The sequence below is a fragment of the Engystomops pustulosus genome, chromosome 7 (genome assembly GCF_040894005.1).
Source record: "Engystomops pustulosus chromosome 7, aEngPut4.maternal, whole genome shotgun sequence".
Classification (NCBI taxonomy): Eukaryota; Metazoa; Chordata; class Amphibia; order Anura; family Leptodactylidae; genus Engystomops; species Engystomops pustulosus.
The window spans coordinates 11,374,773-11,488,288 of record NC_092417.1 but is presented as its reverse complement, the minus strand read 5'-3'; the positions used below and the strand labels follow the sequence as shown (position 1 = coordinate 11,488,288).

Genomic DNA, 113,516 nt, shown 5'->3' with positions numbered 1-113,516 from the left:
CCTCCTCATGGTTGTTTCATATACAGCCCCCTCATGGTTATTTTATATACAGCCCCCTCACGGTTATTATATATACAGGCTCTCATGGTTATTATATGTACAGGCTCTCATGGTTATTATATATACAGCCCACTCATGGTTATTATATATACAGCCCCTCATGGTTACTATATGTACAGCCCCCTCATGGTTCTTTTATATACAGCCCCCTCATGGTTATTATATATACAGCCCCCTCATGGTTACTATATGTACAGCCCCCTCATGGTTCTTTTATATACAGCCCCTCATGGTTATTATATATACAGCCCCTCATGGTTGTTTCATATACAGCCCCCTCATGGTTATTTTATATACAGCTCCTCATGGTTCTTTTATGTACAGCCCCTCATGGTTATTATATATACAGACCCCTTATGGTGATTTTATTTACAGCCCCCTCATGGTTATTATATATACAGCCCCCTCATGGTTATTATATATACAGCCCCCTCATGGTGATTTTATATGCAGCCCCTCATGGTTATTTTATTTACAGCCCCCTCATGGTTATTATATATACAGCCCCCTCATGGTTATTTTATTTACAGCCCCCTCCTGGTTATTATATATACAACCCCTCATGGTTATTATATATACAGCCCCTCATTGTTGTTTTATATACAGCCCCTCATGGTTCTGATATATACAGCCCCTCATGGTTATTATATATACAACCCTTCATGGTTATTTTATATACAGCCCCCACGTGGTTATTATATATACAGCCCCTCATGGTTATTTTATATACAGCCCCTCATGGTCATTTTATATACAGCCCCTCAAGGTTATTATATTTACAGCCCCCTCATGGTTATTTTATATACAGCCCCTCATGGTTGTTATATATACACCCCCTCATGGTTATTATATATACAACCCCTCATGGTTGTTATATATACACCCCCTCATGGTTATTATATATACAACCCCTCATGGTTATTTTATTTACAGCCCCCTCATGGTTATTATATATACAGCCCCTCATGGTTATTTTATTTACAGCCCCCTCCTGGTTATTATATATACAGCCCCTCATGGTTATTTTATATACAGCCCCTCATGGTTCTTTTATATACAGCCCCTCATGGCTATTATATATACAGCCCCCTCATGGTTATTATATTTACAACCCCTCATGGGTATTTTATATACAGCCCCCACATGGTTATTATATATACAACCCCTCGTGGTTATTTTATATACAGTCCCTCATGGTCATTTTATATACAGCCCCTCAAGGTTATTATATATACAGCCCCCTCATTGTTATTTTTTATACAGCCCCTAATGGTTATTATTTATAAACCCCCTCATGGTTATTATATATACAACCCCTCATGGTTATTTTATATACAGCCCCTCGTGGTTATTATATATACAGCCCCCTCATGGTTATGTTATATACAGCCCCCTCATGGTTATTTTATATACAGCCCCTCATGGTTATTATATATACAGCCCCCTCATGGTTATTTTATATACAGCCCCTCGTGGTTATTATATATACAGTCCCTAATGCTTATTTTATATACAGCCTCTCATGGTTCTTTTATATACAGCCCCTCATGGTTATTATATATACAGCCCCCTCATGGTGAATTCATATACAGCCCCTCATGGCTGTTTTACCATATATACTCGAGTATAAGCCGACCCGAGTATAAGCCGAGGCCCCCAATTTTACCACCAAAACTGGGAAAAACTATTGGCTCGAGTATAAGTCGAGGGTGAGAAATGCATTGGTCACAGCCCCCCCCCCCAGTATATAGCCAGCAAGCCCCCAGTAGTATATAGTCAGCCAGCTCCCAGTAGTATATAGCCAGCCAGCCCCAATGTAGTATACAGCCAGCCCCTAGTAGCATACAGCCAGCCAGCTACCAGTAGTATACAGCCAGCCAGCCCCCAGTAGTATACAGCCAACCTTCCTCCAGTAGTATACAGCCAGCCCCCAGCAGTATACAACCTGCAAGCCTCCATGTAGTATACAGCCTGCCCGCAGCTAGTAGTATACAGCCAGCCCCTAGTAGTATACAGCCAGCCAGCCCCCAATAGTACACAGCCACCCCCTAGTAGTATACAGCCAGCCAGCCCCATTTAGTATACAGCCAGCCACCAGTGGTATACAGCCACCCCTAGTAGTATACAGCTAGCCAGCCCCATGTAGTATACAGCCAGCCCCAGTGATATACAGCGAGCCAGCCCCTAGTAGTATACAGCCAGCCAGCCCCCATGTGGTATACAGCGAGCCCCTAGTAGTATACAGCCAGCCTGACCCCCAGTAGTATACAGCCATCCCCCAGCAGTATACAGCCAGCCCCCAGCAGTATACAGCTTGTCAGCCCCCATGTAGTATACAGCCAACCCCCTGCAGTATACAGCTAGCAACTATTAGTATACAGCCAGCCTGCCCCCAGTGGTATACAGCCACCCAGCCCCCAGTAGTATACAGCTAGCCAGCCCCGAGTAGTATACAGCCTGCCTGCCCCCAGTAGTATACAGCCAGCCAGCCCCCAGTAGTATACAGCCAGCCCCTAGTAGTATACAGCCAGCCCCCAGTAGTATACAGCCAACCCCTAGTAGTATACAGCCAGCCCCCCCAGCACTTAAAAAGAAATAAACCTGAGGCTCCTCTTCTTTCTTCTGTCTTCTGCATGGACGCGCCCATGTTTTCTTCCAGCAGGCGCATACTGTGACACGCCCGCTGCTGACGTCATAGTATGTGCCGGCCAGGAATATAACATGGCCGCGTCCATGCAGAAGACAGAAGAAAGAAGAGGAGCTGCGGAGAAGAAAGAAGACGGGACGCGCCGACATCGGGGACATCGGGGAGCCACGTGGAGCATCGGGCCGCCGAAGGGTGAGTATATATATATTTTTTTTTAAGTGCTCGTAAGAGACTCGTGTATAAGCCGAGGGGACATTTTTCAGCACATTTTTTAACCCCCTCACCCATACAAATTCCTTATGTAAAGCCTTATGCGGGTCCCCTAACAGCCCTGGCACTTGCCCAGGTATACCCAGTGCTGGCGCCTGCCCTGTTCCCTATCCCTGCTTTATAGGCTTGATATCCCTTGTGCCCGCTGACGTCAATGCGGGTGCCCTTCACCATGTTATCTATTATGTTATCTGATCCCTGATGAGTAAGGAAACCTGTCTTATACCACTGTTAGCTGCAAGGTAGTACTAGCAGGGGATAGTGCTGTTATATAAAGGCTCGGCCATCGGCGTATACAGTCCACTCCTCTACTGTCAGGTGTATAGTGCAGTATGGTCTCCGGTCATTTGTTGTTTTTCTTTTTTTTTTTGTTGTTTTTAGTTTTTTTTCTCCGGTCATTTGTTGATTGACTACTATCCCCATTTTTGTTTCTAAGAACATATATCTAGTGTCTGAGGGCTACACGTGGGGTATGACCTAGTTTTTATCAATAATAAGTTATATTTTATATTTGTAGCACCTAGGAATATACTCAATACACTTCTCGCTGTACTTATTGGTGCGATCTAATGTTCCAAAAACATAATAGTTGGACGGTTGATTTGCAGAGAAGTTTTCTTGAAATTATAACTTGAGCTAATGTATTATTTCACCTAAAGTCCAATTTCTGTAAGTTCTGTGCTACAGATGATTGTGAAATAATCCTGAGTGTTACCAGGGACATAAGGAGTTAAGGTAAAAGTGAAACCAGTGACTCTCCCTCCTCCTCCTTCCTGTTCTTCCTCCTCCTTCCTTGTTGTCAGAGGCGGCTCCTCATCTCACTGACTACATAACCTCAGGTACGGATTTTGTGAAATATATAAATAGTAGAGGAGGGAGGACACTTATGGTTGGGCTTTGGATCTCATGGCACACGTATCCCATCACCCTGTACACAGGGCCACGGCTGTAATACACTGCACATTCCACGTGTGTGGATACTGTATACAATATGGCTTCCTGCCTTTCCAGGTTATACTGAAAGTATCACTGAGGGGGGGGTCCAAAATGTCACTTTTTTCAGAAGAGAACTAACGTATAGCTATACAAAAGCACTAAATTTGAGGCTTCATGGATTATCTGTCGGGGGCACTGGCTGTGGACCCATTCCTAATTTTTCGTGACCTTTGAACCTCGTATATGTAGGTGTAATAAAAGTGCGATGATGAACTGAATTATTAGAGTTCTGCTTTATCTTTCTTCCGGGTGTTTATATTTTCTTTCTTATATACTTATTCTTAGAGGGGTTTAATACAAAACATATAATCGTCTGATGGGGGGGGGGGTAGGTGAAGAAAAGAAAAGATAGCTTATATTTACCTTCGATGGTGCTCCCGTTGTCCTGCGCCAGTGCCTTCACTCTATTTGTTTACATGGGCAGGGCTCGCCAACCCGACCACAGCTGCATGCCGGACACAGCATTAGATTCAATGCTGTAGCCACCGTCTGGTCGGTGTCGGGTTGGTGAGCCCTGCCCATGCAAACAAATAGAGTCAAGCCACTGGCGCAGGACAACGGGAGCACCAGCGCAGGTAAATATAAGCTATTTTTTTCTTTTCTTACCCTCCCTTCCTCCCGACCTGTTATATTTTTTATACTAAACCCGGACAATCCCTTTAATGGATTTTATACTTTGGGATATTGATTGCTGTTGTTATGTAAAGGATAATGCCGCAGTAAAAAAAGTTTGATTTTGGCGCACTAAACCATTTGCGTCATCAGTAGTTCAAACAGTGAGGAGCCAATCCAATGATTCAAACTTTAAATCAAATGTTTATTGCTAAAAATAATAGAACTGTCAATCTGTGGAATAGCCGAGCTCAGGCGCTGGTCACAGCAGGGACAGCAGAGAGCTCAGGCGCTGGTCACAGCAGGGACAGCAGAGAGCTCAGGCACTGGTCACAGCAAGGACAGCAGAGATCTCAGGCGCTGGTCACAGCAAGGAGAGCAGAGAGCTCAGGCGCTGGTCACAGCAGGGACAGCAGAGAGCTCAAGCGCTGGTCACAGCAGGGACAGCAGAGAGCTCAGGCGCTGGTCACAGCAGGGACAGCAGAGAGCTCAGGCGCTGGTCACAGCAGGGACATCAGAGAGCTCAGGCGCTGGTCACAGCAGGGACATCAGAGAGCTCAGGCGCTGGTCACAGCAGGGACAGCAGAGAGCTCAGGCGCTGGTCACAGCAGGGACAGCAGAGAGCTCAGGCGCTGGTCACAGCAGGGACAGCAGAGAGCTCAGGCGCTGGTCACAGCAGGGACAGCAGAGAGCTCAGGCGCTGGTCACAGCAGGGACAGCAGAGAGCTCAGGCGCTGGTCACAGCAGGGACAGCAGAGAGCTCAGGTGCTGGTCACAGCAGGGACAGCAGAGAGCTTCACGAAGGGTCTAGATGTCTTTTTGCATTGATGGTTTTGTTATATAGAATTGTTTTCTATAATTCTCTTCCTCATCCAATCCCTTCCCTTCCTTGGTTGAACTTGAGGTAAACAGATCCATCCATGGTGTATCTACCAGCCCCCCAGACTGTAGGTGCCCCTGTTGTAGAAGTAAAGGAAAACTGATACACCATTACAGCTTTTATATGACCTGCCCCTCTGATCATATGTAGTACCGGTATTAGAAGGTTACGCTCCCTCATCTGGAAGATCTGTCGGTATAGTACTTATACACATAAACCATGATCCTGGTGCCTGAGATGGTGAATGGTCAACCTCAATGACGAGGGTTATAAATGTAGACTTCTCTTGGGTCTTATACTTCATATTTGCCTAATTTAGGCTTCTAGCTAGAGCTCAGCTCATATTCAAATGAATAGACACCGAGCTACAGTAACACAGCTCGGCCACTATTCAGGAAACGGAGCTGTTATTTAATCTCTGGTCTTTCTGATGACCGATCCTTTGGAACATTTCTCTACACAAAATCGAAATACAACATTTCAAGATAAATTAGATCATAAAAACCGCATACAGGCATCTTAAATCTGTACGTGACTGAACATTGTGTGTTGCCGGTAGTCCTAGCCATGGACCCACTTATCTTATACTGTGGGACTGGCCCACCAGAGAACCAGAGGATCCACCGGTGGGCCCACACTCTAACCCAATACCAGACCCTAGAGGTCTGGCAGAAGACATCCAAATTTGAAGGTTACTATGGTTTATTTTTTAGGGTTGATGAACAGTGGCCCCCCTAAATAATGTAATCAGGTGGGCCCAAGGAACTCCAGTCCGACACTGTCTACATGTATTAGATATTCCAATAACTATTAATCATTTTATATTTCATTGCTTTAGAAGAAACGACAATGGGACAGTTTGCTACAAAACGTGGACCAGAAGGTTAGTAACTTAACTCTACTTTACTTTAAAGCAAATTGTGCACGGGCCGCCCTTCCTATGATGATATGATTGTAGTAGTGGTCTCATTGTATGAAGACGAGACCCCCTTATAGGCTCCTGACCCTAAATGTGACTGCAGCACCCTCAAGTATTAAACTGCGGATGCCTCATGCTTCTGCTCTGGTTGAGCTACTGTGTATAATACAGATTTTGGACACCTCTGCCTACACTTGAAGGGGTTTTTGAGGAAATCTGGAAACCCCACAGAGGTCATGGCTGGAAAAAAATATATGTAATTTCTGCTCTAGCTCCCAGATCTAGTGTTGGTCCTGCCACCTTTCTGGCTTGGTCAGAATTGTCATCGATTAAGAGACCTGCCCCAGCCAAGCTATGTCTCTGTAGGCCCTAATGATGTAGAGCAAGTGATTTCACCGGGAGCCACTGATAGTCAGGACTGCTGAAATTTACAGCCACTGCTAAAACAGAAACTTTGGGCATGCACTCCGACCACTGTAGGATCACCTATCCTATACTACATCGATGGGTGGTCCAACCCTCAGAACCCCTAGCAATTGGCTAACTTTGGCAGGCTCTGTCACAGCAATAGCAGCGGAAGCTGGAAGTCTAGCTCCAATATCTGTGTAGAGGCCAACCCTGGAATGGCAGCTCAGCTCCCATGTAAGTGATGATGCTGGGATTATCTGATTAGAGGGAAGTCCTGAGAATTGAACCCAAGCTGATCTCATATCGATACCGGGTCCTATGGGTTGGTCAACAATATTAAAATCCTGGAGAATCTCCTTAACATTTGCTTTGAGATGTTTATTGTGTCCTACATTGATGCATAGGAAAAAAGTAGAAACCTATTCAACTGAATTATAGGCCCTGTACTTTCTTATTAAGTCCTCCACCTTAAAGGACATCTACCACCAGGATGAAGGATTGTAAACCAACCACTGATACTGTTGTGCCCCGCCTCTGGCAGGATCTGCTCTTCTTTAAGATGTTATGCAAATGAGTTTGAGGGTCTCCAGGCACCATCAACACCTATGGAGCTTGGAGCCCCTTTAGGCTCATTTGCAAGTTTTTGAAAAACTTTTTTTTTAAAAACCAGGGCATAAGAATCTAAAAGAAGATAAAATCCTGCCAGAGGAGACACACACCGGTATGTCAGTGTGCTTGGTTTACTCCTTGATGCGGGTGGCAGATGTCCTTTAAGTCTAGAGCCTATGGCCATAGCTATGGTGTCCTCCAATGAACTTGATACGAAAACAATTTAACAATGAGAACTAAAAGTCTTATTTTTATGATTTTTCCCACCATCAGCAAAGAAGGAGCTTCACATCTGGATGTCTAGATGTGACGATTGTGAGCTGAGAACCATCTATGAATATTTCACAAATGATTTCATCTATATTGTACAGTCCTTGGAAACTAAGGTGCTCCTCCAAGAACTGGACTCGTTCAATACCTGTGACGTAAAGGTAGGGGCAAAACTCAGCCGCTTACTATGGGGGTTATACTTATCACAGGCTCTATAAGGCTACATTCACAATGTCCTATCTTTTAATGGGGTAGGGACCAGTACGGTACCGCTCCCGTAGGGCATCATGCCGGCTATGGGGGACATATATAAGTCAGTGGGGCAGATTTACTTACCCGGCCCATTCGCGATCCAGCGGCGCGTTCTGTGCGGTGGATTCGGGTCTTCCGGCGATTCACTAAGGTAGTTCCTCCGCCGTCCACCAGGTGTCGCTGCTGCGCTGAAGTTCCCCAAGGTCCGCCGGAATGCACAAGCCGATACCTGGTAAAGGTAAGCGCGAGTCCCACGACACATTTTTTTTTTAAAATGCCACAATCCGATTGCGTGCGCCAAAATCCCGGGGCAATACAGGGAAAATCGTTGCAAATCGGAAATATTCGGGTAACACGTCAGGAAAACGCGAATCAGGCCCTTAGTAAATGACCCCCAGTATCTCCACTTTTGGGTTGGTCTGTGCCACTTCAGTCGGTAAGGCCCAATGCTCCTCCATTCTAGGATAACTTTTTGAAGGCTTCTACTCCTCATGTGGCTCTTATGCAGTTCACATTAATAGAAATATTTTTGTGGTTAGGTTCAGATATATCAGACTAGCGTTGATCTGGCAGCATGAGCAGGGTTCTTACATACAGTATGATGGAGAGCAACTGAAGAAATTTTAGAAACTAAATTTTCAATTCCCTCTAGGATCCATCATGAAATATGTAACTATTTAGCTTTCATAGGCTAAAGAGCATAAGTTTGGTAATTAATAAAGTATTTTAAAATAAAAAAAAAGAAAACTCTTTCAGACAGCACATAGGTTTGAATCCAGACTTTGAGTGTCCTATCCTTGTCCTCTAGAAGTACGAAGAGATGAGAAATGATCTCGGACCATTTGTCTTTGCCGAAAAGATGGTGGAAGATATTTTGGCTCAAGGTCGAGAAGCAATTATTGCATTTTGGAAGTGCCTTTATGAGCTGGTTTACGATTATGCATGCTCTAATCTGAGCTCGCTACTCAATTACATAAAAAGTTTAGGTAAGTTTAGGTAAGTCTGCAGTATTATCCATGGATGCTAAGAAGGAATTAAATTAGAAAAGTTTTACTTTTACTTTCTGCTTTTGCCAAAAACCTCTGAAAAGAGGCAAAATCTGTATACAGGCTGACATTCTGTGTGAAGTCTTAAAAAGCATCTACTGTCTGGAAACTACTTTTTTCAATAGATCCAGAGGTAGGTAGCCAATGTGTGCATCATCCTTGGACATATTTTATCATTTCTTAACAAACTGCCTCTATGAACTCTGGTGGCTAAGGCTACTCCACGCCGCCCCCTGCACATGCGGAGTTCACAGAGGCTACTCCACGTGGCCCCCAGCGCGTCCATGCTGACTGTGAACACAGCGGCATGGACCTGGCTTCAGACAGGGACCTGGAGCATGCACAGAAGCTCCCTATGGCCCACAACCCTAGCTGAGACCACTGTGCTTGTGCGGTCTGTGCAGGGGGTGGCATTGCAGAGGCTACTCGGGGCATGAAGTAGCCTTAGCCCCCGGAGTTCATAGCGGCCACTCCACGTGCCAAGTAGCCTCTGAAGTTAATTTACGTAAAGACTCAATTAAGTTTATTACTCTATCAGCAACTTGCTAAGAAATGATAAAATATGTCCAGGGATGATGCCCCCTTGGGCTATCTACCTCTGGAACTACTAAGTAGTTTTAGAAGTGAATGCAACTTTGTGACAACAAAAGGCACATCATTAGCCCCTCAATTATCACCCACTTTGTTATATAGTTACAGTAGCAAGAATAGTCAACAACTATATCGTCCCTAGGCCATCCCTAAGTACTCCCAATTGACAGCGTTAAGTTAGACATCCACAGAAGAGGAAGAGCAAACAAGACCCCCCTGAACATTCCGATACAGACGTCTGATGTTAAGTGCAAATAGGAGGTATAAGGATGTTTTTTGCCAAAATGGGGGGTGAACCAGTCCTCAAAGAATTCTGCAGGCCGCTGTCCTTCCACTTTTTCTGGCACTCGAATGATGTGTAAGTTGCTTCTACAGAGACGGTTCTCCAAATAATCCAATTTAGACCGGAGACTTTACGTACCACTCTGCCCACACCTTTATGCATTGGCCTCGCTCTTCTTCACAGACTCATTCATTGAATTTTCTCAAATCATGTCTAATGAGGCCCACCTTCTCTGTTACTTTCCCACTCCCTTCTAATCAGTGCACTTTATGTCAATACTTCAAAAAATGTCCTGCAGAGTTGGTCCGGCAGGTGTTATGGTGGCCATAGCATCATCCTCACCACATGTACAGGCTGGAGTTCTACTATTTTCACTCCATTCTGGTGCTCATCAGCGGCTACTGATGGAGGATGAGAGGGAATGTCCCGATGATGATGTCACTGTCCTGGCGTAGTATTCAAGGCGCACTACTACGGCTTTCATCTGATCTGTGGCTGTGGCACCATATTGTTTTTCTGCAGTGGCAGGCGGCTCTCCTACTCCCCTATTTTATCCTTCTGTCGGGTCAGCAGTTGCTTGAAGTTGCCTGTAGATATCAGGGAGACCCAGCAGGTAATTATAGCAGGTTTGCTGCCCTAGAAGTTAGGACCAGGATAAGTTACAGGAAACTTTTAGCAGGAGATTGGGAAGATGTGTCAACTAGCGGATACCGTAATAATATTGGTGGTTTAGGTGGTAGCCCAGGGCCTAAGCCTTCTAGGGGGTCCATGGCAATCCAAACAACACAGCAAATTTTCTATTCAGAAGCACCTTCACCAATGAAATCCTCATGCACCTGTTCCTGCTCCCAATACACATGTTCTCCAAAGGTCCTGAAACTGCGTATTGAGGCAGAAGGTCTGCATCCTCCATACCTAAAGAAGCTGATTCTAGCGTCAGATGTAGGAAGTCACTCCAGATTTATAGTATTCATACAACCCAGGGCCCATGGCAGGCTTTATCCGCCCCTAACTTCAGCCCATGACCCCTGAAAGTTCTTGAACTCAATATTTCAAATATTGGATGTGTTGGATAATGCAGTTAGTTCTATTGAAGAGAAGGATTGTGTATATTATGTAAATCTGTATATCTTTGTTCTTTCTGTGTTTAGGTGACACTTTAATGCACCAAATCCAACTGGACAAACACGGGCATCCATTGTCTTCAGAATTAAAAGGTAACATGGTAAAAAGTTTGATAAAATTTGCGGCTTGGCATAAGACGGTAAAATGTGGAGCCACAAAGTCACCACTGATGGAGCATTGGGAATTGCATTTGTTGGTAACAAATTAATCTCTGTTACCTCAATTTTTGTTGTCATCGCATTTAACTTATGAACACATTGGGGAAGATCCTTCTTGTAGTATGATTGTGTGATGCCTCCTGTTTGTTGACATTCCAGCTATTGCCACTCGTTGCAAACTGGGTGGGAGAATATCCATGAAATGAGAGAGATTGGGAGATCACTACATGTGTGTGCTCTGATGCCATAAGTAGAGATAAGCAGAACCAACGTTGGCTTTCAAGGTTCAGGATCTTCTGCCCGACGCGGGCATATTGATGGATTGGTGGCCGAACAACCAGTCTGGCTGATTTGCGCCACCCAGCAGCTAGCCATGGCTAGGGGGTAAACCTAGCCTAGATTGTGACTAAACCTATAGAGAAGGTCTAACGTTGTAAATTGTTTCCTATTGGCAGATACCCAGAAACTTCACAAGAAGTATCTCCTGGAATATTCTCAGAATGTTGCAGACAAGAAGTTGTCCACAGCTACATGCGAAGCAGATCATCACGATCATCACATGGATATGATGGTCGTTAGTAAATTGCATCGACGATCTCAGCATGGTGTTGTCGAGAGCGGAGTGAAACATTACAGCTATTTGCGAAAACATATAACTTTTATAAATTTAGAATGTATTTCCCTTAAAATGCTCTTCCGAGGTTCCTACTTATTTGATGGTGTCCCACATTCAGTGTTGATTACAGGAGCACCCGGAGTGGGAAAGACCACCCTACTGAAGACATTTGTTTGCGAATGGGTAAATGGGAAAATCTATCAGAGATTTTCTTTTGTCTTTTTTTTCCGATTCCAAGAACTGAACACAATGGGTAAAGTCAGCTTGGAGACCATGATCCTTCAGCTATACCCATATCTAGAGGACCGGCTTCCAAGTATCTTAAAATATCCAGAGAAAATTCTATTCATATTTGATGGACTAGAAGAAAGTATCCACCAAATAGATTTTATTTCACCCAAGTTCTGCACTAATGTAAGTCAAGTTGAAAACATGGGCACCATTGTGGTCAGTTTAGTGGGACAGTCTCTCATGAAGGGATGTTTTGTGCTAATGACCATGGAGACAAGTCGGGTCAAGCGGAGACATACAACTGCTTTCACGCAGGTAGCAGAAATTATGGGTTTTAGCCCAAAGAACAAAAAACTGTATTTCCATAGATATTTTAAGAAGAAGGCATTTTCGGACCAAGTTTTTAGTTACGTAAAAGACATTGGGGCCCTTTATAATTTCTGCTTCATCCCCAACTTCTGCTGGATGGTTTGTGAAGTATTTTCAATGCGTTTTACACAGGAAACAATAAATCCCCAAGATTTTTCATTGTTGCCTAAAACCTTGACCCAACTGTTGGCAGGATTTGTTAGCAAAATATTATCAAATCGGAAACAAGACAAAAGCCACAATCGGAAACTGTTGGCATCCATTGGTTGGATGGCTGGTTATGGTATTTCCAATGAAATTTTTGCTTTTGATGAACAAGTTTTGGCAACATTTGGAATTGATTCTACCTCTGAACTTTTACATCAATTTATGTTAGAAACTAATCCTCCTCCGAATGTCACCTTTCGCTTCTTACACCCCTTTATGCCAGAATTTTTAGCTGCTTTGGTCCATTATATCAATTATTCTCCTGAGAAACTGTATAACTCATTGGAGAAGGCCAATACATACAAATATTGCTGTGATGAAGTATTTATCTCTTTCCTCTGCGGCCTCTCTAACAAATCCACAAGGTCTGTCCTTAGACCATATTTGGGAAAATTGTCCTCGAAATCCATCACGCGTGTGGTCAAGTATGTATCTGCTTGGCTCATCCAACAATCTAATGCTGAGGTTCACAAACTGGAAGAATTTCGGAACAACCAGAGAAGATGCCTCACCATGTTTTACTATCTTTATGAAGCTCGGGATAAACATTTAGTCAGAGAAGCTCTGGGATCATGCAGAAGATTGAACCTTTCCTCGGTCAGTCTTACGCCTCTGGATTGCACGGCGTTGGCTTTTATCCTTGAATCATGCAAAGATGTTGAGGAACTTGATCTAGGTAGCTGTAAGTTTCATGAAGAATATTTAAGGAAATTTGCACCACTTCTGCATGATTTGAAAGACTTAAGGTAAAATGTTTACACATCTTATAGTTGATAACTTCTAGGATAAGTCCTCTCTTTGGGAACCTGGTTATGGCCTACATAAGGTCTTCTGTTTTCTTGAAACTTCTGTCATTATTAATCAATGATCCATAATTACATGACGTCTGGACCACAGCGTGACAAGCTGGGGTGTACGTTATTTGGCAAACCGGTTTTCAGAATAGGGTCCACTATGTCTATAGAAAATAGTGGAGAACGTTTCCTACAAAGTTTTAGTGAAGAAACTGTAGTCGTTGGCTGCGTAAGAAATAAGGGTGTGCCTTGGGTGTGCCTTGAATAGACTAATACCCAATATTGGAAAAAGTAAAGTACTAACAAACGATTTTAAGAGATCGAAGAGTGCGGAGAGTACCCCAGTCTGTGTAAATGATATTGAAGTTGAGCACTTTCCGAATATTGGTACCTGGGTGTATATACTGATAGGAAACTGGAATGTCACCCAACAGATCAAGAAATTTCAGAGTAGATCTCTTCAGTAGAAAAAGAAAAACTTGTTCACTCACCACAAACTGTGAGTATCTTTTTATTCAAGCCATACAGGGAGCAAAATTATGCCAGACACCAGTGAACAATGGACTGTTTCACGCTTCCTGGCACCCCACCACAGCAACACCAACCCGCTTTATGGTGGGCTCTGGTAAAAACCGGTGTCACTTAGACTCTGGTCCCAGGTGTTGGCTTGTGTCATCGTCCGCGGTGGTCCAGGGGTTTCATGGACCCTGAGAGTAATCTTTTTTTATTGTGTATTAAATTTGAGCAGAGTGTCAGACCTGTATTTCCTGTTGAGAACAATTAATTGATTATTTATAATGAAAAAAAGGCTTAAAAATTATGCACATGAGCCTGAGGGGCTCCAGGTGTCATTCACATCTTTGGAGCCCAATTATAAATTGGGCTCCAAATTTTTAAAGCCTTTTCTTATAAAAAACAGGGGAGGGGCAGGGGAGGGGCAGATCCTGTCAGAGGTGGCACACACCAGCATGAAAATGTACTTGGTTCACAATCCTTTATACTGTGGGTAGATGTCCTTTAAATGCTCCCTACTATAGCATTGTCTAAGTTGGGGGATTCCATAACATTAGATCAAGGCTCTATGTGGGCCATCATCTCTCTTTAAACCAAAAATATTTTGGATAAATGTAGAGTTTTGGTCTTTTCTTATGTTCATTTTATCCTATAGCTTAGATGTCGTAGTCAGATTTTCTATGCACTTAACTCTTAATGAAAGGAACAAGACTTTCCAAAAAACCCTAAGATCCCACCAGAATGTGTGTTTTTTGAACGTGTCTTGGTTTTCATTTTTTTAATCCTCTGCAGACTTTCTAGTGTTATGATGACAAACGATGGGGTCCAATTCATTTGTCCTGCATTAATAAATCCTGAGAGCAAGATCCAGACTCTGTGGTAAGTTTGGACACCAAGCTTCTCCAGGGAAGCTGCTCAGAGCTCATAGAAAGATGGATGGAGCTAAATACACAGCTTGTTGAGTATTTGATACTTTTAATCCATATTTTCCATGTTCTGGCCCAATTTGATGAGTATTTTTTCTACAGGTTGGGTTTTAATAAATTGACCGACCTCTCGTGTATTTATTTGGCATCAGCAATAAGGAATAACACATCCCTGAGGATGCTTGACCTCTCCTGGAACGATCTGTCTGGCCCTCACTTCAGTGACTTGATGGATGTTTTGTCCAGTCCGACCTGCAGGATAGAAGAATTATGGTATGTTCCCACATCGACCTTTGGAGTAGATTTTGCCACCTCAAAAGCAATTTTTAGTTGGTCTTGATGAGGTTTTAAAAACTTGAGGAACGGATGTTATGTGTTTTTGAACAGATGTTATAAGTAGTGAGCAATAATAGTGGGGGATTACTAAAACGGGCATTTTTAGCATCAGCCTTTATTGTCCTATCCACTAGTGTACCACATACCGGAGTGCCAAAGTGCAAAACGGTGCCCCCTTGTCCCCCACCCCTGATTTTCAGACGGTTTGACTGTGTTTGGACAAAGTCAAATCTGGTATAAAATTCAGGCAAAATTTTCTGGTGGAGTTTTTAGTAAATCGGAGGACAGGAACTTGAATGCCCCAATCCCTGCTCCAGTCCATTTGGCTCTAAACACCTAGAAATCTGCTGAAACATTGATTTTTACAAGTCTTGTCCAGTAGCGAACTGGTCGGGGAATATTGATGAAGCTATCAATAGGGAAACTGTTGCATCCTATCTGGTGCAGAAAAAACAGGTTGAAACCTTAAAGTCAACAAGACAAAGGAATCTTTATTGATTTTTCATGTTCCAAACACTGTGTTATATATTTTATTATGAAAATTAAAAAATATATATTTCCTTAATTTTCCAGTAACTCTTAAAAAAAAATTACATTTTCGCTTAGGAAACCAAAAAAAAAGTGACCTTAACATTGGTTCCATCACCGTTGTTGCTGTTAAATAATAATCGTGGCAGGGCAGGAGTGTTGATAGTGACACGATTTACTGAAGCCAATCAGTAGCCTCAGCAAACACCTGTGACATCACTTGTCTTATGCAATCAGGGTCTACAGCAGGTCCAATGACAGCCAACACTTCTGGCCCAGTCAAAATGATCAGGGAACAGATGCAACCACACTGGAACCAGGACGATAAATGTAATCCAGGACGTTTACCTCCCCTCCGTGCCTTAGCTGTCCACGTTCCTGCTCTGGCAGCCAGGCGCGCGTCCCCGCCTCCTTGGGCATGCGTGCGCCGAAACTCGAGGATTTAAAGGGTGTCTAAACTGAACTATGAGATACAAATGACTATAAGTTTCCAAACACTCTATGGTCAGTCTTAAACTTTGCTATATTTATTAAAATGGCTGATGCGGAGGGATTAATCTGGCGTAGTCTAATTTGCCTTCGTGTAAATGCCCTTTAGTTACAGCGCACCCCCATTGTTGAGTCGCAAATCTGTCTAGAACCCCCAAAAAAGTATGATTCGAGACATATTGGATTCATGAATTGCGAAAGATTTCTATTGTAAACAGATTAATATATATCTGTCCCTTAGTCTGCAACAAATCTTCTACAAGCCAGTACATTGCCTACCACTTCCTGTCAGGATTAATAACTTCCTGTCATATGCAATGACTATACTACTTCCTGTCATATGCAATGACTATACTACTTCCTGTCACATGCAATGACTTTACCACTTCCTGTCACATGCAATGACTATACCACTTCCTGTCATGGGTTTACCACTGTCATACGTGATGAGCTTACCCTATATATTTATTAATACTCCATTGGTACTTACCTAACCATGAGACTGTAAGAAGAGTTTATTCCTACCCTGTAAAGTAGGACAATAGAATTTTGTACGTGGATTGTTTTGGTGGCATGTCCAAGGACTGGACAATCTGTTTGGTGACTCATACGTGGACTTGGGGTTGTGGGCCCCTGTGTTTTCCATATATGCATCCATCCAATATCTATCATGGCATAGAAAGAAGGAGCATAGACCTGACACATCTGTAAAATTCCGAGCAGTGGCCGCATGTTCATCATGACCAGAACTTCTGCAAAATGTCTTCAACAGGCTGAACCATATTTGAGATCCTTGAAAAACAATATTTTTTTCTCAAATATCCTTTTCTTTTGTAAACTAGGTTAGATCATGCCGGCTTGATTGAAACTTCTGCCATACAGTTGGCATCTGGGATAAGGAATAACAGGTCTTTGAGGAAGCTCAATCTCTCCAGAAACTTTCTGAATGGTCCTCACTTTCAGGGCTTGATGAAAGCTCTGTCCAGTCCAACCTGCAGGATAGAGGAATTAGAGTGAGTATGAGACATATGACCTCTGTTCTAGATGGGGAAGTAATGTTCCAGTGATAGAGTCCATCACCTTATGATCATTACCCAGTAGGGTTTTACTTGGTGCCATGGGATGGTCAATCCATGTGCTGAAGGGTCAATCCCTAGTGGTTGGAATGTGGTGGCATTTCCTAGACAGAAGAACATTGGAATGTCAAGTGTAATCCACCTCAGTGTCTTCTTCTCATGAACATTGCTCCTTTATGTCAACCTGCAGGTTGTGTGAGATCGATCTTACCGATGAGTATGCTCCATTACTGAAAACCCTGAGTAAGAACATCAGCCTCACTCATCTGGACCTGAGCAACAATAAGATGTCTGATGCAAGTGGCAGACACCTGAAAGAACTCATTCTGAAGTCCAGGCTGAAAGAGATCAGGTATATGGGAGAAGACCTCTGTACTTTATACATGACTTACACATGTCACCTTCCTCACCTTCCTCATGTTCAGCTCTAGGTTTTAGAAGATGACTAGCTTTTCAGATGGACATATATTATGATAATTTGTCTCAAAGGGAGATGATAGGTATGTCTACACCGAGGTGAGGTCATCGGTATCAGATCAACTGTATAGATGCTGCGTCCGGGAATTGTGAGTCTACACAATGGGTCAGATTTACTTACCCGGCCCATTCACGATCCAGCGGCACGTTCTCTGTGGTGGATTCGGGTCCGGACGGGATTCACTAAGGTAGTTCCTCCGACGTCCACCAGGTGGTGCTGCTGCGCTGAAGTCCGCCGAAATGCACTCAAGTTCACCGGCCTATTCCTAGTGAAGGTAAGTGCAAGTTTCGTGACACTTTTTTTTTTTTTAAATTCGGCGGTTTTTCCGAATCCGTCGGGTTTTCGTTCGGCCACGCCCCCCGATTTCCGTCCCGTGCATGCCAGCGCCGATGCACCACAATCCGATCGTGTGCGCCAAAATCCCGGGGCAATTCAGGGGTAATCGGAAATATTCGGGTAACACGTCGGGAAAAAGCGACCCCCAATGACTCTACTCAGATGACTAAGATCTCAGATGTTTTACCTCAATTCTGGTGCAAGGGGATGGAGCTATATTATTCTGGATCTACCCTATGAATAGTTCTCGGAACAGCAGATTGGTGTTGGGTTCAGGTGTTGCAGCTTCCATAATTTGGATAAAATATCCCCCCTGTAGGTTATGTTCATGAACCCTTTTCTAGAAGGATGTGGCCAGGTTCTTGCCATCTTGGTTGGAGGAAAATCAACACATTTTACTTGTCCCAGTAACAGCACAAAGTATATTCACCTAGTTAGAAATATTTAGTCGAAAAAACGCTTGGGCTAGAGTGTAGTGTGGCCAGCGGTGGTCGTAGCCCCTCTGAATGGTGGCGTTGTGTAGGTAACACTGGGTTGGTCGAGGTAACATCAACATGTGGTTGTCCCACTGTCTAGTAGTAGCTTAAAGTAGCTACTATTGGGAGCCCCAGTCTTTAGCTCCTCTATCACCAATGGATACATTATAAAGACCATGCGATTATACAATCAATAGACAACATTTACTATTCACACTATTGTTACCTTTCATATTTCCAGTATCTATCTTAATCGTATGATGTCCCGCGAAATGCGACAAAATCTAAGAAATTTACGCGTTGAGCGGCCAGGACTGGCTGTGTACATGGACGGGTAGATTCCCGATGTGCGGAGGATGGATCACCCCACACTGGATGGAGAGCAGAACGGATGAAGTTTATTTTAAGTTATTTGTTTGCTTTAATTTATATTTAATAATTCTGTTCAATAATCTATTTTTTTATTTTTCCCATTTTCTTTTACACGTTGGTTGAGCCAATCAGCTGCCAGAATCTTCTGCATCTTCTTTTGTATCTTTAATGAATTTTAATTTCAATAAACTGAATTTTTATAAATATAAATGTCTCTACAGACGGATCAGCGGTTACTGCTTTATGTACCACAGCCACGTGTTGTGTCTGTCCCCGGCCACTGATGGAGGGTCATGAGACCCATCACATTCCTCAATGATCTCTGTTGACTTATGACTTTGACCTTGTACTAGAGGCCCCTGGAAGACATAAGACTCTTAGCTGCTATGTAACAGTACGGGGATAATACACACAGCGATGTCACAGTACACGGATAATACACACAGTGATGTCACAGTACAGAGATAATACACACAGTGATGTCACAGTACAGGGATAATACACACAGTGATGTCACAGTACAGGGATAATACACACAGTGGTGTCACAGTACAGGGATAATACACACAGTGATGTCACAGTGCAGGGATAATACACACAGTGATGTCACAGTACAGGGATAATACACACAGTGATGTCACAGTACAGAGATAATACACACAGCGATGTCACAGTACAGAGATAATACACACAGTGATGTCACAGTACAGGGTTAATACACACAGTGATGTCACAATACAGGGATAATACGCACAGTGATGTCACAGTACAGGGATAATACACACAGTGATGTCACAGTACAGGGATAATACACACAGTGATGTCACAGTACAGGGAGAATACACACAGTGATGTCAAAGTACAGAGATAATACACAGTGATGTCACAGTACAGGGATAATACACACAGTGATGTCACAGTGCAGGGATAATACACACAGTGATGTCACAGTACAGGGATAATACACACAGTGATGTCACAGTACAGAGATAATACACACAGCGATGTCACAGTACAGAGATAATACACACAGTGATGTCACAGTACAGGGTTAATACACACAGTGATGTCACAATACAGGGATAATACGCACAGTGATGTCACAGTACAGGGATAATACACACAGCGATGTCACAGTACAGGGATAATACACACAGTGATGTCACAGTACAGGGATAATACACACAGTGATGTCACAGTGCAGGGATAATACACACAGTGATGTCACAGTACAGGGATAATACACACAGTGATGTCACAGTACAGAGATAATACACACAGCGATGTCACAGTACAGAGATAATACACACAGTGATGTCACAGTACAGGGTTAATACACACAGTGATGTCACAATACAGGGATAATACGCACAGTGATGTCACAGTACAGGGATAATACACACAGCGATGTCACAGTACAGGGATAATACACACAGTGATGTCACAGTACAGGGATAATACACACAGTGATGTCACAGTGCAGGGATAATACACACAGCGATGTCACAGTACAGGGGTAATACACACAGGGATGTCACAGAACAGAGATAATACACACAGTGATGTCACAGTACAGGGATAATACACACAGCGATGTCACAGTACAGGGATAATACACACAGTGATGTCACAGTACAGGGATATATATGTTTTGTAAGTAATGAACCGTTCTTAGAAGTTCTCTGTGTTTGTGGACAATGGGCCACAGTCTGCGCCAAAATTCTGGCTGCACATGTATTTATGGGGATTGAGCTAGTATTTTGTCGTAGCTGCCACGGCACAATCCTGTGCACGTAAAGGGGCGTTCCGGTGCACATTCGCACCTTTGTCAGAAGTCGGACATAAATATGGTGCACGGCCATTAAACTGAGCGCACCACAAAAAATGTAAGCAGTGTAAGCATCTGTCTCACTGGGGCTCATTTACTAAGGGCTCCGCGGACACACTTTCGTTGGGTTTTCCGAATTTTTCGATTTTGTGCTGAATTCCGACGGGATTTTGGCACACACGATCGGATTTTGGTGCAATCTCGCCGGCTTTCATGCAACAGAAATCGGGGGCGTGGCCTTCAGACAACACGACGGACTCGGAAAAAACGCGGAATTTAAAAAACTAAATGTGTCGCAAGATCAAGCACTTACATGCACCGGGAAGAAGCAGGTGAACTCCGGCGGACCTCTGCGCAGCAGCGACACCTGCTGGATATCGGGTGCACGACCTTAGTGATTCCCGGCAGAACATGAAACCTCGTCGGACAACGCACCGTGGGATCACGACAGGACCGGGTAAGTAAATGAGCCCCACTATGTGCAGTTTGCCTCACTTAAGTAAAATAAGTAAATCTGGCCCAACGTGCAGAACTAACGCTCCTCAATCCTCTCCCCCAGAATGGAATGTCTAGAAAATGAAATAAATACAAAGTTTATCCACGTCTTAGAGCGAGCTCAGATCACGTGAGACTGATCACGTTACCCATTTACCTGGGAGGGAAAGTCCAAATGTATCTGAATATCCAGTAACCTTTCTAATGCCTCAACTTCGCCTGGTAACAAGAGTTTGCCTATTAGGTGGTATCTACAAAGCTTCTTCTATCCGCTTGTACCTCGGACCTCGTTGGACCCTAGATGGTTCTACGACTCACATTTGGTGGATTTTCTCTATTATTTCTCCGAGCTGATCCGGGGTGGTGATAACTGTGAGAATAGCCGCTCATCTACTGCTTTCCTTGATCCCCCTGGTGCTACCCACATCCATGCCCTGACTGTGGAAAACCACAACTGTCCCAACCATCGCTAACAGGATCCAGCAGATGTGGAGGCTTCTGAGGATGGAGGAGTTGATAACAGAATCCCTGCAGAAGCCGGAGCCTTATTTAGCCTCAATTCGATCCCAGATTTCCATGCAGACCCCTTTCTCTTATTTCTGTATTGTAAGCCTTCTATTGTTTTCCTGCGTGTTCGAATACTTAAAATGTTTTAGTAAAAACGCATTCCATCTACAGTTTTTGTTTCCCTCTGTTAAAAAAATAGAACTTAATAAAAAGAATTTTAAAAAAATTACCTTAATGGGCATTTACGGAAGACAGAGAAGACAAGACAACAGCCCCAAGATCCAGCCCCCAAGCACCCTGCCTGCTTGCCTCTGCGTAACCTAAGTGATACTCGACAATCATGAAGATGGTCCCTCCATAGGCCAAAGTAAAATGCGAAACAAGACAAAGTTACACAAAACAAGAAAATAGTTTACAATCCGGGTCACAGAAGAGATTGTGGCATAGAGCAGAATCAGATTTACAAAGGGGTAGTCAGAAAATATAAGCCAAGATCAGGAATTAGTGATTCGGAAAGAAGAGCAAAAATACAAAGCAGGAAAAGTAGACTTTAACCGGCGGGGGTTAAACCGAGCCAGGATATTTACCATGAGCAGGAAGTCTGCCCCGGGTGGTAGGGACAGGCGCAATCAGTCACATGGTGTTCATTATGTGATGAATTTACTCAGCTGTAGTAACTAGGCCATTGTTCACACAGCTGCAAGAAAGTGAACAACAGGGAAATTCAGTGTCCCCTCAGCCTAGTAGTGTGAATTGAGCTAGACGGTGACACGGTTGTGAATTTTTTTTATGCGCCATTTGACGTCTGCCTTATACATTGTTCTTTCCGTCAGAGTGTAAAGTTCTAGGCTGAACTTTAAGGAGCCATATCCTTAACCTCCTGTAGTATAATACTATAAAATATAACGAGGTCAAACATAGTAAAGTTTTTCATAAGTAAATATGTAACATATGATTGACATCATGTGACATTCTGTAGGCAGACAAAGGTGGGAAGTTGTAGTATTGTACATCCAATGAGTTGTATCTGTGGGACCTCCTGTATTCGGTAACCACACTTCCTTTAATATTATACTAGTGTTGTACTAGTGATTCTAGCAAAACATGGATTATTTTTCTCGGGCCCCGACCATTTCTAAGCAATCACTGCCATCTGTTTCAAGAACCAAAATTCCATTTAGCCAAACCAAAAACACTTAGTTAACACCTTCCCATTCCACGTCCAATATATCGGACGCTGCAGACAGTGACTGATGTAGTAGTTTACGCCGTGTGTGGCGTTGGTAGTAGCGCATGCCGGCTATGGAGGATATAGTAGTGCACACCGTGTGCGGAGGATGTAGTAGTGCACACCGTGTGCCGAGGATGTAGTAGTGCACACCGTGTGCGGAGGATGTAGTAGTGCACACCGTGTACGGAGGATGTAGTAGTGCACACCGTGTGTGGAGGATGTAGTAGTGCACACCATGTGTGGAGGATGTAGTAGTGCACGCCGTGTGCGGAGGAGGTAATAGTGCACGCCGTGTGCGGAGGAGGTAATAGTGCACACCGTGTGCAGAGGATGTAGTAGTGCACACCATGTGTGGAGGATGTAGTAGTACTCGTCGTGTGCGGAGCAGGTAATAGTGCACGCCATGTGCGGAGGAGGTAGTAGTGCACACCGTGTGCGGAGGATGTAGTAGTGCACACCATGTGTGGAGGATGTAGTAGTGCACGCCGTGTGCGGAGGAGGTAATAGTGCACGCCGTGTGCGGAGGAGGTAATAGTGCACACCGTGTGCGGAGGATGTAGTAGTGCACGGCATGTGTGGAGGAGGTAATAGTGCACACCGTGTGTGGAGAATGTAGTAGTGCACGCCATGTGTGAAGGATGTAGTAGTGAACGCCGTGTGTGGAGGTGGTAGTAGTGCATGGTGTGTGTGGAGGTGGTAGTAGTGCGCGCCGTGTGCGGAGGAGTTAATAGTGCACGCCGTGTGTGGAGGATGTAGTAGTACACACCGTGTGCAGAGGATGTAGTAGTGCACGCCGTGTGTGGAGGATATAGTAGTGCTCGTCGTGTGCGGAGGAGGTAATAGTGCACGCCATGTGTGGAAGATGTAGTAGTGCACGCTGTTTGCAGAGGATGTAGTAGTGCTTGTCTCGTGCGGAGGAGGTAATAGTGCACGCCGTGTGTGGAGGATGTAGTAGTGCATGCCGCGTGTGGAGGACGTAGTAGTGCACGCCGTGCGTGGAGGTTGTAGTAGTGCACGCCATGTTCGGAGGTGGTAGTAAAGCACGCCATACACGGAGGATATAGTAGTGCACATCGTGTGTGGAGGATGTAGTAGTGCATGCCGTGTGGAGGAGGATGTAGTAAAGTACCCCATATGCGGAAGATATAGTAGTGCACGCCGTGTGTGGAGGATGTAGTAGTGCACATCATGTGTGGAGGATGTAGTAGTGCACGCCGTGTGTGGAGGATGTAGTAGTGCACGCTGTTTGCAGAGGATGTAGTAGTGCTCGTCTCGTGCGGAGGAGGTAATAGTGCATGCCGTGTGTGGAGGATGTAGTAGTGCACGCCATGTTCGGAGGTGGTAGTAGTGCACGTCATGTTCGGAGGTGGTAGTAAAGCACGCCATACACAGAGGATATAGTAGTGCACATCGTGTGTGGAGGATGTAGTAGTGCACGCCGTGTGTGGAGGATGTAGTAGTGCACGCCGTGTGTGGAGGATGTAGTAGTGCACGCCGTGTGTGGAGGATGTAGTAGTGCACGCCGTGTGTGGAGGATGTAGTAGTGCATGCCATGTTCGGAGGTGGTAGTAAAGCACGCCATATGCGGAAGATATAGTAGTGCACATCGTGTGTGGAGGATGTAGTAGTGCACGCCGTGTGTGGAGGATGTAGTAGTGCATGCCATGTTCGGAGGAGGTAATAGTGCACGCCGTGTGTGGAGGATGTAGTAGTGCATGCCGCGTGTGGAGGACGTAGTAGTGCAACCTCCACACACGGCGTGCACTATTACCTCCTCCGCACGAGACAAGCACTACTACATCCTCTGCAAACAGCGTGCACTACTACATCCTCCACACACGATGTGCACTACTATATCTTCCGCATATGGCGTGCTTTACTACCACCTCCGAACATGGCATGCACTACTACATCTTACACACACGATGTGCACTACTATATCTTCCGCATATGGCGTGCTTTACTACCACCTCCGAACATGGCATGCACTACTACATCCTCCACACACGGCGTGCACTACTACATCCTCCACACACGATGTGCACTACTATATCTTCCGCACTACTACGTAGTAGTGCACGCTGTTTGCAGAGGATGTAGTAGTGCTCGTCTCGTGCGGAGGAGGTAATAGTGCATGCCGTGTGTGGAGGATGTAGTAGTGCACGCCATGTTCGGAGGTGGTAGTAGTGCACGTCATGTTCGGAGGTGGTAGTAAAGCACGCCATACACAGAGGATATAGTAGTGCACATCGTGTGTGGAGGATGTAGTAAAGTACCCCATATGCGGAAGATATAGTAGTGCACATCATGTGTGGAGGATGTAGTAGTGCACGCCGTGTGTGGAGGATGTAGTAGTGCACGCCGTGTGTGGAGAATGTAGTAGTGCACGCCGTGTGTGGAGGATGTAGTAGTGCACGCCGTGTGTGGAGGATGTAGTAGTGCATGCCATGTTCGGAGGTGGTAGTAAAGCACGCCATATGTGGAAGATATAGTAGTGCACATCGTGTGTGTAAGATGTAGTAGTGCACGCCATGTTCGGAGGTGGTAGTAAAGCACGCCATATGCGGAAGATATAGTAGTGCACATCGTGTGTGTAAGATGTAGTAGTGCACGCCATGTTCGGAGGTGGTAGTAAAGCACGCCATATGCGGAAGATATAGTAGTGCACATCGTGTGTGGAGGATGTAGTAGTGCACGCCGTGTGTGGGGGATGTAGTAGTGCATGCCATGTTCGGAGGTGGTAGTAAAGCACGCCATATGCGGAAGATATAGAAGTGCACATCGTGTGTGGAGGATGTAGTAGTGCACGCGGTGTGTGGGGGATGTAGTAGTGCACGCCGTGTGGAGGAGGTGGTCGTAAAGCACGCCATATCCGACCCATCGATCGGAGGTAAGATGGCGGCGCCCATGCGCCGCCACGTTTAAAGTGCCGCCGGCGACTTTGCCGGCGGCAAAGAAAAGGTTAACACCCGCGATCGGTGCAAGGTCTTCGTTTGACACGAGGCTACATGGCTTCTGCCTATTCATTACAATGAGCCTGTGGCTCATTGTAATGTTTAGTGTGCAGAAATGCCATATACTGCGATACAGAAGTATCGATCAGACCATCTAGGGTTAATGTACCCTAGAGGGTCTAAGAAATAGTGGGAAAAAAAAGAAAAAAAAGTTTAAAAAATGTAAAAAAATAATAAAATATTAAAAGTTAAAATCACCCCCCTTTCCCTAGAACTGATATAAAATATAATAAATAGTAAAAATCACAAAATGCCCGATCTATCAAAATATAAAAACGGTTATTGACAGCGGTGACCTCCGGAACGGCAAATGGCGCCCAAATGTCCAAAACGCGACTTTTACACCTTTTTAGATGACATAAAAAATGTAATAAAAAATGATCCAAATGTCGCACAGACCTCAAAATGGTAGCAATGAGAACGTCGGCTCATTTCGCAAAAAATGACACATCACACATCTCCATGCGCCAAAGTATGAAAAAGTTCTTAGCGTCAGAAGATGGCAAAATGTTTTTTTCTTTTTTGTACACATTCGTTTAATTTTTGAAAATGTATTAAAACGCAATAAAACCTATATAATTTGGTATCACCGCGATCGCACCGAACCAAAGAATAAAGTAGGCGTGTTATTTGGAGCGCAGAGTGAAAGTCGTAAAAACTGAGCCCACAAGAACATGACGCACATGCAGTTTTTTTCAATTTTTCCACATTTGGAATTTTTTTGCGGCTTCCCACTACATGGCATGGAATAACATGGGAAAGTAAAATTTGTTACGCACAAAATAAGCTCTCACACAGCTCTATACACAGAAAAATGAAAAAGTTATGGATTTTTGAAGATGGAGAGCGAGAAATTAGCGAAATACCCTGCGTCCTTAAGGGGTTAATTCATTTAGTAAGGCAGTTAAAAATCAAGAATTCATTACCAAATACAGGAAATAAAAGCCTTCATAGTACACAACCCATAAGGGACACACAACAAGTGGGGACCCCCTTAGCACAATCTCCTGGTATTAGGTAAATGTTACTATGGTGCATGCACAATGCAATGAAATGTTTACTAACGACTTGGAAGTAAGTGATTAACACTTACATCACATATAAAGATGGCACCACGATTAAACCAGTGGGTCCGACACAGAGCATGGTACCCGACGCGCGTTTCGGAAAGAACTCCTTCATCAGTGAATTGGCTATTTAGACATCAAGACAAAAAACAGAAATCCATTGCAGCTCATGTACCCACACAGTCGTACCCTACCATTGATGTAAGCGAAATCCAAACCTAGACTCATCAATCAGATGGTTGAAAACCAGCAGATGGTTTTCAGGTTGACCATCCTTTTGTCCAGGACCACTCACACTAGAGAGGGGCATTTTTCGTGCTGAATCGGCGCCGGAATGCGCGCGACGGAAATCGGGGGCCGTGGCCGAACGAAAACACAACGTATTTGGAAAAAACGCCGCATTTAAAAAAGGAAATTGTGTCGCGGAACTTGCACTCACCTTCATCCAGGATAGGATCGTGAACTTCAGTGCATTTCAGGGAACTTCAGCGCAGCAGCGCCACCTGGTGGACGTCGGAGGAACTGCCTTGATGAATCCCGGCTGGATCCGAATCCACCGCAGAGAACGCGCTGCTGGATCGCGAACGGACCGGGTAAGTAAATCTGCCCCAATAAGTTATATGGAATTTGGGTGTGGATCATACTTAGATTCCATGTGAAATTCACACTTCTGCTTCGATATCAAAAACATCACATCAAAACCCTTGAACATGCCCTGAACATACCATTTGGCCGTTTCTGGTTTTCTAACTCACCTTCAAGTCACATTGAAAATGATTGGACCTGAGCAGCTGTTAGATGTCATCATGTTTCTAAAAAGGTTTCTGTAGAAAAACCTGTTCTTCTCATGGACACATATCGGTTCAATGACCCTACTGCTGCACATTGCCCACACCCAGAATTGTAACTAACCAGACACACACAACACGTATTCATAAGAGGAGACTTTCCAACAATTTCAGATGGACGACCAGGAGAGACTTCTGACACAGTGAAGGTAAGGAGCAGTAAACATCTCGGTAAAGTTTAGATCTTAGAAACCATTGGTGGGATTTCTTCTACGACACATGTGGTGTTCAGAGGTCTGTATACAGTGTAGAGGAAGGACAGATCACAGTCCTGTATATCTTCTCTCACACTCCTATTCTTCCTATACTCAAACTCTAGGAAGTCTCTATTATACGATATGGCTTGAAATGACGTTCCCTTTAAAAATACAATAGACTGAAACAAATAGTCACCAGATGAAACATAACGTTGAGATTAGATGTCTCTGTTCTCATTATACTGAGAGGTTACACTTACTCTACATATTTTTTTAAGCCACGTTCAATAATGACTGATATTATATGTTTGGAGTAGAGTAACAGAAATATATTGGGATCAAGCCCATGGGTTGGGCCACCTTGGAAAGTGCAGTGTGATGGGCAGGACTATCGGTGAGGTTATATTGGGAGATGTAGTGCGTTGTGTACGTCTCATTAATACAGTGATGTCCATGGGTTGGGCCACTTTGGAAAGTGTAGTGTGATGTGCAGGACTATCGGTGAGGTTATTTTGGGAGATGTAGTACGTTGTGTATGTCTTATTAATACAGTGATGTCCATGGGTTGGGCCACCTTGGAAGGTGTAGTGTGATGTGCAGGACTATCGGTGAGGTTATATTGGGAGATGTAGTGCGTTGTGTACGTCTTATTAATACAGTGATGTCCATGGGTTGGGCCACCTTGGAAGGTGCAGTGTGATGTACAGGACTATCGGTGAGGTTATATTGGGAGATGTAGTGTGTTGTGTACGTCTCATTAATACAGTGATGTCCATGGGTTGGGCCACCTTGGAAAGAGCAGTGTGATGTACAGGACTATCGGTGAGGTTATATTGGGAGATGTAGTGCGTTGTGTACGTCTCATTAATACAGTGATGTCCATGGGTTGGGCCACCTTGGAAAGTGTAGTGTGATGTGCAGGACTATCGGTGAGGTTATATTGGGAGATGTAGTGCGTTGTGTACGTCTTATTAATACAGTGATGTCCATGGGTTGGGCCACCTTGGGAAGAGCAGTGTGATGTACAGGACTATCGGTGAGGTTATTTTGGGAGATGTAGTGCGTTGTGTACGTCTTATTAATACAGTGATGTCCATGGGTTGGGCCACCTTGGAAAGAGCAGTGTGATGTACAGGACTATCGGTGAGGTTATATTGGGAGATGTAGTGCGTTGTGTACGTCTCATTAATACAGTGATGTCCATGGGTTGGGCCACCTTGGAAAGTGTAGTGTGATGTGCAGGACTATCGGTGAGGTTATATTGGGAGATGTAGTGCGTTGTGTACGTCTCATTAATACAGTGATGTCCATGGGTTGGGCCACCTTGGAAGGTGTAGTGTGATGGGCAGGACTATCGGTGAGGTTATATTGGGAGATGTAGTGCGTTGTGTACGTCTCATTAATACAGTGATGTCCATGGGTTGGGCCACCTTGGAAGGTGTAGTGTGATGTGCAGGACTATCAGTGAGGTTATATTGGGAGATGTAGTGCGTTGTGTACGTCTCATTAATACAGTGATGTCCATGGGTTGGGCCACCTTGGAAAGTGTAGTGTGATGTGCAGGACTATCGGTGAGGTTATATTGGGAGATGTAGTGCGTTGTGTACGTCTTATTAATACAGTGATGTCCATGGGTTGGGCCACTTTGGAAAGTGTAGTGTGATGTGCAGGACTATCGGTGAGGTTATTTTGGGAGATGTAGTGCGTTGTGTACGTCTTATTAATACAGTGATGTCCATGGGTTGGGCCACCTTGGAAAGAGCAGTGTGATGTACAGGACTATCGGTGAGGTTATATTGGGAGATGTAGTGTGTTGTGTACGTCTTATTAATACAGTGATGTCCATGGATTGGGCCACCTTGGAAAGAGCAGTGTGATGTACAGGACTATCGGTGAGGTTATATTGGGAGATGTAGTGCGTTGTGTACGTCTCATTAATACAGTGATGTCCATGGGTTGGGCCACCTTGGAAAGTGTAGTGTGATGGGCAGGACTATCGGTGAGGTTATATTGGGAGATATAGTGCGTTGTGTACGTCTCATTAATACAGTGATGTCCATGGGTTGGGCCACCTTGGAAGGTGTAGTGTGATGTGCAGGACTATCGGTGAGGTTATATTGGGAGATGTAGTGCGTTGTGTACGTCTTATTAATACAGTGATGTCCATGGGTTGGGCCACCTTGGAAGGTGTAGTGTGACGTACAAGACCATCAGTGAGGTTATATTGGGAGATGTTGTGTACGTCTCATTAATACAGTGATGTCCATGGGTTGGACCACCTTAGAAAGAGCAGTGTGATGGGCAGGACTATCGGTGAGGTTATATTGGGAGATGTAGTGCGTTGTGTACGTCTCATTAATACAGTGATGTCCATGGGTTGGGCCACCTTGGAAGGTGTAGTGTGATGTGCAGGACTATCGGTGAGGTTATATTGGGAGATGTAGTGCGTTGTGTACGTCTCATTAATACAGTGATGTCCATGGGTTGGGCCACCTTGGAAGGTGTAGTGTGATGTGCAGGACTATCGGTGAGGTTATATTGGGAGATGTAGTGCGTTGTGTACGTCTTATTAATACAGTGATGTCCATGGGTTGGGCCACCTTGGAAGGTGTAGTGTGACGTGCAGGACTATCGGTGAGGTTATATTGGGAGATGTAGTGCGTTGTGTACGTCTTATTAATACAGTGATGTCCATGGGTTGGGCCACCTTGGAAGGTGTAGTGTGACGTGCAGGACTATCAGTGAGGTTATATTGGGAGATGTTGTGTACATCTCATTAATACAGTGATGTCCATGGGTTGGACCACCTTAGAAAGAGCAGTGTGATGTACAGGACTATCGGTGAGGTTATATTGGGAGATGTAGTGCGTTGTGTACGTCTCATTAATACAGTGATGTCCATGGGTTGGACAACCTTGGAAAGTGCAGTGTGATGGGCAGGACTATCGGTGAGGTTATATTGGGAGATGTAGTGCGCTGTGTACGTCTCATTAATACAGTGATGTCCATGGGTTGGGCCACCTTGGAAGGTGTAGTGTGATGTGCAGGACTATCAGTGAGGTTATATTGGGAGATGTAGTGCGTTGTGTACGTCTCATTAATACAGTGATGTCCATGGGTTGGGCCACCTTGGAAAGTGTAGTGTGATGTGCAGGACTATCGGTGAGATTATATTGGGAGATGTAGTGCGTTGTGTACGTCTCATTAATACAGTGATGTCCATGGGTTGGGCCACCTTGGAAGGTGTAGTGTGATGGGCAGGACTATCGGTGAGGTTATATTGCGAGATGTTGGGTACTTCTCATTAATACAGTGATGTCTGGTTTAGTGGTCAAACTTGTCTCGGAAATGATATTTGATTGATACATACCGTATATTATTCTATCATTGCCTCCCACAGATATTCTTTCCTAACCTTCTCTACTCACAACGAACATGGACAGATCACATGGAGAATCTGGAAGGGAAGGTGAGCATTCCTGGATGACCACATTGCTAAAACCTATCCAGTACTTGTTACATCATTGCCCCAAAATGGACTTATGGAATTATGTTAAGGACGTATTGCCCTTTATTTGATGACTAAGGACTACATTTTTTGTGTAATAGTTTATTGCATCTAAAATTCTTGTCCATCGTCTTGTCTGCCAACTCAAAGGACATCTACCACCAGATTATCGATGGTAGACTGTTCTATTATAGATGCTTGTTACCTCTAGGGGATGATGGAACTGGTGCCAGCCAAATGCAGGGCGCCCGTAGTAGTGAGAAAATAACATTGTACAAATATGTAAATTAGGAGGAGGAGCCTGAGGATCTGAGGCTCACATCACCTGAGCACCTCACCGCTACTCCGCTCCATAATTATACAAGCCCCCGGCTCATTATTATTGACCCCTCCTGGCGGTTGCTATCTTGGTAACCTACCATCTGCGCAAGGGAAAATTTCTTGCACATGCCAGGATATCAGACGGCCCAAGTGTTAAATAATAGCGAGCTGGGGGGCATGCATAATAATGGAGCGGAGGAACCATAAGGAACTCTGTCGATCATTGAGATAATTGATAAAGAAGGGGTTTAAAGGGTTTGTCCAGGAATGACTATTGATGGTCATCAATGGTTGATTGGTTGGGGGTCGGCACTCAGTACCTGCATTAATCAGCTGTTTGGTGCTACACTGAATCAGAAGTATTTGGCTCCATGTTCCTGTTGTGGTCAGGAGCTGTAACTACAGCTGAAGTACTCTTTTACTTTCAATGGGACTCACAGCTGCAGTGACGGCACCAGCCACTACTGGGACAAGGGGCAAATTGCTTCTGGTTCACTCTCCCTATGTTGACACAACGCCAACTTCTACTCAGTCTTGGGTCTGAGTATTGGCCAACCATAATCAACTTTTGAATGTGTGTCAATACTAAAAGCTGGGAAACCCCTTCATCCAATCAGTGGCCAGTCCACCGGCAATATGGTTGCTAGTGTTGAACCGGGAAATGGATCACACCGACTTATATGTCGCCTTCCAAATACGATGATGTAAATGACACATTCTATTTTTTTGTGATACAGCTGACTTCCAGAAGTTCTCCCAACAGCTGTCCATATATGAAATAGATGAACTGAAGATGATCTGTGAATATTTTCAGGATGATCTCATCCATATTATGGAGTCTGTGAGCACCCACGGCGTCCTGTCCGAGCTGAAGTCACGCACCCAACTCAGCTTAGAGGTACCGTAAACAAGGAAGATGGGAGTAGGGCTTCTTAATTCTCTTCACCAACGGATACAATACAGGGAAATAAATATGCAAGGCAAATGTTCAACTTCTTTGAAATTCTGATATCAGATAAATATACTCAATACAAAAAGAATTGGTTTACAAAAATATGAGTATGAATGAATAACATAAGAAAATCTTAGCCATACATAATAGATCCAATCCAAACATAAAAAATAGATCCACATTGTGTAAATACGAGTAATAGATGATAAAGACCTGATCATCCAATAGACAATCCATAGAGAATATAAAACAAGGCAATAGAAATGTGATGGGGCTGATCTAGAAATTAGGCTTTGTTAAGTGGAAGTGAATGTTGAGTCCAGGAGTGCTCCACCGAACCCCAACATATTGTTGGATTGGCTGCCGATCAGCCAATCCATCAGATTAATGCCCTTGGCAATCATGGATATGATTGTCTGGATGACGTACCCCATAGTACCCCCCTACTCTGTAATATCAGAACTATAGTATAAATGTATTGATAGGTCATATATTAATGTTACAGTTGAATCCCAACTCTCATAAATAGAAAAAAGCTAATTTTTTCATCGTCTTCCGCAGCATCTCGAGAGGTTTAGAATAACAGTCGTAGAACATAGATACACTATGTCCAACAAACCCAGTCCTTGAGTTGACCAGACTTACTAAACCAAGCACTAATGTTCTGTAGTGGATTTTGACCTGTATTTCAGGCCGAACCATAGAAAAAGTTTTTTGGACCAAAATCTTCACAGTCTCCCGCAGCATCTGGAGAGGTTTAGAATAAGAGTCGTAGACCATAGCCACCCTACGTCCAACAAATCCAGTTCTTGAGTTGACCAGACTTACTAAACCAAGCACTGCTGAACTGATGTTCTGTAGTGGGTTTTGACTTGTTTATCAGGCCGAACCATAGAAGAAGTTTTTTGGACCAAAATCCTCCCTGTGCATCAGTCGTTAGATGTTTGTTTTCCAAAACCATGAAACTCCGAAAGAATTCATGGAACTCTACAGGAAGTGTAAGCATAAAACCAATAATATTTTAGAATCAACTAATTATTTTTTTGAAAAGTAAATTTGAAAAAACACAAACAAAGCATAAATTTCACACCACCAACATGTATCGAAATACTAACACATCATCGTAACTCCTTTGTCTTCCTTTTAGGGGTATGTTGAAATGAAGACCCAACTTGGTTCTTCTCAATACTCTAACAACTTGTTCCAATATATTTACGCTGGAGACAAAATCGCTATAACTGGGATGTTCGAGGCCCTTCATGTACTTAAGAGGCGACATCCACATCCTAACCTGATCTCATTACTGGATGAAATCATGAGCACAGGTACCGTACCCCATCCTGTAATGGGGAATGATGTTCTCCAGCTGAATAGTCATTTCTCTCAGCCGAAAGTCGATATCCTTTGTTCTAAGTCTTCAAATTTGATGATTTTGCAGACATTTTTGAACCAATGGTAGTAATATAGTACATATCCAGTACATCGAGCATGAAATTTTTTATTTTTCTTCACTGTAGGTCGAACTATAATCGAGCGAATCCAATTGGAAAAAAATGGCCACCCGTTACGTCAAGAGTTACAAAGTAAGATGTTGTATCGTTATGTCTACATTCCGAATTACATCTATAAAGATTTAACTAAAATGGGGATAGAACATTGTCAAATAGTGGGCTAAAGGCTAAGAAAGGGAAAAAAACAAGGCGCTCATCGCTCTCGGCAGCAATATCCTCGGCTATCTGATCCTAAGGCTACACAGTATTGTGCGAAAGTGTAAGGCCTGAGAGGAGAACGTTCTGCCCAGTAAGAATAGTTCCAGAAGTGTAAATGTGAATGTAACTCTTCTCAAACATTCTTCTTACGTAGTAAAACTTGCCGCTCACCTTTGTTAGACTTTCATATGGAAAAATTCCTAAAATTGTAGCATTATCGAACCAGTTTTTCTAGTTGTCAGCATTTTAAGGTTCAATGGGTTTTCCCCATAACAAGCTGCAGATATCACTATAGCCACAGGTCCTAGTGCAGGGGAATCGGTCCATGAGGTGGAGATAACTTTTAATTTCATATAATGGAATTATTTCGGAACTGGTACCTCGCTCTCTGGTGATAACATGGGAGAAAATTATAGGTTTTGGGTAGAATTGGGGTAATATAGACCAGTGATTTTCAACCTGTGTGCCGCGGCACACTAGTGTGCCGCGACACATGGTTGAGTGTGCCGCGGGGAGCCCCTCTGTAGCGCTGCCGCCGCGCCTTGACCCCCATACTTACCAACAAGGCCCGCGTCGGCGATCCGCCCATCTTCCGTAGCTCCTGCACCGCGCGGCCCATGTCACGTGACTGATGCGACCTGACGTAAGGTCGCGTAAGTCACGTGACATGGGCCGCGCGGTGCAGGAGCTACAGAAGATGGGCGGATCGCCATTAGGAGAGAAGTTACGCGGAAGAAGACATCAAGGGTAAGTATATAGGGTTATTATTTGTATAGGGAAGGCAGCTAGGGTTTTTTTTTTATTAGTAAAGGGAAGCTGGGGCTTTTTTTTAGTTAAGGGGGGCCTCTAGGGCCTTTTAATTAGTAAAGGGGGGCTTCTAGGGCCTTTTAATTAGTAAAGGGAGGCCTTAAGGGCCTTTTAATTAGTAAAGGGAGGCCGCTAGGGGCTCTTAATTAGTAAAGGGAGGCCGCTAGGGGCTCTTAATTAGTAAAGGGAGGCCGCTAGGGGCTCTTAATTAGTAAAGGGAGGCCGCTAGGGGCTCTTAATTAGTAAAGGGAGGCCGCTAGGGGCTCTTAATTAGTAAAGGGAGGCCGCTAGGGGCTCTTAATTAGTAAAGGGAGGCCGCTAGGGGCTCTTAATTAGTAAAGGGAGGCCGCTAGGGGCTCTTAATTAGTAAAGGGAGGCCGCTAGGGGCTCTTAATTAGTAAAGGGAGGCCGCTAGGGGCTCTTAATTAGTAAAGGGAGGCCGCTAGGGGCTCTTAATTGGTAAAGGGAGGCCGCTAGGGGCTCTTAATTGGTAAAGGGAGGCCGCTAGGGGCTCTTAATTGGTAAAGGGAGGCCGCTAGGGGCTCTTAATTGGTAAAGGGAGGCCGCTAGGGGCTTTTAATTGGTAAAGGGAGGCCGCTAGGGGCTTTTAATTGGTAAAGGGAGGCCGCTAGGGGCTTTTAATTGGTAAAGGGAGGCCGCTAGGGGCTTTTAATTGGTAAAGGGAGGCCGCTAGGGTCTTTTAATTAGTAAAGGGAGGCCGCTAGGGGCTTTTAATTGGTAAAGGGAGGCCGCTAGGGTCTTTTAATTAGTAAAGGGAGGCCGCTAGGGGCTCTTAATTAGTAAAGGGAGGCCGCTAGGGGCTCTTAATTAGTAAAGGGAGGCCGGTAGGGGCTCTTAATTAGTAAAGGGAGGCCGCTAGGGGCTTTTAATTAGTAAAGGGAGGCCGCTAGGGGCTTTTAATTAGTAAAGGGAGGCCGCTAGGTTCTTTTGATTAGTAAAGGGAGGCCGCTAGGGGCTTTTGATTAGTAAAGGGAGGCCGCTAGGGGCTTTTGATTAGTAAAGGGAGGCCGCTAGGGGCTTTTGATTAGTAAAGGGAGGCCGCTAGGGGCTTTTGATTAGTAAAGGGAGGCCGCTAGGGGCTTTTAATTGGTAAAGGGAGGCCGCTAGGGTCTTTTAATTAGTAAAGGGAGGCCGCTAGGGGCTCTTAATTAGTAAAGGGAGGCCGCTAGGGGCTCTTAATTAGTAAAGGGAGGCCGCTAGGGGCTCTTAATTGGTAAAGGGAGGCCGCTAGGGGCTCTTAATTGGTAAAGGGAGGCCGCTAGGGGCTCTTAATTGGTAAAGGGAGGCCGCTAGGGGCTTTTAATTGGTAAAGGGAGGCCGCTAGGGGCTTTTAATTGGTAAAGGGAGGCCGCTAGGGGCTTTTAATTGGTAAAGGGAGGCCGCTAGGGGCTTTTAATTGGTAAAGGGAGGCCGCTAGGGTCTTTTAATTAGTAAAGGGAGGCCGCTAGGGGCTTTTAATTGGTAAAGGGAGGCCGCTAGGGTCTTTTAATTAGTAAAGGGAGGCCGCTAGGGGCTCTTAATTAGTAAAGGGAGGCCGCTAGGGGCTCTTAATTAGTAAAGGGAGGCCGGTAGGGGCTCTTAATTAGTAAAGGGAGGCCGCTAGGGGCTTTTAATTAGTAAAGGGAGGCCGCTAGGGGCTTTTAATTAGTAAAGGGAGGCCGCTAGGTTCTTTTGATTAGTAAAGGGAGGCCGCTAGGGGCTTTTGATTAGTAAAGGGAGGCCGCTAGGGGCTTTTGATTAGTAAAGGGAGGCCGCTAGGGGCTTTTGATTAGTAAAGGGAGGCCGCTAGGGGCTTTTGATTAGTAAAGGGAGGCCGCTAGGGGCTTTTAATTGGTAAAGGGAGGCCGCTAGGGTCTTTTAATTAGTAAAGGGAGGCCGCTAGGGGCTCTTAATTAGTAAAGGGAGGCCGCTAGGGGCTCTTAATTAGTAAAGGGAGGCCGCTAGGGGCTCTTAATTAGTAAAGGGAGGCCGCTAGGGGCTTTTAATTAGTAAAGGGAGGCCGCTAGGGGCTTTTAATTAGTAAAGGGAGGCCGCTAGGTTCTTTTAATTAGTAAAGGGAGGCCGCTAGGGGCTTTTGATTAGTAAAGGGAGGCCGCTAGGGGCTTTTGATTAGTAAAGGGAGGCCGCTAGGGGCTTTTGATTAGTAAAGGGAGGCCGCTAGGGGCTTTTGATTAGTAAAGGGAGGCCGCTAGGGGCTTTTGATTAGTAAAGGGAGGCCGCTAGGGGCTTTTGATTAGTAAAGGGAGGCCGCTAGGGGCTTTTAATTGGTAAAGGGAGGCCGCTAGGGTCTTTTAATTAGTAAAGGGAGGCCGCTAGGGGCTCTTAATTAGTAAAGGGAGGCCGCTAGGGGCTCTTAATTAGTAAAGGGAGGCCGCTAGGGGCTCTTAATTAGTAAAGGGAGGCCGCTAGGGGCTTTTAATTAGTAAAGGGAGGCCGCTAGGGGCTTTTAATTAGTAAAGGGAGGCCGCTAGGTTCTTTTAATTAGTAAAGGGAGGCCGCTAGGGGCTTTTGATTAGTAAAGGGAGGCCGCTAGGGGCTTTTGATTAGTAAAGGGAGGCCACTAGGGGCTTTTGATTAGTAAAGGGAGGCCGCTAGGGGCTTTTGATTAGTAAAGGGAGGCCGCTAGGGGCTTTGATTAGTAAAGGGAGGCCGCTAGGGGCTTTTGATTAGTAAAGGGAGGCCGCTAGGGGCTTTTGATTAGTAAAGGGAGGCCGCTAGGGGCTTTTGATTAGTAAAGGGAGGCCGCTAGGGGCTTTTGATTAGTAAAGGGAGGCCGCTAGGGGCTTTTGATTAGTAAAGGGAGGCCGCTAGGGGCTTTTTATTAGTAAAGGGAGGCCGCTAGGGGCTTTTTATTAGTAAAGGGAGGCCGCTAGGGGCTTTTTATTAGTAAAGGGGGCCTTTTATGACTGTTTTAGTGTCATTTTGTGCTATTTTGGTTGGTGGTGTGCCTCAGGATTTTCTAAGTATAAAAAGTGTGCCGCGGCTTAAAAAAGGTTGAAAATCACTGATATAGACAACTATCTGGTGAGGAACAAAGATCTGGAGAAAGTCTGCTGCTACTTCAATGCTATATATTGGGCTTTTCCCCCTGTCCTACTTGTTTATCTATATTGGGTAGGTGGTTGCAACCTACAAGAATAAAGGGGAATGGTATATCAAGAACATCATTCAACCGGAGGGACTGAAAGTTCATAGTATCATAGTTTATGCGGTTGAAAAAAGACACATGTCCATCAAGTTCAACCAAGGAAGGGAAGGGATTGGATGAAGGGATTTATGGGAAACAATTCCATATAACATAACCATCAATGACCCTAGACCCTTCTTGAAGCTCTCTGCTGTCCCTGCTGTGACCAGCGCCTGAGCTCTCTGCTGTCCCTGCTGTGACCAGCGCCTGAGCTCTCTGCTGTCCCTGCTGTGACCAGCGCCTGAGCTCTCTGCTGTCCCTGCTGTGACCAGCGCCTGAGCTCTCTGCTGTCCCTGCTGTGACCAGCGCCTGAGCTCTCTGCTGTCCCTGCTGTGACCAGCGCCTGAGCTCTCTGCTGTCCCTGCTGTGACCAGCGCCTGAGCTCTCTGCTGTCCCTGCTGTGACCAGCGCCTGAGCTCTCTGCTGTCCCTGCTGTGACCAGCGCCTGAGCTCTCTGCTGTCCCTGCTGTGACCAGCGCCTGAGCTCTCTGCTGTCCCTGCTGTGACCAGCGCCTGAGCTCTCTGCTGTCCCTGCTGTGACCAGCGCCTGAGCTCTCTGCTGTCCCTGCTGTGACCAGCGCCCGAGCTCTCTGCTGTCCCTGCTGTGCTCTGCTCCTGAGCTCTCTGCTGCCCCTGCTGTGACCAGCGCCTGAGCACTCTGCTGTCCCTGCTGTGACCAGCGCCTGAGCTCTCTGCTGTCCCTGCTGTGACCAGCGCCTGAGCTCTCTGCTGTCCCTGCTGTGACCAGCGCCTGAGCTCTCTGCTGTCCCTGCTGTGACCAGCGCCCGAGCTCTCTGCTGTCCCTGCTGTGACCAGCGCCTGAGCTCTCTGCTGTCCCTGCTGTGACCAGAGCCTGAGCTCTCTGCTGTCCCTGCTGTGACCAGAGCCTGAGCTCAGCTATTCCACACATTGACAGTTCTCATAGTAAAAAAGCCCTGTCGCCTCTGGTGATTAAACCTTGTTTTCTCCAGATGGAGACAGTGCCCCTTCGTCCATTTGTTCTTTGACAAATGGAGGCTTTATTTTGGGATTCTATCCTCCTGACTTTATCAAATAAAAATTCATACCCTTGTGTCCAATACTTGGTATCCTCAGGGGGTGTAGGTGGCAGACTTAAAGCCACTTAAAGTATACATCAGGGGAATTTGGGGACATAATTATGATGCAAATGCTCCAAAGATCCAGTATTCTAGGAATTCCTAGCAATGAATGTGATAAAAGTGGGATTGACACATGTGAGAAGGATTGGGAGGCAATTTGTGAGAGGGAGGGGAAAGTTACCTATTTCTATTCCATTTGTGCTGTTTATGTATCTATGATCTGGCTGTAATATTTTTAATTGTATTATATTGCAAAAATTGACGTAGCGCTCCAGTTGGTACTGATGCTGGAGCTTCTGCGCATGTGCAGAGCCCTGATGTAGTGCTCAACAGTGGGAGCATTAGCAAGAGCGTGTTAGGGAAATATCCCTTAGCTCTGCTGTGATGTGTTTCCAAATCATTGTATAGTACGAGCTGCCCGGTGAACCACTCAGACCTTCACATGTTGTTTGAGAGGATTCCAATTTATTTAGGTAGCAGACAGTTTTTATAAGTTCTTGGGACAAAGGAACCTACTGACCATACCCACATTCCAATAGCCTTCAACAGGATGTATCAGTGTAAAATGATCAGTGTACGCGGGGGATGGTACTAAGCATAGGGGTCTTTGTAAAGATACATATTGTGAGAACACAACAGAAAATGGATTCTATTCCCTCACATGCGTGCCGCAGGTAGGGAGGGAAAGCAGAGGCTTCTGGGGACTCCAAGCCCCAGTAGCCTCTCTGAGAAAATTATCTAGATAATGTTTAGCTTGGTATAGAAGGTGTTATAGGGTTACGCAAAGATAGATTAGGGTTTAGTAGGTTAATAGGAAATAGGTAGGTTTCCGATGGTAGGTTTCTTTTGAGTTGTATCCAAACAACATTGTTCTCTGCTGCTCACTCTGCTCCAAGTGAATGCTGTAATATTCAATCAAAATCCTGCAACAGCTTTTACTCGGAACAGAGGGGCTGCAACAGCTTTTACTCAGAGCAGAGGAGCAGGAGAGGCAGGGTCCCATAGCAAAATTTTGAATGTGACCCCCCCACTTTCCCCTTAGAAAATATATTATTTAGGGTGCCAGGTTGGATGCTGGGGCCCCCTGACACTGCGGGCCCCATAGCAGCTGCTATAACTGCTGCCGCTGAAGTTACGCCCCTGCAGGTAGCTCAAGCCATAGCAGTGTGCCTCTAATATAATTCCATTTTCACTGTCCTACTACTATATACAACACACACAGAGGTATAATTACACAGCTCTGGGGATAATACGTAACACTGGCTGCAGTACTGCATAGAAAACTCTGCTAATAGATAGCCTTTAAATCTTTTGGCCTTCCGATCACATCACTTGTGACATCACCCCATTAAATCATGCTAAATGCTTTTGAACATTTAAGTAATAATATGTAGAGATTGTTCAGGGGCTGAGCTCTTCATACAGGGCAAGTATCAGCTGTATTATACACCTGCTGGATGGACCCTGGTGGTGCGTGGGTGTGATGTCATCAGGGGGCACCGATCTGTTGTCATGACAGGCGCAATCCTCCCCTACACTGCTCTGTCTGTTATTATAGCCAGATCAGTAATGGTCTGCTGGAGGCACCTGTTAATGACCAGCGATATATTGTACGAAGGATCAGACCCCCTAGGGCAATGATGATGAAACGTTCCATACAAAATGTTCCTTTAGTTTTAGTAAAAAGGTTTTTGTCAAAAACCGGAAAATCTTTTTTGTTACTTAATCTACAGAGACTCAGGAGGCCCACAAGAAACATCTGATGAAAAAAACGCAGAATCTAGTAGAGCACAACCCACCGAGATGCAACCTGGAACAAAAGAGCTTCAACATTTCTGAGCGTTTCGTGAACTTGGTTGTAGTTTCTTACGATTCCTTCAGACAACGTTCTCAGGACGAGCTCATACATACAGGGATGAAACATGAAGATTACATCCACAAGGCACAGAGGGGGTTGGAGTTCATTGCTCCGAGTAGACTCTTTGGGTGGTGTCGGCGCTTACAATGTGTGCCACATATAGTAATGGTGAGCGGAATCCCAGGAGTGGGTAAAAGCACTCTACTACAAAAATTTGTCTATGATTGGGTGAATAGTAAACTTTGCAAGAGGTTTGCTTTCATATTCTACTTTAAATTCCGCGATCTCAACCATCTGGTCGATGTGAAAGTGAGTTTGGAACAGATGATTCTACACGAATATCCATATCTCGACAGTCATATCGACATCATCTTAAAAGATCCCAAAAAACTTCTCTTCATTTTTGATGGCTTAGATGAAAGTGTTCATAAAATTGATTTAAAGTCCCGTCGATTCTGTACAAATCCAAAATATCTAGAAAATCTTGATACGATTGTTGTCAGTTTAGTAAGACAAGTTCTCCTCGAAGGTTGTTCTGTGCTCATTACCAGCCGCCCGGCCAAACTGTCATCAATTGACACCAATGCCTTCCATAGAATAGTGGAGATCATGGGATTTTTCAATGAAGAGCGGCAGATGTATTTCAAGCAATTTTTCGGTAACGATGAGGACAAGACTCAAAAAGTTCTGAATTACTTGACGCAGAACGACACATTATACACGTTCTGTTACATCCCATCCTTCTGCTGGATCGTCTGTACGGTATTATCCAAGTGCTTTCAACCCCAGTCCAAAAATTATGACCAGAATTTATTACCAAAGACCATAACGCAACTCTTTGTGACCTTCGTTGCCAACATCTTGTCCAACCACAGCCAATATAAAGACGGTGCCGATGAGTTTTTTCGTTCGATTGGCAAGATGGCAGAATATGGCGTCATGAACCACATCCTTATATTTCAAGAAATGGATTTACGGACCTTCAATGTAGACATTAACGCACATCTGTTGTCAAGCTTTGTGGTGGAGTCGGAAGACCATCCAAATTCGAGTTTTTCTTTTTTACATCTTACCATTCAGGAATTTTTTGCCGCATTGGTCCACTACCTCGACTTTTCCAAAGAAAAACTAGATAAAGCACTTGAGGATGCCATATCATGTAAAGACTGTCGTGGAGAGATTTTCTTGCGTTTCCTCTGTGGTCTCTCAGATGGTTCGACAAGCTCCATGTTGAGTTCCTTCATAGGAGACCTGTCCATCCAAACATCTATAAGTGTCATCACCTGGCTCCGGAGCTTTATTAGTGATATATTCTCAGATGAGAAATACAAAGGCAACAAGAGGAGATTTATGTATGTTTTGTTCTATCTTTTTGAGACCCGCAATAAGGCTCTTATATCAGAATCTCTTGGATCCAATAGGAGTTTTGACTTTTCAGGTTTCCACTTGATACCCCTGAATTGCGCAGCACTGGCATATATTCTTGAGGCATGCAGAGAGACAGAAAACCTGGATCTAAAGTCAAGTAACATCAAAATTGATGGATTGGAGAGGCTCGCCCCCGTTCTTCATACTGTAAAGGATCTGAGGTAAATCCTTCAGATATCTGATCCCACTTGACCTGCTATCAAAATGATACCTGGTATAGGTAATCTAATTATCAGATAATTACTGCTCTTCTGGATCTTAAAGGAGTTTTCCCACGAACACAAGTTAGGCCCTATCCAAGGGATAAGGCCTAACTTGCTGATCAGTGGGGGTCTCAGTAATGAGAACCCCACAGATCACGTAAACGAGGGGTCTGATGGGGTCCCACGTACTTCCGTCGGGCCCCTTGTTGCTTCGTCAGAGTAATGGAGAAGACGGCCACACATGACCATTCTTCTCCATTAAGCTCTCTGTAGCAGAACAGTCATGCATGGCCGTCTTCTCCATTACTCTGACGGAGAGAAAAGGGGTCCGACGGAGGTACGTGGGACCCCATCGGACCCCTTGTTTTCGTGATCAGCAAATTAGACCCTATCCATTGGATAGGGCCTAACTTATGTTGGTGGGAAAACCCCTTTAAGACATCAATCTACATTTTCCAAGCCTCTCCACATCAAGCCATTCATCAACAACTATTTCGGCTTTTTCTTGAGCCCTGATCTGTGGTTTCCTAAAGTTCCATTTATAGGCTTGAGGATGCTTTTCTATCCTCAAAGTGTATCATTTACTGGACAGTTCCTTGGGTGGTCTGGAGGCTCAGGAGCCATTTGTGGCCCATAGGGTGCCTGATTCATGTATGAAGAGTCCAGTACTGGTAACAATAGATTATAGTTAGGGTTCTGGTACAGCTTTTGCTTTGGGACCAGGCAGTTTCAAGATACTCAGTCCATAAACAATTAAAACGGCTGAATGTGGATAGTGGTCTAACATACATAAAATCCCTTAATCTTCGATATTAGTAATACATGTCCCCCAGAAGCCCTGGCTAGTAGCGACGTTTTGGAGGATGTCCCCCCATCCTCAGACATGTGCACTGGACACTGGAGGATGTACTTATACAAAATACAATTAGTAGACAATACTTTTGTGAAACAAGGTTTAAGGACTTGCTGTAGGATATAGAGTTACTATTAGAGTTATTTTTAGCTATTTTGTAATGTATTTCTAAGAAAGTATTGTCTACTAATAGTATTTTGTATAAGTACATACTCTAGTGTCCAGTGCGCATGAGGAAGGAGGGACATCCTCCGAGACGTCACTACTAGCCAGGGCTTGTGGCGCCTCGGGGAGTTACAAAGACTCAATGTGGACTGAGTTTCAAGATACTATCATTACTTCTGGGATAGGAGATCAGTTCACATCTAACTTCTGTCCTCAGATGTAGGCCTCATGCTTTGGCCACGAGCTAGCCGCACAAACAGTAGCTAACTCAAGGCCCCATTGACTTCTATAGGACACGTTAGTATTATGGCGCATGCAATGTCAGGCCCCGTGCATCACCGTGATGTGAACGTGCCAGCTGTCCGGACAGCAAAAGATTGGAAGGTCTCACTCCTGCCCCTCTTTGTGGCCGCAAGCAATAGCACACGGCGCGATGGTCATGGTCTACAAAATGCATAAGTTGGTGTATATGAGACTTCAGATTGAAGCTTGCTGGAGCCACCAGAACTAACTAACAATTTTACTTGTATCGTAACTTCTATAAAATTTTCCCCACGATCAATCAACAAGATCCAATAGGTGAATCCACTTCTTCTAAACCTTGGAGCACCTAGAACCCTAGAACCAGTCCAACTGTTTCTCATTGTAAACTTAATCTCAGTGAGATGATCCATTTCTGCTTCTGTCTTTCAGCTTGTACATGAACAGTCTTGAGAATGGAGCCATCCGATACATATCATCTGCGTTATCTCACACCGAGTGCAGGATACAAAGCCTAAAGTGCGGAGCCTTAAAATCTCTAGTTCTGTAAAAAAAATTGTCTTGATTTTTCATCTAAATATCAATCCTCAACGTTCTTCTAGAAATCACAACCCTAATATCACTCTCCTCATACTGGTTATGATATACCATAGTATTAGCCTTATACTTTGCTGTACTTTTGAGTTGAATGTATTTTTTGTTGTTTTTTTGATTTTTTATTTTCATTCTCTGTCCTGTGAAGGTCAGAAGGACCTTTGGCGGTGGTATTTTTTGTCTTGTATTTTTTACCTTTTCATTGTAGGCAGAATTCTTCATATCTCTGTGAATGCATTTGTTCTCCGACCCCCGTAACCTTTAGGTATTGTTTACAGTTTGGGCTTCAGTGGTTTGGCGGACGGCTCCTGGTCTGACCTGGCATCAGCTATAAGATGTAACCAATCCCTCAGAAGTCTGAACCTGACATCTAACAAACTGGAGGGCCCCTATTTTGGTGACTTGGTCTCAGCTTTGTCCAGTTCATCCTGCAAGATCGAAGAGTTAAAGTAAGTGGTAACAAAACAATGGGAAGATCAACTTCATGGGTTAAATAATAACTTGTCAAGATCTAATATTATCGTGCGAATCAATGAGGAAGCTGAAAATACTGTACCAATTGGTTTTTACCGTATCTCTCATAAAGTTATAGGGGCCCATATCCACTGGTGCCATTATAGGAGTCCACAACTGCCTAATATTATGCCTCTCGGTCCGTTTCGGTTCTGCTACTTTACTACTTTTTTTAATTTTCTTACATCTGTCTGGGCCCCAGGACAGTTTTATAGGGAAAGAATCTAAACCACATAATAAAATGGAGACGTGCAATATTTCTACGATATCTTTTAAGCAGTAGAACCTCATAGTTGGTTGTACTGTAGATGTTTAGTCTTCGGTTTCTAAGTGCGATATGGATTTATATTCCAGGATTGTAGTTTCCCCGAGTGCACTTGTGGTGTGTCCTAACACTGCTGTGCTCTGTGCTCTCTGCAAGCTAAAGAATGAGAACTACAGTCAACACTCGTGTAAGAGGAGAGAGACAGTAGAGCAGCTCAATAAGGGGAGATAAGATCACAGTGGGAGGACACAACCATTGGGCGCTTGAGAAGAACCTTCTTTTAGAGAAGGATTCTTCATAAAGTGGCTTCATATCAGGAGATGGTGGTCAGAGGATTTGTCACCTACAATGATGATTTATTATTTAGTTTTGGTCTCCTTGTTATTCTTACTTCATAGCAATTATAATTGTGTTTGATTCCTCCAGCTTGAGTGACACAGGACTGACAGATGTATCCAGCGTCCACCTAACATCTCTGATCACCAGAACCCGATCCTTGAGGAACCTCGATCTGTCCTATAATAGACTGGATGGCCCCCACTTTCCCGCATTGATCACAGCTCTGTCCCGTCCTGACTGTGGGGTGGAGGAGTTAGTGTGAGTATAAGACTTTCATGAAATACGCATTGTAGTATCTCCAGGCACCAAAAAATATTGCTAAATGGAAAGTATTGTCGTCAAATTGATGGTCTTCTGGAGAAGAGGGTCATGTCTGTTAAAGTGCTCCCCCCAGTTTGACTGTGGTCTAATCCCAGTAGCGTTATCCAACTGACCCTTCCGGTTTCACCATTGAGTTGGACTTTGCTGTGAGCAGGTCACAAGATATCTACCTTTTAGTCCCGTAACTTGTGAGAGCAGTGCATGGGGGAGAAAGATAGTAAAGGTTAGGCTCCTAGCACATGACATGGGCTCTATTGGGCCGGATTCCGGCCATAGCAAATGGCCAAGTCGAGAAGGGAAGGGTAGTGAACGCTCCTCTCCCCTCCCCTCTTCGTAAGAAGCTGAGCACCCGAATCACAAATTGGTCCACAGATAAGACATGCTCTATCTCGGCTCGCACACCCTACAGTTACAAATACAGCCATTTACCATTAAAGAGTATACTCTGGCATGGGGGTTTATACTCTGGCCTAGTCCTAACTATACCCGGGTATATTCTGGGACATGGTTATTCTGGCCTGCTAAATCAGAACCGGGAGAAGTGGAGACCATGAGAAATCTGAAGGCTCCAACACTAGGGAGAAGGAAAAGGCGATGAGAGCTCAGATCCCTGGGGACCCTCAGGCGATGGGTAGATGTCCTGTTTGTTCCTAGGTCAATGTTGTAACTTTTCAGAATTGGTTTATTTTTGGAGCTGCACCCACCTCAGTATATTCTGTAAACCGCGCACCTTCACCTTCCTCCCGGGAGCCTCCATTGTCTTCTTCTGTTGGCTAACTCCACCCTTCATACCCCCCAGGCTGAGAAGTATAGATCTGACAAGTGCCTCCTGCTCCTTGTTGGCAGCAGTAATAAGAGACAACCAATCTTTGAGAAAACTGGATCTGTCTGCAAACAACTTGTGTGGACCTCAGTTTGATGACTTGATGGCTGCTCTGTCCCGGACAAGCGGCAAGATAGAGGAATTACTGTGAGTATATAGGATAAGTGATACAGTGGCCTCTGGTCAGATTACAGTGCAACGTGCCAACCTATGGCCTAAACATGTGTGACACCGGACTAACGCCTGTGATTGGCCCAGTGCTATATCCTGTACAGTATATGGGGAAGGGCTGAACGTGAGCGACTCCTCCTCTTCTCCATCCAGTATATAAGGTTATACTGTATATGGTGCATTTACTGTTTCCACAATAGCAAATTTTGGAGGACTTTTTGTTATCCAAGGGACTTTTTAAAGGGATATTCTTAAAGGACATCTACCACCAGGATGAAGGACTGTAAACCAAAGACACTAACATACTGGTGTGTGCCCCTCTGCCAGGATTAGATCTTCTTTTAGCTTCTTATGACCATGTTTTTACAAACATTAAGGATCTCCAGCCTCCTTAGGTGTCAATAGAGCATGGAGCCCCTTAGACTCATTTACATAGTTTTTAAACCTTTATTTCTTAGAAACAAGTGCGTAAGAAGCTACTGAGAGAACAGATCCTGCAGGAGGGGGCGCGCACCAGGATGTCAGTGTCCTTGGTTTACAGTCCTTCATCCTGCTGGTAGATGGTCTCCCCCACATTAAGGTGTCCAAGCATTTAGGTTCCTAGCTTGCAAGTTCCCTGTAACGGGGCTTCTGCAGACTTACTCAACTCTTCTTGGCTATGCTAAACGAAGGATACTCTGCCTCATCGATTCTGTGACTTTGATAATTCTTGATGGCTACGGTTTTATCTGACTCTCACCCGTAACTGTCCCACCTGACCTTTGGGTTGTCCCTGGACTCCACATGGATTCCATCAGTTTGTTTATCACTATTCTCTGTCTAATTCCCTTCCTCATGTCTCGTTGTAATGGAAGCTGCCCAAACTGACCTTAGGCTGGTCAGCCAGATCTGCCTTACTCCCACCTGCCCTAACCTCCATCTGTTTGTAACTAGTCAATGACTGTCGCTCTGTTGCTTCACACAAGCATCATAAGACCTGTTTGGGCCGCTGTCCCCTACTCAGTGATGTCACGACCTTGTCATCGCTTGTGACCTTGTGAAGTCTAGATCACTTTGTGGGGATTAAACACTGAAAACTAACATGGTCACTTGGATAACGCCCATCCAATTTGCACCGAGGCAAACTGGTGGTCCTCAACCCTGTAACAACAACCTAATCATCTATTACTGATGATTATCAACTCACATCCGTCCAGGCACAATGGGGCACATTTACTAAGGGTCCGAATTGCGTTTTTCCGCCGGGTTTTCTGAATTTCACAGTTTTGTGCCGAATTGCCCCTGTTTTTGGCGCACGCAATCGGATTGTGTTGCATCGGCACTGGCTTGCATGCGACAAAAAACGGGGGGCGTGGCTGTCGGAAAACCTGACGGATTTGGAAAAATTGCGCTATTTAAAAAACACACACTTACATGCACCAGGAATAGGATGGTGAACTCCGGCGGACCTCGGCGGACCTCAGAGCAGCACCGACACCTGGTGGATATCGGGCGCACGACCTTAGTGAATCACCGGAAGACCCGAATCCTCGTCGGAGAATGCGCCGCTGGATCGCGACAGGACCGGGTAAGAAAATCTGCCCCAATGTGATTTCTGCCCAGTGCTCTGGCGGGATTATCTACGACTTAAGGAAGCCAAATGCCTCGTCATCCATGAACAAGATTCCCAATTCTCTCCAGGGATGTGAACTGTGACTTATTCACGATGGAAAAGTCACCATATCAGTCTGTATTAGTTATACTTACATTATTATTATTAGGTTTTTATGGCCTCTACACCAAGTACTACTTTTCCATGAAGATGTGATTAAAACTTTTACGTCTATATAGTCACCCTGGAACAAACTAAAATTGTCACATTAAGGAGCACCTGTCACAGTCGCGGGGCTTGGTTTTGAGGCAGAGATGGAACATTAAAAACAAAGATGAAGATAGAATTTGGGAATTAATTAAATGGATAATTACGCAGCTCTTAGGGATCATTGTGTGGAGGAAGATGCTGGCATTACAGCTACTTGGCCTACATATTCCCAAATTTTTGAGATTCCTCTACCACCAGGATCAGGGGTTGTAAACCAAACACACTGACATACTAGTGTCTGCCCCCTCTGGCAGGTGCTGCTCTTCTTTTAGCTTTTTATACCCTGTTTTTTCTTTTACCAAAAAAAAGGCTTTTAAATTATGCAAATGTGTCTGAGGGGCTCATAGATGTTAATGAAGCCTGGAGCCCCTCAGGCTCATTTGCATAATTTTTAAAGCCTTTTTTAAATTTAAAAACGGTGGCATAAGAAGTTTAAAGAAGAGCGGATCCTGCCAGAGGGGGCACACACCAGTCTGTCAGTGTGCTTGGTTTACAGTCCTTCATCCTGGTCGTAGATGTCCTTTAATATATGTTCTACATGTAGTAAAAGTAGTCACTGACTTAACACCAGACTTACAGACGACTCTGTCACCACTGGGACCTCTCTGGTTACTGTACTTTAGCCCCAGGCTACACAGATATAAGAACTATCAGATGTCTCTGCAATGAAGCTTTATTAATAATCCTTGTTCTTATGACAGCCAAAAATTTAGAAAACCCAATTGTCACAGTGACCGATAATTTTGTAATATAAATTAAATTTAGGAAGGAACCTACAGACCCCCTCCTGTATGTAACCCGGGGGCCGCCTGTGTTGTTATATCTGCAGGTTGGATAACACGGGAATGACGGACGCGTCCTGCATCCATCTGGCGTCTGCGATACAGAACAATCCTTATCTGCGGAGACTGGACCTGTCTGATAACAGAATGGCCGGCCCTCACTTCTGCCACATGATGGCGGCTCTTTCTAGTCCGGATAGAAGACTTGGAGTGAGTACAGGGGGGAGAACATTGCTCAATCTAACGTTCTGACCGTTGTCCATCCTTATAATGTTGGCTGTTATGTAATAAAAAGCAGGATAAAATTATGGGGGTCATTTACTAAGGGCCCTATTCGCGTTTTCCCGACGTGTTACCCGAATATTTCCGATTTGCGCCGATTGTACCTGAATTGCCCCGGGATTTTGGCGCACGCGATCGGATTGTGGCGCATCGGCGCTGGCATGCACGCAAAAGAAATCGGGGGGCGTGGCTGAACGAAAACCCGACGGATTCGGAAAAACCGCCGCATTTAAGACAAAAAATGTGTCGCGAAAATTACACTTACCTTCACCAGGTATAGGCCAGTGAATTTCAGGGCATTCCAGCGCACCTCCGGGGAACTTCAGCGCAGCAGCGCCACCTGGTGGACGTCGGAGGAACTACCTTAGTTAATCCCGGCCGGACCCGAATCCAGCGCAGAGAACGCGCCGCTGGATCGCGAACGGACCGGGTAAGTAAATCTGCCCCTATGTGTACAGCGATGAGCAGACCCGAAACACATTGGGGCTCATTTTCTATGGACCTTGCACCAGTTTTCTGTCGGACTTTGCACGTTGTTTTAGGTGCCAACTCCTTGCGCATGTATTTAAAAAGTGTCTGCACCAAAAATGTGTCGCACGTGACCCTTTTGTGGCGCAACTGGACTATTCTTCATGAGACGACAGAATTGTTTTGCAAGCCCCATGTTAAAGGCGCACCAAAAAAAGTGGTGCCTTCTGTTGGAGAGGTGCAGGGGGCACCAGATTCTTGAAGAATGGGGCACCAGAACTCCTGAAACTATGATCCTTAAAATAGCTCTGCCTGGTGGAATTGACCTTTGGGGTGCACATTGACCTTTGGGGTGCGCAATCGGGGGTTGGTCCCCAGGCCAAGCTTTCAGGTAGTTTACCTCATGTTTTTTGTAATGTGCATGTGTGGAAAGATTTAGAGGGATATTCCAGTAATCAGCATAATTCATATACAAATGGGTCCTTAAAATATAAGCTAATATGTAATTAGTTCTTATTTAAAATTTTGCTCCCCTTAGCAGAAAAATGCTGCTGACATAGACTGTAATGAAGAATTATAATGCTACTGGCCCTTTAATCAGTCCGTTTATTTCCAGAAGATGGCCGCTGGTCACCTGGGCAGGTCATGTGATCACCACTACGTTTGGCTGTAATCGGTTGGTTGCAGTGCATCCAGTATGGCCGGTGTTGTGGTGATGGCACTTACGCATCATTACTATGGTAACAGAGCAGTTCAGTCTGTTATATCATCACTGGGAGCAGAGCATAAGAGGGAGGAGGAGTTACTGAGAACTGAGGGATCTTGGGACTTGTAGTTTCCAGTGGTGGCCATCTTGGTGATAACTTTAGAGAGGCCATAAAATTTAGTGAATCATAAAATCAAACTATTTAAGCTCCATTTTGTGACTAATGACATAGCATCATGGGTTTTTGTATCAGATGTTCATATTCCCTGAATACCCCTTTAAGTAATAAATAGTTCTGCTCGGCTTTCTTGATATGTAAAGTGAAGCCTCTTGTCTTTTACATTTTTTTAAATGGCTGCTGATGGAGGGTCATGTGATCACCAGATGGAGGGTCATGTGATCACCAGATGGAGGGTCATGTGATCTCTAAGGGAGATTTATCAGAAGTGTCTGAGGTAAAACTGTTGTAGTTGCCCATGGAAACCAATCAGAGCTCAGCTTTCATTTCATAAACAGCTGTGGAAAAATGAAAGCTGAGTTCTGATTGGTTACCATGGGCAACTACAACAGTTCTGCTCTCAGACACTTCTGACAAATCTCCCCTTCTGTGTCTATGAGAAATCTCCCTGCCAGGACCTTGATCTTATATTCATAAATATGACATCAATGTCCTGGCAGGGCGATTGTTAATGAACAGTTAGAGATCACATGACCCTCCATCTTGTGATCACATGACCCTCCATCTGCGGCCATTTTATGGGCAGGAATGTCCAGGTGATGAGGTAGAGGACAGGAGGCTTCACTTTACACATCAAGAAAGCGGCACAAAACTATTACTAGATGTATATTAGTAACTTACCTAATATCCTGCCCCACACACTTACACATTACAAAAACATAAGGTAAGTGGACAACCCCTTTAATATAATGTTTGAGCTTTTCATTGTGTCTCTGGCTGTGTGAATAACCCTGTCTCTGCTCTGACCCTCCACAGTCTGAGTGGCATCGGGGTGACTGACGGGTCCTGCCTCCAGCTGGCATCAGGGATACGAGGCAACCAGTCTCTGAGGAAGCTCGGCCTGTCCTACAACAAGCTGAGTGGTCCTCACCTCACAGATCTAATAGACGCCCTGTCCAGCCCAGGCTGCAGGGTGGAACAGCTCAGGTAAGTACAGCAGGACGACTCAGATACCCAATTCTAGGCAACTTACCTGATATCAATATATTTCCTCCCCTTACTTTTGATCTACAGGAAGTGCTAGACCACACATTAGGAAATTCCCCTAAGTTTGTATAGAAACAGACTGCAGCAAGTCCCTTAGTTACACTGTTACTTCTCCGTTACTAGAACAGATCTGTCTGCAGGTTTGTGTCTATCTCCCCTATCTCCTGTTTGTTACACAGCTGTGAATGGTAACCATTCCTGCTCCCTCCCTGGCTGTAGTATGCTATGAGCAAGCTGAAAGTGAAGTGGATAATCCTCCCTTCTCAGAGCTGTGTAACCAAACAGTTGTTAGCTCATGCAGCCTGCATAGACACACTGTACAGGCTGGAATACCCATCTCTATGGGAGGGAGGAGCTTGATTTTTTTTTTTTACTAACTAAGCAAAATTTGTTAGAAAAAATATACAAAATGATCTCAATGACACTTTAAGCCAGGGAGCCTTCAGCCATGGGGGGGGGGGATGTATTATCTTTATCTATTCATCCGACCCCAGTATCGTGCGGCCATAATACAGGTGAGACCCCTCTCATCCTGCAGGGAGGCTTTGGTGTGGGTGTTGTTACTCATGACAGTAGACCCAAGAGGAATTGTCAGCCTCTGTAACTACTACTACACCCATCCTCCTGCCATACAAAAAGCAAATTTCAAAAGTTTTCAAATGTAACTTTGAACTGACAGATGAGTCGACACTTCCTAGATGAGTTTAATGTTTATTATATCTTTTCCCACTTCAGTCTCTCTAAGAACAAGTTTTCCGAAGAAGAGATGCAGAGATGGAAAGATTTGGAACTTAGGATGCAAGATCTGAAGATTTCCTACGGATAACATTTGTTACATAGGACTTCATGTCATATCTACTACATGATCTGTACTCAGAGATATCACTGTGTTATCTGTGGTGTTACATGGGACTGCAGGACACATCTACTACATGATCTGTACTCAGAGATATCACTGTGTTATCTGTGGTGTTACATAGGACTGCAGGATACATCTACTACATGATCTGTACTCAGAGATATCACTGTGTTATCTGTGGTGTTACATAGGACTGCAGGACACATCTACTACATGATCTGTACTCAGAGATATCACTGTGTTATCTGTGGTGTTACATGGGACTGCAGGACACATCTACTACATGATCTGTACTCAGAGATATCACTGTGTTATCTGTGGTGTTACATAGGACTGCGGGTCACATCTACTACATGATCTGTACTCAGAGATATCACTGTGTTATCTGTGGTGTTACATAGGACTGCAGGACACATCTACTACATGATCTGTACTCAGAGATATCACTGTGTTATCTGTGGTGTTACATAGGACTGCAGGACACATCTACTACATGATCTGTACTCAGAGAGATATCACTGTGTTATCTGTGGTGTTACATAGGACTGCAGGATACATCCACTACATGATCTGTACTGAGAGATATCACTGTGTTATCTATGGTGTTACATAGGACTGCAGGACACATCTACTACATGATCTGTACTCAGAGGTATCACTGTGTTATCTGTGGTGTTACATAGGACTGCAGGATACATCTACTACATGATCTGTACTCAGAGAGATATCACTGTGTTATATGTGGTGTTACATAGGACTGCAGGACACATCTACTACATGATCTGTACTTAGAGAGATATCACTGTGTTATCTGTGGTGTTACATAGGACTGCAGGACACATCTACTACATGATCTGTACTCAGAGATATCACTGTGTTATATGTGGTGTTACATAGGACTGCAGGACACATCTACTACATGATCTGTACTCAGAGATATCACTGTGTTATCTGTGGTGTTACATAGGACTGCAGGACACATCTACTACATGATCTGTACTCAGAGATATCACTGTGTTATCTGTGGTGTTACATAGGACTGCAGGACACATCTACTACATGATCTGTACTTAGAGAGATATCACTGTGTTATCTGTGGTGTTACATAGGACTGCAGGACACATCTACTACATGATCTGTACTCAGAGATATCACTGTGTTATCTGTGGTGTTACATAGGACTGCAGGACACATCTACTACATGATCTGTACTCAGAGATATCACTGTGTTATCTGTGGTGTTACATAGGACTGCAGGACACATCTACTACATGATCTGTACTCAGAGAGATATCACTGTGTTATATGTGGTGTTACATAGGACTGCAGGACACATCTACTACATGATCTGTACTCAGAGATATCACTGTGTTATCTGTGGTGTTACATAGGACTGCAGGACACATCTACTACATGATCTGTACTCAGAGATATCACTGTGTTATCTGTGGTGTTACATAGGACTGCAGGACACAGCTACTACATGATCTGTACTCAGAGATATCACTGTGTTATCTGTGGTGTTACATAGGACTGCAGGTCACATCTACTACATGATCTGTACTCAGAGAGATATCACTGTGTTATCTGTGGTGTTACATAGGACTGCAGGACACATCTACTACATGATCTGTACTCAGAGATATCACTGTGTTATCTGTGGTGTTACATAGGACTGCAGGACACAGCTACTACATGATCTGTACTCAGAGATATCACTGTGTTATCTGTGGTGTTACATAGGACTGCAGGACACATCTACTACATGATCTGTACTCAGAGATATCACTGTGTTATCTGTGGTGTTACATAGGACTGCAGGACACATCTACTACATGATCTGTACTCAGAGAGATATCACTGTGTTATCTGTGGTGTTACATAGGACTGCAGGACACATCTACTACATGATCTGTACTCAGAGATATCACTGTGTTATCTGTGGTGTTACATAGGACTGCAGGACACAGCTACTACATGATCTGTACTCAGAGATATCACTGTGTTATCTGTGGTGTTACATAGGACTGCAGGACACATCTACTACATGATCTGTACTCAGAGATATCACTGTGTTATCTGTGGTGTTACATAGGACTGCAGGACACATCTACTACATGATCTGTACTCAGAGATATCACTGTGTTATCTGTGGTGTTACATAGGACTGCAGGACACATCTACTACATGATCTGTACTCAGAGATATCCCTGTGTTATCTGTGGTGTTACATAGGACTGCAGGTCACATCTACTACATGATCTGTACTCAGAGAGATATCACTGTGTTATCTGTGGTGTTACATAGGACTGCAGGACACATCTACTACATGATCTGTACTCAGAGATATCACTGTGTTATCTGTGGTGTTACATAGGACTGCAGGACACATCTACTACATGATCTGTACTCAGAGATATCACTGTGTTATCTGTGGTGTTACATAGGACTGCAGGACACATCTACTACATGATCTGTACTCAGAGATATCACTGTGTTATCTGTGGTGTTACATGGGACTGCAGGACACATCTACTACATGATCTGTACTCACAGATATCACTGTGTTATCTGTGCTGTTACATAGGACTGCAGGTCACATCTACTACATGATCTGTACTCAGAGATATCACTGTGTTATCTGTGGTGTTACATAGGACTGCAGGACACATCTACTACATGATCTGTACTCAGAGATATCACTGTGTTATCTGTGGTGTTACATGGGACTGCAGGACACATCTACTACATGATCTGTACTCAGAGATATCACTGTGTTATCTGTGGTGTTACATAGGACTGCAGGACACATCTACTACATGATCTGTACTAAGAGATATCACTGTGTTATCTGTGGTGTTACATAGGACTGCAGGTCACATCTACTACATGATCTGTACTCAGAGATATCACTGTGTTATCTGTGGTGTTACATAGGACTGCAGGACACATCTACTACATGATCTGTACTCATAGATATCACTGTGTTATCTGTGGTGTTACATAGGACTGCAGGACACATCTACTACATGATCTGTACTCAGATATCACTGTGTTATGTGTGACGTTACATAGGACTGCAGGACACATCTACTACATGATCTGTACTCAGATATCACTGTGTTATGTGTGACGTTACATAGGACTGCAGGACACATCTACTACATGATCTGTACTCAGAGATATCACTGTGTTATCTGTGCTGTTACATAGGACTGCAGGACACATCTACTACATGATCTGCACTCAGAGAGATATCACTGTGTTATCTGTGGTGTTACATGGGACTGCAGGACACATCTACTACATGATCTGTACTCAGAGATATCATTGTGTTATCTGTGGTGTTACATAGGACTGCAGGACACATCTACTACATGATCTGTACTCAGAGATATCACTGTGTTATCTGTGGTGTTACATAGGACTGCAGGACACATCTACTACATGATCTGTACTCAGAGATATCACTGTGTTATATGTGGTGTTACATAGGACTGCAGGACACATCTACTACATGATCTGTACTCAGAGATATCACTGTGTTATCTGTGGTGTTACATAGGACTGCAGGACACATCTACTACATGATCTGTACTCAGAGATATCACTGTGTTATCTGTGGTGTTACATAGGACTGCAGGTGACATCTACTACATGATCTGTACTCAGAGATATCACTGTGTTATCTGTGGTGTTACATGGGACTGCAGGACACATCTACTACATGATCTGTACTCAGAGAGATATCACTGTGTTATCTGTGGTGTTACATAGGACTGCAGGACACATCTACTACATGATCTGTACTCAGAGAGATATCACTGTGTTATCTGTGGTGTTACATAGGACTGCAGGACACATCTACTACATGATCTGTACTCAGAGATATCACTGTGTTATCTGTGGTGTTACATAGGACTGCAGGACACATCTACTACATGATCTGTACTCAGAGATATCACTGTGTTATCTGTGCTGTTACATAGGACTGCAGGACACATCTACTACATGATCTGTACTCAGAGATATCACTGTGTTATCTGTGGTGTTACATAGGACTGCAGGACACATCTACTACATGATGTGTACTCAGAGATATCCCTGTGTTATCTGTGGTGTTACATAGGACTGCAGGACACATCTACTACATGATCTGTACTCAGAGATATCACTGTGTTATCTGTGGTGTTACATAGGACTGCAGGACACATCTACTACATGATCTGTACTCAGAGATATCACTGTGTTATCTGTGGTGTTACATAGGACTGCAGGACACATCTACTACATGATCTGTACTCAGGGATATCACTGTGTTATCTGTGGTGTTACATAGGACTGCAGGACACATCTACTACATGATCTGTACTCCGAGATATCACTGTGTTATCTGTGGTGTTACATAGGACTGCAGGATACATCTACTACATGATCTGTACTCATTGTACAATCTGGTTGCCCCTAATTACGTCTATAAATCTTCTGACTATGGTCGGATTCTTCTCATGAATATCTTCTCTTGTCTGCACACTGCAGTGTCCTCTGCATCTGGCCCCTCCCCCTGCATTACAAGACCAGCTCAGACACAGGCACTTCTTGCCGGCAAGCGGCAGTTTACAGAGAATTACTCTACAACATAAAGACATATAAGGTCTTTATAGCAGAACTGATGTAATTGTGTATAATATGCATCTCATGGATCTCATCTCTGATTTGCCTCATCTCTATGCGTCAGATAAGTGTTAATGTTCAGAAGGTAAATAAAAGTGTATATAAACCTTGTACCCTGATTAACTAAGCACATTGTCAGCACACAGTACAGAGAGATCATAAAGTTTCTGCTTAGAGAGTCCCCGCTCACACTCTGGAATCTTACACTGACCATCACTGACTGATAGGAGCTAAAACAGCAATAAATCAGACTAACAGACTATCAGGATTCGGGATGGGCGAATCCATTGGACCGCCGTGGGAGATGATGGTGCTAGCCGACACCTGGGACCAGAGTCTAAGTGGCACCTGGTCTTTACCAGAGCCCGCTGTAAAGTGGGTTGGACTTGCTGCGGCGTGGTACCACCAGGTCGTTCCACAGGTGCGACTTGCCCGCAGTGGCAGCCGAGGTCGAGGTACCTTAGCAGGAGACAGTCTCAGGTCCAGGCACAGGGTCAGGATAGGCGGCAGAGATGCAACTTCACGTCCAATCCGCGGTCAGCAATGGAAGGTCCAGGAAGATGGGAACGGGAACACAGGCACACCGGACACAGGAACACAGCAACATGGAGGAAAACTGGTAACACAGCAACACGGAGGAACACTGGAAACGCAGGAACACTGGTAACACAGGAACACTGAGGAACACAGGTAACACAGGAACGCAGGAGACACAGGAACGCAGGAGACACAGGAACACAGGATAATGGCTAGGGAGCTTTCTCTAAGGCTTTGAGGCACAGAAGGGACACAGGAAGGTGCTGGAATTTAAGCAGTATGGCTGGCCGGCCAGGGCCAATTATTGGCGTGCTGACCCTTTAAATTTCTTGAAGCTGCCGTGCGCATGCCCTAGGGTGTTATTGCTGGATCCTGGGGAGGTGAGTGGAACGCCGGGGGCGGGAGCAGAGGAGAGGGGCATGGGTGCGCCTGCCACCCGGGTGATTGGTCGCAGGAGCACCCGTGACACTAAAAATTTCAAAGTAAGAGGTTAAGAATTTAAGACAATTTGAAGGATAACTGTCATTTGGGACATTTAGCACAACTGGAATCGAAGATAAACTGATGTCTTCAGTGCACATTTCAAAAAAGTCTAAAGAAAGAGGAAATAAAGAAATAAAGATAAATGAGCGCTATGGAGTTGGTGGCCATTTTGGTGGAGCTTGAGTTGGAAGTCAAGGAATCGAAAGGGAAGGATGGACTCTACAGCCCTGATGCCTGGTTTTTACACATCCTGATTTCCATACAACTTGGTATTAGGGCATAAAAACTGTGCCACAGGGCCTGGCCATAGAATAAAATAAAATAAATGAAAGGTTCCTGTGGCATGATGTCCAATAAGCCACATGATCTTTGTGGTCAATCGGTGGCCATCAGTGGACGTTGAAGACCAACATTTCTGCAGCGGTGGCCACTGTGCTCTTCGATTGTATCCACAAAGCACTTACACAAGGAGAAACTGTGCACACAATCCATGAAGGAGCCTCCACCCGTCATCTTGTCCTTGAGCCTCAATCCGGCGTCTTGTTTATTCAGTACGTTATCTTGAGACTTGGCTTGGCCATCCCCAGGTTCTTCAAAGCTTTCTCCTCCTTGTTAGACAAGCGATTTCTTTCCAAACTGCAAGAAAACCAGAATCACCAGTACTAGAGACTATGGGCCACATTTATCACTTTTGTGCGCTTAAGTGTAGTAGTTGCGCCTAAATTCTGGCGCACTGTTTTGCCAGAAATATCACAAGCTACAACCATCTGTGATAAGGTAATTTCCTGCCTCTTATTAATCACTTTACTTTAAAACAGTTTAGGTGCAATGTTAGATCCGGGCACTTACATGTGATCCTGCTACAAGCTCCTCTCTGCTTCTCCCACAGCCCAGAATGAAGATAACACTCACAGCAGCACCCAGGTGTGTGACACCCAGAACCCAGTGACCTCCTCAGCAGGGGCTTCTCCTGGAGGGGATCCCCCAGTGCTGGTCTCCTGCTGCACCCCTGTAATTCTGCACAGTATCCCCTCAGACACACTGGTGATACTGTGCAGAATTACATGGGGGACACTTGTATGTAGTATCTGCAACATTCTGCAAACTTCTCCTAACTCCTTTTGCTCTTGCTGTGAGCTCAGGATTTTGCAGAATGTTTTGTAAATAGAAGGTGATGATTTGTAAATAGTCTGCAGCTCCTGTCTGCAGAGCATCTAATGTATCTATTATCTGTTCTAGTGTCTGCAGTGTATCTAATGTATCTATTATCTGTACCAGTGTCTGGCTGAGCTGTGCTGCTAGAAATGAGCTGTTCTGCAAAGGGGCTCAGTGCTTTCTTCTCGGTTAATGCCACCTTCGGGCTGGAGTGTTTTTGCGCCCGTTTTTGCGCCTAAATGAAAATGTTGAATGAATAACATTAGGCGCAGCAAAACATCTGGATTGGTAAGATAGATGAGGGAAAGCTGGTTATTTTTGCTGCGCGGCTAGTTTGGCGTTTAGTCGCAAAAATGGCGCAAAAACGGTGTTCCTGAATGAAAAGGCACAAAAACAACAGAAAAAACGAGTGATACATGTGGCCCTATGTGTTATGTGGTGTTTAAAGGAAACCTACCACTTGTAGTGGCAGGTTTCCGATGGCAATACCGGGCACCAGCTCAGGGTGAGCTGGTGCCGGAGCTTATTTTAGTTAGTGTTTTAAACGTTATAGCCGGCGCAGGCAGGTACGCGCTCGGCGCTTACCGTGCACGCGGCTCTCATTCACTTCCTATGTAGCCGCGCGCATGGTAAGCGCCCAGCGCGTACCTGCCTGCGCCGGCTATAAAGTTTAAAAAGTGTTTTAAACCGCGATACCGCGGTTTAAAACACTAACTAAAATAAGCTCCGGCACCAGCTCACCCTGAGCTGGTGCCCGGTATTGCCATCGGAAACCTGCCACTACAAGTGGTAGGTTTTCTTTAAGGTTAGACAGTAAATTGATCAGTACGAGGAGGAATCGGTACAACTCTGGCCTTCATTTTCCATGTCTGGTGCAGCTGGAGGCCACACGTCAATTCTATAGACTCCACATACCTGACAGATAGACTCAAATGAATTATATATGTAAAAACATATGGAAGTGTAGATGGGAAGAGACAATATAAACCTTTTTAAAATGAGGAACCCTGGATAAAAGCAACTTTATTTGACAGTAAACTTTACCCTTACGGAAGTTTCAATTGACTAGTGCTAAGGCAAAGAGGATCATGGGGAGAAAAACACAATGCTTTGTGTAGTAAAGGCATGTGACCAAACTTGTACGTCAGAAACAAACTACTAATAATCCTCCAGGACCTTTGATGACATCATCACAGGTCTTGCCATCTATATGTAAATAATATTTTATTCTAGACAACAATCCCTGCAACGATGTCATCACTGGTCCTGGAGGATAAGTCAGTGGGGCAGATTTACTTACCCGGTCCATTCGCGATCCAGCAGCGTGTTCTCTGGGGTGGATTCGGGTCCGGCCGGGATTCACTAAGGTAGTTCCTCTGACGTCCACCAGGTGTCGCTGCTGCGCTGAAGAGCATCGGAACGCACTGGAGTTCACCGAGCCATCGTGGGTGCAGGTAAGCGCGAGTCCAGCTTTTTTTTAATGCGGCGGTTTTTCCGAATCCATCGGGTTTTCGTTCGGCCACGCCCCCCCAATTTCCGTCGCGTGTGTGCCGGCGCCGATGTGCCACAATCCGATCGCGTGCGCCAAAAACCCGGGGCAATTCAGGGAAAATCGGCGTAAATCGGAAATATTCGGGTAACACGTCGGGAAAACGCGAATCGGCTCCTTAGTAAATGAGCCCCAGTGTGTTGGGTGGACATGGGTGTGATGTCTGTGCCATCAACAGGGAGAGTTGGAGGTTGTGGCTGTGTAATTTAAGTGGTATTTTTTGGGCCAAAATCTGACTTTTTGAATGCCATTTATTACATTTTTTGGGAGACAGGAAGCACAAAAAATATTTTTTTTATACCCCTCAAAGTATGTATGGAACAAAATCCATTTTGTGTTCCTTTTTTTATTGCTACATAAAACATTGAAGCTTTATGTCCCCGAGAAAGGACTTCAGACCCAAATTTGGGTGTGGTGTTTGGGCTCCCCTTCTGCTGTTAACACCTCGAATGTTTAAAATGAAGAAGAAGAAAAAGAAAATGAGGAGGAGGAGTGCATACATTATTCAGGTTGAGCTTCTTTCACCTGGTGGAGAATGGAAATCCTGAGAAATCCAGGCTTTATTCATCTTGATAAGCGTCAGCTTGTCAGTCGACAGGCGTGTACCCTTATCGGTGATGATGCCACCAGCTGCACTGAAAACCCGCTCGGACAACACGCTAGCGGCAGGGCAGGCAAGAACCTCCAAGGCGTACAGCGCCAGTTCGTGCCACATGTCCAGCTTTGAAACCCCGTAGTTGTAGGGAGCTGTGTGATCATTTAGGACGATGGTATGGTCAGCTACGTACTCCCTCACCATCTTTCTGTAAAGATCAGCCCTACTCTGCCGAGACTGGGGACAGGTGACCGTGTCTTGCTGGGGTGACATAAAACTGGCAAAGGCCTTGTAAAGCGTACCCTTGCCAGTGCTGGACAAGCTGCCTGCTCGCCTACTCTCCCTCGCTACTTGTCCCGCAGAACTACGCACTCTGCCGCTAGCGCTGTCAGAAGGGAAATACTGTTTCAGCTTGTGCACCAGGGCCTGCTGGTATTCATGCATTCTCACACTCCTTTCCTCTGCAAGGATGAGAGTGGAAAGATTTTCTTGTACCGTGGGTCCAGGAGAGTGAATACCCAGTAATTGGTGCTGGAATAAATTCTTTGAACGCGAGGGTCATGGGATAGGCAGCCTAGCATGAAATCTGCCATATGCGCCAGAGTCCCAACGCGCAAGAATTCACTCCCCTCACTGGCCTGACTGTCCATTTCCTCTTCCTCCAACTCCTCCAACTCCTCTTTTTCTGCCCATACACGCTGAACAGTAAAGGACTGAACAATGGTCCCCTCTTCTGTCTCGCCAACATTCTCCTCCTCTTCCTCCTCATCCTCCTCCACCTCCACCTCCTCCGATATGCGCTGAGAAACAGACCTGAGGGTGCTTTGGCTATCAACAAGGGAATCTTCTTCCCCCGTCTCTTGTGACGAGCGCAAAGCTTCTGACTTCATGCTGACCAGACAGGCCAAGCAGCGGGATGGTGAGGCTGATGATGGCGGCATCACCACTGACCATCTGTGTTGACTCCTCAAAGTTACTCAGCACCTGACAGATATCAGACATCCACGTCCACTCCTCATTGTAGACTTGAGGAAGCTGACTGACCTGACTACCAGTTCTGGTGGAAGTTGACATCTGGCAGTCTACAATCGCTCTGCGCTGCTGGTAAACTCTGGATAACGTGGTTAATGTTGAATTCCACCTCGTGGGCACGTCGCACAACAGTCGGTGAGCGGGCAGTTAGAGGCGGCGCTGCGCTGCCCTGAGAGTGGCAGCATTTGTGCTGGACTTCCTGAAATGCGCACAGATGCGGCGCACCTTCGTGAGCAAATCAGACAGATTGGGGTATGTCATGAGGAACCGCTGAACTATGAGATTTAACACATGGGCCAGGCATGGCACATGTGTCAGTCTGCCGAGTTGCAGAGCCGCCACCAGGTTACGGCCGTTGTCACACACAACCATGCCTGGCTTCAGGTTCAGCAGTGCCAGCCACAGATCAGTCTGCGCCGTGATGCCCTGTAATAGCTCTTGGGCGGTGTGCCTTTTATCGCCTAGGCTCAGCAGTTTGAGCGCCGCCTGCTGTCGCTTAGCGGCGGCACTGCTGCTGTGCCTAGAGCTACCGACCGATGGCGCCATGCCCACGGATGGTAATTCGGAGGAGGAGGTTGAGGAGGGGTGGGAGCAGGAGGAGGCATAGTAGGCCTGAGAGACCTGGACCGAGGTAGGCCCCGCAATCCTCGGCGTCGGCAGTATATGACCAGCCGCAGGGTCAGACTCGGTCCCAGCCTCCACCAAGCTAACCCAATGTACCGTTAGCGATATATAGTGGCCCTGGCCGGCAGCACTCGTCCACGTGTCCGTGGTCAGGTGGACCTTGTCAGAAACAGCGTTGGTCAGGGCACGGATGATGTTGTCTGACATGTGCTGGTGCAGGGCTGGGACGGCACATCGGGAAAAGAAGTGGCGGCTGGGGACCGAATACCGAGGGGCAGCCACCGCCATGAGGTTGCGAAAGGCCTTGTTCTCTACCAGCCTATAGGGCAGCATCTCCAGGCTGAGTAATTTGGAGATATGGACATTGAGGGCTTGGGCGTGTGGGTGGGTTGCACTGTATTTCCTCTTGCGCTTCAGCGTCTGGGGTATGGAGAGCTGAACGCTGTGCATGGAGACATTGGTTGATTCTGTGGAGGATCGTGGAGGCGAAGGTGTGGTTTTCGCACGGGAGGTGTTTGGGCCGGGGTCCTGGGCAGGGGGCTGACTAGCAGAGGCAGCAGATGACACAGGGGAAGGAGCAGTGGTGTGCCCGGCCGGAGGTGAACGGTTGGTTCCATTGAGTGGGGTGTTTAGCATTCATATGCCTGCACATACTGGTGGTGGTTAAGCTGGTAGTGGTGGAACCCCTGCTGATCCTGGTGTGGCACAGGTTGCACACCACTGTCCGTCGGTCATCCGGTGTTTCTTTAAAGAACCTCCAGACTTCAAGGGAAAGCAATAAAAGTTTCTGATTTAAAAAAGAACCTCCAGACTTCAGAAAATCTAGCCCTCACCACGGGAGCTTCACTACGTGAAACATTTGGCGCTGATGCACCAGCTCTGGCCCTGCCTCTCCGTCTGGCCCCACCACTGCCTCTTCCAACCTGTTGTCGTCGAGGACTCGCCTCCGTCTCAGAACCACTGTGTTCACCCGGCCTATCAACCCAGCTTGGGTCTGTCACCTCATTATCCTCCGATCCCTCAGTCTGCTCCCCCCTCGGACTTCCTGCCCTGTCTGACAACCGTGTCTCCTCATCGTCCGACACCTCTTTACACACTTCTTCCACTAAGTCAACAATGTCATCATCACCCACAGACTGCGACCGGTGGAAAACTTGGGCATCAGAAAAGAGCTCAGCAGCAACCGGACAAGTGGTTTGTGACTCTGGGAAGGGTCCAGAAAACAGTTCCTCAGAGTATGCCGGATCAAATGCCAAATTTTGCTGGGAGGGGGCAGACTGGGGGGAAGGAGGATGAGGTGGAGGAGCTGGAGGAGTGCTGATTTCGGTGACATGGGTGGACTGCGTGGAAGACTGACTGGTGGACAAATGGCTAGAAGCATTGTCCGCAATCCACGACATCACCTGTTCGCACTGTTCTGGCCTCAACAGTGCTCTACCACGAGTCCCAGTAACTTGAGACATGAACCTAGGGAGTGTAGCTCTGCAGCGTTCCCCTGATCCCTCATCAGTAAGTGGTGTCTCACCCCGCCCAGGACCACGGCCTCTGACCCCTGTTTTTTTGTGGGTTTTTGTGTGTTTTTTTTTGTTTTGTTTTTTTAACAAACTATGCTATCCTATTGCTATGGCTAGTTTCAAACCTACACTGACAGCACACAACAGGATTTTGTGCTGTGCCTGATGACTTTTAGTTTTGAAAAAAAAAAAGAAAAAAGAAAAATTCAATCAAACCCCTAATAAATTGTCCCACTTAGGTGTTTGAGATGGATATGTGTGTCACTAAGAGCTAAACAGAACGTTCGCAAGTCTCCCTGCAAATTACTCACAATATGGTACTAGCTGCACTACTAGTGCCAGCAAGGCCAGCCACAAGCAAATCAGCAAAATATATATATAACGCTATTGTAGCCCTAAGAAAGCCGGTTGGGTTCTTGTAGACTCACTCCTGCCTAACAGTAATCTAATATAACACCCTAACGCTTTCCCTGCAGCAGCAGCAGCTCTCTCCCTAACGGCATCCAGACACAGAATGATCCGAGCAGCGCGGGCAGGGGCTAGTCTATTCCAGGGTCACCTGATCAGGCCAGCCAACCACTGCTATCGACGTGTAAGGGTACCACGTCATGCTGGGTGGAGTGCAGAGTCTCCTGGCTTGTGATTGGCTCTGTTTCTGGCCACCAAAAATCAAAACGGCGGGAGATGTCATTTTCTCGAGCTGGCAAAATACTCGTCCGAGCAACGAGCTGTTTCGAGTACGCTAATGCTCGAACGAGCATCAAGCTCGGACGAGTATGTTCGCTCATCTCTAATAAACACCCTTTTTTAAAGACAATGGGGGGAATTTATCCAAATTGGGTCCGTCGCTTACAAGTCTTGACATTCCCACCCCTCGGTTGCACAACACACCGGATATAAGAGGATTGTCCATATGGATGAATTCTATGCCGGGTCCTATCTGCGCCAGAATTCTGGGGTAGGATATAGTAGATATAGCAGTCTCAGGCACCCTATTCCCCGCCCAGTCAGACCTCGGGAACCCTATTCCCCGCCCAGTCAGACCTCGGGCACCCTATTCCCTGCCCAGTCAGGCCTCGGGCACCCCATTCCTTCCCCGTCAGACCTCGGGCATCCTATTCCATCCCCGTCAAACCTTGGGCACCCTATTTCCCACCCCGTCAGGCCTCGGGCACCCTATTCCCACCCCGTCAGGCCTCGGGCACCCTATTCCCCACTCCGTCAGACCTTCGGCACCCTATTCCCGCCCCGTCAGACCTCGGGCACCCTATTCCCTGCTCCGTCAGACCTCGGGCACCCTATTCCCCGCCCCGTCAGGCCTCGGGCACCCCATTCCTGCCCCGTCAGACCTCGGGCACCCTATTCCAGCCCCGTCAAACCTCAGGCACCCTATTCTCCACCCCATCAGGCCTCGGGCACCCTATTCCCACCCCGTCAGACCTCGGGCACCCTATTCCCCACTCCGTCAGATCTTGGGCACCCTATTCCCGCCCCGTCAGACCTCGGGCACCCTATTCCCCGCTCCGTCAGACCCCCTTGTCATGAGAGTGAAGTGGGGGAGGATTGGAGGAATCTTGGAAGTGTGCTAGGTATTGCACCTTCATGCCTTGTATTCTGGGAATCTGGTGTACAAGGCATGATAAATGCCCCCCAATATGTATATTTGGTGTCTGTATGTCCAAATGAGGCAACTAACTGACAATCGGTCTTTTACTTGTCCCCTCGTGTATATATCTCTTATACTCACTCTAATTCCTCTATCCTGCAGTCAGGACTGGACACAGCTTCTATCAGGTCACTGAGATGACGGCCGGACATGTAGTTATCAGACAGGTCAAGTCTCTTCAGATACCGGTGATTCCTTATTACAGGGGCCAACTGGATGCAGGCCGTGTGTTTCAGATGACTCAAGGCCAACCTGGAGCAACACAAAGACAAGCTGAAGGTGACGCGACCATACAACGATAGTATGCAAGCAACCATTTAAAGGTCATGTATTATTAAAGGGTTTTTTCATGGTAGTGATACCGATGACCTATCAATAGGATCAGTCATCAGCACCAGATGTACAGTTCCAGAATAAAATGGAGAACGGAGCTGGAGGACCTCTTTAAGAGACATGAATGATCATGTAAAAGTTCATCCTGTAACTAGTAACTCCTTCAGTTGGATTCCGAATGGGATCGTTGATATTCTATGCTATGTGAACAGCAAAAGAACAAGGATACAATACTGCACGTGTAGGTGGAGGATTTACAGATCAGGTTATATTTTGTGTCCGAACAAATTTAACCCCTGATTGGTTGGAATTATTCTAGTAGGTAGTATTCTATCTGCTAGTAGGTTGATTCTTGCAATGGGGGTCCTGGGTGGCAACATAATGGGGGATATATATTTAACTATTATACATTTTAGACCAGGCTTACTTTACACTGGCCTAGATTATCTGTGTCTGATGTTGGGTGATAAACCTGGCATAAGGAAAAATAAGCAATTCTCTAATTTACTGTAATTTTCAGGTGTTTAGCGCACACGAGGATCCCACGAGGTGCCACTAGCTCAGGGGAAGAAGATGGGGACGTAGTTACTTTATTTCCATTATCCATTTGAGTTCTCTAAGTAGGTCCTGCTTCTTAGTATGTGCATGGTATATATACGCCTTCAATGATATACAGGCAGTCCCCGAGTTACGTACAGGATTGGTTCTCCAGGTTTGTTCTTAAGTTGAATATGTATGTAAGTCGGAACTGTATATACAACTGTAAATTGTAACCTAAGACACATTTTTTTGGGGCTCTATGATAATTGGATTTTTAAAAATGTTGGATTGTCATAAGAACCAGGATTAATAATAAATCTTACTTGCAGACGCCTTTAGTAACTGTTATAGCTGGTAATTGTTGGCTGGGACTAAAGTACAGTAAATTACCAACACCCAGAGGTTTGTTTGTAACTAGGGGTCGTCTATAAGTCGGGTGTTCTTAAGTAGGGGACCGCCTGCATCTCATTTTTTGGATCATTACTGACCGCTAGTGGCAGCTTGTGGTATTATTCTTGTAACGCTCATATTTCCTATTGGTTTATTCCGTCTGTATTTTGAAAGTATATTTTAATTTTTGTAAACCATAAAGAGACACTTTTTATATCCTCAAACTTTGATACAAGGAGTGAAATTCTTTTGAGGTTCTTACCTAATATTTTGGGAATTATTTTGTAAATTGAGATTGTCAGAGATATCTTTGTACATGTCAGCAGAGGATAAACCACGCGGCTCATATACACCATCTATTACACTCACCGTAACTCTTCCACCCTGCAGCTCGGACTGGACAGAGCTTCCATCAAGTCACCAAAGTGAGGACCAGACAGACAGTTACTGGCCAGGACAAGTTTCTTCAGGGAGGGGTTATTTCTTACTATAGATGGGAAATGTTTGCAGATACTGTCCGGTAGATCATCCTCATAGAAACTGCAAGAAAATAAGAATATAAGATGATGCCGAATAAAATCTCTAGATTATGCCTGTGTAAGTAATACCCATAAATGTCATCACTCAGGGGTATAACTATGGGGTCTGCAGCGTCAAGGGGCCCAACCCAGAGATTATGGAGTCATATGATTACAGCATTAATGTACAACACCCGGACAGAATACTCGGACTCCATTACAATGGCAGCAACTACAGGTCCTTATCATCTATGCGATCCCATAAACTAATGGTTGCAATGCTATGACATCAAATGTCATTGCGTTGCATGCACATGGAGTGGGTCTGGATCTGACCTCTCCTTGTTTTGCCTTCACCATGTCACAGGCCACAGTAAGCCTGTGAGATGAAGGGTTTCTACGACCTGCACAGAGGACGCCAGCAGTGGAAAGGTTAGTATTCACTATTTTTTATGGCTACCATGGCATGGGGTTCTGTGATTATTTGCTACTAGGAGCACTGTGACTATTGGCATCTGGGAGCACTGTGACTTTTGTCAACTGGGGGCACTGTGACTTTTGGCAACTGGGGGCACTGTGACTATTGGCAACTGCGGGCACTGTGACTATTGGCAACTGGGGGCACTGTGACTATTGGCAACTGGGGGCACTGTGACTATTGGCAACTGGGGGCACTGTGACTATTGGCAACTGGGGGCATTGTGACTATTAGCACAAGCGGTCACTGTTACTGTTGGCTTCTGTGGGTGCCCTGATACTATTGGATATACTGGGGGCCCTGAGAATATATTGGATTCTGTGGGGCCTGTGACTATATTGACTTGTATGGGACCACAAACTTTGTGACCACGAAATAGCTGTAAAATCTGAATATCAAGGGTAGTGAGTTGCAAAATAGGGTACATAACAGGCCAATTGCACTGCAAAATAAATTGGTTTGGAAACCTAGCAGGGTAGGGAAGGTAGGGAGCTTTAATAGGCACGGATTTTGCTGAAACAGATTTCGGGTGCTATGTTGCCTCTGCAGAGCCTCGGAGACACCCCCCCCCCCCCCATTTTATCAATGAGTTATAGTGAGGATTTTCGTTTTTCGTTTACAGATGTAGCAATAATTATTTTTCCAATATATAGGATGTGTGGAATACACTATGTGACCTCTCAGATGGGGGGTGGGTCATACTGGGGGTCTATTCTGGCACCATTTTACTTGTTAATTCTAATCCTGGGATGAACTGTGTTGTTATCTCGCATGGCTTATACATTACTTATAAATTCTTCTCTGTGCTCCAGAGATCTTTTGGGCGATTTTTGGGGTCTTTCATTGGCACACTTTACAAGCTAATATTAATAATATTTTTTATTTTCCCATTCATTATTGTGAGGGCTTATTTTTTGTGGGAGAAGATACTTTTTATGTAGCAACTACATTTCTGGTGAAATGAGCAGCCCCAACTGGTTGAAGACCTTCAAGCATAACCAAATACCAGGTAAGGAACATTTTCTTATGACAGTTTTGGCCAAACATAAGATGACTTATTAATCATACATCAGTAGAGTCGTCACATCTCATAGATACAACAATGGCACCTTTCACATCTCTTGTACTTACTCTAATAACTCGAGCTGGCCGGCTGGACTGGACAGAGCTTCTATCAAATCAATGAAATGAGGACCATCTAGCTTGTTATAGGACAGAACAAGACTCTTCAAGGAGGAGTTATTCCTTATAACAGATGCCAGGTAGGTGCAGGACGCGTCCGGTAGATTATTTCTTGTCAATCTAATAATAAGAGGATAAGATGAAGGTGATTCATTATTGAGACCTAGTTATAATAAATCATCTTCTCTGTGTTTCATCAACCTGCGAGCATCAGAGGGCTAAGCATGGAAAAGCATACACTGGCCTTTCTCAGAACACACTGGGAAGTCAGACAGATCAAAAATTCCACTAGAGGGCCATAATATTAGGGGGGAGGGGAACTAGAGGGCACAATATGAGGGGGCTAAAAAGTAAGAGGATGCTCTGGGTCATAATTTCAGGGGGTCACAATGTGAGAGGGAGCTGAGGGTCAGAATATGAGGAGGCCACAATGTTAGGGGGAGCTGGGGGGCCATAATGTGAGGGGGCCACAATGTGAGGGGGTGCTGGGGCCAGAATATGAGGAGGCCACATTGTGAGGGGCTTTGGGCACAATATGAAGGGGAGAGCTCACAGGCAGCTGTAGAGTGCAAAATATGAGGGGGGAGGGGGAATTCTACTATGTGTAAGTGGAGTAAGGAGCTTAGGGCAAAAAAAATTGCCAGATTTTGTGTCCCTCTTTATAAATCACGGATTTTCGGATGCAGCCATACCCAACATGTTTAATGATTTTATTTGCTTATTTATTTTTTATATCAGTTCTAAATGCTAATAAAGATTTATGGATCGTGGAAAGCGAGTGCCCCCCCCCCCCCCCCCGTTCTTGGATTGCATTGTCACAAGCTGTCAGTTTTCAGGAATGAGGGAAAAAGGAATAAGGGAGTTGAGGGAGACTTTGGCCCAGTCGCACAGTGACTTGCTGAAAAAGAAAGAGAATTCCTGAGGGAGGGGGGATTGAGGAACCTGAGAGATACATTGGCTGAGTTTGGCTGAAAAGAAATTCCAGAAGGAGATGAAACGAGGGAGCTGAGAGAGACGTTGGCTGTATGTGACTCACTAAAGATAATTCCTGAGGGAGGGGTATGAGGGAGCTGAGAGAGACATTGGCTGTATGTGACTCACTAAAGAGAATTCCTGAGGGAGGGGTATGAGGGAGCTGAGAGAGACGTTGGCTGTATGTGACTCACTAAAGAGAATTCCTGAGGGAGGGGGTATGAGGGAGCTGAGAGAGACATTGGCTGTATGTGACTCACTAAAGAGATTTCCTGAGGGAGGGGTATGAGGGAGCTGAGAGAGACATTGGCTGTATGTGACTCACTAAAGAGAATTCCTGAGGGAGGGGTATGAGGGAGCTGAGAGAGACATTGGCTGTATGTGACTCACTAAAGAGAATTCCTGAGGGAGGGGTATGAGGGAGCTGAGAGAGACATTGGCTGTATTTGACTTACTAAAGAGAATTCCCGAGGGAGGGGGTATGAGGGAGCTGAGGTAGACTTTGGAAAAGAGAAAGAATCCCCCTCATTTTTGGCGAGTCTCCTGGCAAGGTGGTAGCTACTTTAAGAAAAATTATAATAAAGATATTAGATTTGGATTTGTATAGTAAAAACTGAATGGTGATGAAACACAAAACGAACAGCACAGGTAGTACAAATATACAAACGGACACCTATAGTCAGAGGTATCCTCAAGACATAGAAGGTAAGTAAAGAGCCAATGGAGTACAAACGGCAATCTCATATACTGGAAATGGCTAAGATACAATAGTCTTACCGGTTCAGATGTTGTATACCTTGCGTAGGTACACTAGATTGTGCCCTGTGTTACCTTCTACGTGATCGTGGCCGGGAGTCTTAGGAAACATCCAGATATGTTCCTGCATGTGGTAGGACAGGCAGTTGAGAAAGCACTTATTTCTGTCCCTAACCCCAGTATATGTTAGCTCCCGCCCTTACTAGGGCAGTACCAGGTCTTGCCCTGTACTAATCACCCAGCATCCCCCCTCCCTGACGTGTTTATTCCTTACTAGGATTCATCAGAGGGATTTCTGGCAGAAATGCTATCAAGAAATAGTAGTGGGACCCATCTCCAAGTGTAGGATAACCCTCCAGGTGTCCAGTGCGGAGACCTGGTAACTGATCCCTGGCTGGTCTAGTGGGGATAAGTTACCTATGGAGCGCCCGAGTTTAAATTAGAGCAGAAACACGCCCCCCTGTCACACTTACCAATTGGGTAAGTTTATTTATTTTAATTGTTCACTGCCATGCTGATAGATAAATTCTGATTTACAGTGAACCAGAGGAGACATTTCCTTGATTTGGTTAATCCATTATTGCTTATATTGTCTGTTTGTTTGTGCGGCATGGCTGGCTTTCTTGCAACTGGTATTGACAAACAGCATTGGTTATCTGAAGTCAATGAGGTTTTTACGGACAAAGTGTTTACCCCAAAAAAATACACCCCGACATATAACTAAGCATTTAAAGAACTAACTAAAACGTACAAAGACCAATGCACTTCTTGGTGGGAGGTGCAGAGTCTTGAAAATTACTTAAAAAACAAAATTGTTCCAAGAGGTCTAAGAATCGCCCTAACCCCAGGCAGGAGATTCAAAAGCAGTGGCCTGATCATCAAATGGGAACAGGAGGCCACTGAAAGCTCACTAAGATTTATGCATATTCTCCTGGACGAGGAAAGGGTGAATCTAGACGCATTGGAAAAGAAACTCAAGGAACAAGTTGAAGTGGTACGTAAGTTCAGTTCTGAAACAGACTTCAGTACTAAGGAACTACAGTTACAAAATACTCTAGAAAAGTTTCAGTTCCATCTAAAGGAACGTAAACACCGACAGTTTTCCAGAGACCTTCAGGATTTTCGGGAGAATCGTGCATACACGATCTTGAACATTAGACAATCAAAAAGGGAGACAGAGATGGATTACTCCTCAACTGAGGTAGAGGGATCAGACACCGAGGGTAGGTCCAAACAATCAAAAGGACGTGGAGCGAAAGGACGAGGTGGAACAAGAGGCAGAGGGAGGGGGAGTGGAACAACAACACCATCCCCATCACAGACTTTTTTAGAGAACAACTACCCCCTGAGAAACCGAAATCCAACGCAAACCCCCCCCCCCCCCCAGATCATAAACCTCTCCAAAAAAACACTATCCCCGTTGGAACAGTCAGTGTTAGAGATGGGCCTGTCGTTCGTACCCACCTCAGATTTTAATCTTTTTGAGTGGATTAAGGACCTACACCTCTTTGCAAGGCGCATACACTGACGCAAACGCCAAGACATCAGGGAAAGTAGGGAATTAGGTATCCCCCTTGACATGTTAGAGGGTGTAAGGCTACTATTCCAATTGGGTGAAACAACGACTACCGAAGGAAAGGGACCATTCACTGACTTAAGGCTAGGCAGCACCAAAAGGGGAGGTTTCATGTGTTTGTTGACCTAGTCTCTAAGGATCTTGAGAATCTTGCTAAGAGACGGATCAATAGAGACTTTAACTTGTCTGAAGGCGAGATGAGGGCACTTCAAGACCTTGAGAGTGACAAAAGTCTGATTATTAAATCCTCGGACAAAGGGGCCAATATAGTTCTACTAGATATGACCCACTACCAGAAAATTTACTTAGACATACTAGAGAATAGATCATGTTATGGTATCCTGGCAAAGACTCCTACTATACAGTTTCTGTCAGAGTTGAAACAGATCCTCACAGAGGAAAGACAAGATGAATTAATCTCTGATGCCGAATTTGATTTCATGTATCCAAAATTCCTGGTCTGTAGCACTTTTTATGCACTACCCAAGGTGCACAAGGGCCTCAACCCCCTTAAGGGTCGCCCGATAGTTTCGGGAGTGGGATCACTGGGCCAGAACATCGGCATATACGTTGATAAGGTCCTGAGACCTTTTGTGCTTTCTCTCCCGACATACGTAAGGGATACCACGGACCTCCTTAAACGCATAGGGGCTATTACCATGGGGAGTGATCACCTACTAGCAAGTATAGACATGGAGGCTCTATACTCCTCGATACCCCACGACAAGGGGATTGAGGCTGTCTCCTTTTTTCTATCAAGTCGTGGGACACAATACTACAGACATAATCAATTCATTCTAAAACCTACTCAATTTCTCCCTTAAACACAATTTCTTCCTATTCAATGACAGGATCTTCCACCAGCTCAGGGGCACGGCTATGGGGAGCCCAAGTGCACCCACCTATGCCAACTTGCTCCTGGGCTGGTGGGAGAACACAGTCCTGTTTGGTGACACCACCCTATTGTGGTATCAAGAGAATACCAGCTTACCCTTTCTCGATGTCCTCCTGCTGCGGACCGCAGAAGGGACATTGGAGACCACAATCTTCCGCAAATCTACGGCAACAAATTCCCTCCTGTGATGGGAAAGCCACCACCCACTTCCCCTTCACAGGGGGATACCAAAGGGCCAGTACCTGCGTATGAGGAAAAAATTGCAGTACCGACAGGGAGTTCAGGCATCAGGCAGACGAACTGAGGCAAAGGTTCAGTGAAAGAGGGTACCCAGACAGGGTACTCCGTACGGCATTCAAACATGCCTCACATTTTGATCAGACTGAGCTTTTTGTAAGTACTGCTAAAAACAAGGGCGATGACAAACAGATATCAAGGCTCATCGCTACCTAAGACAATGGCGCAGAGGAAGCTAGGTCCATATTGGAACACCATTGGCCGGTATTACTGTTGGATGACGATATCAGGGAGATGGTGGGCCCCAGACCCTCAGTCACCTTTAGGAGGGGGCGATCCATCGGGGACAGGGTGGTTCATAGCCACTTTGTCCCCGAGAAACCAGAAGGTACCTGGCTGGATCGCAGACCCATTGGCTGCTTTAATTGTGGGAAAAACTGTGTTGCCTGTCCATACATTCTAAATACTAAAACCTTCCGCAGTAATGTAACAGGCAAAACCTTTAAGATTCTGGACTTCATTAACTGTCGGTCAGTAGGTGTCATCTACAAAGCCACATGTGAATATGGATTAGAGTATGTAGGTAAGACCTACAGAGAATTTAGGAGACGGATTGGAGACCATCTGGGAGACATCAGACATACCAGGGATACACCATTGGCAAGACATATGCAACAGTATCATGGGGGCAATTATAGACACCTACGTTTTGTGGGTATTGATTTGATACCACATCCAACAAGAGGTGGGGATTGGAATAAAAGAATCCTGCAGGCTGAGACGAAATGGATATACAGACTGGGAACCGTGTCCCCTGGAGGATTAAATGAACAATTACAATTCACCTGCTTCTTGTAAGAAATGGAAAGGAGGTTAAACTGTTCCCATCTCTATTGTCCGCTACTGTTTTGCTACGCTAATGACTTTATCTCAGTAATGATGGCCCTTCATGGTATATATATTTTCCGGTGTACATGTTGTATACATCAAGAGCACATATAAATGCATTCTTGGCAGACCTATATCCCATACTGGGAGCCTCTGGAGGTACTCTATAAGGGTCCAAACAAGTATGGACACTATGACCAATATCCTTCTCAGGGGCCTCCTGTGTCTGTGGGGACAACATACCTGTCACCTACACTATGGTAATGACAGGCCACACCTCCATGGCTATTGATGATGGGGATGTGGTAGTCTTGTCTCCAAGAGTCTCTTATAGGCACTGTACCCTTGCCGTTTATAACTTAGCTAATTATGGCCTTGTTCACCAAGAGGACAGGGATCGACTATCCTCACTGTTGTTTTGTTTTAAGTCCGGTCGCTTTTTTTTGCTGGGCACAGAAGTCGCTCATTACCTACAGTGGATGACCGATGTCATCCGCAGCGGTAGCGTCATGTTTCTATGACGATACGTCACGTGACACCCTCCCCCAAAATATCACGTGACCCGGTCATGTGACCAGAAGTACTCTCAGTGTCATGTGACCGGAAGTACTCTCGGCGTCTAGCGTCTAACTTTTTTGTTAACTTTTATTAGACTTTTATGCAAATTTACTTATGCGGCTACTGGGGCGTGGAGTAGCCGCATCTGAGGTTACACGAGGCGGCTACTCCACGCCCCGGTAGCCAATTTACCCCTCCTACTCACCTATCTTCGGCGCGCAGCTCCGCGTAGCTGCGCGCCCTCGTCCGGCGATCCTGCCGTCTGCGCATGCGCAGAAGAGCAGGCCCGCGCCTGCGCGGTCACTGTTCCGAAACAGGCGCGGGCCTGCTCTTCTGCGCATGCGCAGACGGCAGGATCGCCGGTCGAGGGCTGAAGATGGGTGAGTAGGAGGGGAAAAGTGGCTACTGGGGCGTGGAGTAGCCGCCTCGTGTAACCTCAGATGCGGCTATTCCACGCCCCAGTAGCCGCATAAGTAAATTTGCATAAAAGTCTAATAAAAGTTAACAAAAAAGTGTGGGGACGTGAGGATTAGCCCTTAAAAGGGCTATCCTCACGTCCCATTGATCCACCTACCACCCAATCTACCTTTATAGGTAGATTTGTGGTGGTATGTTCCCTTTAAAGGGGTTTGCTCAAATTTCAATCCCCTAGTGATGTTTACACAATAAAGATAATTTTTAACCCCTTACTTTACAATGTTACTCAGTTTTATGGCTGTTTTAGCTTCTATCACTAGGTACAAGGTTTATATACACTTATTTAGCTTCTGAACATTCACTAGTATCTGACACATAGAAAAAGAGAGCAGAGAGCCCTGCAGTGTGCAAACAAGAGAAGATATTTATGAGAAGAATTTGCCCTGCCGACCGTAATCAGAAGATTTACGGTCGGATCCCTGGGCAATAGAAACTGTGTGCACCAGGACTGATAGAGACAGGTTGGAATTATATCTGTAAAATGCTGTATTTTTGTTAATAACAGTGAATTAGAGAATGTATTATTTTGTTATTCTGAGAATATTTAAGAATCTTGTGTTCGTGTGAGGAATACCCCTTTAATGAAAAGCAATTCTTGTCAATTCTTTTGCATTCAGAATATCCAGTACACTGTATGAAATATTAAATGGAGCCACTAGGAGAAAACAATCCATCAGTAAAAAGCATAAACCCAAAGCATAATGTGGCTACTATTAAAGAAAGATAAGAAATGATCAAAATATTTCATTACCTCAGACGTTTCAAGTTATGTAAAACTGGCGCAAGTTTTTCTAACGCTTCATCGTCTATGGAAGTGCGTTCAAGTTCAAGTATTTCTATATTTCTGCAGGTGTCAAGGATATACGCTAACACAGTGCAGTCTAGAGTGGACAGGTGAACTCCAAGAAACTCAAAAATTCGAAATGAGTTTAATGAATCCTGCACTAAAATTGTATTGTGGGTTTCAAAGAGATAGTACAACATATTGAGAAGATGCTGCTTGTTTTGATGACTGAACTTTAGTCTTTCTTCTTCAGGAATGAAGTTCTTCAGCCAAGTGATGACGTCTCTGGAGGCCTGAGCTGCCTGTGTGTCCAGGTATCCGGCTAGTATTGACCTGGTGGTGGCATCTGATAGACCACACAGGAAGCGCAGGAACATCTCACCTCGTCCATCAGGATAGGATTTGGCTTTCTCTAGTGATTCCTGTAACTTCTCAGGAGAATAATCTGCATAATGCACAAAGGCAGAGAAGAATTCCTGGACAGTGAGATGTAAGAAGGAATAGGACACAGGTTTCTTGGATTCCATCAGAAAACTTGATAAGAGCTTTGACTTATTGTCCACAAGGAAAGATTCCAGATCCCGATCATCAAATATAATCAGGTGATTCATGACTCCATGTTCTGCCATCCATCCGATGGACTGCAGGAGCTTCTGGGCGTCACTTTTCTCCAGGCTGTGATTGGACAGGATGTTGGCGACAAATATGGCAAAGAGCTGTGTCACGGTTCTGGGTAATAATGAGACCTGCTGGTCACTACTTGTGGTCTGGAAGCTCCTGGATAATACTGTACAGATGATCCAGCAGTAGGACGGGAGGTAACAGAACGTGTACAATGTGTCATTCTGCCTCACATAGGTAAAAGCCTTTTCTGCCAGTTCAGGGTCACGGAAGAAATTCTCAAAGTAAATCTTTCTTTCTTCTGTGAAGAATCCACTGATTTCTACCATTCGCTGGAAAACCTTACAATCCATTGATGCCAGTCTGGTCGGGCGACTGGTCATCAGAACAGAACAACCATTAAGAAGAGACTTTCTCACCAAACTGACCACAATGTGACCACAACGTTCCGGCTGTTTAGGGTCGGAGCACAAGTGACGTGATGTGAAATCCATTGTATGATTGCTTTCATCTAATCCATCAAATATAAAGAGAAGTTTCTCTGGATCCTGGAAGATGTTCCCGAGCTGCTGCCACAGATATGGGTAATGATGAAGGATCAGGGTCTCCAGACTAACCGTATCCCATTGGTTGAGTTCCCGGAATTTGAAGAAGAAGACAAAAGAGAATCTTTGATAGAGATCCCCCTTCACCCAGTCATAGACAAACTTCTGCATGAGCGTGGTCTTCCCTACCCCGGGCACTCCAACCACCATCACCATTTGTGGTACCAGTCTGGATCGGTGGCACCAGCGGAACATCTTGTTGGGGGAAATACGTTGTAATTCATTTAATCTTTTCTTTAAATATTCCTCATGTTTTGCCCCGGTCTCTATGATTTCATTCTCGGAGCGGTCCCTGAAGTGATCAGTGGAGACAATTATAAAGTTCACATAACGTGTAAAGAACGAAAAACTTTCCTCTTCCTGGTTACATCCTGGAGGTTTGTTTTCTATAAGATTGTGAGTTTTCGCATATAAATGTTCCTTGTGACAAGTCTGGATGTCTATAGAAAAAAAAGTATATAAGTAAAGTATTTAATACATATAAGAGAAAAAAACTGTCTAAACAATGGACAGTCTTGTATTGCCCTAGTTTATCAAAGTGTCTCTGGCAAAATGTAAGAAATTCTAGTCTAACGTTACACCTCCCTTTTGCTGGGTTAGTCTTACACCAGAAAATTCACCAAAATTCTATCTTAGGTTACATCAACTTTGTGCTTATTAGTGCAGTTTCAGTCAAACCTCATTTATGTTTTTGTTTATGCTTTGCATATTTACACAATAGAAAACATTTCGGAAAATTTTGCTGCCATAATTTTTCTTTTATCCATAGAATTTTGTCTTAATTTTCCATCAACAGAGTTATTTGTTTTATGAGTTGTAACTTTCACTGGTTCCATTCTGCGGAACGTGCGACTATCTGATCACATTATATTTAGTATTTAAAGAAACCCCGGAGCCATAAGCAAAGGGGGACATGACTTTGGCATGGGGGGACCTAGAACGCTGGAAGTTTTTATGTAGATGTATTCATTTAATATAGGTGGGTTCTGCTTTGAGAGGGCAGAGTGTAGGGTAGGGTGGTACTATGAGAGGGCAGAGTATGTAGGGCAGGGTGTACTGTGAGAGGGCAGAGTATGTAGGGCAGGGTGGTACTATGAGAGGGCAGAGTATGTAGGGCAGGGTGTACTGTGAGAGGGCAGAGTGTAGGGTAGGGTGGTACTATGAGAGGGCAGAGTATGTAGTGTATAGGGTGTACTGTGAGAGGGCAGAGTATGTAGGGAAGGGTGTACTGTGAGAGGGCAGAGTATGTAGGGCAGGGTGGTACTATGAGAGGGCAGAGTATGTAGGGCAGGGTGTACTGTGAGAGGGCAGAGTGTAGGGTAGGGTGGTACTATGAGAGGGCAGAGTATGTAGTGTTTAGGGTGTACTGTGAGAGGGCAGAGTATGTAGGGCAGGGTGTACTGTGAGAGGGCAGAGTGTAGGGTAGGGTGGTACTATGAGAGGGCAGAGTATGTAGTGTTTAGGGTGTACTGTGAGAGGGCAGAGTATGTAGGGCAGGGTGTACTGTGAGAGGGCAGAGTATGTAGGGCAGGGTGTACTGTGAGAGGGCAGAGTATGTAGGGCAGGGTGTACTGTGAGAGGGCAGAGTATGTAGTGTATAGGGTGTACTGTGAGAGGGCAGAGTATGTAGGGCAGGGTGTACTGTGAGAGGGCAGAGTATGTAAGGCAGGGTGTACTGTGAGAGGGCAGAGTATGTAGGGCAGGGTGTACTGTGAGAGGGCAGAGTATGTAGGGCAGGGTGTAATGTGAGAGGGCAGAGTATGTAGGGCAGGGTGTACTGTGAGAGGGCAGAGTATGTAGGGCAGGATGTACTGTGAGAGGGCAGAGTATGTAGTGTATAGGGTGTACTGTGAGAGGGCAGAGTATGTAGGGCAGGGTGTACTGTGAGAGGGCAGAGTATGTAGGGCAGGGTGTACTGTGAGAGGGCAGAGTATGTAGGGCAGGGTGTACTGTGAGAGGGCAGAGTGTAGGGTAGGGTGGTACTGTGAGAGGGCAGAGTATGTAGTGTATAGGGTGGTACTGTGAGAGGGCAGAGTATGTAGGGCAGGGTGTACTGTGAGAGGGCAGAGTATGTAGGGCAGGATGTACTGTGAGAGGGCAGAGTGTAGGGTAGGGTGGTACTATGAGAGGGCAGAGTATGTAGTGTATAGGGTGTACTGTGAGAGGGCAGAGTATGTAGGGCAGGGTGTACTGTGAGAGGGCAGAGTGTAGGGTAGGGTGGTACTATGAGAGGGCAGAGTATGTAGTGTATAGGGTGTACTGTGAGAGGGCAGAGTATGTAGGGCAGGGTGTACTGTGAGAGGGCAGAGTATGTAGGGCAGGGTGTACTGTGAGAGGGCAGAGTATGTAGGGCAGGGTGTACTGTGAGAGGGCAGAGTGTAGGGTAAGGTGGTACTGTGAGAGGGCAGAGTATGTAGTGTATAGGGTGTACTGTGAGAGGGCATAGTATGTAGTGTATAGGGCAGTGATTTTCAACCAGTGTGCCGTGGCACACTAGTGTGCCGTGACACATGGTCGGGTGTGCCGCGGGGAAGTTCCCCACACTATGGTGCCCCCTGTGTTTTGTTTCCCGGCAATGCGCAGCGATGTAAAATGAGAAATACTATAGTCATGAGGCTGGAGTACTACAAGTACCAGCTCATATGCTGAGTATATGAGCTGGAACTTGTACTCTGGCCTCATGGCCATAGTACTTCTCATCGTACCCCTTTATTTTGCAGTATATGAGCCTAATAATAATCAGCAGCATGTACTAAAAACAGGGAGAAACTGAGAACTGTTGAGGAAGAGGTTTCATACTCATTCACTGAGTGAGTAAAATAAATTTAGAATATATATTATTAACTATATGTATAATATAACTGTTTTAGTGTCATTTTGTGCTATTTTGGTTGGTGGTGTGCCCCAGGATTTTCTAAGTATAAAAAGTGTGCTGCGGCTCAAAAAAGGTTGAAAAACACTGGTATAGGGTGTACTGTGAGAGGGCATAGTATGTAGTGTATAGGGTGTACTGTGAGAGGGCATAGTATGTAGTGTATAGGGCGGTACTATGAGAGGGATGGGGCCTAGCAGTAGATATCACTTCCTGTCCTGGGTCTCTCTTCCTCTTTCTCTCACCAGAAGACCATGGAGAAACATGTCTGCTGCCTGGGGAGTATAATACTGAGATTATATCACACTGTAGTGACCACATACACCTCACACATCAGGTACTAGTGTAAAAACAGCTTCTACATCAGGTATAGAAGGATTTTTACCTCAGAAATCATAATTAACACAGCAGTTTATGCAATAATCTCCTCATGAATATAAGCCCAGTTATGTTATATATGGCAGACATGACTGTATGTCAGCTTATTACCTCATACACTGCGGATATGGCTGCTTAGTGTTACTGGGGAGAAATATTTTATAATATTATGTGAACATGCTGCAGGGGAGACCTGCTCCCAGTTACCTCACATAGTGCAGACATGGCGGAGCAGGGATCTGCTTCACACAGGGATCTCTATGGGATGTTTATTACCTCACACAGCTTTCTGCAGCTCATATGTGCTCTTACAGCAGACATGGCTGATACATCAGATATTACAGCAGACATGGCTGATACATCACATATTACAGCAGACATGGCCGATACATCACATATTACAGCAGCCATGGCTGATACATCACATATTACAGCAGCCATGGCTGATACATCACATATTACAGCAGCCATGGCTGATACATCACATATTACAGCAGCCATGGCTGATACATCAGATATTACAGCAGACATGGCTGATACATCACATATTACAGCAGCCATGGCTGATACATCACATATTACAGCAGCCATGGCTGATACATCACATATTACAGCAGCCATGGCTGATACATCACATATTACAGCAGCCATGGCTGATACATCAGATATTACAGCAGACATGGCTGATACATCACATATTACAGCAGACATGGCTGATACATCAGATATTACAGCAGCCATGGCTGATACATCAGATATTACAGCAGCATCATGAGTCCTGGTGAGCTGGAGCTGTGTGATATGGAGGAGAGGGGCTGAGGATAGATATCAGCCATTACTGTGCTCTCTATGAGGAGGTCTCATGTATCACACACTGGTGAGAGAGGAGCAGGTTGGGAAGGAGAGAGAGCGTAGATCACATGAAACATGGGGCTGACATTTCCTATAATAACCACTTATAATCTTATCATAGTCTCTGTATATCAGTGTCTGTGGCCTCCATCTTAGTCACTGACCATGAGGGATGCAGGTTATTGCCCCTCCCCTCCCTGTGTATGGGGTCTGGTGTTATGTATATGACTTCCATCTCACTGCTGCTCTGTATTACATGCAGCCTTAGTTGATATTATAAAAAAAAAAAAAAAAAGCTCTATAGTATAAGACTACAGGCGCCCATGTACATATTACATAGGGGCAGAAATTAGGGAGTACATGCAGCCTCAGTCTATATTACTGAAGAATCACTGTAATATAAGACTACATGTGCTCATGTATACATTACACAGGAGGTGGATGGGGCAGTAGTGAGGGAGTACATGCATCCTCAGTATATATTACTGGAGAAGCTCTGTAGTATAAGACTACATGTGCTCATGTATATATTACATAGGAGGTGGATGGACAGTAGTGAGGGGAGTACATGCAGCCTCAGTATATATTACTGAAGAATCACTGTAATATAAGACTACATGTGCTCATGTATACATTACATAGGAGGTGGATGGGGCAGTAATTAGGGAGTACATGCAGCCTCAGTATATATTACTGAAGAATCACTGTAATATAAGACTACATGTGCTCATGTATACATTACATAGGAGGTGGATGGGGCAGTAATTAGGGAGTACATGCAGCCTCAGTCTATATTACTGAAGAATCACTGTAATATAAGACTACATGTGCTCATGTATACATTACATAGGAGGTGGATGGGGCAGTAATTAGGGAGTACATGCATCCTCAGTCTATATTACTGGAGAAGCTCTGTAGTTAAAGACTACATGTGCTCATGTATACATTACACAGGAGGTGGATGGGGCAGTAATTAGGGAGTACATGCAGCCTCAGTCTATATTACTGGAGAATCATTGTAGTATAAGACTACATGTGCTCATGTATACATTACACAGGAGGTGGATGGGATAGTAGTGAGGGGGTACATGCAGCCTCAGTTAATATTACTGGAGACGCTCTGTAGTATAAGACTACATGTGCTCATGTATACATTACATAGGAGGTGGATGGGGCAGTAGTGAGGGAGTACATGCAGCCTCAGTATATATTACTGGAGAAGCTCTGTAGTATAAGACTACATGTGCTCATGTATACATTACATAGGAGGTGGATGGGATAGTAGTGAGGAGAGTACATGCAGCCTCAGTCTATATTACTGGAGAATCACTGTAATATAAGACTACATGCAATTTGGTAAAATCAAGTTGAGGAGTAGCCATCACGGGTAAGGCCTCCTGGAGTGGAGGAGTAGCCATCAGGGGTATGGCCTCCTGGAGTGGAAGCCATCACGGGTATGGCCCCCTGGAGTAGAGGGGTAGCCATCACAGGTATGACCCCCTGGAGTGGAGTGGTAGCCATCACGGGTATGGCCCACTGGAGCGTAGGGGTAGCCATCACGGGTATGGCCCCCTGGAGTGGAGGGGAAGCCATCACGGGTATAGCCTCCTGGAGTGGAGGGGAAGCCATCACGGTTATGGCCCCCTGGAGTGGAGAGGTTGCCATCACGGGTATGGCCCCCTGGAGTGGAGAGGTTGCCATCACGGGTATGGCCCCCTGGAGTGGAGGGGAAGCCATCACGGGTATGGCCCCCTGGAGTGGAGAGGTAGCCATCATGGGTATGGCCCCCTGGAGTGGAGTGGTAGCCATCATGGGTATGGCCCAGTGGAGCATAGGGGTAGCCATCACGGGTATGGCCCCCTGGAGTGGAAGGGTAGCTATCAAGGGCATGGCCTCCTGGAGTGGAGGGGTAGCCATCATGGTTATGGCCCTCGGTTTCTACAGATTGTCCTGTTAATATATCCCTGCGGCTTGCATGTCAAATGCTTGCAGAATAAATTGGGTCCTCTGAGCTAGGTGACTTGCGCCTGGAGGAATGGTGCCTTTCTCAGGTGTCCTTGGAAGCTGATGCAGGCACAATGAATAATGCCAGCAGGAAGAGCGGGCAGCACCAAGGAGGTGCTGGTCCTGGTCAAAATGTAATTTTCAACTTGAACTGTTGGCCTGCACAACAATTTATATTAGAAGAAGGAAGTCTGGTCATAAACTGCAGCGAGAGATCGAAAAACACACAAATGCCCCCCCCCCCCACATCTATTATCTTCTTGTCTTATGATCTATATTAATGGTATATATTGGACTTATTAGCATCCTGGTGTTGATGAATCATAACTAGTGGGCTTAGCTGTACAGAACCATTAGCTAGGCAGTGGTGCAGTAATTTTTGTATTTTAATAGGAGAGGGTATGTTAGCCCCCATGTATTTATTGGAATCATGGTTACTCTTTTATGATTCCCTGCTTCACTGTTTTTAAGTGGATTATTATTGCAGTCATTACTATATAGTCAGTTACATTTTGTAGAGTTGGGCTATGCTATTTTACTTGGACATTTCCTCGCTTATTTTGCAAAAACATCTCTGAGAACTAGAGTTTATTGGCTTTGTGGGGGTCGAGTCCATTTGAGGTGTCAAACGGCCTCTTCTGTGGCGGTGGAGGAGTTGGGTGGAAGTTGCAGGTGGACTCATTTTTAACTCATAGAGGATGTTAAACCTCATGGTGGTGAACAGGCTGAGCTTTGGAAGTGGCCAGCCTGAAGGATGTCTTAATGGTAATGTCATCCAGGGGCGGGCACGGTGGTGAAGCACAGGAGTGAGGATCTTCACAAGGGTCATTGGTGCCCTTAAAGTGTATTGGCTCTGCTAGAATGGCAAGCCAGAGCGTGCCGCCCCTTTATTGCTGCCTGGCCGGTGGGCTGTACGTCAGGCAGCTGGGGATCTCACAGTATAGGTGAATCCCATTCCTAGCAATTCACCCAACTCCTCCTTTAACTATTTTAGTCTTGTGATTTAAATAAAGCTGTGGCCTATTTGACACCATACAATGAAGTGTTTTGTGTTTATTTATACCTGACACAAAGTTCCCCCTTTTCTTTTGAGCTGTTATGACGAAGTGAGGGTCCATCCCATATCCAAAAGTCATGTCTCCTGGACCCATGCCACCACCACCAGAGAGAGGGACTACCTCCAGGGACAGGGAGGACAAAAAAGAAGACATTCCTGCAATCTGTCTAAGGAGATCCTTACTGCGGAACACCAGTTACTGAATCTCTGGCGTCTATAACATCAAGTCTTTTCTCTTCATAGTTTCATTGTTTATACGGTTGAAAAAAGACACTTGTCCATCAAGTTCAACCAAGGAAGGGAAGGGATTGGACGAGCAAGGGATCTATATAAAATAACCGTCAATGTTGTATAGGTGTAAAAAGGCATCTAGACCCTTCTTGAAGCTCTCTGCTGTCCCTGCTGTGACCAGCGCCTGAGCTCTCTGCTGTCCCTGCTGTGACCAGCACCTGAGCTCTCTGCTGTCCCTGCTGTGACCAGCGCCTGAGCTCTCTGCTGTCCCTGCTGTGACCAGCACCTGAGCTCTCTGCTGTCCCTGCTGTGACCAGCGCCTGAGCTCTCTGCTGTCCCTGCTGTGACCAGCACCTGAGCTCTCTCCTGTCCCTGCTGTGACCAGCGCCTGAGCTCTCTGCTGTCCCTGCTGTGACCAGCGCCTGAGCTCTCTGCTGTCCCTGCTGTGACCAGCGCCTGAGCTCTCTGCTGTCCCTGCTGTGACCAGCGCCTGAGCTCTCTGCTGTCCCTGCTGTGACCAGCGCCTGAGCTCTCTGCTGTCCCTGCTGTGACCAGCGCCTGAGCTCTCTGCTGTCCCTGCTGTGACCAGCGCCTGAGCTCTCTGCTGTCCCTGCTGTGACCAGCGCCTGAGCTCTCTGCTGTCCCTGCTGTGACCAGCGCCTGAGCTCTCTGCTGTCCCTGCTGTGACCAGCGCCTGAGCTCTCTGCTGTCCCTGCTGTGACCAGCGCCTGAGGCAGGCTTCCATAGATTGACAGTTCTCATAGTAAAGAAGCCCTGTAGCCTCTGGTGATTAAACCTTGTTTTCTCCAGACGGAGACAGTGCCCCCTCGTCTTTTGATTTAATCTGAAACAACTTTCCACCATATTTTTTGTATGGACCATTCATATATTTCTATAAATTAATCCTGTCTCCTCGTAGTCGTCTCTTTTCCAGGCTAAATAAATCTAGTTGTTTTAATCTTTCCTCATAACTCAGACCCTCCATAACCTTTATCATTTTTGTGGCTCTACGTTGAACCCTCTCCAGCTCCAGGGCATCCTTTTTATCCTTGAAAAGTAATATTACCAAAACTGAACTTCTTGTCTTTCCAGCATCTTCCAACCTAACCCTGATCTCTCCATTTCTGTCTGTGATGTCTTTATGAGACTCCGACCTCTCCTTTGCAAAATATATTCAATCTGTTGCTTGCTCTTGCTGGATGCCCCATTAAAATAGTAATCTGCAGATCTCCCATAGTGAGGTCCTCTCTGGAATTAAAGACAGCCGCTTAACCACAACAATATTCCTTAAACCAACAGACAGAACGGCCTACCTGAGAAATAACAGCTTCCACCCCAAACATACCAGACAGTATCATATATAGCCAGGCCAAACACTACATCCGTATCTATCATATACAGCCAGGCCATACACTACATCCGTATCTATCATATACAGCCAGGCCAAACACTACATCCGTACCTATCATATACAGCCAGGCCATACACTACATCCGTATCTATCATATACAGCCAGGCCATACACTACATCCGTATCTATCATATACAGCCAGGCCATACACTACATCCGTATCTATCATATACAGCCAGGCCAAACACTACAGCCGTATCTATCATATACAGCCAGGCCATACACTACATCCGTATCTATCATATACAGCCAGGCTATACACTACATCCGTATCTATCATATACAGCCAGGCCATACACTACATCCGTATCTATCACATACAGCCAGGCCATACACTACATCCGTATCTATCACATACAGCCAGGCCATACACTACATCCGTATCTATCATATACAGCCAGGCTATACACTACATCGTATCCATCATATACAGCCAGGCCATACACTACATCCGTACCTATCATATACAGCCTGGTCATACACTACATCGTATCCATCATATACAGCCAGGCCATACACTACATCCGTACCTATCATATACAGCCTGGTCATACACTACATCGTATCCATCATATACAGCCAGGCCATACACTACATCCGTAGCTATCATATACAGCCAGGCCATACACTACAACCGTATCTATCATATACAGCCAGGCCAAACACTACAGCCGTATCTATCATATACAGCCAGGCCATACACTACATCCGTATCTATCATATACAGCCAGGCCATACACTACATCCGTATCTATCATATACAGCCAGGCCATACACTACATCCGTATCTATCATATACAGCCAGGCCATACACTACATCCGTATCTATCATATACAGCCAGGCTATACACTACATCGTATCCATCATATACAGCCAGGCCATACACTACATCCGTATCTATCATATACAGCCAGGCCATACACTACATCCGTATCTATCATATACAGCCAGGCCATACACTACATCCGTATCTATCATATACAGCCAGGCTATACACTACATCGTATCCATCATATACAGCCAGGCCATACGCTACATCCGTATCTATCATATACAGCCAGGCCATACGCTACATCCGTATCTATCATATACAGCCAGGCCATACACTACATCCGTATCTATCATATACAGCCAGGCCATACACTACATCCGTATCCATCATATACAGCCAGGCCATACACTACATCCGTATCCATCATATACAGCCAGGCCATACACTACATCCGTAGCTATCATATACAGCCAGGCCATACGCTACATCCGTATCTATCATATACAGCCAGGCCATACACTACATCCGTATCTATCATATACAGCCAGGCCATACACTACATCCGTATCTATCATATACAGCCAGGCCATACACTACATCCGTATCTATCATATACAGCCAGGCCATACACTACATCCGTATCTATCATATACAGCCAGGCTATACACTACATCGTATCCATCATATACAGCCAGGCCATACACTACATCCGTATCTATCATATACAGCCAGGCCATACACTACATCGTATCCATCATATACAGCCAGGCCATACACTACATCCGTATCTATCATATACAGCCAGGCCATACACTACATCCATATCCATCATATACAGCCAGGCCATACACTACATCTGTATCTATCATATACAGCCAGGCCATACACTACATCCGTATCTATCATATACAGCCAGGCCATACACTACATCCGTATCTATCATATATAGCCAGGCCATACACTACATCCGTACCTATCATATACAGCCTGGTCATACACTACATCGTATCCATCATATACAGCCAGGCCAAACACTACATCCGTATCTATCATATACAGCCAGGCTATACACTACATCCGTATCTATCATATATAGCCAGGCCATACACTACATCCGTACCTATCATATACAGCCTGGTCATACACTACATCGTATCCATCATATACAGCCAGGCCATACACTACATCCGTATCTATCATATACAGCCAGGCCATACACTACATCCGTATCTATGATATACAGCCAGGCCATACACTACATCCGTATCTATCATATACAGCCAGGCCATACACTACATCCGTATCTATCATATACAGCCAGGCCATACACTACATCCGTATCTATCATATACAGCCAGGCCATACACTACATCCGTATCTATCATATACAGCCAGGCTATACACTACATCCGTATCTATCATATACAGCCAGGCCATACACTACATCCGTATCTATCATATACAGCCAGGCTATACACTACATCCGTATCTATCATATACAGCCAGGCCATACACTACATCCGTATCTATCATATACAGCCAGGCCATACACTAGAACCGTATCTGCTCAGACAAGACAGACCTGGAGAAACACCTCCTGGAGCTCAGGTCTGAATTTCTCCAGTTTTGCTACAGAACAAAAGTAACTGACAACTAAATAAGAAAAGGAGCCCCCATCAACAGAGACCATTTACTCACATATAAGGAGACCCAACAGGAGGCCAGAGTGCCCCAAGTAGTCACTTACAGCCACAACTGGAGATCCTACATTTTATTACCAAGGAACTCCAACCGATTCTACATAAAGATACGAGACTAAAAGAAATATTTCCAGTCCCTCCTCTCCTGTCCTTCCGGCAACCACCAAACCTGAAACAACTGGTTGTCCGGAGCCCTGAGACCTCCATCAGAAAATGGCCTCTCAGCCAGAAACATCCAAAGACTCCATCAGTGCACTTACCTTGCAGTTGAGGGGGAAGGTTGTGCCCCTCACTATCCAGCAGTATTTCCTCTGGCAGATTGACACCTAAGAAATGAGAGATTTGTAAGATTTCAGGGTGGGCAGAGCAGGTCAGGGCTGGATGTAGAGGTATAACTGGTACAAGGTCTGATGCTATATGTCCCTGACCCAATATACATCTCATTATATAACTCTGAAAATGTCATGTCTAAGGACTCGATCTACAGGATTGATGTCCACTCAAATTTACAGATAGAGGTTCTTCAGCTAAAACAAGAGATTTTTGTAAAAACTAAAACTGAAACAAATATTCACGACAATTAGAAATCCTATAAATAATTCCCGGGAGTCATTTCAGGTTCATCTTTCCATAATCTACACCCACACAAAACCAGTAGAGGAAAGCAAATGATCCAGGATTCTGAAGCTGAAGCTTCGCCAAATTTATTCGGCAAATACAAAAACTATTTTGTATTCAGGACCAAATCTATTTGGCCCACATCGATGTTACTCCGATTGTCTTGATTGAATTTGATATAAGTCCCCTTATTCTTCCGAAAAAAATTTCCCCCATGCACAGTCTTTGAAGTAATGTCCCCAACAAGTTTTTTCATGATACCTCTGTGGTCATGAGTGCCGCAAACCGTTACTCTTTCCTACCGTATATGTTGGATGGTGAAGTCAAGGATTTGGTAGCGTGCACCACCACATGGAATGTTCGGAGGAGGACGTTTGGGTGATTGGGTGAGCAAACTAATTGTTTCTTTTATATCTCAACAAGATTATTTCACTCAGTAATTTTTTTCTTGCCAAATGAAGATTGTGGTGATGGAACCCTAGATATTACGATGAAATGCGAGTTATACCGAGGCTTTAGAGCTAAGCGATGGAGACGGGTGGGACCCTTGTGTGGGACAAGCCTGGAAAAATCTCCCCTTCATTAGAATGAAGTGGATGAAGGCTGGGAAAGGTACACGGCTTGTGGCTGCAGCTACGACCTGACGTGGCTGTATCTGGGTGTTGGTAGTAGTCAAGCGTTAAAAGTGGTGGCAGGAGGGGATCGGCAGCAGAGAGCGGTGGCTGCGATGGTGGGTGGCGGCAGCATCTACAGCGGCTGTTGTGTCCATACTGACGGGCAGGCAGGTGGCAGCACATGCACCAGCTTTGTTATGTGACACAATGAACTTCATGTTAGTTAAAAAATTGGGGTGATATATTTTGTGGGGTTTTTTGTTTAAATTCGAAAAATTCTCCATTTTAAATATTCCAATTTTTCTGCTTTCCGTGCTTTCATGCTACCCCGATTAACTTAATTAAAATGTTTACCAAATGTCTGATGTATGACGACAGGGGTTTTTATGCATCCTCTTATTTTCTAGGACCGTATAGAAAGCTTAGAACTTTGGTTGTGATTTTTCACATTTAGATGACAATCACCAAATCTCACATTTTGAGGGACCTGCTCAGTTTTTAAGTGACTTTGAGAGACCTAAATAATATTAAAAACTCCATAGATTGCCCTGTGATAGAAACTACACCCCGCAGGATGTAAAAGAAGTTTGCTAACCCTTTAGCTGTTCCACAGGGGTTAAAACAAAATGGAGGTGGATTCTTGTCCAAGATTCAAAAAAATTATAGAGATGGCAAAAAAATAGCCCAGTACTTACCATTTCGGATGCTCCCGGTCTCCCACGTTGTGGTACGTCGGTGCCTCGGCGCGGACAACTTCCACCTGCCTGTCCCCAGTCCCAGGTCCTATACACTCAAGTCCTTTCATAGTGAATTCGGGGCTGGGCTAGAAATCGCTTGTTTTGCTTTTATATGAGCTGTTAGAGGATTTTTAAAGAAGTTCCATTGTGAGTATATTATATAGAGAATACAGCACTGGTTGCATTGTATTAAAAGATCCTGTCGGATGATGCATAGGCCTGTATTACGGGGGGATTTATCATTGGGGTTTTTGTTTATGTTTGGCGTTGTTTTGGCGCAGTTGTGGTGCAAAAGCTGTTTTGTGGGTGGCATTGTGGGTTAGTGGTTAGCATTACAGCCTTGCAGCGCTGGGGACCTGGGTTCCAGTCCTAGGGCCAACATCTGCAAAAAGTTTGTATGTTCTCTCCGTGTTTGTGTGGGTTTCCTCCGGTTTCCTCCCACGCTCCAAAACAGCGCATTCCCCGAGTTGCGTTCCCCGACTCCAATGCACAGCTGTCATGATTCACTAAGATCGGGCACCCGATTTTCTGCATCTGTCGCTTCCCCAATCAGGTCTGCCGGAGTTCACCTTCTTTTTCCCGGGGCATGTAAGTGCTTGATCATGCGACACAAATTCAAAGTTAAATCCCGCGGTTTGTCCGAATCTGTCGGATCTGTCCAACGGCCCGCCCCCCGATTTCTGACGCATGAAAGCCGGCGCCGATTCGCCAAAATGCGATAGCGCGCAATACCGTCCCCGGCTCGATCCCGGAAAGTCGGAAAACCCGACGAAAATGTGGAAATCACTGCCCGGGGGGGGGAGTCTTTACTATTGGGTAAGTTAGGAGAACCATAAGACACACACAATGTTACCTCTGTGGATGAGCTCCTCCAGTACAGCGTCCAGGGTGTAGGAGCCGTGATCCTTCTGTAAGACGTAAAGACTGACCCACAATGTTATCACAGCTTCTCTTCCTTTATGGAAAATCTCCTGGACTAATTCCCGGGCCAAGGTTTTTCTATCATGTTCTAGACTCGGGTATTTCTAGAACACAAGAAAGGTCAGACATAAGGGTCACTACACAAGTACACAGGGGTCAGCATACACAAATATGTAGGATATTCAGAGAACAAGAATCCACAAATAAAATCAGATCATTTTCTAGGATCATATAATGACTCTCTAGTGTTAGTGTCGTGTGTCTGTAGAAAGGGGGGGTCATACTTAAAGGAAATCTTTACATGCTGATGTGTCAGGACCCGCTCTTCTCTTCTCTTTTTATGCCTTTGTTTTTACAGAGAAAAAGGCTTTCAAAATTATGCAAATGAACCTGAGGAGCTCCACTGTTTATAGAAGTAAATGGAACCTGGAGCTCCTCACGCTCATTTGCATAATTTTGAAAGCATATTTTCTTAAACATCAAGGGAATAAGAGGTTAAAAGAAGCGCAGATCCCGATAAAGGGGACATTCATGTCAACATGTATGGTAGATTCCCAGCACAACCTTTACATTTAATTATATTCATCTGTCATATATATATATATATATATATATATATATATATATACATATTTATTTATTTATTGAATTGGATGTTATTTTAAAAAAAAGTTACTAGTGTGAAGATAATTTCCCATAAATGTAGTCATGTTGTCCCTTAGAAATGAGATTGTTGTCCTTGTGTAACGACCACCGCTCCTGAAGTGATTGTGCAAAGAAATAATTAGTTTTTGGATATGAAATGGCCGGGAGTAACTGCATAACCACTGCTGTTCTGTGATAATAAACACTGGGTTAAGGTGGTTGGGTATGTCTCAGTAACGCGTGTATGGAAATTGCTTCCAGAGTGTGGCAGTGGTCGTATCCAAGGACAGCAATCTCCTTTCTAAGGGCCAATATGACTAAATTTATAGCAAATTATCTTAACACAGGTACATTTTTATTAGTAACCTGTAATTGAAGAAATTAATATACATAGTAGATTTAATTAAATGGGTATGTCCAGATGAGAACACCCCTTTAATTATTTAATTGGTTTATAAAAATACAATGGATTTGCTTCTACTAAAACGTAAAACTGCTCTCATGTTTTACTCATTAAAGCCCAACCAATTTTCATCTCCTAGGAGGAATCAGGATGATGAAAAAGAGTAATCAGTTCCTTTGGTAATACGGGGGACGCTTGTATATAGCACCGGCAGATCATGACCTCTCACCTCTAGACCTGTGACATTTCGAGAACTCAGTTCACTCAAAAGCGATCGAGATCTCCAGTTCTCCACAATGTGGAGCAGATCCTCCTGGAAATATTCATACGTCTCCCTTAGGACATGATGTTCACACTCACAGAGCTGCTGGTAAAACTCCTTGACGTCTAGGAATAGAAGGAAACACAATGAAACGTTCTAGAACATATAGAAGACTGGCAGCACTTTATGTAGAATATCGCTGATTGTGATTATATTAGAATGTAATATCTGTGGCTATTTATATATTCAGGGTTACAGTGTGGTTAATTATTTATGGAGGAGCCTAATACAGATATTTTAGTAATAAACAGTATGGACATTGATATATTTAGGAGCGTGGTGTGGCTAATTATACATTCAGGGACACAGGGTAGACAATTATATATGCTGAAGTACAGTTTGGTTCATTATATACATAGAGGGCACAGTGTGGATTGTTATATTTTTAGGAGTACAGTGTGGATAAGTCTTTATTCAGTGGTATAGATTAGGCAGCACTACGCAGAAAAAAATTTGTCAGAGCATGTGGGGAGGAGGAAATAGTAACTGGGATGAAGAGAAGACAGAGCTACTCAGCTACTAAATGTTTTTTTATTTAGCTCTGTTTATACAACAGAAGAGAAAGTATCTGGTGTAGATGAACGAGGCTGCAACACCAGATAGATTACATCCCAAAGTTCTTGAAGGGGTTTTCCCACTAATCAATCCACAGGATAGGGCGGAACTTGCTGATCGGTGGGGGTGTCAGAGACTCTCACAGATCATGAGAACGGACCTCGTCGGACCCCTCGTCACTCCTGGAGATCAATGGAGCAGACGGCCGCACATGTCCGTTCTGCTCCATTCATCTCTACGGAGCTGATGGAGATCGCTGAGTACCCCCAACAATCAGCAAGTTAGGCCCTATGGATAATATTCATGAAAAGGAAAAATCCATGTAACTCCCAGGTTCGCTTAGGTGCATCCGGTGTAAAATCAATCATAGAAATTCGTCACTCCATTTTTGCAGAGTAGAAAAATTATCTTTATTTGTGATGTACAAGCAATCCAATGTAACGTTGTGGAACGTTTCCATCCGTAGTTGGATATTCCTCAGACACTGTAACATGGAGGATGTCTGAGGAAGATGCCACACTCACCACTATTACCTTTTCAGGAAGATCCTCGAGGACGCATATGAAAAGAGCATCTTTTGTAGAGACTCTACAAAACCTCTTCTGCCAGCTACCCAAAATTGCTACCTTCTATATCATCCCTAAAGTCCACAAAAACTCTGAAGATCCTCCAAGTAGGCCCATTGTCCCGGGTAAAGAGGGGATGTTGGAAGAAGTATGCCTCTTTGTTGATCATTTTCTAAAACCATGAGTGAGGGATTTACCCTCATTCATACAAGATACAACCTCAGCCCTTAATCAACTCAATGGTCTGACGGTAGAGGATAATATGATCTTGGTAACAGCTGATGTAGAATCTCTATATACGTCGATAAGACACAATGATGGTTTGAGAGCAGTGAATCTTTTCCTTTCTTCAAGCAATCTATCTAAAGACCTGGCAAATCTTCTTCTAAGTCTTTTGGAATTTATTCTAACTTTTTTATTTTCAAGGACAAGTTCTATTTGCAAACCCAGGGCACGGCTATGGGGGCAGCGTGTGTCCCCTCATACGCAAACTTTTTCTAGGAGCTTGGGAACGGGAAATCGTTCAACAAGAGAACATCCCTGGTATCAACAAAGTCCACAACTGGCTACGATATATCGACGACATACTCTTCCTGTGGGAAGGAACAACAGGACCTGCATAGTTTTATGGAAGAACTCAATAGGAATGATCTGAATATAAAACTAACCTTCAAATCAGGAAGAAAAATGGAATTTCTCGATATATATTGATTACGGTGGGAATAGGCAATAAAATTGAAACGGATGTTTTTCGTAAACCGACGGCCATTACTTCCTTACTACACGCCAGCTCCTCACATCCAGAACCAACGAAACATGGAATACCAACAGGTCGGTTTCTTAGATTAAGAAGAATTTGTTCAAATGATATCATCTTTGAAGAACAAGCCAAGGATCTCTGGCAAAGATTCCAGAAGAGGGGATATTCAAATCGTACAATTAGAAAAGCATACAGAAGGGCAAAATTCTCAAATCGTGAATCCCTTCTCTGCCCCAACAAGATCAAACCGGCCCAACAAAACCATACTAGAATAATAATCACCTATCATAACAACTGGCAAGAGATGACAAGAATTATAAAACAATTCTGGCCCATTTTGAAAACTGATCCCACATTGAAGGACAATATGTCTCCGACCCCTCTCATTACGGCCAGAAGATCCAAGAACCTTAAAGACTTACTTGTTCATAGCCATTATGTTCATGAAAAACAAAATGTCTTTGGCAATAAAGGCCCTAAATGGTGATGCTATCCCTGCAAAATGTGTAAACCATGTAAAAATATTGTCAGAGCCTAAGAATTTAACAATGTGGACAATACTCTTCCAGATAACGCAACATATAACCTGTAATACCACTGGGATCATCTACCAGGCAATCTGCCCTTGTGGCAAAATTTATGTTGGTCTGACATTGTGCCAATTCAAAATAAGAGTTGGAGAACATGTCAGAGGCATAATTAATGCGAAAAATGTGGAAAATGAAGAAGAATTGAGAACCTTGCCAAAACATTTTAAGAGATTTCACAATTGCAATCTGGAAGGCTTAAAATTCAAAGGCATCGACAAGGTAAGTCTGGGCATCGGAGGTGGGAACATTCATCAAAAGCTGGCACAACTCGAATGTAGGTGGATCTGTAGGCTAGGAAGCATGTCCCCAAAGCAGGACTCTTCTGATCTAACCTCCCTTCTGAGTTACCTTTCCGGCGTCATTTGTCTTTTCTCCACCATTCCTGTTTTTTATCTCTCTCACTTTGAGATTTTAATTCTGTGTTTATATTTTTTATTAGGTTTTAGCTATATGCATTTTGAGGTGTTTAAGGAAACTAGCTTCATGTATCTATATTCCAATACTAATTTATACTTTTTATGTTCTAAAGATACAAGACAACCAATGAGTATGGTACTTACCTGGGAGGACCTGGCGCGATGGTTGGATTGAAGGCTTGGAGATTGTGTCCAAGGTTCGGGGTTGAATTGGTGGAGTGGCGACTTCATGTGACAACCTGACCCATCTTTAATAAAGAAGAAGGAAGAGTGGACATTTAGATGGACTATATGGATGAGATGAATAATCTTGTTCTCTGGTCTTCTCCCTCCACAAACGGACTGAAATTGTCACAAATTGTTGGCTACCTATTCGTTTGGTATGCACCTACGATAGTCATCTCTATGAATTTTCTCCCCCCGCAGTTTTTTATGGTAATGTATATATTGTGATTGGATCAAGCACGTCATAAGCACTTTTAAGGCACTTTAGACACTTTTTCGCAGTTTTTACAGGCACTTTAGTTTTTCCTTACCCTCGGGTTGTCCTGTTTCTTTTAATACATATTTCCTTCATTAGAAGCAAGTAAATAGCTGTGATATAGATTTAGATAGATATAGATATACAGGCACTTTATAATCTTCACTTAATGCACTTTATTGTCCCCTTACTATAACGGCACATTCTTTATTATTGTTTTTCTTGTTAACCTATGAATAGTATAGGCAACATCTCCTAGTGCCAAAATTTTGGGTGACAGGTCCTCTTTAAGCTTCTCACATCAATAGACATTTATAACACCATTATTGCCCCAAACAAATCACTCAGTTAATCACCAATATTGCTTACCGTCTTCACAGGGAGATGGAAATTCCTGCGGACGCACGTCGCAGTTCAACCTCGGCCGGATCGCGTCACAGCCGCATAGGTACCCGCCCATCGTGATGACGCGGCGGAGGGGATGGTTTTCCCCTCGGCTCCGTCAATCGCGCAAGTGCGGGCCGGACGGCAGTGATTGCGATCTTTTGTTGCCAGGCAGAGCTTAGTTGTGTTACGTGCGTCGATCAGCTGCAGGCTAATGAGAGGGCCCGCACTCACCCAGCTCACTCATTGGCTAAATAACTATTTAAATACACGTAGCTTCCTACTCACTTCATTCCTCCTGACGAAGCCTTTGGCGAAACGCACGTCGAGGTGTCTACAGGGCGCCAGGTCTCTTCCCGGGGTTGGCGTGCCAATTTCTTCTTACTGCCTCCTGCATAGACAGGCAAAAAGACAGTTCACTACTAAAAGCCTCTACTGTTAGTAACCCCCTATTGGAAGGGAGGACTATGCAGTGGTGTTTATAAACAGCAGTAGATGTCATTATATATATGTTCCTCACTTTTCTCTCAGGATTAATTGGCAATCCTAAAAAAAACTTTGGAGTTAAATTTGGATATTGCTACATGTCTTTTTGTTTCATATATATAAATAAAGATATTTACTCAATAGCTCTCTACAGCGATCTGGTGGTGTATACCGATAGGTGCATTCTAGGGATCAACATGGTATAGAGTGATTTTTATTAATGTGTCTGGACATTTGTTTGGTTGAATCAATGTAATAGTGTGTAACGTTTCCATCCGTAGCCGGATCTTCCTCAGACATCCTCCATGTTACAGTGTCTGAGGAAGATCCAACTACGGATGGAAACGTTACACACCATTACATTGGATTGCCTGTACATCACAAATAAAGATAATTTTTCTACTCTGGAAAAACGGAGTGCCGAATTTCTATGATTGACTATCCTGTGGATAAGGCCTTACTTGATTAGTGGGAAAACCCCTTTAAAGAACTGTTATTGCTGTGCTACTGTCCAAATTCTTATATACTCCCTAAAGATTGTATTGTGTCAAGTAGAAGGTAAATGTGGCAAAACGTTTCAAAACGGGCTCTAGATCTTCACCAAGCAATTATAGAGCTGTGAGATTTACTTCCACTACAGTAAGTGACAGACAGCGAGGGGTTACTAAGGACAGAAGACTAACCTGATCTGCTTTCATGAAGAGGTCAATGTTTACTGTTGTTTTGGGGCAGCTGTGGTACAAATGCTGTTTTGTCAGGCTTCTGGGGTAGTGAACCCCCTGGACCACCGCGGACGATGACACAAGCCGACACCTGGGACCGGAATCTAAGTGGCACCAGGTCTTCACCAGAGCCCGCCGCAAAGCTGGATGGTTTTGTTGCGGCGCGGTGCCACCAGGTCATTCCACAGGCGCAACTTGTTGCAGTGGCAGCCAAGGTCGAGGTACAAGGTCGGCAGGCAATCTTGTGGTTGGGGACAGGCAGTAGGTCAATACAGGCGGCAACGGTCCAAGGTCAGGGACGGAACAAGAGGTTAAGGCTGGCAGCGAAGGAGCGGAATCGGGAAGTCAACACAAGGAAGCTTTCTCTGAGGCATATATCGCAAAGATCCGGCGGGCAATGCTGGGAGAAGCCGGTTTTTAAGGAGTCCCAGGAAGTGGCCAGCACCAATCAGCGGTGCGCTGGCCCTTTAAATCTGCAAGCGCTGGTGTGTGTGTTTCCGTAGGGAATGGGGACGTGCACGCTGGGAAGCCGGGACAGGAACAGGAGTGCGGCCTGGAAAGGACGCTGCAACAGAGAGGGGCACGGGTGACCCATGGCACAAAATTAACACAGGACAGGGAAAAGTCCCTGTGACACGGACCCGTCCTGCACCAAATGTATTATTTCCATAGACTAGTTCTCACAATACGACTGAATTCCTGATTTGCAACTTTCCATTTAGGTGCAAGTTTTGGCGCAAATTGACTCCAGTCCCCACCCTGGTCTATGTGCTGCAACTTTTGATGTTTTTTTGCAAATTTTGTTTGATTGTCACAAACATCAACAGCTACTTAGCAAACTAAGTTCCATCTGGATAAATGTAAGGTTATTAGTAAATCTTGAGAAGGATCTAGTAGATCATAGATGATATAGCAATCGGCTGCCAGCAGCGTCTTGTCATGTATTTCACCACTCAATGACTTGGCCAGAAAAGGCCGGGGTATTTTTAACGAATTTTCATATGTATCGGTCGGTATAAGGGCCAGAGCTTTTCCGGTGTTTTCCGATGTTTTAGTTCAAACTTAACAAATCTAAAGGACTTTCTCGTTTTTAGTTCTTTTTGGGGTTAAATATACAAAAAGTGTAAAAAAAAGCCTTTTTTGTAATTAGAATTTAATTAGTTTAGTCTTAGCAAGTGACAACTGATACATTCCTATAAATATATAAATGGTCCATACGAAGAAAATGGAAAAATGAGGGTTTAATGTTGTGAAGGTTTTATCTCCAGAGGGGACAATCCTTCTTTACTGTAAGAAATGTAAATGTACAGAATAACCGTGCTCAGGAGCTGGTCACAGCAGGAACTGCAGAGAGCTTCAAAAATGGTTTAGATACCTTCTTAAAGCAAAAAAACATAAATTTTTAAGTAATTGTGTTCCATATATTGCTTCCGTTCAGCCCCATCTCTTGCCCTTTTTGTTGGAACTTGATGGAGAAATGTTTTTTTTTTCAATTGTACCATCTATGCAGCTACTTTATAGCTATATATATATATATATATATTATACTATATATTTTAAAAAAATATATACACTCACCGGCCACTTTATTAGGTACACCATGCTAGTAACGGGTTGGACCCCCTTTTGCCTTCAGAACTGCCTCAATTCTTCGTGGCATAGATACAACAAGGTGCTGGAAGCTCCTCAGAGATTTTGGTCCATATTGACATGATGGCATCACACAGTTGCCGCAGATTTGTCGGCTGCACATCCATGATGCGAATCTCCCGTTCCACCACATCCCAAAGATGCTCTATTGGATTGAGATCTGGTGACTGTGGAGGCCATTTGTGTCCAGTGACCTCATTGTCATGTTCAAGAAACCAGTCTGAGATGATTCCAGCTTTATGACATGGCGCATTATCCTGCTGAAAGTAGCCATCAGATGTTACAGGGTACATTGTGGTCATAAAGGGATGGACATGGTCAGCAACAATACTCAGGTAGGCTGTGGCATTGTACCAAGGGGCCCAAAGACACCATGACACCACCACCACCAGCCTGAGCCGCTGATACAAGGCAGGATGGATCCATGACACCACCACCACCAGCCTGAGCCGCTGATACAAGGCAGGATGGATCCATGCTTTCATGTTGTTGACGCCAAATTCTGACCCTACCATCCGAATGTCGCAGCAGAAATCGAGACTCATCAGACCAGGCAACGTTTTTCCAATCTTCTACTGTCCAATTTCGATGAGCTTGTGCAAATTGTAGCCTCAGTTTCCTGTTCTTAGCTGAAAGGAGTGGCACCCGGTGTGGTCTTCTGCTGCTGTAGCCCATCTGCCTCAAAGTTGGACGTACTGTGCGTTCAGAGATGCGCTTCTGCCTACCTTGGTTGTAACGGGTGGCGATTTGAGTCATTGTTGCCTTTCTATCAGCTCGAACCAGTCTGCCCATTCTCCTCTGACCTCTGGCATCAACAAGGCATTTCTGCCCACAGAGCTGCCGCTCACTGGATGTTTTTTCTTTTTCTGACCATTCTCTGTAAACCCTAGAGATGGTTGTGCGTGAAAATCCCAGTAGATCAGCAGTTTCTGAAATACTCAGACCAGCCCTTCTGGCACCAACAACCATGCCACGTTCAAAGGCCACAAATCACCTTTCTTCCCCATACTGATGCTCGGGAGAACTGCAGGAGATTGTCTTGACCATGTCTACATGCCGAAATGCACTAAGCCGCCATGTGATTGGCTGATTAGAAATTAAGTGTTAACGAGCAGTTGGACAGGTGTACCTAATAAAGTGGCCGGTGAGTGTATATATAGCAGCACTAGAAAAAACCTTATTGCAAAGGCCTAGAACTCCGACTAAGTTCATCCAATCAATATTGAAAAAAAAATTGGCAGTACGAGATTCAATCCAAACACCTTTATTCAAGTGACCACTGCACTATAAATTTTATGTATTCATGTTTTGCTTTATATATTGATTCATATGTTGAGGAGTACAGAGTAGATGATTATTTATCTCAGTGTACAATGTAAGTGACCCACATCTCAGGTGGTGGGCTCACCCGTGCCCCTCTCCGCACTCTCTCTCACCTGTCTGCGTTCCTGCTTCAGCTCCGGGGGTCAGGCATGCACTTCCCCACCTCCTAGGGCACTCGCACGCCGGCTCCCATTAATTTAAAGGGCCAACGCACCATTGTTTGGTGCTGGCCATTCCCAGAATCCTTTACACCCCACCCCAGCTCTCCCTGCACACCCCACCTGATCTTTGTGCCTCACAGCCTTAGAGAAAGCTCTGTCTGACACCCTGTGCTTGTATTCCGAATTTCCATTGTGACCCCGATTCCATGATTGACTTTGATCCCATGCTACCTGTCCTGACCTTTCGCTACGTCCAGACTCTGATCCTGTGCTACCTGTCTCGACCTCCTGTCTGTCTCCAACCACGATCTTGCCTTACTTGTACCGCCACCACGGACAAAGTCGCGCCTGTGGAGCGACCAGGTGGTACCACGCTGCAGCAAGTCCAACCCACTTTGCGGCGTGCTGTGCTGAAAACGGGGTGTCACTTAGATTCCGCTCCCAGGCATCGGCTTACATCATCATGGTACAGAGGATCCACTACCCCTGGTGCCTGACAGTAAATAATAAATATTCAGGAGCACAGTGTGGTTTATATATATTCAGGGGTACAGTGCTGATAATTATACATCCAGTGGGCACAACAAGGCAAATTTTTGGTATTTAATAAAAAAAAACTGTTGTTCTCCATGGGGTGAACCTGAAACTACAACTTTAGGAAGTCATTGGCTAACAAAGTAGTTGTTATAGCTTCACCAAACTGCAAGAATATTGTGGCCAAAAGAAAAAAACTCTGATATTAATGGCTTATCCTGCCAAAACCCCACCAATAAGTTATCCATGACGACAATAACACCTTCACGCACCACAACGCAACAGCACGTCATAATGCAGTTATGGATGTATGGGCAGGGCTCCGCCTATGAGCATTATACAGCAGACACCTGCTGATAACTGCCACCATCAGTGCTGGCACCAACTGTGGCAGATAACCTCTTCCTTATTGTAGTTAATATCTTACAAATGATCTGACCCCTAGGGTTAAAGCTCATTAGCAGCTAATTGTAATTAACAAATGTTATTGCTCTGTCAGTAGTTTGGCCATTGACCTTAACCTAAGAATAGACATCCTAGGTCAGTGATGGCCAACCTTTTAGAGACCGAGTGCCCAAACAACAACCAAAATCCACTTATTTACCATGAAGTGCCAACATGGCATTTTAAGCAGTAACTTATTGTTACCTGTTCTTCCACAACTTTTAATTTTATAGACTGCCTGAGGCCACCAATACAGCTGAAAGAAGGAGAGCAAATTCAGACCATCATTGTAGCTTCTTTCCAGGGTCTCTCTGTAGAGGAAGAATGGTGGGTCCAACAGGATGAACTGCAAAGATCTTCTGTCAGAACCTTTTAATTTTTCCCGCAGTTCCAAACAGTCAATAAAGTGTCGCTTTAAAATGGTGATGAGAGCAGTTGCCTGGGACTGCAGGAAGATTCAGTGGATTTGGTCCTGTTTGGTGAACTCTGTCCTGGGGCGATGGCCTGAGTGCCCACAGAAATGGCTCTGAGTGCCACCTCTGGCACCCATGCCATAGGTTTGCCACCATTGTCCTAGGTCATTGTGAATAGCAGCTATATACTTGCACTCAGTGTGAACACTTCCAAACCTACATTGCAGTATGTGTCCGGTTACCATGAGCCTGTAAGGGGCAGACCCCAGGATTTGCACCATAAATATAGCAACGTGGAAGAGAAGCAAGATCCCACGTAACCCCCTCAGGGCGGTGGTCGGCTCCATTCTCTTACCAGACTAATGGTAAAAATCTTTTACATTTCTAGTTACATTTTTGTGTATATACGGATATATATCCAAATAGTGTATGAGGGGGGAAGGGGGGGGGGTGCCCCAGACTCTACCGAATCATCTCACATCCACATGGTCTCTTATGTGCCAATGGCAACAGGAAACCTACCAGACAATTCTTAGATTATTACATGTAAGAACTTCAACAGGAAACACACAGAAGTTATACTGTATCATACTACACACACAATACACAGACCCTGCTATATCCTGCTCAGTATGGTGGTAATATCCTGCTCTGTACAGCCCCTGCACATACATGTAATGACTCCTTCAGGGAACACACAGAAGTTATACTGTATCATACTACACACACACAATACACAGACCCTGCTATATCCTGCTCAGTATGGCGGTAATATCCTGCTCTGTACAGCCCCTGCACATACATGTAATGACTCCTTCAGGGAACAGACAGAAGTTATACTGTATCATACTACACACACAATACACAGACCCTGCTATATCCGGCTCAGTATGGCGGTAATATCCTGCTCTGTACAGCCCCTGCACATACATGTAATGACTCCTTCAGGGAACACACAGAAGTTATACTGTATCATACTACACACAATACACAGACCCTGCTATATCCGGCTCAGTATGGTGGTAATATCCTGCTCTGTACAGCCCCTGTACATACATGTAAGAACTTCAACAGGAAACACACAGAAGTTATACTGTATCATACTACACACACAATACACAGACCCTGCTATATCCTGCTCAGAATGGTGGTAATATCCTGCTCTGTACAGCCCCTGCACATACATGTAATGACTCCTTCAGGGAACACACAGAAGTTATACTGTATCATACTACACACACAATACACAGACCCTGCTATATCCGGCTCTGTATGGCGGTAATATCCTGCTCTGTACAGCCCCTGCACATACATGTAATGACTCCTTCAGGGAACACACATAAGTTATACTGTATCATACTACACACACAATACACAGACCCTGCTATATCCGGCTCTGTATGGCGGTAATATCCTGCTCTGTACAGCCCCTGCACATACATGTAATGACTCCTTCAGGGAACACACAGAAGTTATACTGTATCATACTACACACACAATACACAGACCCTGCTATATCCGGCTCTGTATGGCGGTAATATCCTGCTCTGTACAGCCCCTGCACATACATGTAATGACTCCTTCAGGGAACACACAGAAGTTATACTGTATCATACTACACACACACAATACACAGACCCTGCTATATCCTGCTCAGTATGGCGGTAATATCCTGCGCTGTACAGCCCCTGCACATACATGTAATGACTCCTTCAGGGAACAGACAGAAGTTATACTGTATCATACTACACACAATACACAGACCCTGCTATATCCGGCTCTGTATGGCGGTAATATCCTGCTCTGTACAGCCCCTGCACATACATGTAATGACTCCTTCAGGGAACAGACAGAAGTTATACTGTATCATACTACACACAATACACAGACCCTGCTATATCCGGCTCAGTATGGCTGTAATATCCTGCTCTGTACAGCCCCTGTACATACATGTAAGAACTTCAACAGGAAACACACAGAAGTTATACTGTATCATACTACACACACAATACACAGACCCTGCTATATCCGGCTCAGTATGGCGGTAATATCCTGCTCTGTACAGCCCCTGCACATACATGTAATGACTCCTTCAGGGAACAGGCAGAAGTTATACTGTATCATACTACGCACACACAATACACAGACCCTGCTATAGGTGCTCAGTATGGCGGTATTATCCTGCTCAGTACAGCCCCTGCATATACATGTAATGACTCCTTCAGCAGCCATATTGTAGGATTATTACTGTTAAAAAGTGGGGGAGGAGGAGTCCTTACCTTTTTTGGAAGTCCCAACACCCATGTTGAGGTTCGATAGATTAGAAATCCCGGCTAGATATAGAAAATAAAAAAACAGCATTAGAAGAAACAAAATTATCTTTAACGAGAACCTGTTAGTTGCTTTGGGGCCTCTAACCCAGCGAAGATTCTTCTGCCAGATTCCAATGACTCATTGGCCCCTGGATTCCCAATCCGACACTGCTGCATATCCCCAATCTACGACTGGAAAAACTATGTAAAACCACATCATGGCCTTACCCAGTGCAACTTTTCTAAGTGCAACTATTTAAGTGTACAGAATTATTCCAGAATGTGACATTATAGAATATGTCCCTGCATGCCATCATCATCATCATCTTCAATATCACTTTCACCTGGTCTCACCATCACTTATTTCTCTCATCCACATTTATGTCTGCTTAATTTGGCACCAGAAGTCCCAGCACCTCTTTTCTTTCTTTGCACCTTGTTATTGGTCTGTTTGCCTGTTCTCCCTGAAGACTTCCTGACTCCTTTCTGGGTCTCTCCGCCCTCTTGATTAACTCCTGGTAGTTGTAACTAATTTCTCATGGTGTATAAATTGGGGACTACAGGTCATACCTGATCGTGGTCTTACCCAGTGCAACTATTTAAGTGCACAGAATTATTCCAAAATGGAACCAGAAGGGAACAAAGGGACATTATCTGTAAGAACATGCCTAACTTTGTCTTTCAAAATGTTATCTGGAAAACAAAAAATAACCTATTTCCTCCATCACCTTCTCACTCCAAATCTTGTGTACTTGTGGTGGCACTTAGAAAATATGCACTCTCAAAATGGCGCCGCTGTAGGTGGCTGTCTGTGCATTGGCTCAGGTTTTTGAACCCCCCCTTCCCCCCTCCCTCTTGCCCCCCACTGCAGCACCCACTTGGCCTCTCACTCTATCACTCCCCACTAAGCAGATAAGCAGCAGCAGGGGCTCCATGTCTCACAACTGTTTGCAACAGAACGCCAGAGCCGGATCCTGGAAGCCAAGAACATCATCAGCATCATCGGAGCACCTGAAATGTAAGTGATCACAACCAGAGCCTTACCGTAAGTCAGAAGGGCGCTGCACCAAGGCTCCAGTGGCAGCCACAACCAGGCAGCTTGAGTGCCAGTACCTGGAAAAAGTGGAGCTGCAGACAGTGCCACTTCTGCCAAACCTTTATCAGCAGAACACCACTAGTTCAGCACAACACTGTTTGTGCCGCACCGGCACCCCTCGTGTAATATCCCCTACACATGTCTGTCTAGTCTGCGTCTCTGTGTTATTGTGAATGGTATATTTTTGTAATGCAATTGCTTCCCCATATGCCATGTAATGTGGTCATGTGACCTATATTGTGCTGTATGGCAATTTCCTGTAACTGTTTTATGCAACCAAGGAACTAGCAACATGTAAGAACGCGCCTCTCCAAGTATTTATGTATTTTTAGCTGATGCCACAAAAAACTGGGAAAACCTATTGACTCGGGTGGGAAATGTAACGGTAACAGCTTCCACCCAATATATAGCTATTCAGCCCCATGCCCCCCAGTATATAGCCAGCCAACCTTCTGCTCCCAGTATATAGCCAGCAGCCCCTGCCCTGTGTATAAAACTAGCCAACCCATGCCCCAAGTATATAGCTAGCCAGTCCCCCAGTATATAGCCTGCCACATCCTCAGTATATAGCCAGCAGCCCCTGCCCCATGCATATAGCTAGCGCCCCCAGTATATAGCCAGCAGCCCCTGCCCCGTGTATATAGCTAGCACCTCTCCCCCCCAGTATATAGCCAGCAGCCCCTGCCCTCAGTAATTAGTCAGTCCACAGTAAATAGCTGGCCAGCCCAGTTTGGAGGAAGATTTGGGTCTTGAGCAGGTTCTTTGCTGATCAGTGATGGAACAAGTAAAGACGGAGCTTATGTAGAATAATAGTGGTGCCGGCACTATCCTGATCAGTCTCCCAGCAAGACAGTCACATGGCACTAAGGAAATTCCTGTGTGGAGGGTCAAGATCTCCAGACATGAGTGCCCAAAATATACTGTATACTCTTCTCTCCGTACATTGATTGTCCTGTTTCTTATCACTTGTCTCGTCAGCCATCGCCAAGTCCTCATGTGCATAAACTTCTACTCAGATGATGTCTGTGATAATAATATTACTCCTCCACAGTTTGTTTGTTATATATATTTTCTTTTTCTTCTTTCTTTGTGTTTCATTCTGCCTGTTATAAATCATTAGGCTCCATTTGTTTAAGATCAGCCAGGAAGGTGAGCCTGGCAGGGTGGTTATAAAACCCCAGGGAGTCTATGCTTGATCAGAGAAGCATGGTCTTCCTAAGTGGTAAAATTAACACCTTTCGGCCAGAGTAGTCTAGTTAGTGGGGGATGAAAAGAAGCCACAGACTGCATGTTTTTCCCTCCAAATTCAGACAAAGGGGAATATCATAGCTGCCCATAACTGGGACATAATTCATAATTATAGGTCCCAAGTTACACAGGACAGTTATGGGGTCTAGACACACTCCTGGTCCGAAAATCAGAACATTAGCTGCAATGGAAGGCAGCCAATAGCCGAACACCCCTGATATTAGGTTAAGACACCCCGAGTTTGGTATGGGGTTAATGGGAATAACATGCCTGTTTGGTTGGAAGCCATGGCACAATTGTGCCATCTCCCAAAAGTTATGGGGTTCTGGTAAAAACCCAGACCCAAAAAGTAGCTCACTGATGGGAGGGGGATAGAAAAATCCCCCTCACAGTGACATCACAGCCAGGGGTGGGGGTAAAAAATCACCTGGGCTTAAATGAATGAAGCAGCCACATAGTAGTGTTCAGTCTGGGTGACTCTATGACAATAGAAGGCTGGATCGATGCTTATGCCCTGTCCTCGGGCCAAAGAATTTCTTCCTATTCCACTAGCAAGAACTTTTTGTCTCTTCTTCCATAACTGTTTGTAAGTATTGTATGTGTATTGTTTTTAATCCTTTTTTCATTTTATCTGACAATTGAATTCTTTGAGTGTACTGCATTTTTATGTAAATTAAAACTTTTTAATAAGCCTCTGCTTGTAGCCTTAAAGAATCTGAGTCTCTGAAGGGAATCACGTTACCAGAGGTCATTGTTAGCATAGTCCATGTAGTAAGCGATTGCATGTTCTGTGTGAGTTTATAATTGTAATATCGTGTAAGTAGTGAGTGCATGTGCTGAGTTATCATCAGGGTGCATTGTCTGTGTGGTTGAGGTGCCTACGGCCTTCTTTGCATAAGTAACTCGTGGGTGGTGGCAGTGGACTGGCTGGGGCGGAAATTCTGTGGAGTAAATTTAGCGTAAGGACGCCATTTTGTGGAAGTGGGCGGAGCTTAAGGGCTAAATTCTGGGACTCCATAGAGTCGTTATCCCAGTGTGTGAACGCCGGTGAGTCGGGTTCGTGACAATGTCTTATACCCAATGCCTGATGAAGAGACCTGAGCAGTCTCAATGCAATTGTCACCATCTTTTTTAAGGTATCATCATAAATTGAGGAAACTCAACCTTCATCTTCTTAACCACCGGCAAAGACGCTACAAAGAATTTTTGTGATTTTTAAATGTTTAAACAAAGAATAGTAAAGACGCGCACTCACCGACTAAAATCCAAGGTCCTCTGATCCAGGTCCTGCAACGACGCTGACAGCGATTCCTCTGGCTCATAAAGATCCGGCCATGAAAGGCGTCGGGGAATCTTCTTACCTGCTTATTATGTGCTTCAACAATAATAACAATAGAAAATGTTTCTGGTTGCTCAAACCTCAAAGAACACTGAAAAGTGATAAAGTGAATAGTTGAGGCACTGATACACGTCAGGGCTTGTCCACCGATAGGTTAATGCCCCGGAGGTAGAAGGATTCCTCACCGAAAATATGATAAAAATTCTGTAACAGTGTTATCTCTTTATAATACATCAGTAGTCAGAATGATTCATCTGTAGGTAATGTTCTACTACTGGTCCACATCTACCTACCTCCTCCAGCAGTAACCCTTAGATGATAGGTGGGCGGCAACTGAGGTCGGAAATTCCCCGGCACTTGTCGGGAGTCACTTCTTATCAAAGTCTGAGAAACGCTGGATTTTCCATTATAACAAGGGAAATACCTTTCAAACTTTAAAGGCAGAGTATTGTCAGGGGCATAACTAAGAGAGAAAGGGGCCCTTTCCCCTTAAAGGGCTATTCAACCGAAGACAAGATTCTAAAATATACTCCGGATAACAAAATAACACATTGGGGCTCATTTACTTACCTGGTCCATTCGCGTTCCAGCGGCGGCTTCTCCGACGAGCGTTCGGGTCTTCCGGCGATTCACTAAGGTCCTGCGCCCGATGTCCACCAGGTGTCGCTGCTGCGCTGAGGTCCGCTGAGGTGCGCCGGAGTTCACCATCTTCATCCTGGTGCATGTAAGTATGGCGCGTGCGACATTTATTTTTTTTGTAAATCGGGCGGTTTTTCCGAATCCGTCGGGTTTTCCGACAGCCACGCCCCCCATTTCCGTCGCATGCAACCCGGTGCCGATGCAACAAAATCCGATCGCGTGCGCCAAAAAACAGGGGAAATTTGGCGCAAAATGGCGCAAATCGGAAAAAAAAAAAACAAAACCTGACGGTAAAACGCAAATCAGCCCCTTAATAAATGTGCCCTATTCTCTGTTATTAACAAAACTAAAGAATTTCACAGATATAATTCGAACCTGTCTAGGTGTTTATATTCTGCTTGTCCCTGGGTCCTGGCTATGCTCTGGGAGATTTCCTTAGCTTCTCTGGTACTGCAGGGGGGAGGGGTAGGAGGCAGCACTACAGACACAGGCACTTCCTGTCCTGCAGCAGCAGCATGTAGAGGACACAGCAGCTGCTCTACAGACAAGATAAGCTCTGGATCTGAGGGGAGGGGGGCATCCTTCCTCCTTCCACCCTAAAATTGTTCCCCAAACTTTTCCTGCTTTTGTCTGTGTTGGCTCCACCCACTTCCACTTGGCTCCACCCATTGTGGGGTGGGTGAAATGGTGAGAAGATCTGCAGTTTCCCTCACAGTACTCACTGCTATGTACAGCAGGCAGTACGGGGGACAGCATTCTGGTAAGGACAGGAAATTATTTTTTTGGGGGGGGCTTCCTGTCTGCTCAGGCTGAGATATGAGGAGACACTGAGCTGTCAATCAAAAGAAGGAGGTGTGGTTTACTGGCAGCCTAACTGGTGGTCATGATAACATGACTCTTCTATTCAAAATCTGATTCTTTGTCTACTCATTTGCATATCAGATAAAAGGCTGTTATTAAAGTACTAATAGCTTTAGGTGATATGGGGAAGACTTTTAACCCATTACTAGCAGGTATTACTGGTGTGGGTGGTAACGTTCTGATGACAGGTCTTCTTTAAATACTTGATACTTTGGGGCACATTTACTTACCCGGTCCCTGCGCAATCCCCGATCCGGACTGTCCGACGAGAATGAACTCTGCCGCGATTCACAAAGCTCGTGCGCCCGATATCCTGCATGTGTCGCTTCCCTGCTCAGGTCCCTGGAGTTCACCTTCTTCTTCCCGGTGTTTGTAAGTGCATGGCTTGCGACACAATTTTTAAGTTAAATCCCGCGGTTTGTCCGAGTCCGACGTCCTGCCCCCTGATTTGTGTCGCATGAAAGCCGGCGCAGAAATCCGATCGCGTGCGCCAAAAACCCCTTTTAAATCCCTGTCCCAGCGGCCCCAAAATGGAAATCGTCGGGATGTCCGACAAAAGTGCGGTCCGGGACCCTTAGTAAATGAGCCCCCTACTACACATTGAAGTCTATGGATATATTATTTTAAGATAAGAAAATGTTAAAGGACATTAGACTTTTGTGATGTACTGTATAAGGCGCACACCTACATACAGCAGCTTTCTATTCTCTATGCAATATACTTCATTAGGGCTTGTTCACATTGTACGCCAGTTTTATGTCCGTGTTGTGTGATTATTGTATCTTAAAAAAAACAGACAGCGACTACTTGTTGGGTGGTCCCAGAAGTGGGACTCACATCTATCATTCGTTTTTCCTTTGTCTTTTATATATCGCACACAGATTACGCAGCGCAGCACAGAGCTTTGCCAAATCGGTCCCTGTCCCCATGGGGCTCACAATCTAATCAACATACCAGTATGTTTTGGAGTGTGGGAGGAAACCGGAGTACCTGGAGGAAACCCACACAAACACAGAGAGAACATACAAACTCTTTGCAGACTCTTTGACCCTTGGATTAGAACCCAGGTCCCCAGCGCTGCAAGGCTGTAATGCTACCCACTAAGCCGCCATGCTGCAAGGCTGTAGTGCTAACCACTGAGCCACAGTGCTGCAAGGCTGTAGTGCTAACCACTGAGCCACCGTGCTGCCCCATTATGTACTTATGTCATATCCTGTGCAGAGTCATGAGGACTATACATGAGAATAACCCTTTAACCCTTTAGTGCTCCTCGCGTCAGGATAATCCATGGACTAAAAATTCCAAATGCAGTAGAATTGACAAAAATGCAGTTGCACCATTTTGTTACAGGCTCCTTGATTTGATTGTCTCATTGTGAAATTACAGATTTCACAGTGAGACCCAAATAAAAAATCCTGTTACTCTCTGGGTCAGAACCATCGTATAGATACCTATAGATAGTCTGACAATTACTTTTTCATATTTTGGTGAATAGAGATTTAGAAGGAACCTTTTTTCTGCATGAAAAACCATTTTGGCGAATGTACAATCTTTTAAAGCCGGAAATCTTCCGCACTATTTTTTAAAAATTTTTAGTCCCCTCCTTTAAAAAACGTTTTTCTTTTTTTGTGCCCAGAGCTGCATGAGGCTTGTTTTCTACATTGACTTGCATACGACCCATAGTTACAAACGGACCTCTGGATGTTGGTAATTTCCT

The 113,516-nt window shown here is 44.9% G+C and overlaps 3 protein-coding genes and 1 long non-coding RNA gene across 4 annotated transcripts; 3 read left to right on the top strand and 1 right to left on the bottom strand.

The window, feature by feature from the left end:
* The first annotated feature begins 3,732 nt into the window (after window positions 1-3,732).
* Window positions 3,733-19,058, top strand: LOC140069268 (NACHT, LRR and PYD domains-containing protein 3-like). Its single transcript, XM_072114752.1, has 11 exons — window positions 3,733-3,816; window positions 6,304-6,348; window positions 7,675-7,832; window positions 8,732-8,909; window positions 10,995-11,060; window positions 11,582-13,295; window positions 14,649-14,735; window positions 14,885-15,055; window positions 16,978-17,148; window positions 17,402-17,563; window positions 18,743-19,058. Exons 2-11 carry the CDS (start codon window positions 6,315-6,317, stop codon window positions 18,837-18,839), a joined length of 2,838 nt encoding a protein of 945 aa, XP_071970853.1. The 5' UTR covers window positions 3,733-3,816; window positions 6,304-6,314; the 3' UTR covers window positions 18,840-19,058.
* An 8,869-nt stretch (window positions 19,059-27,927) lies between these two features.
* LOC140069274 (uncharacterized) lies at window positions 27,928-32,770 on the top strand. Its single transcript, XR_011848769.1, has 3 exons — window positions 27,928-28,012; window positions 31,461-31,529; window positions 32,627-32,770. It is a non-coding gene; the product is annotated as an uncharacterized lncRNA (long non-coding RNA).
* Window positions 32,771-33,800: 1,030 nt separating this feature from the next.
* On the top strand, window positions 33,801-54,475 carry LOC140069979 (NACHT, LRR and PYD domains-containing protein 12-like). The gene is made up of 11 exons (XM_072116312.1): window positions 33,801-33,839; window positions 33,989-34,166; window positions 34,359-34,424; window positions 41,399-43,112; window positions 44,866-44,979; window positions 45,306-45,476; window positions 46,232-46,402; window positions 47,265-47,435; window positions 50,150-50,312; window positions 52,553-52,723; window positions 53,519-54,475. Exons 1-10 carry the CDS (start codon window positions 33,801-33,803, stop codon window positions 52,574-52,576), a joined length of 2,811 nt encoding a protein of 936 aa, XP_071972413.1. The 3' UTR covers window positions 52,577-52,723; window positions 53,519-54,475.
* Window positions 54,476-57,891: 3,416 nt separating this feature from the next.
* LOC140069265 (NACHT, LRR and PYD domains-containing protein 3-like) lies at window positions 57,892-106,696 on the bottom strand. The gene is made up of 11 exons (XM_072114745.1): window positions 106,584-106,696; window positions 98,860-98,962; window positions 97,851-97,954; window positions 94,727-94,884; window positions 93,382-93,553; window positions 90,820-90,885; window positions 78,023-79,721; window positions 70,862-71,032; window positions 69,104-69,274; window positions 67,553-67,723; window positions 57,892-59,972 (listed from the first exon to the last, which is right to left on the bottom strand). Exons 1-11 carry the CDS (start codon window positions 106,663-106,665, stop codon window positions 59,885-59,887), a joined length of 2,985 nt encoding a protein of 994 aa, XP_071970846.1. The 5' UTR covers window positions 106,666-106,696; the 3' UTR covers window positions 57,892-59,884.
* Between the last annotated feature and the right edge of the window lie 6,820 nt (window positions 106,697-113,516).

Bases quoted from the DNA above. Each gene is read 5' to 3' on its own strand.
- LOC140069268 (XM_072114752.1), top strand. From the start codon at position 6,315: ATGGGACAGTTTGCTACAAAACGTGGACCAGAAG. The intron at 6,349-7,674 runs GTTAGTAACTTA...TCCCACCATCAG, and splicing joins TACAAAACGTGGACCAGAAG to CAAAGAAGGAGCTTCACATC. The intron at 15,056-16,977 runs GTATGTTCCCAC...TTTGTAAACTAG, and splicing joins TGCAGGATAGAAGAATTATG to GTTAGATCATGCCGGCTTGA.
- LOC140069979 (XM_072116312.1), top strand. From the start codon at position 33,801: ATGAAACTCCGAAAGAATTCATGGAACTCTACAGGAAGT. The intron at 34,425-41,398 runs GTAAGATGTTGT...CTTAATCTACAG, and splicing joins GTTACGTCAAGAGTTACAAA to AGACTCAGGAGGCCCACAAG. The intron at 50,313-52,552 runs GTGAGTACAGGG...GACCCTCCACAG, and splicing joins GTCCGGATAGAAGACTTGGA to TCTGAGTGGCATCGGGGTGA.
- LOC140069265 (XM_072114745.1), bottom strand. From the start codon at position 106,665: ATGCTGTTTTTTTATTTTCTATATCTAGCCGGGATTTCTAATCTATCG. The intron at 79,722-90,819 runs GTAAGTGCACTG...TTTTTTCTATAG, and splicing joins CCTTCCCCCTCAACTGCAAG to ACATCCAGACTTGTCACAAG. The intron at 67,724-69,103 runs GTGAGTGTAATA...GTGTTGCTCCAG, and splicing joins TGCAGGGTGGAAGAGTTACG to GTTGGCCTTGAGTCATCTGA.